This window comes from Callithrix jacchus, chromosome 20 (assembly GCF_049354715.1).
Source record: "Callithrix jacchus isolate 240 chromosome 20, calJac240_pri, whole genome shotgun sequence".
NCBI classification, from domain to species: Eukaryota; Metazoa; Chordata; class Mammalia; order Primates; family Cebidae; genus Callithrix; species Callithrix jacchus.
The window spans coordinates 47,462,529-47,580,813 of NC_133521.1; the positions used below are offsets into that span (position 1 = coordinate 47,462,529).

Consider the following 118,285-nt stretch of genomic DNA (forward strand, 5'->3'; position numbering starts at 1 on the left):
CTCACTATGTTGTCCAGGAGGGTCTAGAACTCCTGAGGGACCAGGGAACTTTAAATGTCCCAAGTCTCGCTTCAGGCCTGCAACAGAATCTCCAGCCCTGGAGCCCAGGAATCTGCATTTCATGCTGCCTGGGTGGTACCGGCAGCAGCCAGGCTTGGGGTCCGCAGCATTATTGCCGTTTATGCCTCAGCTGCCTGTTCTTGCCCAGTTACTCAGATCTGGCACAGTTATGGCTGAAGGGGCCTGGGGGTGAGCCCCAACCGAGCTCGCTGTGCGCCCCTAGGGCCACCACCCAGCCTCCCGGAGGGACGCGGCCTGAAGACACAGCCACCCCAAATGGGGTGCGGACCATCCCTGGCCAACCGTGTGTTTGTTTTTCGCGGGCATCCTGGAGACATACTGCAGACACATTCCCTGCTGGGCAGATGCATTTATTAAAAGGGCTTCGTACCTGAAGGCGGATGCCGGGAGTCGCCCTCACACCAGCCACCCTGCGGCAACCCCCGGAGGTCACCTTGCCCGGAGCTCGGGGAGGCCACTGCGGGCTTTGTCTGCTCAGCTCACCCGAGCCTGGCGCGCGCGTGCTGGGGGCGGTGGCGCACGCTCCTCCTGGCTGCCTCCCGCGTTCCCAGAGGCAAACCTCCAAGCCCCGGCGGTCACCGCAGTGTCCCCGGCTGGACGCCGGCCGGAGCTTGCGTGGGAGCCGGATGTCTGGGTCTGCGGGGAGCGCCGGGGGTGTCACTGCGTGTCCGAGAGCACAGGGCCCGGCCCATGTCTGCAGCCCCCCACCCCTCGCCCTGGTCCAGCCTAGCGCCCCGGCCTCCGCCATGCGCCCCCGCGCCCCGACACCCTACACCTGCCCCGCACCCCTCCTCCGAGCCCTCCCGAGCCCCGCCCCTCACCCCTCCGAGCCCCTGCCCCACCAGGTCCCTTCCCGGCGCCCCTCCCCCTCCGGAGCCCTCTCCCTCCAGGCCCCTCCCCCACCTGACCCCTCCCCTCCGGGCCCCACCCCCCTCCAGGTTCCTCCCCTCCAGACCCCGCCCCCTCCGGACCCCTCTCCCACCGGACCCCTCCCCCTCCAGGTCCCTCCCCTCCGGGCCCCTCCCCCTCCGGGCCCCTCCCCCTGCCCGTCCTCCCCGCCCCGCCCGCCCACACCCCCGCCCCGGAGCCGCCCCGCCCCCCACCTGCGGCGCTGGCGCGGGGCGGGGCGGCGGGGCTGACCCTGCGCGGCGTTAGGCGCGGCTGGATGGACGCGGGCCGGGCGCGCGGGTGGCGATGACGGCCCCGCCATGGCCCGGGCCAGCAGCTGCGGCGGCGACGCGGCGGGCTCGGGGCGGACGGAGCCGTGGGAGCTGTCCCTGGAGGAGGTGCTGAAGGCCTACGAGCAGCCGCTCAACGAGGAGCAGGCGTGGGCCGTGTGCTTCCAGGGCTGCCGCGGGCTGCGGGGCGCGCCGGGCCGACGCCTGCGGGACACCGGGGACCTCCTGCTGCGCGGGGACGGCTCGGTCGGGGCGCGGGAGCCCGAAGCCGCGGGTGAGGCCGGGGGCGGGGCCGGGGCCGGGGCCGGGGCGGGCGGCGAGGGCCGAGGTCTGGGGTGTCCGTCCCGGCCCCGGGGGGGTGTCCCGGCAGAGCGCTGCGACCGTTTCTGGAGCGAGCCCCCCCTTCCTCCCTCCCTGCGCACCTCCTTCCTCTCCCTCCTCGGCACAGGACGTTGCGCTCCCGGAAGCCCCCCACATGGACGCCTCTCCCGGCGCGGGGCGGGCTCCTCCGGGACAGAGCCCGGGAGCTGGGCCCGGCGTCTCGGGGGGCCGGGAGCTCGGCCACTGCTGAGGCGAGTCCTCCCGCCAGGGGCCGCCTCCTCCCCGGCCTTCAGCAGGAAAGGAGCCAGAAGCGTCCCCTCCGGGCACTTTCCCCTGGTGGGAGGTGGGGCTGCGCCTGTCACTTGGGGTCTGCGCGGACACCACATTCCTGGGTTTAATTGGGAGAGCACGGGGTGTGTAAAATTGCGGGTGTGTTTGTAAAATTGTGGGGGGTGTTTAAGATTGCGGGGGTGGGTGTAAAATTGCTGGGGGTGTGTAAAATTGTGGGTGTGTGTAAAATTGTGGGGGGTGTAAAATTGGGGGTGTGTAAAATTGCGGGGGGTGTGTAAAATTGCGGGGGGGGCGTGTAAAATTGCGGGGACAGCCTGCTTGCTGTTTCTGTACTTAACCATCAACCAGAACCGACAATTAAGCCCTAGAAAGATACTTGAAGTTAGTAAGATGGTGAGCTTAAGTGCTTATTTTACCCTTTACCAAAAAAAATTTAAAAAGTGCTTTCTTCCCTGGGGAGCTGGCTTGGGGCATAGGATATCTCCCCAAATGCTGGTACCCTGCTGGGGGGCAGAGCGGGACTCTTTCTAGGCCTGACAGCTGTGGGTTTGCATGTGCGGCCTTTGTGGAGGACCAGGAAGGGCCAGGGCAAGGCCAGACAGGACCAGGAACGGCCAGGGCAAGGCCAGACAGAAGCCACTGACACAGCCCCAGAGGGTGGGGGCCGCTGTGCCCACCCAAGGGCCTTCCCTGTTCCTTCACCAGGTTCTGCTCATCCTGGACTCTGTCGCAGCTGCCTCCACCCTCCTGCCATTTGCTGTATCCCTCACAGGTGACAGCAAGAGCAGGCCTTGATGGTGTTCCTCCCACTGGGGAAACAAGCAGCTTAGGCTCGCACAGGCACCCAGACAGTAGCAGCATTTGGGTTCAGTGTGGCGCCCCTCAGGGCTGTGCCCAGGGCCGCCTCTGGTGCGCCTCACTGGACAGCACCAGCGGGCTGGGGGGCTGCGTGTTCACAGAGCCTCTGTGAGCTGGTGCCTGGGCTCCACCCCATCCCTGGAGGTCAGTGCAGAGCAGGAGAGAACCATAGGCAGCCTAGTCCGTCTGACCCTCTGACTGTAAAGATGGGGAAACTGAGGCACAGAGTGGTAAATAGTTTGCCACTGGTTAGGACTGAGGGCTCCTGGTTTGTCCCTGAACGGTGAGGGAGCCCAGCCGCCTGCTTCCTGTTGGCGCGATGCAAGGCGTCTTCACAGCAGGGATCTCATTCTCTCCACTGCCATCCCCTGGGTGGTGTGGCCCCTTCCCGGTCCTCACAGTCCTGGAGGACTGTGAGGCAGCAGTTCCTGGCTGGGGTTCAAAGTGCAGGCAGAGCCCTGTGTTGACCTTAGTGGGTGGTAGCCAGCTCTGGTCCAATTCATTTTTTATTTGATACGATCTTTGGTTTCTGTTCATAACCTTGTCTCATAAAGGTGAATGAGGTTTCTGACTTGCTGTCTTAGGGTTTAAGAAAAATCTATTATTAACCTGAACTTTCTCTGCCATCCTGGTGCTTCTGTGAGTCAGCTGAGACTTTAGGCCAGCTGTCTCCTCAAAGGTGGCCAATCCAGCCTTTCTCTGGGACTTAAATGATAAGTAGATACACTAAAAGGTGCATAGTTATTTCTCCTATTCTTCCATAATAGGAAAACGTCCACATCTCACTTGCCAGCACTTTAGTCTCAGTTTTTTTACGCCAGTTGACTCTCTCCACCTGTAACCTCGGACCTTCTGTATCCGTCCTCTCACACAAACTGAATGTGGGCAGTCGATGTGTAAAACAACTTTGAAAAAAAACCAACAACAGGGGTCAGGCGCGGTGGCTCACACCTGTAATCCCAGCACTTTTGGAGGCCAAGGCGGGCGGATCATGAGGTCAGGAGTTCAAGACCATCCTGGCTAATATGGTGAAACCCCATCTCTACTAAAAATATAAAAAAATTAAAAAAAAAATTAGCTGGGTGTGGTGGTGCATGCCTGTATTCCCAACTGCTCGGGAGGCTGAGGCAGGAGAATTGCTTGAACCCGGGAGGCAGAGATTGCAATGGGCTGAGATCGTGTCATTGCACTATAGCCTGGGTGACAGTGAGAGACTCTGTCTCAATAAAAAAAAAAAAAAACAACAAAAAACTAAACCGTATTTGGAAGGATGAATAATAGCATCTCAGCACACAAGTTGTAATACTTCTCATTTCCAAGCTAATGTTAGAGAAAAAAAATGACTAGAAAAAAATTTGCTAATCTTTACTCTGAATATCTCATGACTGCTTGGAAGCTTTTTTTTTTTTTTTGAGATGTAGTTTCACACTGTTGCCTGGGCTGGAGTGCAGTGGTACAACCTCCACCTCCTGGGTTCAAGCGATTCTCCTGCCTCAGCCTCCCAAGTACCTGGGACTACAGGTGCACGCCACCACACCTGGCTAATTTTTGTATTTTTAGTAGAGATGAGGTTTCACCATGTTGGCCAGGATGATCTCGATCTCTTGACCTCGTGATCCGCCTGCCTCAGCCTCCCAAAGTGCTGGGATTACAGGCGTGAGCCACTGTGCCTGGCATAATTTTTGTATTTTTAGTAGAGATGGGGTTTGGCCAGGCTGGTCTCAAACTCCCGACCTTACAGGCACCTGGCCCCATGTGAAGTTATTTTATTAAAACCTCATGATGGAGCGTTACTTTGTAAAAATCTAGGCAAGAGGCCGGGCGCGGTGGCTCAGGCCTATAATCCCAGCACTTTGGGAGGCCGAGGCGGGTGGATCACAAGGTCAAGAGATCGAGACCATCCTGGTCAACATGGTGAAACCCTGACTTTAGTAAATATACAAAAAATTAGCTGGGCATGGTGGCGCATGCCGGTAGTCCCAGCTACTCGGGAGGCTGAGGCAGTACTTGAACCCAGGAGGCGGAGGTTGCGGTGAGCCGAGATCATGCCATTGCACTCCAGCCTGGGTAACAAGAGCTAAACTCCGTCTCAAAAAAAAAAAAAAAATCTAGGTGGGAAACTCTGTCGGGAGCCACTGCTGTGTGGGGAGCTGTTCCCTGAGTCAAGGCCAATTTCTCTTTCTTTTTTTATTAGTTTGTTCTTTTTTCTTTTCCAGCAGTCCAGAGGGAAAAGATCTCTTGTTTGTTGAGACAGAGTCTCCCTCTGTCGCCAAGCTGGAGTGCAGTGGTGAGATGTCTGCTCATGGCAACTTCCGCCTTCTGGGTTCAAGCGATTCTCCTACGTTAGCTTCCCCAGTAGCTGGGACTACAGGTGCGCGCCACCACACCTGAGTAATTTTTGTATTTTTAGTAGAGATGAGGTTTCACCATGTTGGCCAGGCTGGTCTTGAACCCCTGACCTCAGGTGATCCTCCTGCCTCAGCCTCCCAAAATATTGGGATTACAGGCGTGAGCCACCGTACCGCTGTACCCCACTGGCTGATTACTCAAATACGTCTGGGATTTGGTGCTGATGGGTGTCTGTGTGGTTCACATGTGAGGCGGGCGGGTGGGACGGTCCTTCCTTCCGTCACCTTCTGGCTTCTTCACCTTGCTCAGATGGTTTACACACAACCCTATTTTTTTTAAATGTTTTTTCTTGTCAACTTTGGATGCTACCCTTTTTCACAGGCAGGCCTCACCCATTACGCTAGGAAGCCCCACGGTGCTGGTCCTCCAGGTATCCCCTCCCTTCCTCCCGCTCCTGCCCCTTCTGCCTCGCTCTCAGGCCATCTACCCCTAAGGCACCCCTAGAGCACTGGCTCTGGCATCGTGCAGCTTGGCGGCCCCACCGTGCTCTCAGATGGATGAACACAAAGCCTTCTCAATCCCTTCATCTCATCTAGGAAGCACTGGGCACTGTGTCCATGTTGGGAGCTCTGTGGGGTATGAAGCTCCTTCCTCTCTGTCCCACACTGGGCCAATGAGCAAGCCCTGGCTTCTCACCCCTATTCCTCCTCCTCAAGTTGGAGCGATGGCAGCACATGTGGGCTGAGGGGAGAGGGGAATGTGGGCCCAGGAAGCAGTACACAGTGCGACATCGCGGGCACTGCCTGTGTGAAGGGGATCCTTTTCACCCGCAGAAGCCCATTTGCATGTCTGTGTGCTGGAGTCCACCTTTGCTGAGGACACTGTGTACGTCCTCCACCCTCCAACCTGCAACCAGCCCTCTTGTTCTGCCGCTGGAGCTGGGCCGGCTGGGCCTCCTCAGTGTCCAGCACTGTCTGGTTGGCTGGCCTTTATTTTGAAATGGCTCTCTGCAGATGTGTGCAGGTGAGCATTCCGTAGTTTTCTGGAAATGGGGTCTGTAGTTGTGCCGGAGAAAAGCAAGAACAGACTGGAAAGATGAAAATTCTGCTTCCAGAGGAGAGAATATTTTCCTCCTCCTGAGAAGGAAAATCTTTCCTCCTCCTGGGTTCAAGCGATTCTTCTGCCTCAGCCTCCCAAGTAGCTGGGACTGCAGGCACGTGCCACCACACCCGGCTAATTTTTGTATTTTTAGTAGAGATGAGGTTCTACCATGTTGGACAGGATGATCTCAATCTCTTGACCTTCGGATCTGCCCATTTCAGCCTCCCAAAGTGCTGGGATTACAGGCGTGAGCCAGTGTGCCTGGCATGATTTTTGTATTTTTAGTAGAGACGGGGTTTTGCCATGTTGGCCAGGATGGTCTCAAATTCCTGACCTCATGATCTGCCCACCTCAGCCTCCCAGAGTGTTGGGATTACACGCGTGAGCCACCGCTCCCGGCCAGGCTCTGCTTGTGTTGTACCCTGGGAGGGGCACTCAGTCACAACAAGGTGTGGAGATGAGGCCAGGTGCTCTGACAGGTGGGTACCTTGTTTCAGCATCCAGGGCGAAGCCCCTGCTGAGGGGTGTTGGCAGGGCAGGGCTGAGCTGTGCCCCTCTATCGTCTCGTTTGCGCCTCTGATGGGAAAGGTACTGTTTTGATTCCCATTTTACAAAGGAGAAAACTGAAACCCACAAAGGGGAAGCAACCACCCAGGCGGTGTCGGGCAGCTCAGCTCAGGCCCCTTGGCTTGCTGGGCTTGAGAAGTTGCACCTTTGTGCCTCCCTCTCAGCCTCCTCCTCTGTGACACGGGAGTGACATAGCCTCTGTGCTGGCGTTAACATCTGTGTGGCCCTGGGGCAAGCCCAGCTCCGGAGCACCGGCTTTGGGGCAGCGAGGGACCCTGTGCCTCTGTGCGCCTCTCCGGAGCTGCCTCGGGGAGCAGCACGTATGGGTTCGGGTCGTGATTCTCGCCCTGAATCATGGTTCCAACGGGTGGAACAGGAGCAGTTCTCTCAAGTGCATGAGGGATGGGGGGAGGGACGGGGGGCTCTGGGCACTCCTCTGGACAGATTTCTTGGTGATGTCAAATGGCCTCCATCCCTGAGGGCTCCTACGTAGAAAGTGGGAAGGAGGCTGGCCGCTGTGTGTGGCGATGCCAGCCCTGGGAGGGGCACCGTGTGGGTGCAGCGTGAGCTGGGTGTGTCTGTGTTTGAGCTGGGCTTTGTTTGTAGATAGCATTCCCGATTTAGTCTCACCTCTGAGCAAGGATTACCTCACAGGAAGGCAGTCCTTCAGCAAGCGTGTTTTCTTTTCTTTTTTTTTTTTTTGAGACGGAGTTTCACTCTTGTTACCCAGGCTGGAGTGCAATGGCGCGATCTCGGCTCACCGCAACCTCCGCCTCCTGGATTCAAGCAATTCACCTGCCTCAGCCTCCTGAGTAGCTGGGATTACAGGCACGCGCCACCACGCCCAGCTAATTTTTGTATTTTTAGTAGAGACGGGGTTTCACCATGTTGACCAGGATGGTCTCAATCTCTTGACCTCGTGATCCACCCGCCTCGGCCTCCCAAAGTGCTGGGATTACAGGCGTGAGCCACCGCGCCCAGCTGAGCCTGATTTCTTTATGCAGACATCCTTGAAACTGCCCGGCAAGCATGGCTGTCGATAAGCATAGCCTGTGTGACTGTGCGTGGGAGCCCCGGTCTGACCAGTTGTTGCAAGGGGAAGCCTTGGGGTCACCGTGCTGCCATTGAGGTTCGGTTAATGGTGGGGATGTGGCCCCATCCTCACTGCCACCCTCCATTCCTCCCACACCAACGTGCTGCCACCATGATGTCCACAGAGAATAGTTTTTCTGCCCCAGATAGGAAAGACTCCGCTATGTCTTTCTCATTCAGCGCCGCAGTATTGGACTGGTGGGGAGAGCCAGCTCCCACAGTCTGTAGGGACTGGTTGGTCTGGTCCTGGGATGTGGCCCGTTTAAGCAAATATGGCAGTGGGTCTCAGCGCAGAAAGACAGGGTTTCAGCTCTGATCATTCACTGTAACTCCTCAGAGGGCCTTGGGCTCCAATTGAGGTTGAGGCCGTGTTTAGGAGGAAGGCAGCCTGGAAACACAGCTGGTAATGAGGCAAATCAGCTCGTGCCAGGGAAGCCCAGGACACCTGGAAGAAGGCCCAGCCTGGCCTAGCTTCTCTCTCCTCCTCATTCCCAAGGCCCCTTCATTCCAGTGCCTGTGTCTCTCTGGGACTGAGGAACAGGCGGGGTGTGTGGGAATAGTTTGAAAGGAGTGTATGGGTTTCCTGTCTCTGTGGCAAAAAATTATGACCAACTTGCTGGCTTACAACATTAAAACAGCATACGGGAGCTGGGCGCAATGGCTCATGACTGTAATCCCAGCACTTTGGAAAGCTGAAGTGGGCAGATCACCTGAGGTTGGGAGTTCGAAACCAACCTGACCAACATGGAGAAGCACCATTTCTATTAAAAATACAAAATTACTGGGCTGCCAGGCGTGGTGGCTCACGCCTGTAATCCCAGCACTTTGGGAGGCTGAAGCAGGCGGATCACAAGGTCAGGAGATCGAAACCATCCTGGCCAAAACAGTGAAACCCCATCTCTACTAAAATACAAAAAAATTAGCTGGGCGTGGTGGCATGCACCTGTAGTCTCAGCCACTCAGGAGGCTGAGGCAGGAGAATTGCTTGAATCCGGGAGGTGGAGGTTGTAGTGAGTTGAGATTGCGCCACCGCACTCCAGTCTGGGCGACAGGGCGAGACTCCATTTCAAAAACAACCAAAGCAAAACAAAACTGTAGGTTATTCTCTTACGGTTTAAGAGGTCAGGGCCAGGCACAGTGGCTCACGCCTGTAATCCCAGCACTTTGGGAGGCCGAGGCGGGTGGATCATGAGGTCAAGAGATGGAGACCATCCTGGCCAACATGGTTAAACCCTTTCTTTACTAAAAATACAAAAATTAGCTGGGTGTGGTGGTGCGCATCTGTAATCCCAGCTACTTAGGAGGCTGAGGCAGGAGAATCGCTTGAATCTCTAAGGCAGAGGTTGTAGTGAGCAGAGATTGTGTCATTGCACTCCAGCCTGGGCAATAAGAGCAAAACTCTTTTTTTTTTTTGAGACGGAGTTTCGCTCTTGTTACCCAGGCTAGAGTGCAATGGCGCGATCTCGGCTCACTGCAACCTCCGCCTCCTGGGTTCAGGCAATTCTCCTGCCTCAGCCTCCTGAGTAGCTGGGATTACAGGCGCGCGCCACCATGCCCAGCTAATTTTTTGTATTTTTAGTAGAGATGGCGTTTCACCATGTTGACCAGGATGGTCTCGATCTCTTAACCTTGTGATCCACCTGCCTCAGCCTCCCAGAGTGCTGGGATCACAGGCGTGAGCCACCGCGCCCGGCCTTGAAACTCTGTCTTAAAAAAAAATTCCCCACCCCCAGATTCCGGTTCTGTTGGTTGCAGGGCCATGGAATCTGTGCTTGCAAAGCTGCCGGTGGCTGGTTTATCTCGTGGGTTCTGTAGTTTTAGGTCCTCTTCCTGGAGCAGGCTCCAGGCTCCGGTGGTGGGACTTTTAAAGCCAGATCTGAGTTCCGCCCAGAGCATCTGAATCTGACCTTCTGAGGCCAGCCGGAGAAGGTAACAAGTTCCCTGGTCTGCAGAGCGCAGGAATGCGGCGCTTCGCCTTCAGGGGACTGGGATGGTGGTGAGGGGAAGAGTTGAGGTCTCAGTGTCAGGCCCGGAGCTGAGGCTAGCCCAGGGTGAGTCTGAGCTGTTGGCCGTGGGCCAGTTCCTCACCCTCATGGACTGGGATTAGCGGCGTACCTGAATCTCGAGGCACATCTTCATCAGCCAGAAGGGAGGGTACCTTCTTGGATAGAATCTGACGCTGTCACCCCTCAGCTGCTGCCTTTCTGCTGTGCCCAGCGTCAGATCTCCTTGGGACTGACCTGGAGACACACCAGGCAGGGGCTGGGTGTGGGAGCCCTGTGTAGAGCACCACTGAAGGGGCGGAGAAGCTGGGGTGCGGGGACTGCTGGGGGCTGTTCTTTGGCCAACACACAAATCCCTGACGTGGGTCTCCACAGAAACTGATGCCTGGCATCCTGGGTTCTTGTTGCAGGGGGCGGACACCCTGTGGGAGCCCCGTGTGGGGGGTGTGTGAGTTTAAGGAAGAAGCGCGTTGATCTCACCCCGGGGATCAGCCACCGCCCTCTGAGATGGGCACTGGCGGAAGTGAATGTGGGAGGAAGCACACGCCTCACCACATGGGTCTCTCTGACCCAAAGAGCACCCTCTGTTTGCTGTACAAACACAGGCTCCCTGGTTTCATGAGGGCGTATCTCCCTCTGGGCTTCCGTTTGCTTGTTCTCGGCAACGGCTTTTTTTTTTTTTTTGATGGAGTCCTGCTCTGTTGCCCAGGCTGGAGTGCAGTGGTGCAGTGTTGGCTCACTGCAACCTCCGCCTCCCGGGTTCAAGTGATTCTCTTGCCTCAGCCTCCCTCGTAGCTGGGACTATAGGCACCTGCCACCACGCCCAGCTAATTTTTGTATTTTTGGTAGAGACAAGTTTCACCATGTTGGCCAGGCTGGTCACAAACTCCTGACCTCAGGTGATCCGCCTGCTCGGCCTCGCAAAGTGCTGGGATTACAGGCCTGAGCCACCATACCAGGCCTCAAATTTTATTTCCTGAGAATCAAACAAGCTCTTATTGATGGCTTATTGACTGACAGACATTCTGTCTGTTTTCACTTCATCTTTACAGTGACTTTTTTTTTTTTTTTTGTGATAATCTTGCTCTACCACCCAGGCTGGAGTGCAGTTGCATGATACTGGCTCATTGAAACTTCCCCCTCCCAGATTCAAGAGATTCTCGGGCCTCAGCCTCCCAAGTAGCTGGAATTACTGGTGCCCGCCACCATGTGAGGCTAATTTTGTATTTTTAGAAGAGGGGGTTTCAACATGTGTTGGCCAGGCTAGTCTCGAACTCCTGACCTCAGGTAATCCGCCCGCCTCGGCCTTCTGTAGTGCTGGGATTACAGGCACGAGCCACCATGCCTGGTCTGTAGTAACTTTTATGGTAGGTGATGTGTGTATTTCATCTGTGGGAACCAGGGACGCTCAGGGAAGCGCCGTGAGCCACTGAGGCCACATGGCCTGTTTGACTGCAGGTCTGTTTGCTCCGGACCACCAGGCTCCCATCCTGAATTCTAAGACTGAAGTGGGTGCTGTGGGCTCGCTCAGTCTCACACACGTTGATTTCTTGATGCTGGCACTTCCACACGCTCCAAATCCATGTGTAGAGCGCAGCTGAAGCCTGTCCCGGCGGCCAGTGGCAGGACCGTTTCTTGTCTGTGCAGCAGGCAGGCAGCTCCGTCTCCTCCTGAGCTCAGGGCGGCCCTCTCTTTCTCTCAGCGTGGGTCTTGGGTTTTCTCCACACAAAGGGCTCTCGTTCTTTCCTGGCTGCCCAGTGTCCCCGTGTGGGTGTCTCCATCTGTGTCTGATGGACACCGTGTTTTGAGTTTAAACTGTCAGGAGGGGTGTCGTGGGTGCGTGGCTGGGTGCTTGTACCTTCCCGGAGCCTTGGCTGAACTGCTGCAGGGGGCCTGCTTGGGGCTGCTGCCAGTTCATGTGTCCACCAGGAGTGGGTGTGCTGTGTCCCCCTGTCTGCCCTGGCCAGTCGGGTGCTTCTGAGAATGCTCACCCTGAGACCTGGAAAGGCAGGAAGCCCCTTGAGGCAGGAGAGATCAGAGATGGGCTTCACTCCCTTTCAGTGTTGACACACTGTACACCGGGGGTGGGCCCAGTGTAGCCAAACGTTGTGGCCGCCTCAAGGTGTGTGAGGTCTCCTTTCTTTGGGGGTGGGGAGAAAAGGGGAGTCCTACCCCTTCCCATGCAGAGAGCATGGGCTCCCCCAGAGCCATCGCTATCCTGACCCTAAGCCTTAGAGAGTCAAGGGCAGGGCACCCTTGCTCTGAGCCTAGCCAGGAGGTCTTGGTGGCCTCACGCTGTTGTCACCAAGGATCGTGTCTGTGTCTTTGAGGTTACAGCGTGAGTGAGGTTGGGCAGGAGTCCTCTCTGTTGTGCAGGTGAGGAAGTGAAGTCACAGGGGCAAGATACCCAGTGCCAGCAGCCACAGGCTGGTCAGAATCTGACCTCCTCCCGGGGGCCCCATTCCCAGCAAACCCCTGGCCGTGCTGGGCTGACACCCCAGGTAGATGGAGGCTGAGGCTGCCCGGTAACCCGCCTGCCGTGTGGGAACAGCACTTCCTCTCGAAGCTGCTGGGGGGGACTCAGACTGCGAATGACCCACAGACCTCTCTCTTTCAAATGAACTCTGTCATGTTTTACAACCATACACAGGATTGCTTCAAAGAAGACTCCCTGGCATCTTGGTTCCACTCGTTTGTTATTTTATACAAAAGAAACCTGAATCGGGTACAGTGTCTCACACCACTCACCCCCGCACTTTGGGAGGCTGAGGCAGGAGGGCTGCTTGAGCCCAGGAAGTGGAGACTGCAGCGGGCCACCATCATGCCGCTGCACTCCAGCCTGGGTCAGAGAGCAAGACCCTGTTTAAAAAAACAAGAAGGACAAAGAAAAACCCAGTGGCAGCCGGGCGTGGTGGCTCACGCCTGTAATCCCAGCACTTTGGGAGGCCGAGATGGGTGGATCATGAGGTCAGGAGTTTAAAACCAGCCTGGCCAAGATGGTGAAACCCCATCTCTTAAAAAAAAAAAAAAAGGAAAACCCAGTAGCTTTCCTTCTTTCACTGAAGTTGTGCTTCTCTATAGGGAGAAATAGTTCTGAGCTCTCAGCGGAGGTTGGGGTACACGGTGATAGAAGCCGGGGTCCTGCTCTGGCTCCCACCTCAACGTGGCGCTCTCAGACGTGATAAGTCCCGAGTCCTCACTGCCTCCATCTGCTCTCCCCTAGAGAGAATTTTTCAAAAAAGCCCAAGATAGTTTGCATAACCCTGTGTGAGCAGGTTGGCAACCTGTCTGTGGTGTCTCTGTGTGTGTATACCTGGGTGTCTGGGTGGGTCTGTCTGTGGTGTCTCTGTGTGTGTATACCTGGGTGTGTGGGTGGGTCTGTCTGTGGTGTCTCTGTGTGTGTACACCTGGGTGTCTGGGTGGGTCTGTCTGTGGTATCTCTGTGTGTGTATACCTGGGTGTGTGGGCGGGTCTGTCTGTGGTATCTCTGTGTGTGTATACCTGGGTGTGTAGGTGGGTCTGTCTGTGGTATCTCTGTGTGTGTACACCTGGGTGTCTGGGTGGGTCCTGTCTGTGGTATCTCTGTGTGTGTATACCTGGGTGTGTGGGTGGGTCTGTCTGTGGTATCTCTGTGTGTGTATACCTGGGTGTCTGGGTGGGTCCTGTCTGTGGTGTCTCTGTGTGTGTATACCTGGGTGTGTAGGTGGGTCTGTCTGTGGTATCTCTGTGCGTGTATACCTGGGTGTCTGGGCGGGTCTGTCTGTGGTGTCTCTGTGCGTGTACACCTGGGTGTGTGGGCGGGTCTGTCTGTGGTATCTCTGTGCGTGTATACCTGGGTGTGTGGGCGGGTCTGTCTGTGGTATCTCTGTGCGTGTACACCTGGGTGTGTGGCCGGGTCTGTCTGTGGTATCTCTGTGCGTGTATACCTGGGTGTCTGGGTGGGTCTGTCTGTGGTATCTCTGTGCGTGTACACCTGGGTGTGTGGGCGGGTCTGTCTGTGGTATCTCTGTGCGTGTACACCTGGGTGTGTGGGCGGGTCTGTCTGTGGTATCTCTGTGCGTGTATACCTGGGTGTGTGGGCGGGTCTGTCTGTGGTATCTCTGTGCGTGTACACCTGGGTGTGTGGCCGGGTCTGTCTGTGGTATCTCTGTGCGTGTATACCTGGGTGTGTGGGTGGGTCTGTATGTGGTGTCTCTGTGTGTGTACACCTGGGTGTGTGGGCGGGTCTGTCTGTGGTATCTCTGTGTGTGTACACCTGGGTGTGTGGGCGGGTCTGTCTGTGGTATCTCTGTGTGTGTATACCTGGGTGTGTGGGCGGGTCTGTATGTGGTGTCTCTGTGTGTGTACACCTGGGTGTGTGGGCGGGTCTGTCTGTGGTGTCTCTGTGTGTGTACACCTGGGTGTGTGGGCGGGTCTGTCTGTGGTATCTCTGTGTGTGTATACCTGGGTGTGTGGGCGGGTCTGTCTGTGGTGTCTCTGTGTGTGTATACCTGGGTGTGTGGGCGGGTCTGTATGTGGTGTCTCTGTGCGTGTACACCTGGGTGTGTGGGCGGGTCTGTCTGTGGTGTCTCTGTGCGTGTATACCTGGGTGTGTGGGTGGGTCTGTCTGTGGTGTCTCTGTGCGTGTATACCTGGGTGTGTGGGCGGGTCTGTCTGTGGTGTCTCTGTGTGTGTATAACTGGGTGTGTGGGTGGGTCTGTATGTGGTGTCTCTGTGTGTGTACACCTGGGTGTGTGGGCGGGTCTGTCTGTGGTATCTCTGTGTGTGTATACCTGGGTGTGTGGGCGGGTCTGTCTGTGGTGTCTCTGTGCGTGTATACCTGGGTGTGTGGGCGGGTCTGTCTGTGGTGTCTCTGTGTGTGTATAACTGGGTGTGTGGGTGGGTCTGTATGTGGTGTCTCTGTGTGTGTACACCTGGGTGTGTGGGCGGGTCTGTCTGTGGTATCTCTGTGTGTGTATACCTGGGTGTGTGGGCGGGTCTGTCTGTGGTATCTCTGTGCGTGTATACCTGGGTGTGTGGGCGGGTCTGTCTGTGGTGTCTCTGTGCGTGTACACCTGGGTGTGTGGGCGGGTCTGTCTGTGGTGTCTCTGTGCGTGTATACCTGGGTGTGTGGGCGGGTCTGTCTGTGGTGTCTCTGTGTGTGTATAACTGGGTGTGTGGGTGGGTCTGTCTGTGGTGTCTCTGTGTGTGTACACCTGGGTGTGTGGGCGGGTCTGTCTGTGGTATCTCTGTGTGTGTATACCTGGGTGTGTGGGCGGGTCTGTCTGTGGTGTCTCTGTGCGTGTATACCTGGGTGTGTGGGCGGGTCTGTCTGTGGTGTCTCTGTGTGTGTATAACTGGGTGTGTGGGTGGGTCTGTATGTGGTGTCTCTGTGTGTGTACACCTGGGTGTGTGGGCGGGTCTGTCTGTGGTATCTCTGTGTGTGTATACCTGGGTGTGTGGGCGGGTCTGTCTGTGGTGTCTCTGTGCGTGTATACCTGGGTGTGTGGGCGGGTCTGTCTGTGGTGTCTCTGTGTGTGTATACCTGGGTGTGTGGGTGGGTCTGTCTGTGGTGTCTCTGTGTGTGTACACCTGGGTGTGTGGGCGGGTCTGTCTGTGGTATCTCTGTGTGTGTATACCTGGGTGTGTGGGCGGGTCTGTCTGTGGTATCTCTGTGTGTGTATACCTGGGTGTGTGGGCGGGTCTGTCTGTGGTGTCTCTGTGCGTGTATACCTGGGTGTGTGGGTGGGTCTGTCTGTGGTGTCTCTGTGCGTGTATACCTGGGTGTGTGGGTGGGTCTGTCTGTGGCAGCTCTGTGCGTGTACACCTGGGTGTGTGGGTGGGTCTGTCTGTGGTGTCTCTGTGCGTGTATACCTGGGTGTGTGGGCGGGTCTGTCTGTGGTATCTCTGTGTATGTATACCTGGGTGTGTGGGCGGGTCTGTCTGTGGTATCTCTGTGCGTGTACACCTGGGTGTGTGGGTGGGTCCTGTCTGTGGTAGCTCTGTGCGTGTATACCTGGGTGTTTGGGTGGGTTGCTTGCTGTGGTCTGGCTGTGCTTGGTGGCCCAGCTTCTCCCTTTATTAGGGGTATGGTCTTGGGTCAGTTTCTTTTTTTTTCTTTTTTGAGACAGAGTTTCACTCTTGTTACCCAGGCTGGAGTGCAATGGCGCGATCTCAGCTCACTGCAACCTCCGCCTCCTGGGTTCAGGCAATTCTCCTGCCTCAGCCTCTTGAGTAGCTGGGATTACAGGCATGCGCCACCATGCCCAGCTAATTTTTTGTATTTTTAGTAGAGACGGGGTTTCACCATGTTGACCAGGATGGTCTCCTTCTCTTGACCTCGTGATCCACCCGCCTCGGCCTCCCAAAGTGCTGGGATTACAGGCGTGAGCCACCGTGCCTGCCTTGGGTCTGTTTCTTAAGCTGCCTGAACCTTGATTTCCTCATCTGTCACAAGGGAATCATGGCACCAATGTCTGTGGGATGGCTGTGCAGATTGAGGCCACAGTAAATCATTTTTCAGCGTCTAGTTTTATAATATCTGAGCAGAGTCCAGGGCTCAGGCTCTGGCTGCAAGGCCTCTGTCAGCCCGCAGGCCTCCCCCAGATAATCTCTCCTCTCAGAACCCAGAGACAACGCAGATCCATGCAGCTTAAATTCAGTTAGATTCAGGAACACTTACTTTTTTTTTTTTCTTTTGAGACAGAACCTTGCTTTGTCACCTGGGCTGGAGAGCAGTGGCTCGATCTCAGCTCACTCCAAGCTCCGCCTCCCCGGTTCAAGTGATTCTCCTGCCTCAGCCTCCCGAGTAGCTGGGATTACAGGTGCCCACCACCACACCCAGCTAACTTTTGTGTTTTTAGTAGGGATGTGGTTTCACCATGTTGGTCAGGCTGGTCTCAAACTCTTGACCTTTTCATCCTCCTGCCTCTGCCTCCCAAAGTCCTGGGATTCCAGGTGTGAGCCACTGTGCCCGGCTTAATTTTGTATTTTTAGTAGAAATGGGTTTTCACCATGTTGGCCAGGCTGGTCTCGAACTCCTGACTTCAGGTGATCTGCCCACCTTGGCCTCCCAAAATGCTGGGATTACAGGCATGAGCCACGACGCCTGGCCATGAACATTTAATTTTGGCACAGCTTTTTTGTTAACATGTGTTGTATTTGAGCCAGGGACACAAACATTATAATTATTCCAACCGGAAGCTTCCAGTGGACTGAGGTTCCTCGCCTGACCGTGGCTGAGTGTGAAGGGCACTGCAGGGCCAGTCCCCAGTCAGCCCTTCCCACACGAGTCGCCCAGGGCCCTGGTGTCTCCAGGGAGCAGTTTTGTCTGGGTCTGATGTCTTCCACCTTCCCATTGCCTCACCCAGTCACTGCTGCAAACTTGCCAAATGCCCAGCCAGGGCCGCCCAGGGCCTGGGGATACCCTCCCCGCACCCACCATGGTGGGCTCCCTGTTTCTTATTACCTGCCTGGTGCTGGGAGTGGATTGCTTTCCATTATTTTAATGCCTCCGACTCCCTTTATCTTTGGCAATCTTCCTGGTTCCCGAGGGCATTTTGAAAATATTTGCGGAGTTAGCAGGTCCACTTAGCAGACAATTTCATGGCTTATCTCTATATGCATGTATGTATCTTACCTCATTCCAGAAAGAATTTAAGGCAGCTGGAACTCATATTCTAGCACTGTTCCCCCTGCATGCCCAGTTCGAGGAAGGCTGTAGAAGTGGGTGGATTTTTTGCACCTCACCCAGTGCAGTATCTTGGGAAGGCCGGGGGAGGAGGGTGGGGAGCGGTCAGCAGCACAGACCCTGGGGTCCCACGGCCTGGCCCTGCGTCCAGCCCCTACCGACCTCGACAGCTTGGAGCAAACAGATTCACCCTCTGGGTCTCGGTTTCCTCATCTGTGACATGGGAACTGGAGCAGCCTCCAGGGTTGTACGGGAGCATTGCACACGGCACACCTGCTGCCTGGCATCCCCGAGGCCGTGTTTCACAAGGGAAATGCGTGAGATTCCACCTGAAGTTCCACTCGGACTCAGCTCTCCGACACAGGCATGAGCCGTCCCGGGGGACAGCCCCAGATTGGGGCCTCTGTCAGATGCTGACTTACCCACTCAGCGGCTGAAGTCTGTCACTCCCCCTGAGCTTGGGTTTCTCATCTGACTGTGTTGTGATTTGGGGGTGCACAACCTCAATCTCAGGCAGGTGGTGTGTCTCATTTCAGACCACGGAATCTTCCCTGAAGCTGTGCCTCAGTGGAGCTGCTGCTTTTTTTTTTTTTTTTTTTTTTGAGACCGGTCTGGTTCTGTCGCCCAGGCTGGAGTGCAGTGGCGCGATCTCAGTTCACTGCAACCTCCACCTCACAGGGTCAAGTAATCCTCCCACCTCAGTCTCCCAAGTAGCTGGGGCTACAGGCACACGCTACCATGCCCAGCTAATCTTTTGCACATTTTGAGGAGATGAGGTTTTGCTATGTTACCCAGGCTGGTCTCGAACTCTAATCTCAAGCAATCCACCTACGTTGGCCTCCCGAAGTGCTGAGATTACAGGCATGAGCCACTGTGCCCCGCCTTTTTTGTGTGTGTGTGACGGTGTCACTCTGTCACTCAAGCCGGAGTGCAGTGATGCTGTCATACCTCACTCCGGCCTCAACCTCCTGGGCTCCAGTGGTCCGCCCAAGTAGCGAACGACAGGCGCATGCCACCATGCCAGGATAATCTTTTTATTTTTATGTATTTTTTGAGACAGAGTCACGCTCTGTTGCCCAAGTGGGAATGTAGTGGAATCATCTTGGGTCACTGCAGCCTCCACTACCTGGGTTCAGGCGATTCTGCTGCTGGGACTACGGGTGCTTGCCACCATGCCTGGCTCATTTTTGTGTTTGGTATTTTTAGTAGAGATGGGGTTTCATCATGTTCGTCAGGCTGGTCTTGAACTCCTGGTCTCAAGTGATCCACCCACCTCGGCCTCCCAAAGTAGTTTTTAAATTTTTTGTAGCCACAGGGTCTTACTATGTTGTCCGGGCTGGTCTTGAACTCCTGGCCCCTGGCAGTTCTCCCACCTCAGCCTCTCAAAGTGCCGGGATTATAGGTGTGAACACCACATTTGGCCTCCTCCTCATCTTTCTTCGCTCTCACTCGAAGCTGAGTTTCCCTGGGGCAGCCTCCTGTAGTGACCGGGATGGACTCTGTGGGACCCGCTGGCTGCTCTCCAGCGGTCATGACAGAGTGTGACTGCTGAATGAGGCATTGGGGGTCTGTCCGACCGCTGACCATCATCCTTCTGCGAGCAGGGGCTACGCTGCTCTTCCGGCACCTAGACCTGGGTGTCCTGCGTAGAGCCAGCTCGAGCTGGGCCTCATAGGTGGGCATCCACATGACTGAGCGGCTGGGCCTGCTGTGAGCTTTCTGGTGTTCCCACGGAGACTGGGGATGTGGTGTGTGTCCTTGAGGGTAGGTGGGGTGACAGCTGTGTTTGTTAGGGTCCCAGGGATGCTGACAAATTCCCTAACTCCCTCTTCTCTTACAGAACCTGCAACCATGGTGGTGCCACTAGCCAGTTCGGAAGCCCAGGTACTTTTTAAAAAATTCCAAATATTACTCGGTATGTATTAAAACGTACTTCCATCTTAAAATGTAAATAATAAAGCATGTATAGTTACACAGTTGCTTCAGGGAGGCGGGGCACAGATAAAATATCCAACAGGCTTAATTGCTGGGACTCGGTGAAGACACTGTTCAACACTGTTCACCGAGAGCAGACAGGGAGGAGACCACCAGGGTGGGGAGGGCCCCCGTGAGCTCCCGTGGGTGCCATCCCAGCCCCCCAGACACAGATCCTGGGTCAGGGAGAGAGGACTTCAGGTGCAAACAGGAAAATCAGCCTGATGACCAGTGCCCAGAAACCCCACCCCACCCACAACTGGAACCTCGCCTTCCTCCTCCCAGCCTGCCGGAAGTAATGTTCTCAACTTCATGTCTCGTCTCTTTGGTTTTCTTCATTTGTTTTTTTTTGCCTGTGTTCATTTTATTTTATTTTTTGATTGAGACAAGGGCTCACTGTGTTGCCCAGGCTGGGCTCAAGCCACCCTCCCGACGTGCCGGGATTACAGGTGTGAGCCACCGCGCCTGGCCTGTTTGTTTGCTTTTTGAGACAGAGTCGCACTCTGTTAATCCAGGCTGGAGTGCAGTGGCGTGATCTCGGCTCACTGCAGCCTCCACCTGCTAGGTTGAAGCAATCTTCCTGCCTCAGCCTCCCGAGCAGCTGCAACTACCGGCACGTGCCACCACGCTGGCTAATTTTTTCTATTTTTAGTAAAGACAGGGTTTCACCATGTTGTCCAGACTGGTCTCGAACTCCTGACCTTGTGATCTGCCCGCTGCAGCCTCCCAAAGTGCAGGGATTACAGGCGTGAGCCACCACCACGCCGGGCTTTTTCACCAGGCTGGAGTGCAGTGGCACGATCTCGGCTCACTGCAACCCCTGCCACTCGGGTTCAGGTGATTCTCCAGCCTCAGCCTCCTGAGTAGCTGGGACTATATGCATGCCCCACCACACACAGTTAATTTTCGTATTTTTAGTAGAGACCGGGTTTGCCATGTTGGCCAGGATGGTCTTGATCTCCTGACCTCGTGATCTGCCCTCTTCAGCCTCCCAGAGTGCTGGGATTACAGGCGTTGAGCCACTGCACCTGGCCTTTTTTTTTCTTATTTTTATTTTTATTTTATTTATTTATTTTTATTTTTTTGGGTTTTTTAGCACCTCTCCCAAAAAATTTATTTTATTTTATAAAGATGGGTTTTCACCATGATGGCCAGGCTGGTCTTGAACTCCTGACCTCAGGAGATCTACCCACCTCGGCCTCCCAAAATGCTAGTGTTACAGGTGTGAGCCACCATGCCCGGCCTCTCCCAAAATTGAATGTCAAGTTTGTTTTTTTTTTTTTAGATGGAGTTTCACTCTTGTTGCCCAGGCGGGAGTGCAGTGGCGTTATCTCGGCTCACTGCAGCCTGTGCCTCCCGGGTTCAAGGAATTCTCCTGCCTCAGCCTCCCAAGTATCTTCTGTCTTTTTTAAAACAGTTTTTCAGGCCCAAGTGAGATTGATTGTTTTTTTTTTTTAAGAAGAAAACAAAAGCATAGTTTTATCGGAATACCTGTTTATATATTATTAGAGATAGTGGTATACCCAGGGTGGGTGTGAGAGACCAAAAGAGGATATGTGGTCTGCTGCTGACACTTTAAAAGCAATCATAGAACCGGAGTCTATGTCACCACATGTAATGCTCGACAATTCAGTGGTGAGATGCCCTCCCACCTCGGAGAACCCTGGGGCGCTCGGACCTTCCACAGCATGCCGCTCAGGTTGCCTGGTAGCCCCGTGGAGATGCCACTGTGGTGTCCGTAGTTTCCTGGGACATGCGTGGGGCCGGTCTGTGTGGCTGTGTCGGCTTGTTCGTGATTCTGTCTTGCTGTTGCGTAATTTGCCGGATAGTTTACGTTTCTGAAGTACAGGACTCCAGGGCCGGGGGGCCGGCTGGCCTCGCTGTCCCGTCTCCAAAGAGAGGTGCAGCTGCCGCCTCCTGCCCGGAACTTTCCAAAGCAGGTCTGCTGTGGCACCTGTGAAACGTTTTACAGACAGCTGTGTATGCGGGGTGCAGCCTGGACCATTTGTCTGAGAGGCTGACCTTGTCCTCACATTATCCTTATCACCCTGTCCCCAGGAAAGAGGGCGGGGAACTTCTTAACGAGCTCATCTCAGTTCTCGCTCCCGGATTCCCCTTGCTTACTGGGCAGGTGCCCCGGACTGGCATTACTGCCCACCAGCTGCCCCAGGCCTGCACCTGCTATGGGCAGGTGGAGCTGGGAGGCCCTGACACTGGCTCCCCGCCCAGAATTTTCCTTATGGGAAAGCGAGTTTTTGCTGTTCAGAGAAAGTTTCCAGTGACCTGGGCACAAAAGAGCTTTTATGGAGGCAGCCATCAGATAAGAGGCACGGGTTGGAGTTAACCCTTTCGGCTCTGGCCAGGTAAAGGATGGAGTGGCCAGAGGGGTTGGGTGCTGCCGTGTGCAGCATGGGGGTTGGGGGCTTTGCTGCCTGCTCTCCTGTGTCACAGGTTAGAATCGGAGCCACACGACCAGGGACCCCAGGAGCTGAGGCCAGCCCCACCATTTTCTGATCCATAGCAGAAACGCACTTCTGCTACGCCCCCCTTCCTGGCATTGCCCTCTGGGGTCCAGAAAGGACTGCTCGGAAATTGCATTAACAGTGGCTCTGGCCGGTCGGCTTCCCGAAACCCTGCCGTCTGTTCGTCACTGTGCCCAGGAGGGGCCCTAAGATTCCTCTCTCAGGTCCCTGACCCCAGGGGACCCTGCTGTCACTGGTTGGGTGTGACCATTAGGCTATAGCTGCCCTGGCACCCTCTGACCTTGATTGCATGGCACGTCTTGCCCGTCTACAGCAGATATGAGATAACAGTGAGTCACAGGGTGGGCTGGGGCTGCACTGCCCCTGAACCCTTACACTAGCCAACAGTGCCCCTGCAGGTTCCAGAGCCTTATGTGGGGTTTCTGTAGGAGAGAGGAGGCAGGTTCCGGAGCCTTCTGTGGGGTTTCTGCAGGAGGGAGAGGGAGGTTCCGGAGCCTTCTGTGGGGTTTCTGCAAGATGGAGGAGGCAGGTTCCGGAGCCTTCTGTGGGGTTTCTGTAGGAGAGAGGAGGCAGGTTCCGGAGCCTTCTGTGGGGTTTCTGCAGGAGGGAGGAGGCAGGTTCCGGAGCCTTCTGTGGGGTTTCTGCAGGAGGGAGGAGGCAGGTTCCGGAGCCTTCTGTGGGGTTTCTGCAGGAGGGAGGAGGCAGGTTCCGGAGCCTTCTGTGGGGTTTCTGCAGGAGGGAGGAGGCAGGTTCCGGAGCCTTCTGTGGGGTTTCTGCAGGAGGGAGGAGGCAGGTTCCGGAGCCTTCTGTGGGGTTTCTGCAGGAGGGAGGAGGCAGGTTCCGGAGCCTTCTGTGGGGTTTCTGCAGGAGGGAGGAGGCAGGTTCCGGAGCCTTCTGTGGAGTTTCTGCAGGAGGGAGGAGGCAGGTACCGGAGCCTTCTGTGGGGTTTCTGCAGGATGGAGGAGGCAGGTTCCGGAGCCTTCTGTGGAGTTTATGCAGGAGGGAGGAGGCAGGTTCCGGAGCCTTCTGTGGGGTTTCTGCAGGAGGGAGGAGGCAGGTTCTGGAACCTTCTGTGGGGTTTGTACAGGACACAGGAGGCAGGTTCTGGAACCTTCTATGGGGTTTCTACAGGACACAGGAGGCAGGTTCTGGAACCTTCTGTGGGGTTTCTACAGGACACAGGAGGCAGGTTCTGGAGTCTTCTGTGGAGTTTCTACAGGACACAGGAGGCAGGTTCTGGAACCTTCTGTGGAGTTTCTACAGGACACAGGAGGCAGGTTCTGGAACCTTCTGTGGGGTTTCTACAGGACACAGGAGGCAGGTTCTGGAGTCTTCTGTGGAGTTTCTACAGGACACAGGAGGCAGGTTCTGGAACCTTCTATGGGGTTTCTACAGGACACAGGAGGCAGGTTCTGGAACCTTCTGTGGGGTTTCTACAGGACACAGGAGGCAGGTTCTGGAGTCTTCTGTGGAGTTTCTACAGGACACAGGAGGCAGGTTCTGGAACCTTCTGTGGGGTTTCTACAGGACACAGGAGGCAGGTTCTGGAACCTTCTGTGGGGTTTCTACAGGACACAGGAGGCAGGTTCTGGAACCTTCTGTGGGGTTTCTACAGGACACAGGAGGCAGGTTCTGGAACCTTCTGTGGGGTTTCTACAGGACACAGGAGGCAGGTTCTGGAACCTTCTGTGGGGTTTCTACAGGACACAGGAGGCAGGTTCTGGAGTCTTCTTTGGGGTTTATGCAGGATGCAGGATGGAGGAGGCAGGTTCTGGAACCTTCTGTGGGGTTTCTACAGGACACAGGAGGCAGGTTCTGGAACCTTCTGTGGGGTTTCTACAGGACACAGGAGGCTGTGTTCTCAGGTCTTGTCCCCAGCCTGACTTTCACCTGTTCTTCTGCCCGGCTCAGGCTCAGGTTACCCGGGTTTTCAGCGGGAAGTGGGGGTGGAGACTACACAGGAAATTAGAGGCCAAAAGGCCCCCCTGCAGGGCGGGAGGCAAGGTGGTCCGGCGAGGCAAGTGGTCTGAGGAAGTGGACAGTGCCTGGAGAAGGCGTGGCTCCATCTGCCAGGCTGTGGCCTCCCACCCTGGAAGCGTGGCACTGAGCTTACAGAGGGGTCATCAGCAGCCCCCCGCCCTGGTCCATTTTGGCCAGTTGAGACTGTGGTCAAGGGGCCCGACCTCTCTATGCCTCTGTCCCTGTACCTACATCAGTGTGGCTCGAGGTGAGGAGGGTACGTGGTGGGCAGGGCCCAGCACAGTGTCTGTCGTAAGGAGTGTTGGGGGTATATTTGTGTGTGTGGATCTTTCTTTCCTTGTCTTAAATTATGAGAACCCTTTAAGACATGGAACAGAGTGCTGTGCAGCGTATAAGTGTCCTTGTGATTATCACCGACCTCCTGTGTCTGGCAGTGCCACCCCTGCCTCCCCGCCCCAGAAGACCGGACCACCTGGGGGCCACCTGGGCCTATGGGCCCTGAAGTCCGCGCAGATGTTGGTGACCAGGGTGGCGTGTCAGCACCTCTCAGGTTACTCCACAGACTACTGGTGCCCCTTGTGGTCAACTTAGGGGTCCCTGCAAAGTAAAATCGAGAAATGCTGAGTTAAGAGATCTCTACTGTGAGGCTGCACTGATTTTTAATGTGCTTTTAAAAAGACTTATATTTTGAGAAGGAGTCTTGCTGTGTTGCCCAGGCTGGAGTCCAGTGGTGCGATCTCAGCTCATTGCAACCTGCTCCACCTGGGTTCAAGCGATTCTCCTGCCTTAGCCACTTGAGTAGCTGGAATTACAGGCACCGGCCACCACGCCTGGATAATTTTGTATTTTTAGTAGGTACGGGGTTTCACTGTGTTGGTCAGGCCGGTCTCGATCTGCCGTCCTCAGGTGATCTGCACGCCTCGGCCTCCCGAAGCGCTGGGAAGACAGGCGTGAGCACGCGCCCGGCAGATGGGCCTGTTTTCCACAGGGGCAGTGCCCTCTGCGAACAGCCTTTTCAACGGGTCTGTGCCTTGCTTGTGCCTCGGCCTCCTCTGCATGGGGGCTGCTGCCTCCCTGGCCGGGTGCGGGGCTCTCTGCACCTGCCGGCCGCCTTCTCCCCTCCCCGCCCAACTCCCCAGCCTGGCTCCCCCCACCCAGTGCCGCCCGGTGACCGCGCCCCTGTCCCGCAGACCGTGCAGTCCCTGGGCTTCGCCATCTACCGCGCGCTGGACTGGGGGCTGGACGAGAGCGAGGAGCGCGAACTCAGCCCGCAGCTGGAGCGGCTCATCGACCTCATGGCCAACAACGACAGCGACGACGGTGGCTGCGGCGCTGCCGACGAGGGCTACGGGGGCCCCGAGGAGGAGGAGGAGGCCGAGGGCGCCCCCCGCAGCGTGCGCACCTTCGCCCAGGCCATGCGGCTGTGCGCGGCGCGGCTGACCGACCCCCGGGGCGCGCAGGCACATTACCAGGCCGTGTGCCGCGCGCTCTTCGTGGAGACGCTGGAGCTGCGGGCCTTCCTGGCCCGGGTCCGCGAGGCCAAGGAGGTGAGCGGCGCGGGAGGCGGAGGAGGAGCCCGGAGGCCCAGCGGGGACGCGTGCTGGAGGGGCCGGGAAGGGCTCGGCGGGGCCGGCTCTTCGTGGACAGAGTCTGGTCCGCAGGGTGGCGGCTGCTTGCGTTCTGTATTCCCACAACCCTCACGCTTTCTTTCTTTTTCTTTTCTTTCTTTTTTTTTTTTTTTTTTTTTTTGGGACAGAGTCTTGCTCTGTCTCCAGGCTCCAGGCTGGAGTGCAATGGCGCGATCTCAGCTCACTGCAACCTCTCTCCTGGGTTCAAGCAATTCTCCTGCCTCAGCCTCCCGAGTAGCTGGGATTGCAGGCGTGCACCACCATGCCCAGCTAATTTTTTTGTATTTTTAGTAGAGACGGGGTTTCACCATGTTGACCAGGATGGTCTCGATCTCTTGACCTCGTGATCCACCCGCCTCGGCCTCCCAAAGTGCTGGGATTATAGGCGTGAGCCACCGCGCCCGGCCTGGATTTCTTTTTTTTTTAAATTAATCAATTTTTTTTTTTTTTTAATAAAGACGGGGTTTCATCATGTTGGTCAGGCTGGTCTTGAACTCCCTACGTCAGGTGATCTGCCCGCCTTGGCCTCCAAAGTGCTTGGATTACAGGCGTGAGCCACTCTGCCAGGCCTGGTCTGGATTTCTTGACCTCATGATCTGCCTGCCTCGGCCTCCCAAAGTGCTGGGATTATAGGCATGAGCCCCTCCCTTTTTTTTTTTTGAGACAAGGTCTCACTCTATTGCCCGGGCTGGAGGGCAGTAGCTCAATCTCGTTTCACTGCAACCTCCACCTCCCAGGTTCAAGCAATTCTCCCAGCTCAGCCTCCCAAGTAGCTGGGATTACACGCACACACCACCACATCTGGTAATATTTCACCATATTAGCCAAGCTGGTCGCAAACTCCTGACCTTAGGCGATCTGTCTGCCTTGGCCTTGGCCTCCCAAAATGCTGGGAGGCCAGCCTCACACTTGCTTCTTATCAGAGAAGTTAAGTGGTGGACCCAGCCCCTTCCCAACTGCTCTCTCCTGTTCCTCTAAGTTGTTACCTCTTCCCACACTCGTCCCCTCCCCCGACTTTTACATCTGCAGGAAGGCGCCCTTCCTCCTGCCTCCCCTCCAGCCTCTCCGGGGCCGCGTTCCTTCTGAAATAAGATGCCAAAGGTGGCCCTCTATGCTCTGGAACCACAGAGAGCCTCAGCAGCCCGCTTAGAGCTTTAGGTGGGGATGTGGGGATGGGCTGTTCAGGGACGAAACCTACTTGCTGGACCTGTGACAACCCTGCCTTGTCCTCCTGCCTCTTCCAGGCAGAGGAGCCATTTGACAGATGAGCATGTGCCAGCTCCGAGGCTGGGAACCTTCCCGGAGTCACAGAGCAAGAGTCGGGCTGTGCTCGGCTCCACGTGGCTCCCAAGCTGGAGCTGTCCTCGGGGCCTCCTGCCTCTCCGTGAACCCAGAGTTAGGAACAGCCATCCCTCCCTGACTCTCTCAGCCTCTCCCCGGGAGCGGTTGCTGCCCCGAGGGAGCCAGTGTGTTTCTGTGTCCTGGGGTCTCTGCACACCTGGGCTCTGCCTTGTCTCCTGTCAGCATCTCACAGAGAAGGCCAGGCCTTGGAGAGGCGGGATTCTCTCTTGCCTTAGAGGCGGAAGGTGTTTTTGACGTTAACTGCTGCTTGTCCCCCATTTCTCCCTGACCCTTTAAGGGGCTGTGTCTCTCCAACCAAGAAGGGTTCCTGGCCGGCTTCCCTGACCCTCTGAGCCTCAGCAGGTGGTCATCCCACTCCTCGGCTCCCTCAGCTCTTTTTTTCTTCTTTTCTCAGCACTATGTTGCTTAGGCTGGTCTCAAACTCTTGGGTTCGAGTGACCCTCCCACTTTGGCCTCTCAGAGGTTGGGACTTAGAGCAGAGGCAGCAGGTGTGGGCCTTCGTCCCAAGTTCTCAGCATAGAGCAATTACCAGACAGGCCCTCACCACAGTGCTGGATGCCGGGTGGCAGCCCAAGCTGCTTGGCCCCATCTGCAGCCCAAGCCTGTGCCAAGGTTGGACAGACAGCTCTCCTCCCACTACCCAGTCCCACAGCCCATCTTCCCTCCCCCACCCCGTTCTCTCTCTCCCTCCTCCTCTCCCTCTCCCTCCTCCTCTCCCTCCTCCTCTCCCTCTCCCTCTCCCTCCTCCTCTCCCTCTCCCTCCTCCTCTCCCTCCTCCTCTCCCTCTCCCTCCTCCTCTCCCTCTCCCTCCTCCTCTCCCTCTCCCTCCTCCTCTCCCTCTCCGCTCCTCCTGGCCCTCCTGGACATTCTTCCCCACAATTACCAGATGGTCCTCATGCTGTTGTGTCTCTGTCTCTGATCTCAGTCTGCTGCTCACATCAGTTTCTTACCCAGACAATGGAAGCTCTTTTTTTCTTCTTTTCTTAGAGACAGGGTCTCACTGTGTTGCTCAGGCTGGTCTCAAACTCTTGGGCTCAGGTGATCCTCTTACCTCGGCCTCCCAGAGTCCTGGGGTTATAGAAGCTCTTTAGGAGAATACCGCTCTATATGCAGGGAGCTGACCAGGGCAGTTTAATTGGTCGTGGGACCAGGTGAGAGAAGGGTGTCTCCATGGAGTATGGGTGTGTCTGCTGGAGCAGCAGCCAGGAGCAGCCTGTTCAGGAATAGGGACAGGTGTTCTGGGAAGGACAGCAGTGTCCCCTCCGTGCCCTTTGCCTGGGGCTGGCACACACGAGGCCTGTGGGTAGACTCGCACCTGGAGCATCTCAGGAAGTGTCCCAAAGCCATGTGGCAGGTACCTGGGGCAGAAACCAGGATGACCAGTTCTGTCTTGGTTGTGGGGGCTGTGTTGAAGGGCAGGTGCTTCTCTAGAGTTGGAACTTGGTGAGAGAAGGGGCTCTGTGCTACGAGATCACGTGCAACCAAGGCAGCAGGTGTGGGACCTTCTCCTCAAGTTCTCAGCATAGAGCAATTCCCAGACAGGCCCTCACTGCAGTGCTGGCACCTTGCCCAGCTCACAAAGTGCACACCATGGCTGCTTCCCTGGACTCCCTGGGCAACAGCTCGTCACCCACCACACAGCCACGTGGCCACGGTGCCACATGGTGCCACACGGTGTTGGGCTCTAGCCTGTCACTGCTCGGGAGAAGCCATCAGGGAAGCCTGACGGGACATCAGGTGCCCTATGTGGTTCCCAGGCTGATGACTCAGTTTCCCCAGATATCTTTGGGAGTCCTGAGGCCTGGACCAAATGCCCACTCTTCTCTTCTCCGGCTGGTTGAGTCGGAGCCCCCGTTGTGTGGCCGTGTCCCAGACAGACAGGGCACGTCCGGTGTCCACCATTCTGGCACCTGCCCTGGACTAACGAGCGTGTCTGGTCACAGATGCTGCAGAAGCTCCGGGAGGACGAGCCGCAGGTGGAGACGCCACAGGCTGAGCTTGACAGCTTGGGCCACACAGACTGGGTAAGACTCGCTCCCAGCTGACGGGGCAACCGACGCAGCCCAGCCCACCGAGGGTCTCTGCCTAGCGGGCCTGGGCTGAGAGTGTTCTCCTATCCCGGGTCCCAGGCCCGACTGTGGGTCCAGCTCATGCGGGAGCTCCGCCACGGAGTGAAGCTGAAGAAGGTGCAGGAGCAGGAGTTCAACCCCCTCCCCACCGAGTTCCAGCTCACGCCTTTCGAGATGCTGATGCAGGACATCCGGGCCCGGAATTACAAACTGCGCAAGGTCATGGTGAGCGGGCTGGGTGTGGGGGTGGCCTGGTGTGTAGGGTCATGGTGAGCGGGCTGGGTGTGGGGGGCGGCCTGGTGTGTAGGGTCATGGTGAGCGGGCTGGGTGTGGGGGGCGGCCTGGTGTGTAGGGTCATGGTGAGCGGGCTGGGTGTGGGGGGCGGCCTGGTGTGTAGGGTCATGGTGAGCAGGCTGGGTGTGGGGGGCGGCCTGGTGTGTAGGGTCATGGTGAGCGGGCTGGGTGTGGGGGGCGGCCTGGTGTGTAGGGTCATGGTGAGCGGGCTGGGTGTGGGGGGTGGCCTGGTGTGTAGGGTCATGGTGAGCGGGCTGGGTGTGGGGGTGGCCTGGTGTGTAGGGTCATGGTGAATTAGGGCTGGGTGTGGGGGTGGCCTGGTGTGTAGGGTCATGGTGAGCGGGCTGGGTGTGGGGGTGGCCTGGTGTGTAGGGTCATGGTGAATTAGGGCTGGGTGTGGGGGTGGCCTGGTGTGTAGGGTCATGGTGAGCGGGCTGGGTGTGGGGGGCGGCCTGGTGTGTAGGGTCATGGTGAGCGGGCTGGGTGTGGGGGGCGGCCTGGTGTGTAAGGTCATGGTGAGCGGGCTGGGTGTGGGGGGTGGCCTGGTGTGTAGGGTCATGGTGAATTAGGGCTGGGTGTGGGGGGTGGCCTGATGTGTAAGGTCATGGTGAGCGGGCTGGGTGTGGGGGTGGCCTGATGTGTAAGGTCATGGTGAGCGGGCTGGGTGTGGGGGGCGGCCTGGTGTGTAAGGTCATGGTGAGCGGGCTGGGTGTGGGGGGCGGCCTGGTGTGTAAGGTCATGGTGAGCGGGCTGGGTGTGGGGGTGGCCTGGTGTGTAGGGTCATGGTGAGCGGGCTGGGTGTGGGGGGCGGCCTGGTGTGTAGGGTCATGGTGAGCGGGCTGGGTGTGGGGGGCGGCCTGGTGTGTAGGGTCATGGTGAATTAGGGCTGGGTGTGGGGGGTGGCCTGGTGTGTAGGGTCATGGTGAATTAGGGCTGGGTGTGGGGGGTGGCCTGGTGTGTAAGGTCATGGTGAATTAGGGCTGGGTGTGGGGGGCGGCCTGGTGTGTAGGGTCATGGTGAATTAGGGCTGGGTGTGGGGGGTGGCCTGGTGTGTAAGGTCATGGTGAATTAGGGCTGGGTGTAGGGGTTGGCCTGGTGTGTAGGGTCATGGTGAATTGGGGGTAGGTGTAGAGGGGTGGCCTGGTGTGTAAGGTCACGGTGGATTAGGGCTGGGTGTGGGGGGCGGCCTGGTGTGTAAGGTCATGGTGAATTAGGGCTGGGTGTGGGGGGCGGCCTGGTGTGTAGGGTCATGGTGAATTAGGGCTGGGTGTGGGGGGTGGCCTGGTGTGTAAGGTCATGGTGAATTAGGGCTGGGTGTAGGGGTTGGCCTGGTGTGTAGGGTCATGGTGAATTGGGGGTAGGTGTAGAGGGGTGGCCTGGTGTGTAGGGTCATGGTGAGTGGGTTGGGTATAGGGGGGTGGCCTGGTGTGTAGGGTCATGGTGAATTGGGGCTGGATGCAGAGGGGCAGCCTGGCTGTTGGGCAGCCCACCCTAGAGAGCGGCCCCGGGTCCCTGCTCTCTGTGCTGGGTACTGGGGCACAGAATATGGACTAGGGAGATGTGGTCCCAATTCACACAGCTGGAGATCACATGAGGGACAGTGGCCAGGCAGGGAAAGGAAGTGTGGAAGGTTATGGGGTACCAGGGATGACCTCTGGAGGAGGGGCCGTGAGAGCCAAGGCTGTAGGACATTTTTTCTTAACAAAACTCATGGAGTCCTTAGGACAACCTGGCATGGTTCCTAAGTCGCCCCTGTGAGGTTTGTGCCACCCCACCCCCACCTCCAGATGAGGCCCAGGTCCTGGAGGCTGGAGCAGCTGGGTGGGGAGGCCTCAGACCCTGGATGCTGTGGCTGCTCAGAGCATGGGTCCACCATGCACTTACGGGAGAAGCGGCTGGGTCCCCGGGAGCAGAGGGTGTGAGGACCAGGCTCTTCTTGGGCTGAGCGAGCCCCTCCCTGTCACCCTGCACTAGCAGTGGCTGCTGCAGGGTCTCAGGCCAGCCGTCCTCCCTGGCAGGTGGATGGGGACATCCCACCCCGTGTGAAGAAGGACGCTCACGAGCTCATCCTGGACTTCATCCGCTCAAGGCCTCCACTGAAGCAGGTGCCCCCTGTGCCTCCTCCCTGGGGTCTTCTGGCCTCTTCCTCCTCAGGGGCAGCCTGGGACCTGGCGCTGTCCTGTGGCCAACCCGGGAGGTGTCCCAGCACGTCTGTGTCACCGGGCTGGCTTCCTCTTGCCTGCGGGCTAGCTCACCCTTCTTTCTGGGAAGGGGCCATGTGAACCGCACCCATCCCCTCCAGGGGAGCCCCACACCCTCCAGGTGGGCCTGGCCGGCTCTTCCGACTCCAGAGTGGGCCCGCGTCATGGTGCGCTTCCCCGCCCAGGTCTCCGAGAGGCGGCTGCGCCCGTTGCCGCAGAAGCAGAGGTCCCTGCACGAGAAGATCCTGGAGGAGATCAAGCAGGAGCGGAGGCTGCGCCCAGTGCGGGGCGAGGGCTGGGCCACCCGAGGTGAGCCTGGGGACAGCGGGAGAAGAGAGACCCCGTGCCCTGGCTGGGGTCCCCTCATTCCCTGGTCAGGTTGCAAATTGGAAGGTGGCATTGTCCCTAAAAGCTTCTGAACACATGGAAGACACAGAACATCTTAATTTTTGAGGCACACAAGCTTTTGAAACTCAGAATACTTGGGGATAAAAAATGAAATTGGCCGGTCGAAGTGGCTCATGCCTGTAATCACAGCGCCTTGGGAGGCTGAGGTGGGTGGACCATTTGAGGTCAGGAGTTTGAGACCAGCCTGGCCCACATGGTGAATCTGTCTCTACCAAAAATATAAAAAATTAGCTGGGTGTGGTGGCGCATGCCTGTGATCCCAGCCACCTGGGAGGTTGAGGCAGAATTGCTTGAACCTGGGAGGCAGAAGTTACAGTGAGCCAAGATCGTGCCACTGCACTCCAGCCTGGGCAACAGAGAGAGAGAGACTCCATTTCAAAAAATAAAATTAGGCTGGACGTGGTGGCTCACGCCTGTAATACAAGCACTTTGGAGGCCAAGGCGGGCAGATCACCTGAGGTCGGGAGTTCAAGACCAGCCTGACCAACATGGTGAAACCCCGTCTTTATAAAAAAAAAGAAAAAGAAAAAAAATTAAATTAAAATAATATATACATGCGTATATTTGTTTGAGATGGAGTCTTTCTGCGCAGGGTTTGGCTCTCTGCCCTGCATCCTCAACGCCTGCTCTGGAGACTCCAAGTCCACCTCCTGCATCAACCTGTCGGTCACAGATGCTGGGGGTAGCGCCCAGCGCCTGAGGCCCCGTGTACTGCTCAAGGCACCCACCTTGGCCGAGATGGAAGAGATGAACACGTCTGAGGTCAGAGAGCGTGGAGGTTCCTGATAGGAGACCAGGAATGGCGGGTGGGGGCTGAGGAAGCAAGAAGGGCTCAGCTAAGTGGGGGTAGCAGCCAGTGTGGTGTCCCCTGCCCAGGGCCCTCCTTTGAAACTGATGTCCTGTTGTGACATTGCTGCCTCTTTCTGCCCCAGGAGGAGGAGGTGGGACTCGGGGACCCTGCCATTTGGGCTGCTCACAAGGATGACTGGGAGAGTCCCTGGGCTGCCTCCTCCCACAGTGATGGAGGGCTGGCAGTGGAAGTGCCTCGTCGTCTCAGGGCCAGGAAGCTGAGCGCCCCTCTAGCTGATGTGAAAAGCTGGTCCCAGGGAGGCTACCTGCCCACCCTGGCTGCCCTGTGAAAGGGGTGGTCCTCTCTTCCCAGGAAGGCCTGGTGCTGGCTGTGTGGAGGGCCATCCCAGAGAGCTCTGCCTCCATCTGACACTAGACACCAGACCTGTGCCTTTCTGGGACTTTCTGGAAGGCCTTGGGAAGGGCTTGGTTATTAAGGTGCTTGCTATGAACTGTCCAGAGAAGGGCAGGCTGGGAAGTAGGTGGAGGCCGCCCCACATCGCAGCAGACCCAGCGGCACCCGTGGGTCCTTTGCCTCAGTCCAGGCACGGGCAGAAGGCACTGGCGGGTGTTGTCAGGGCAGGGCTGCATCTGTTGTGTCCACAGGAAGAAGAGTCTCCTTGTGGGGAGGTGACACTGAAGCGGGACCGCTCCTTCTCAGAGCATGACCTGGCCCAGCTCCGAAGTGAGGTGGCCTCTGGCCTGCAGCCGGCCACACAGCCTGAAGGAGGGACGGAGCCCCCACGGCCCCGAGCGGGCAGCGCACATGCGTTGAGTCCTGGTTCCCAAGACCAGGGCAAGTATTGCCTCCCACCCCTGCACCCCCCTTTGCCCCCACCCCTGCACCCCCCTTTGCTCCCACCCTTGCACCCCCCTTTGCCCCCACCCCTGCACCCCCCTTAGCTCCCACCCCTGCACCCCCTTTGCCCCACCCCTGCACCCCCTTTGCCCCCACCCCTGGCCCCCCCCTTTGCCCCCACCCCTGCATCCCCCTTTGCTCCCACCCCTGCACCCCCTTTTGCTCCCATTCCTGCACCCCGCTTTGCCCCCACCCCTGATCCATCCTGCAGGCACCCATCCCTCCACCTCAGCCCACGTCTCCCTGAGCAGGCAGCTCCCAGGGAGCTCATGCCTGCAAGAGGGCACCACCTCAGGTGCCCAGGCTGGAGTGTACTGGTGCCATCTCAACTCACTGCAGCCTCCACCTCCCAGATTCAAGCAATTCTTCTGCCTCAGCCTCCCAGGTAGCTGGGATTACAGGCCTGCGTCACCATGCCTGGCTAATTTTTTGTATTTTTAGTAGAGACGGGGTTTCACCATATTGGCCAGACTGGTCTCAAATTCCTGACCTTGTGATCCGCCCGCCTTGGACTCCCAAAGTGCTGGGATTACAAGCGTAAGCCACCGTGCCCAGCCGTAAAAATATTTTTTAAATATTTAAAAAGAATTCCCATGATTCTGTTACCTAGACATAATTATTATTCACATATCGGGCTACAGGAAGATAGCTGACCAGATGATAGATCCTTGCGGCCGCTAGAAGGGAGGGGCACGTCCCTAGGAAGCCGGGTGGGCTCACCGCACACGCCCTGGACCCTGCCTCCATGCTGCCATGGTTCCTTCAACTGCTTCCATGCTGCTGGGGCTGGGCCTACTATCATGAGAGCTGAACCTTGCAGAGAGCCGTCACCACTCAGGGTTCTTGTCCCCCCACCCCCTACATCCCACCAGACACGGCCAGGCTTCCTGGTCTGCCTGCGAGGCCAGAGTCTTGGGACAATCCCGTTAGGCGGTTATGGCTCCCTTCCCGGTGTTAAGAGGTCCAGGCCAGGTCAGTTCCAAACCTCACACTTGCCCCAGGCCCCTGACCCTGGAGCTGTATCTCCGCCTCTTGGGGCTGGTGGCAGGGAGAGAGGCCAACCCCCAGCTGCAGTGTGGTGTGGACTGTGGGAGGAGGGTCCTGCTCCGGCATCTGTGGTCCGCCTCACTGGTGCCATGGGACTCACTACGCCGGCTCGTTGTAGGGCTCAGACACAGTGACCCTTCCTGGGTCCACTGTGCCACATGGGCCCCAACAAAGGTCCCAACGTGGAAGCCACACTTCTCAGTGTTTTTCTCTTTTTGAGACAGAGTCTCGCTCCGCTTCCCAGGATAGGGTGCAGAGGCACCATTATTGCTCATTGCAGCCTTGACCTCCTGTGCTTAAGCGATCCTCCTGCCTCAGCCTCAAGTGCTAGCACGATCAGCGTGCTCCACGGTGCCTGGCTTTTATATTTTTTCCGTAGAGATGGGGGTCTCCCTACGTTGCCAGGAGTGGGCTCAAACGATCTGCCCTCCTTGGCATCATACGTGCTGGAACCCGTGGCTATTGCGCAGCCACTTCTCCGCTTGGCCTTTTGCTTGGTTCACCCGGGAGCCCCCAACATCTCCATCAGCCCCTTGGTGCAGCCCTCCGTACCCCAGCTCCTGCCAAGCGGTTCTGACGGGGCCTCTGCTCTCCCCCAGGTACCTATCCCACCAACCTCTCTGACCCCAGCCACCCCCTACTCGGCAACCAGGGCTCCACGGGGAACAGACCCGAGGCCTCCATGACACCCGATGCCAAACACCTGTGGCTGGTGAGTGAGGATGCGACTCTTATTCAGGGCGGCCTGGTGGGGGGGTCTTTGGGCCCACCTTCCCTCTGCGAAACTGGTCGCCAGCCAGGTGTTCAGCGCTGAGGCCCACTTGTGCGTGGTCTGAGCGCTGTCTGTGGGGGGCGTGGTCTGAACGCCAGTTTAGGAAGCGGGTTCTGAGCACCTGTCTGGGGGGCGTGGTCAGAGGGCGTGGCCTAAACGTCGTCTGGGGCACCAGAGGTGGAGCTGCTGGAGCAGTGGTCTCTGCTGCCGCCTGCTGGAGCCGAACTGCACTGCAGACCCGGAGCCACCTTGCAAGGGAAGTCTAATTGAAGGGTTCAGTGTTGGGGTTAGGGCGGACGGCAAACCCACACACCCTGTGCCCGGAGGTCAGTGTGATGGGGGTTCGCTGGGTGGAGACCTTGACTGTGGCCCGAGGCTGCCACGGTGCTGCTCAACCCCTCTGCCCTCGGTCTCATATCTCGCGGACCTGAGTCTGGTGTGTGATTTAATCAAATGCGATAACGGGTCCGCGTGGCCAGTGGGCCTTGGTGGCAGCGTGCGGGTGTTGGAGGGATGTGGACGGTGTGGTTGCTGTCATTGAGGTTTTATCAAGAGGCTCAGGTGAGAACAGATGTCAAAAGTACAAGCCGTGGCACTGTTACTACCCTCCACCTACACGCAGTGCATGCTCATTGGGGATTAGTTACATATTGCTGCATCAAAAGTTACCTCACAGTACAGCATCTTAAAATAACAAACATGAATCATCTCGCACAGTTTCTGAGGCTCTGGAATCCGGGAAGGTCTTAGCGGTGTGGCTGTGGCTCAGGATCTTCTGTGAGGCTGCAGTGAGGATGGCGGTGGGGCCTACGGTCTCAACTAAAGTGCAGATGGGGCTGGAGGAGCCGCCTGAAGTGTGGTCTTCACCCAACTGTGAGCAGGAAGCCTGAGCCCATTGCCGTGTAGGCCTCTCTCGGGGTGCTTGGGTACCCCACAGCATGGCGGCTGGTGTTCCCCAGAGCAAGCGGTTCAAGAGTGAGCACAGTGAAAGCCACTGAGTGTTAGTGAGCAAGTCCAGAAGTGCCATCTTCCCAGCTTATCAGGAGTGAGTCTGAGCCCAGCCTCCTTCTCTCAAGGGGAGGAAGGGAGTTAATGCCCACTTCTTTCTCAAGGAACCAGAGGACACGGTTAAGATGACTGCAGGTCACATGAGTGGCTCTTTAGCTCTGAGGTCTCAGAAGTGCTTTCTGAAGGGGGTATAAGCATCACAGAACCTGTGGCCTTCCATCTGTGCTGGGCTAATAGCCTCACCTGGGGAGGAGGCTGCTGTTCTCTGCACCCGACATGAGGTCTCCTGGTCACAGATGTCGTTAGTGTAGCATCTGTGACATTTGAAGGGAATTGTTCAGAGGGACAACGCCATCAGGCCAAAGCCCAAAGCCCTGGGTGCCTCAGGTCAGAGTGGGGACGATAGCAAGGGTCCCAGCATGCGTTCACAGCTTGAGACAGGATAACCCACTGCAAATCCAAAACAGGAAACATGGTCCATTTCCATCTCTGTGGCATCTTCGTAGGTGGTACCCACCTGCCTTGGCAATCATGGCCGAGGGCTTTCGGTGTATCATCTCAATGGAGCTGAAATACAGCCCTATTTCACAGAAAATGGAGGCTTAGGGAGATCAGGTACCAAGTTCTATGCTAAGCACTGGGAGGCAAACTTGGCATAATGTGTCCCCAGGAATCAGTGGTCAGGACACGGGAGGGTGCCAAGTGCAGACGGGCAGAGCGAGGTGAGCCTCAGGAGAGAGGTGCCTATTGGAGGGTCCTGGGCCTCCTGGAAGAGAGGAGACGAGCTGCTTGGGGAGGGAGGATTTGAGATGGACTCTGATCGGTTTGGGTCAGCTGTGGTGTGTTTGCAGGTGGCGGTACCTTGAACAGATGGGCTGAGGGGAGTGTGTGGAGCATGGCAGTGAGGGCTGGGCTGGCTGGCAGGGCCCGCTGGTTCTGGGAGGCCTGGCCTGTAGCAGCAGGGCCTCGTCAAAGAAACGGGGACGGTACACGGCTCCCAGGACTGGATGGCGGATGCACAGGTGTTTTAGAAAGTTGTCCGGCTTGTTTAGGCTGAGTCCGGGAAGGCATGAGGGTCCTCACAGAAGGAGAATAAGGTGGGGGAGACTCCTGCAGAGAAGACTTCATACCTGAGGCCGAGTGCGCACAGCCCCTTGCCCTGTGCCCCAGGAGTTCAGCCACCCCGTGGAGAGCCTGGCCCTGACCGTGGAGGAGGTGATGGACGTGCGCCGTGTGCTGGTCAAGGCCGAGATGGAGAAGTTTTTGCAGAACAAGGAGCTCTTCAGCAGTCTGAAGAAGGGGAAGGTGAGGCTGCCCGGAGGTGGGCTGCTCTCTTGCCTGCGGGGTGAGGGGCAGGTATGGACAGGCCAGATCCCAGGACTGTTTGCTCACGATCTGGTTGGGAACCCTGAGGGGCAGCAGGGACAGGGCCGGACCCGAGGGCGCTTTGGACAAAGCGGGGCTCTAACCACGTCTGTCCTGACAGATCTGCTGCTGCTGCCGGGCCAGGTTCCCGCTGTTCTCGTGGCCGCCCACCTGTCTCCTTTGTAAGAGGTGAGCCTTCCCTGAACACTTGAGCTGTCAATTCACAAGGGAAGGAGGCGGTGAGAAGGCTTTGGGGCAGTGCTGCTCACAGAACTTCCTGTGATTCCAGGAATGTTCTAGCATGTTCCATGTGATACAGTTAGCATGGATGAGGAATTACATTGAAATTTTAAATTAAATTAAATTAAAAAAACTAAGCAACTCCCAGTTTCAGCCAAGTTGGGGTACTAGGCATCTTCCACAGCCAGGAACAAACAGGATGTGAAACGGGCAACAAGGAGGAAACGGCAGGCAGCCCTGTGGTCCTCACAGTCATCGCCTGGAGAGCTTCTAGGTCAGGAGCCAGAGCTGCCGGACACCCCACTGGAGGACGTGAAGCTGAGAATGCAAGGGCACCGCAGCAGCTGGAGTCCCGGGGCAGAGTTAGAGGAGAGGGCAGTGAGAGAAGGCCCGCCTTGTCTGAAGGAAATCACTTAGCTAATTTCTCTCCAGCACTCTAAAAAACCCTGTTTAAAAGACCCAGGTGTAACACTTCAGGTGTTAGAAGTGCTTTAGGCAGCAGCGACTATCCTGAAGCAAAGGTTGGCCACCGGCCAGAGCTGGTCCTGTGTGTTTTGTAAGTAAAGTTTTATTGGGCCACAGTCGCGCCCATCTGTTACTCATTTAACCACACCTAAAATGTTTATTCTCTGGCCCTTCACAGAAACAATTTACCTTTCCCTGTTCTTTGGTTTTGGTTTGTTTTTTTTTTTTTTTTGAGACGGAGTTTCGCTCTTGTTACCCAGGCTGGAGTGCAATGGCGCGATCTCGGCTCACCGCAACCTCCGCCTCCTGGGTTCAGGCAATTCTCCTGCCTCAGCCTCCTGAGTAGCTGGGATTACAGGCACACGCCACCATGCCCAGCTAATGTTTGTATTTTTAGTAGAGACAGGGTTTCACCATGTTGACCAGGATGGTCTCGATCTCTTGACCTCGTGATCCACCCGCCTCGGCCTCCCAAAGTGCTGGGGTTACAGGCTTGAGCCACCGCGCCTGGCCACCTTTCCCTGTTCTAAAGATCTGAAGGCACAATGCTCAGGGCCAGGAAGAGCATCTGTTTCCACCAGCCATAGCCAGAAATGGGAGTCACAGGGCACTACCTGGACCGAACACCAAGGCCTGGCCTCACTCATGTGGAGTAAGTAGCCCACAGCCAGTGCTGCTCCAGGCCTGACTGAGGAATTGTAAAAGCAAGACCTTAAAGGATCACACTGTTCATAAGTATCTGAACTGCTTCTCAGAACAGAGCTCAGGAATAGCAACAAAAACTAGTACCCAGCAGGGTAAACTGGCTGGCATCTAACCAAAGATTACCGGTCACACAAAAAGCAAGACGGAAATCAGTTACAGTGCATTGTGGGCTTTGCCTCTTTTTCTCTTTTTGAACCCCTTTTTAGGCTCGCACCTATGCGTATGTATTGTGTGCTTTGTACCACGTCCCAGTAGCGAGCATTAAGGCCGGGGGGAGGGGAAATGGAAGAGTAGTGTTACAGGGTTCACCATGATGAGGTTCGGAGTGTCACACACGCAATACCAAGTCCTGTATAAAGGTAGGACTGTGAAAGACACAGACCGTCAGTCCTAAAGCAGCCAGTACAACAGTTACAGCCAATAAGCCAACAAGGGGTAAGATGGAACCATAAAAAGTAATTAATCCAAAAAATGGTAGAGAAAGAAGGGAAAGAACAAATGAGTCAAAATGAGTAGCAAGATGACTGACGTAAACTGTGACAAGCGTCACATTAACTGTAAATGATCTAAACAACCCGCGTAGAAGGCAGAGTTTCCCAGACTGACTAAAAAAGTAAGGCTGAGCGTGGTAGCTCGTGCCTGTAATCCCGGCACTGCGGGAGGCTGAGGTGGGCGGATCACTTGAGCCCATGAGGTCAAGGCCGCAGTGAGCTATGACGGTGTCACTGTACTCTAGCCTGGGTGACAGAGCGACACCCTGTCTGGAAAAAGAAAAACCACCTAATTTTATCTGTAAAACATTTTTGTTGACATATGCTTGGAAAACCCTGGAGAGTGGAAACTATTAGGAGCATGGGTCATTTCTGAGGAGGGGTGTCTAAATTGTAAATTCTTTCATGTTTGAACTTTGATAAGAAGGTGTTTACTTTTGAAATCAGATGTGGGAATTAAAAAAAAAAGAATCACTGTTTAAAATTGAGCTTCTCAATTGAGGCCCCTCTGGCTTACATGGTGAGTAGTGTCAGTTACTACATGTCTGTTTAGGGGGCATCTTAGATGTCTTTGAAAGACAGTGTGCAGTTTCTAAAGACCTTTGGAGGTTTCTGTTTTTAAACATTCCAAAAGTGTGTCACCCATCATACCTCAGTTCAGAAACAAGAATCTGCCTAGGAGGGACTTTCACCACTACGACTTTTAAACTTTATATCCTGCCACTTGGCAGTAGAAGACTCCAGGTGCAGACCTTCCTGAGAGAATGCTGAGGACTACATGTATTTTGGGTGGATACCTAAGTGTAAAGAAAAGCAGGATTTTGGAGTAGCATGAAATTACTGAGGTAACCAGGCATCCAGCCGAAGGCAAGGATGGTTTGAAGCGGGATGTGTGGAGGCTGGGATGCCACTGTTTCTCAGCTGCTTCTGTGTAGGCTTCCTCCCTGCTGACGATGCATTTCCCCTTTCCCTTCCAGAGCTGTCTGCACTTCCTGTAGCATAAAGGTGAGGAGTGTGTGGGATCTCTGGGGTCTGAACGAGGTAGGTGGCAGGCCCCACTGCCTTTGATTGGATGTGTTGGATGGTCCTGCTCGCCGGGCACCTCATCCATTTCCTCTCAGGCAGAATCCATTCTTATACTTTCCAAGACAGTGTGCAGTTTTTAAAGACCCTTACAGGTTTTTGTCTGTAAACACTCCATGTTAGTAGCCTGGTGCCAAAAGAAACCCTTCGCTTCCCGTCTCAAAGGCCCATCTTCTGACATTCTGTAACTTTGGGTGTTTTAGGAGGGGTTCCTTATTGCAGCTGTGTGTGTGCTTATGCCTGTTACCCCAGCACTTTGGGAGGCCATGGCTGGCAGACCGCTTGAGACCAGCCTGGCCAACATGGTGAACCCCCATCTCTATTAAAAATACAAAAAAATTAGCTGGGCATGGTGGAACACACCTGTAATCCCAGCTACTCAGGAGGCTGAGGTACGAGAATCACTCGAACCCGGGAGACAGAGGCCGTGGTGAGCTATGATGATGCCACTGCACTCCAGCGTGGGTGACATATCGAAACTCTGTCTCATAAATACATACATACATAGATACAACTATGTCAGCAGCCAGGCAAGGTGGCTCATGCCTGCAGTTCCAGCACTTGGGAGGCTGAGGGAAGAGGATCTCTTGAGCCCAGAAGTTCAAGGCTACAGTGAGCTATGGTGCTGCTGCACTCCATCTGGGCAGCAGAGCAAGATCTTGTGTCTTCAAAAAAAAAAAAAAAAAAGTTTCTCTTTATGCCTCAGTTCAGAAGCAAGACTCTGCTTCAGGGGCACCTTTCCCACCACTGTTTTAAAACCCTTACTCTATATCCTGGTACTTGGCAATGGGAAAACTTCCACCGCATCTGCGTTAAATGTTGATTATGTGTAGGGCACGGTGGTAGGTCCCATATGGTATAAAAAGGTCCAGTTTTTGCCCTCCAAGAAGGCCCTGTCCAGATGAGCAGAGAGCGTGAATGGTCATGTGTGGGTCTTCAGACAAATGGCACAGAGACATCGGAAATTCTCTAGGTGGTGCTGCTGGCTGCCACGCAGGTACCACAGGGTTCTCCGGCACTGAGTGTGACTTGAATGTCCCTGTGGAGTGCCTGGTCCATACCTCCTCCCTCTGCTGCAGATGAAGATGCCTTCTAAGAAGTTTGCACACATCCCTGTCTACACGCTGGGCTTTGAGAGTCCTCAGAGGGCATCGGCTGCCAAAACCACGCCAGTCCAGAGAAGAGACGTCTTCCAGTGCGTTCTTTGCCTTGCTGCTGATGTCGCTGTGGTGGTGGGGCATGAACAGTAACCCGGGAGCTGGGGTGGAGGGGGCCAAGGCAGGTCTCTGGGAGGCTGAGTGGTAGGAAATGGACTTGAGTGGTCAGGGAGCAGTGTTTGCTGAGATGAACACTGCTAGCTGTGTCACTTACACAAAACCCCATGGGTGTCTGAGGGCCAAGGGGAGGCCTAGGGCAAAAGGCAGCCAGGAGGGGGCTCTGGGATACAGGGTCAGGGACAGGGGTGGGCTCTTGCACCCTGGCCGGCTGCTTTCCCTGACTGCCCTCTCCTGCTCCCTAGATCTCTGCAAGGACCACAGTGGCAGAGCGTGGAGGAGGCATTCCCCCACATCTACTCCCACGGCTGTGTCCTCAAGGACGTCTGCAGTGAGTGCAGCAGCTTTGTGGCCGACGTGGTGCGCTCCAGCCGTAAGAGCGTGGACGTCCTCAACACTACGCCACGACGAAGTCGCCAGACCCAGTCCCTCTACATCCCTAACACCAGGACTCTTGACTTCAAGTGACAGGAAGCACCAGGCAGGCCCTGTTCCAGGCCAGGACGCGCTGAGCTGTGCATGTACATATATACATATATAGATAGATTTATAATATATACACCCGGCCTATATATTTATAGACGTCGTTGCCTCGCCCCAGAGCTCATTTGGGTTCAGGCGCACTTCAGAACTCTCCCTCGGGGAGGCTGTTTCTTCTCAGGATTCCTTGCCAGGGAGGAAGGTGGGGGAACAGGGAGTGGGTTTTCTCACTGAGGAGAGAGAGCAGAGGGTTCTAGATCCTGGCACAGACTGCATCCCATGTTCCCATTCTCTTCTCTGTCCCCAGCAATGAGGATAGCAGCTTCCCCTCCCTGGTGGATGTCTAGGTGGGGATTGGGTGTCTTGGCTCCCAGCTGGACCAGAGTGCCCTGCTCGCCTCTGCTATCCCTTCGTGGAGACTTGGGCAGCACCTGGGAAGTGTCTGAGTGAGCGAGGTTCTCCTGGGAGGCACCCCCGCCTCTGTTTGAAAGGTCTGGCCAGGCATGGTGGCTCACACCTGTAATCCCAGCACTTTGGGAGGCCGAGGAGGGAAGATCGCCTGAGGTCAGAAGTTCAAGAGCAGCCTGGCCAACATGAGTCAACCTTGCCTCTGCTAAAAATACAAAAATTAGCCGGGCGTGGTGGTGCACACCTATAATCCTAGCTACTCAGGAGGCTGAGACAGAAGAATCACTTGAACCTCGAAGGCAGAGGTTGCAGTGAGCCATGATCACACCACTACACTCCAGCCTGGGTGATAGAGTAAGACTCTGTCTCAAAAAAAAAAAAGGTCCATGCCAAGCTTCTCTCTGCCCTTGCCTGGGGTCCACACCCCAGCTGTCCTGCCCCTTTGCCCTACCACATTCTGGTGCTGTCCTCACTCGCCTCCGGCTCAGAGGCTACTGAAGGTGCTGGGAAGTCCCAGTCCAGGGAGGAGGAGCTCTGTCAATCTGTGCACATGGCCAGGCTTGGCCTAATAAAGGAAGTCTCACGTTCTGTCTGGATGTGCACTGAGGGTGCGCCCAGCATGGCAGTGGGCATATTCTCCCAAGATTGAAGCTCAGCTTGAGGGGCCACCTGCCCTCCAGGACCAGGAAAGGCCTCCCTGGCTTAGCACAGTTGCATGCCCACCCGGCAAGGGTCCCAGGCCTGCTCTGTCCCTGCAGCCCTGGCTGGCTCTACCAGCTTCCGTGGTCCTGGCCACCTTGGTTAGGGGTGCAGGCAGACAGCACAGACCACATCCCATCACCTCCCTTGGCCACATCTGCTGGCCTGGGGGACAGTTTAGTCTCACTTCCCAGATCCCTATTCTTGTTCTCCAGGGAGAGGAATCACAGGGGCTGGAGGTATGACAGGCTCTGGACAGGCCCTGTGCCCAGTGCTGTCTGCCCACCAGTGCCTGGCTCAGCCTGGTACAGCGCCCTGCCCTGTTCCTCTGTGAGGCTCTGCTTTCATTTCACCTTACACATGAGGAAACTGAGGCTCAACCAGGTAAAATAATTTGGCCAAAAAAACAGCTCACCCAGGAACTTTGGCCCCAAGCTGTAATGCCAGCCATGGGGCTTGGAGGTTAGGAAGGGATCTGACTTGTAACAGATTGGCCTGTGGGAGAAACACTCCTATCAGCTGGGGCCCAGGAAATCCACACACACAGTTAGAGCCCCCAATAAAATCAGCCAGCTTCGGCTGTGTGTGTGTGTGTGTATTTCTTTTTGAGACAGAATTTTTTTTTTTTTTTTCCAGAGTTTGGGTCTTGTTGCCCAGTCTGGAATGCAATGGCGTGATCTCTGCTCACAGCAACCTCTGCCTCCTGCTGGCCCTGTATTTTTATTCCTGTTTAAAACTAAGAAAACAGTCATGCACGGTGGCTCACGCCTGTAGTCTTAGCACTTTGGGAGGCTGAGGTGGACGGATCACGACGACATGAGCTCGAGACCAGCCTGATCAACATGGTGAAACCCTGTCTCTACTAAAAATGAGCCAGGTGTGGTGGCACATGCCTGTAATCCCAGCTACTCGGGGACTGAGGGAGGAGAATTGCTTGAACCCAGGAGGCAGAGGTTGTAGCAAGCCAAGATTGTGCCACTGTACTCCAGCCTGGGTGACAGAGTGAGACTCCATCTCAAAAAAATAATAAAAAATAAAACAGGCACAAAGAGGGTCAGGAATTTCCCCTGGTCACATAGCCAGCAGTAAGAAAGCTAATGTGTAGCACTCAGGACAACTGTGGTTCTCCTGGTTCCACAGGGGCTTACACTCCCTATCATGGGAAGACTGGGTTGTCATCCATACAGGAACACTTGGAAATGAAAGCCCCCATCAAAACCCTAACCCAGGGCAGGCACAGTGGCTCACGCCTGTAACCCCAGTACTTTTGGAGGCCGGGGCAGGTGGATCAGTTAAGGTCAGGAGTTGGAAACCAGCCTGGCCAACATGGTGAAACCCCCTCTGTACTATGTAGCGTGGCATGGTGCTGCATGCCTGTAGTCCCAGATACTTGGGAGCCTGGGAGTTGGAGGCTGCAGTGAGCCGAGACTACACCAGTGCACTGCAGCATGGGCGACAGAGCAAGACTCTTCTCAGAAAATAAAACCCTCACCCACCCTGGGAGGGGCGGGGCCGGCCCACCAGCGCTGTTTCCTGGGCTCAGGAGGCTGCTGGCACCCGTCTTCTCTGTGCCCGCCTGGCCCGAGGTCCCCAACCTCGCGCATAGGAAGCTGTGCCGTCCGCCCACTGAACCGAGCCCCGTCTCAGCCTCCTCTATTTCATCTGTTTTTCATTTTTTTGAGACGGTCTGGTCCAGTCCCCCAGGCTGGAGTGGAGTGGCGCGATCTCGGCTCACGGCGGCCTCAGCCTTCGGAGTAGCTGGGATCGCAGGCAACGTTTTGTATTTTTAGTAGAGACGGTTTCACCATGTTGCCCAGGCTGGTCTGGAAACTGACCTCAGGTGATCCGCCCGCCTCTGCCTCCCCGGGTGCTGGGATTACAGGCGTGAGCACCGCGTCCGACCCTTAGATCGTGGTAAACGCGGCGGCGTGTCCTACAACTGCTCAGAAGCCCTGTCCCTAAGGAGGCCGCGTCCGTCACCGGTGCGCGAGGCGGCGGCGGCTCCAGGCCACGGCAGAGGCCGCCATCGACGGCCAGATCACTCGACTACGGTGACACGAAAAGAACCAACGAGCAGCGCCCGGGACGCAGCTGAAACGCTCCAGGCCCGGAGCGGGGACAGGCCCTGGCGGCGGTACCCGGCGGGCAGAGCGCGGCTGCGGGGTCCGGGCCACACGGATGGGCAAGGCCTGCCAGGACCGAGTGTCGCCCGCTGCGCGCCCCTTCCCCGGCATCAAACCCCGTCATCCCCGCGGGGCACAGGTGCCTAGCGCTCCCAAAACCTGACCCGGACCCGCCAGAGACCGCCCACACGCCACGGCTGAGGCGGGGAACTTCCGGAGAGCCGCAACGCGCAGGCGCCGTACGACAGGCCCCGCCCCCGCCGCTCGCGCCAGGAGTGCGCAGGCGCCGCAGCCAGCGCCCCCCGACGCCAGGAGCGCGCAGGCGCGCGGTCCGCTGAGTTTTCTGCGCTTCCTTCTCTCTCTCTCCAGACGTCGTGGTCGTTGGGTCCTATGTCGCGCCGGGCCCTCAGGAGGCTGAGGGGGGAACAGCGCGGCCAGGAGCCCCTCGGGCCCGGCGCCCTGCAGTTCGACCTCCGTGATGACGATGACGCGGAAGAAGAAGGGCTCAAGCGGGAGCTGGGTGGCCGGCGCCCCGGGGAGGCAGGGAAGGAGGGCGTCCGAGTCAACAACCGGTTCGAGCTGGTGAGGATCGCGGCGGCCGGGGTGGGGGCGGGGTGGGCCGTGACGTCGCGGGGCGTGGCGAGCGTCCAGTCTGGTCGGGGAACGGGGGTCGTGATACCAGGGGTGGATCGGGTGACGTGGGTCCCGGCTGCAGTGGGGAGGGCGGGGCCGTGCGTCGGGCCGGGGCGATGGGGGTGGGCGGTGGCGTGAGGTCGAGATAGCTGGACGCAGAGTTACATTGGGTTCGAACCCCAGTGAGGTGGGCGGGATCATACTACCGTCATGGGGCGGGGCCATACCGTCGGAGCCGGGCGACCGAATGACGGGGGTAAGCGGGGCCCGGGCTGTGAAGGGGGTGCGGCCATGATGCGAGGGGCGTGGTCAACGTCCGTGGGGCGGGGCCACGACGTAGGCGGGGTTAAACGGGGGTTCTGGCCAGCGGAGCGAGGGTGGGGCCTTGACACTAAAGTGCGTGGCCAAGGACATGGGGGAGAGGTGATGGCGTGGGCTGGGTTAACTGGGGACTGGGGCCACCGTGGGGGTGAGGCCATGGGGTAGGGGTAGGGGTGGGGCGCAGCAGTGCAGTGGGTCTTCTCCGAACTTGAAGGGCCTTCTCTTGGTTCTAGGGTTGAGCACTCTCGGTCAATCCTCACAACAACCCTGCCTAACCCAAGGCCTCCTGTCTTGCTCCTCGCTGTATCTCAGGCTGCGTGTTTCTGGCACAGAGTAAATGGTTTGCCCATGCGGTCCTGTGAGGCTTTGTCTTAAGTCCTGGCCTTGGTGTGTAACTTGGCCTGTGCGGGCTCTGCAGTCCTCCCACCTCAACCTCCTGAGTAGCTGGGACTACAGGTGCATGTCACCATGCCCAGCTAATTTTTTTTTTTTTTTTTTGTAGATTTGAGGTTTCGCCTTGTTGCCCAGGCTGGTCTAGAATTCCGGGGCTCAAACATCTGTCCACCTCAGCCTCACAAAGTGCTGGACTACAGTTCTGAGTCACCATGCTTGGCTGACTGCCTTTCTGACATCAATTCCAACTTCAGGGTCCCCAAGACCACCCTCAAGTTTCAGTAATTGGCTAGAATCACAGCAGTTACTGAAAACTTTTTTTTTTTTTTTTTTTTCCTGAGATGGAGTCTTGCTGTTGCCCAGGCTGGAGTGCTGGCACAGTGCTAGCTCACTGCAGCCTTGAACTCCTGGGCTCAAAGATTCCTCTCACCTGGCTTCTCAAAGTGTTGGCATTATAGGCGAGCCACTGTGCTCAGCTCCGTAAGTCCTTTTTTTTTTTTTTTTGAGATGGAGTCTTGCTCTGTTGCCAGGCTGGAGTGCAGAAATGCGATCTTGGCTCACTGCAACCTCCACCACCCGGGTTCCAGTGATTCTCCTGCATCAGTCTCCTGAGTAGTTGGGATTACAGCTGTGCGCCACCACGCCCGGCTAATTTTTGTACTTTTAGTAAAGACAGGGTTTCACCATGTTGACCAGGAAGGTCTCCTGACCTTGCGATCCGCCTGCTTTTACCTCCCAAAGTGTTGGGATTACAGGCGTGAGCCATGGAGCCTGGCCCCCCCATAAGTCGTTTTAATTTTGTCAATATAATTTGTCAAAAATTGTATCACATTATTTTATTTTACACTTTGTTAGTGAAATTCAGCAGGTAGCTATGTATTTGTTGATTTGTTGGCCTTTTATAGTCTCTTTGTGACAACCCTTTTATATCCTTTGCTTTTTTATAGAGAGTTTAAAAAGTCTTTATGTTCGTGAAAGCTCACTACCGATTCTCTTTAACGTATTTTCTCAGTTTGCATTTGTTCTTTCACTTCCTTAATTTCTGCCGAAAGATACTGGAGCCGCTTTTGTAACTGTTACAAGTCGGTCTCTCTGTGATGTCTTCACATAGATCTTTCCTGATGTGACTTTATGCAGAGTCTTGTCTTGTTTTTTTTTTGTTACAGACAGGGTCTCTCTGTGTTGCCTAGGCAGGTTGCTGGTCTTGAACACCTGGGCTCAAGTGACCCGCCTGCTGCGGCCTCCTGAGTAGCTGGGACTATGGTATACCATACTGTGGCCAGCTTGTTCTTTTAGTGCTTTTGTTTTTCATTTAAATATTTAATCTTCTTGGCATTTATGTTTGTGTTGGTGGGAATTTGGAAAAAGTGTGGCTTGTAAGTTGATGGAATAAGAGTCCCTAAGGTCAGAAACCACATTAACCCTTGTGGACTTCCTGGAGTGAGTTTGGAGTGTCAGTAACACTGACAGCCTGCGTGGATGAGTGACTGCTCACCGTGCTTGTGTTCTCAGCCATGTCAAGGAGTTTTATCCCATGGTACACGTCAGTCCCATTTTAAGCATTCTATATTTTTTTGCCTTTATAACTCACATTTGGAAATAATACAATGGAAATGTTTATTGGTGTTCTGCTGTGAAATTAGCTCGTAAGAAACAAGTGTGAGAGACATTAAACAGACACTTAGAACTGAATGGTTCTAAATGTGAATACTTTGGTGAGAGACACGGTGTGTCTCTTTTTTAAAAAAAAAAATTATTTATTTTTTGTTAGTTCATGTCTTTTATTAACTGTTACTTGTCTTCTGGTTTGTTGAAGCGGTAAGACAACATTTGCCACAATAATGTCTGTCAAAGTGGCTTGCACCACGTTCATCAGAAGGGCATTCTCTACAAAGGTGACTAATTCTGCCACTCTCATCCCCCTTACGATATTTCAGGACAGCCAGCCTAAACTTCTTTCTCTTGCGCTTATTCTTCGTGGGGTGGCGTAAGACTCCTTTTTCCTTTCCTAGCACCACCTCTCAACACAAGACAAGAGTAGTCTCCTTCTGAACGTTGTAGTCAGACAAAGTACGTCCATCTTCCAGTTGCTTGCCAGCAAAGATCAGTCTTTGCTGATTGGGAGGAATTCCTTCCTTATCATGAATCTTGGCCTTTATATTTTCTGTTGTATCCGAGGGTTCCTCGAGGGTGATGGTCTTCCCCGTAAGGGTTTTCATGAAAATCTGCATTTTGGTGGCGGCCCTACCTGAGGTGCAGATGGCGGATCAAAAAGGAAGCAAAAATTTATTTTTTTATTTAGAGACAAGATCTCCTTATGTTGCCCATATTGGTCTTGAACTCCTGGGCTTAGGAGATACTTCCACCTTGGCCTCCCAAACTGCTGGGATTACAAGTGTGAGCCACTTCACCTGGCCAGTATGGGGGTCTCTAAATGTCAGTTGACAGATCATTTGGAGGGCAGTTTGGTAAAACCTTAAATGACCTAGCAGTTTCCCTTTAGGAATTTACCGTAAGGTACGAGTTTGCTCACTCAGTGCAAGGATTTATTACACAGATGTGTTACAGTGTTGTTTATAATGAAACTTTTTTTTGGGGGGGAGACAGAGTCTTGCCCTGTCCCCCAGGCTGGAATGCAGTGGCGTGATCTTGATCTTGGCTCACTGCAGCCTCCCGCTCCTGGGTTGAAGCAATTATCAGGCCTCAGCCTCCTGAGTAGCTGGGATTGCAGGCTCCTGCCACCACTCCTGGCTAATTGTATTTTTAGTAGAGCCAGAGCTCTCAAGGTGGGGGAAGGGTAACCGTCACCGGAGCTGCCGAGGGTGGGGAAGACCTTCCATTCTGACTAGCTGGAATGCAGAGGTGTCTTTGAAAACACTGGGTCTTCAGCAGAGGCTTTAGGAATGCTGTTTATCAGGAGTAGGGCTAAAGGAACCCTTCAGTAAAGAATACGCTAGTCTGGGCATGGGGCTCACACCTACAGTCCAGCACTTTCAGAGGCTACGGTGGGAGGACTGCTTGAGCCCAGGAGTTTGAGACTAGCCTAAGCAACATAGGGAGACCCCATCTCTACCAAAAATGAGTACTCTAGACCTGTCTTAGCAAAGGTTAAATAGAAGGTTTGAAGAGATTGTACTGAGCCGGGCGTGGTGGCTCACGCCTGTAATCCCAGCACTTTGGGAGGCTAAGGTGGGCGGATCACCTGAGGTCAGGAGTTTGACACCAGCCTGACCAATATGGTGAAACCCCATGTTTTTTTTTGAGACGGAGTTTCGCTGTTGTTACCCAGATTGGAGTGCAATGGCGTGATCTCGGCTCACCGCAACCTCCGCCTCCTGGGTTCAAGCAATTCTCCTGTCTCAGCCTCCCAAGTAGCTGGGACTATAGGCGTGTGCCACCATGCCCAGCTAATTTTTGTATTTTTAGTAGAGACGGGGTTTCACCTTGTTGACCAGGATGGTCTCGATCTCTTGACCTCGTGATCCACCCGCCTCAGCCTCCCAAAGTGCTGGGATTATAGGCATGAGCCACCGCGCCCGGCTCAAAACCCCATCTTTAAAAGAAAAAAGAAAGAAAGAGAAAGAAATCAAGAAATGAAGAGATTGTGCTGATATGCATGCATGTTAACTGCCTGCCTAAATAAATTTCAGACTCTACTGAGGAAAAGGACAAAAGCTAGTCATTCGGCAGTGTAGTATCATGATGTCTAGTGCTCACTAAAAGATTACCAGACATGCAAAGAAGCATGAAAACATGACACATAAGTAGGAGAAAAATCAGTCAGTAGAAACAGACACATGGTAAATTGGGACATGAACTTAAGTCAGCATGCAAATATATTCAAGAATTTATAGAAAATCATGAACATAATGAGGGAAAGTCCAAGGAATCTCAATAGAGAAGTGGAAGCTGTAGAAAGAGCAAATTAGGGGCTGGGCGCAGTGGCTCACACCTGTAATTCCAGCATTTTGGGAGGCCAAGGTGGGTGGATCGCGAGGTCAGGAGTTTGAGACCAGTATGGCCAACATAGTGAAACCCATACCTACTAAAGATACAAAAATTAGCCGGGTGTGGTGGCGTGTGCCTGTAATCCCAACTACTCAGAAGGCCGAGGCAGAAGAATTGCTTGAACCCGAGAGGCAGAGGTTGGCTGCAGTGAGCCAAGATCGCACTATTGTACTCCAGCCTGGGCAACAGAGCGAGACTCCATCTTAAAAAATAAAAACAAAAAAAGAGGCCGGGCGCGGTGGCTCAAGCCTGTAATCCCAGCACTTTGGGAGGCCGAGGCGTGTGGATCACGAGGTCAACAGATCGAGAACATTCCTGGTCAACATGGTGAAACCCCGTCTCAAAAAAAAAAAAAAAAAAGATACTTTAGTGTAGACTGTGTTAAATAAACGAAACCTAATGTAAACCCTAGAGCAATCATTAAAACTATAAAACAAGCATACTTTTAAGCTAGTAGAGGACATAAAATGGCATAGGAGCCAAGCGTTCAAGACCAGCTTAGGCAACATGGTGAGACCCTGTCTTTACAAAAATAGTTTGAAAAAATGAGCCAGGTGTGGCGACACGCACCTGTAGTTCCATCTACTTGGGAGGCTGAGGTGGGAGGGTGGTTTGAGCCCAGGAGTTCAAGGTTACCATGAGCTGTAGTTGTGCCATTAAACTCCAGCCTGGTCAACAGAGCATGACCCTGTCTCTAAAAAACCAAAGTACACATCCACCCACACACAGCAAAAACTGGCAGGGTTGAAAGTAGAATTAGACAAATCCACAATTATTGTGATTGATTTATTTGCTTGTTTGTTTTGAGATGGAATCTCGCTGCGTTTCCCAGGCTAGAGTGCAGTGGCACGATCTCGGCTCTCTGCAGCCTCTGGCTTCCGGGTTCAGGAAGTTCTCCTGCCTCAGCCTCCAGAGTAGCTGGGATTGCAGGTGTCCACCACCACTCTCAGCTAGTTTTTGTATTTTTAGTAGAGATGGGGTTTCACCATGTTGGCCAGTCCAGTCACATACTCCTGGTCTCAAGTGATCTACCTGCTTCGGCCTCCCATTGTGCTGAGATTATAGGCATGAGCTGCTGTGCCTGGCCTAGAATATTTTTTGAACTGATTTATAGTGAAAATATAGTCTCTCAAAATTTGTGAAATGTTGAGAACTTTATAGTTGTAAATTTTAAATTAGAAGTGTTTAAAAATCAATAAATTTACCTTAAACTTCCACCTTAAGAAACTAGAAAAAGAGTGAATTAAATTTAAAATGTTTAGAAGGAAGAAACTAATAGAGGAATCAATAAAATAGAATATGGACAAAAGGGAGAAAATCAGTAAAACCGAAACTTGGTACTCTCAAAAGATCAATTGCTAAACTCTAGGTTGACTGATGGGGAAAAAAAAGGGAATATACAGATACAATACCATTTTCAGGAATGAGAGAGTGCTCCCCAGCACAGATGGTACAGATATTCAGGAGTGATAAGGGACTTTGTGCTAGTAAGTTTTCCAGGTTAGACAAATAGACAAGTTCCTTTAAAGATAAAACTTAGTGAAACTGACTGGTAAAGGAATAGAAATATCTGGGCTGGGCGCAGTGGCTTACGCCTGTAATCCCAGCACTTTGGGAGGCTGAGGTGGGTGGATCCCAAGGTCAAGAGATTGACACCATCCTGATCAACGTGGTGAAACCCCATCTCTACAAAAACTACAAATAAAAATTTGTCCAAGTGTGGTGGCGCATACCTGTGGTCCCAGCTACTCGGGAGGCTGAGGTGGGAGGATCGTTTAAATCTAGGAGTCGAGGCTGCAGTGAGATGAGATGATGCCACTGCATTCCAGCCTGGGTGACAAAGTGAGACCCTGTCTCAGAAAAAAAGAAAAAATCCAAGAACGAAAACTCCAGGCTGGTACAGTGGCTCGCACCTGTAATCCCAACTCTTTGGGGCGCCGAGATGGGTGGATCACCTGAGGTCAGGGGTTCGAGACCAGTCTGGCCTATGTGGTGAAACTCTGTTTCTACTAAAAATCACAAATTTTTTAAGGAAAAATGGACTTTTTCCTCTCCCCCTAAGAAAGGATAAAACTCCTTCCTGGTTATTAACTGAAATGCTCATCAAGCCTTGTCCTAAAGAAGATCAGTAAATGCAGGGACAGTGGATAAGAACCTTGTGAAATGTTTCCTGTTCGAGATCCTAAAACGAATGAAAGTGACAGCTTTTGGGATAAGGTTTATATGAGGGTGTTTGACGGCATTTGGAACTGATGCATATCAGTAGAGATTGCGGCAAATCGTATCATCAGCAGAACTTCGCTAAAGAAGCAAAACTGGACCCATCACACATGCTGTCCATGTGGTCAGGCTCCTGGACCCATCACATGTGCTGTCTGTCTACACGGTCAGGCTCCTGGACCCACCACACTTGCTGTCCGTCTACACGGTCAGGCTCCTGGACTCACCATACATGCTGTCCGTCTACACGGTCAGGCTCCTGGACTTACCACACTTGCTGTCCGTCTACACGGTCAGGCTCCTGGACTCACCACACTTGCTGTCCGTCTACACGGTCAGGCTCCCGGACTCACCACACTTGCTGTCCGTCTACACGGTCAGGCTCCCGGGCCCATCACATATGCTGTCCGTCTACACGTTCAGGCTCCCGGACTCACCACACATGCTGTCCGTCTACACCGTCAGGCTCCCGGACTCACCACACATGCTGTCCGTCTACATGGTCAGGCTCCTGGACCCATCACACGTACTGTCCGTCTACACGGTCAGGCTCCTGGACCCATCACATGTACTGTCCGTCTACACGGTCAGGCTCCTGGACTCACCACACATGCTGTCCGTCTACACGGTCAGGCTCCGGGACTCACCACACATGCTCTCCGTCTACACGGTCAGGCTCCTGGACTCACCACACTTGCTGTCCGTCTACATGGTCAGGCTCCTGGGCCCATCACATGTGCTGTCCGTCTACATGGTCAGGCTCCTGGACTCACCACACATGCTGTCCGTCTACATGGTCAGGCTCCTGGACTCACCATACATGCTGTCCGTCTACATGATCAGGCTCCTGGACTTACCACACTTGCTGTCCGTCTACACGGTCAGGCTCCTGGACTCACCACACTTGCTGTCCATCTACACGGTCAGGCTCCTGGGCCCATCACATGTGCTGTCTGTCTACACGTTCAGGCTCCCGGACTCACCACACATGCTGTCCGTCTACACGGTCAGGCTCCTGGACTCACCACACTTGCTGTCCGTCTACACGGTCAGGCTCCTGGGCCCATCACATGTGCTATCTGTCTACACGGTCAGGCTCCTGGACTCACCACATATGCTGTCCGTCTACACGGTCAGGCTCCTGAACTCACCACACTTGCTGTCCGTCTACACGGTCAGGCTCCTGGGCCCATCACATGTGCTGTCTGTCTACACGGTCAGGCTCCCGGACTTACCACACGTGTTGTCCGTCTACACGGTCAGGCTCCTGAACTCACCACACTTGCTGTCCGTCTACACGGTCAGGCTCCTGGGCCCATCACATGTGCTGTCCGTCTACGCGGTCAGACTCCTGGACTCACCACATGTTCCATCCGTCTGCACAATCGGGTTCCTGGACTCATCACATGTGCTGTCTGTCTATGCAGCCAGGCTCCTTTCTATTGAAGTTCAGCTTGGCATAGAATTTTTTATGAATTTGAATTTGTCAAACACCTCAAAAAATATATATATATATATATATATTTTTTTTTTAGGAAATCAGCATGACTTAATAAAAGTAATTTGGGTGGGGTGGCATGTGCCTGTAGTCCTAGCTCCTGGGGAGGCTGAGGCAGGAGTATTCCTTGACCACAGGAGTTTGAGGCCAGCCTCGGCAACATAGGGAGACCCTGTCTGTGAAAACAGACAAGTAAATAGCACCCAGCTTCACTAAGAGATGTCATCATCAGGTGAATGTTGGAGATGGTATAGATACAGTTTCTCAGTGCCCGCCCTCAGGTTAGAAACATTTCAGCAGTAGGCTTTGTTTCAGTTTTCTTCTTTACTGTGAGGTGCAAAGCAGCCGGCCCATGCCTGGGCCCCAGCCTCACCAGGGAAGGCCGGCAGAAGAAGGTGTCCGCGTGAGGATCACCATCAGGGTGGTGGCAGTATGGCAACAAACCTCATTTTGGTGGAATTTCTGTGTTTTCAAATCAGGTGCTCTTTTTACATAACACATCTGCTGTCATGGATTTTCTTGACAGATGGTGTAGTATGCGCCTGAATTTTATCCTCGTCATGTGGGAGCCTCCAGCAGAGAGAAGGCAGACACACGAGCACAAATCTGCTCTGCGCTGCTTTTGGCAGCCGTGGCCTGGGTGTCTGTGCCCAAGTGCAGCACGGTCGCAGCTCTCTTTCAAACTCTCTCAGGGCTGTGGGGCTTGGACCTGGTTGTATTTTTATATTTCGAGCTTTGCGGTTTTCAGGATGTTTTAAATTAAACTTGCATTTTTGTTTATTTCCAAACCTTAGTGCATCAGATTGGATCAATCAATCAGAATCTCCTGCTTCATCAAGAATTGTTGATGTTCGTCTCTGTTAGCCTTTTTTTTAAAATTTAGAGATAGAGTCTTGCTCTGTTGCCCATGCTGGAGTGCCATTGCTCAATCATGGCTCACTCCAGACTCCAGACTCCAGCTGCTGGGCTCAAGCAATCTCCTCAGCCTCATGAGCAGCTGGGACTTGAGAGGTGCATGCCATCACGCTCTGCTAATTTTTTGTGCAGATGGGATCTTGCTCTATTTGCACAGGCTAGTTTTCGACTCATGGGCTCAGGTAATCCTCCTGCCTCAGCCTCCCCGAAGCGCTGGGGTTATAGGTGTGAGCCACCACACCCAGCCTGTTAGTCCCTTTTATTTGTTTATTCTTTGACTAGCTGAAGAGCCGGAACTTTTCCAGTTCTTACCCTTCTCCCACTGCTTGTCTCACCTCCAATCTGTATGTGAACATGTGTGGTGGACTTTGATCCATTGAATACTGTGCTTGTGAGATTCATCCATGTTGCATATGCAGTGGTAGTTCATTCATTCATTCATTTTCACTGCTATAGAAGGCTCTAGGCTCTACATGGTGGTTGATACCTATAACTCCAGCTCTTTGGGAGGCCGAAGTGGGAGGATCACTTGAGGTCAGGAGCTCAAGATCAGCCTGGCCAATGTGGTGAGACTCCATCTCTATAAAAAATTTAAAAAATTAGCCAGGTACACAGCTCATGCCTGTAGTTCCAGCTGCTTGGGAGGCTGAGGCAAGAGGATGCTTAAACGCAGGAGGCCAAGGCTGCAGTGAGTCCAGATCACATTGCTGCACTGCAGCCTGGGTGCCAGAGTGAGACCCTGTCTCAAAAAAGAGAGGGGGTTCCATTGTGTGAATTGTTTTTATCCTATATGGTTTTCTTTTTCCTTTTATTTTTAATTTTGAGATGGAGGCTTGTTCTGTCGCCCAGGCTGGAGTGCAGTGGTGTGATCTTGGCTCATAGCAACCACTGCCTCCCAGGTTCAAGCGATTCTCCCATTTCAGTCTCCCAAGTAGCTAGGACTACAGGCATCCACCACCATGCCTGGCTAATTTTTCTATTTGTAATAGAGATGGGGCTTCACCATGTTGCCAGGCTGGTCTCAAAGTCCTGACCTCAGGTGATCTGCCTGCCTCGGCCTCCCAGAGTGTGGGGATTACAGGCATGAGCATCACACCTGGCCTAGCATTTTCATTGTTAGAAAGTTTGTAGGTTGATGGGTCCTTGGTTTTTTGTTTTTTTTTTTCCTGCCTGCTGCTGGAGAGGAGCTGAGCCTTGAGGATAAGGGAGGAAGAAGAAACTTGAATGCTTTGGCTGGATAGGCATATTTAAGGTGTTCTCCTGCAGGTGGCACTCTGTACATGGAGCGAATTACAATATTTGAGGAGTCCTTCCCTATATCACCTCTGAAGGCAGAGCTGTCACATAGTCTCGGGGCCCTGCTTTCTGTAGAGGTCACTCACGAAGTCACCCAGAGCCAGAGCTGAGTCCCTGGTGTAGCCAACAGAGTCTCACACTGACCCTGGGTGCCCCCAGTGCAAGCCTGTTCACATCTTACTATTCATATCTCAGCATCAGCGTTCATACTGTAAGTAACACCCTGGTTCTTCTCCAACCTGTTTTTCCAGATAAACATTGAAGATCTTGAGGATGACCCTGTGGTGAATGGGGAGAGGTCTGGCTCTTCGCTCACAGACACTGCCGCACCAGGGAACAAAGGAAGGGCTCCCTGTGGAAACACAGACACCAAGGCGGATGGAGGCGTGGCCAGGACAGCGCCCCCAGAGCAGGTGGGGGAATGAGTGGTGAGGAGGGGCGCTGGACAGGAGGGTTCCAACACACAGGCTACATGTATTCTGTGCTGTGATTTTTCCTTGGAGGTATATAATTTTGTGAGTTCACTTTTGCTCAATTGCCAGTTGCCCCAAAATTTACTTGGGAACCTTGGTGACATTTGCATGAAATGTGTAAGAGCAGTGGTGGCATCACGGGTGCCACATACGTGGTCCCAGACCCATCTCCTGCGTTCAGCAGAGCAGTGGTGGCATCAAGGGTGCCACATGCGAGGCCCCAGACCCGTCTCCTGTGTTCAGGAGAGTTTGTGCCTGCCCAGCAGGGCATGTCAGTGCACACGTGTGTTCTTCCTTCCTTGGCTGGGTATGGATCTGGGTGCTGGTGTAACTGAACTTTGAAGAAACGTACAGGTCAGGTTAGTGTGGGGTGGGCAGAGATGCAGGCAGCCTGCTGCTGTGCTCCACAGCGCAGAAGAGAGGCCTGAGAGAAGGGCTTGGTTTATTTATCCAGCAAGTGTTCTTGCTGGGTGCTAGGAACGTGCCTTTGCCCCAGGAGCCTCTGGTTGGGAGGGCAACATAGATGTGAAGTGACACGTGGGTTCTGACTTGAGGCTCGGGGTCCTGGGGGGGCTTCCTGAGGAGCCTTCACACTGTCAGAAGTGGTTGTCCAGGTGCAGGTGTCGGGAACACAGATACGGGTTCAGTGTGAGGTGGCAGGGGCACTGCAAGGGCCCGGCCTTCAGGGTGGCTGCAGTGTGACAGGGAGGGGCTGACAAAGTGAGAAACGGGAGCTGAAGAGGCCGGTGCCTGCCGGATGGGTGCTGGGTCAGCCCTGTGAACCACCATGAGGCTGGGCACAGGGACCCCTGAAGCATAGCCCGAGGGACCTGAGAGCAAGGGGCTCAGAGAGGTGCGGAGGTGCCTGCTCGAGAGAAGAAAGTGAGCTGAAGGGACTTTGAGGACACTTGGGGGTCGCAGGGGTGATGGGGCTGCCTGGAGGGTGGAGTCACACTAGCGGGTTTAATTTTCAGTTCTTCAGATTTTACTTCTCTTTCCACTGATTAAAATGTGTTTCTCTCATTAGTCTAATGCAAGTGGCAAACTCCGGAAGAAGAAAAAGAAACAGAAAGCTAAGAAAAGCAGCACGGGAGAAGCAGTGGTATGTGGACTGGGCCTGGGTCTGCTTCTCTCTCTGCCTGATGCCCTCTCCATTCTCTCTGCCTGTTTCTCAAGGTGGTACTGAAGGAGGTTTATTTAATATCCTTCCCGTTGGGAGTGTAACTAATGCCGGGCGCGGTGGCTCACGCCTGTAATCCCAGCACTTTGGGAGGCCGAGTTGGGTGGATCACAAGGTCAGGAGATCAAGGCCATCCTGGCTAATATGGTGAAACCCTGTCTCTCTTAAAAAAAAAAAAAAGGAATATAACTAATTAAAAGGTCAGAGAACAAGAAGAGGAAAAATTACTTGCTAAATTCTGCTTCCCGTTTCACCCTCTTTCCTTGGAGGGTCAGCGCTCTGCCCCGTGTGCATCTCTGTGGGAGTCTGTGGTCTGATGGGGGAGTCCCTTCTTGTTTTGCCGCTCCTGTGGCCCTGAGCACCTGCTGTCTGCCCTGACATCTGTCCCGTGCTTATGGGTTAATCAGATGGCGGCACAGCACCCACCACTGGAGCTCATCTGTCATCACAAAATGTATTTTCACTGTTGTCCTTCGTCCTCATCTGATTGTGTCCTGAGACCAGGGTGTGGCTTTGCTGCTGTTCGATTGGAGCCACAAGTCCCAACCCTGTTTACCTGAGGAGGTGAGCACACCTGTCAGGTGTGGAATGTGGTCTTTCAGCCCAGTTTTTTCTGGGGTCCTTCTGGTTCTGTGATTCTGTCCAAGCTGAGCTCTTCTTATGAAACATGTCTTCTTTTTTATGAATGTGTGGATGGTACACAGTGTTTGACCTATACTGTCCTTTGGAAGCTAATACAATGTAATAGGTCTCTTTAAATAAATAATTTTGTTATTGTTACAACATTTAAAATAATGTCCGTGTGGTGGTGAAGAGGTTGTTTTGGGGCTTTTAGGAAAACGGACTAGAAGATATTGATCGCATCCTAGAGAGGATTGAGGACAGCAGTGGTTTGAACCGTCCCGGCCCAGCTCCCCTGAGCTCCAGGAAGCACATTCTCTACGTGGAGCACAGGTGCGGCCCCACCCTTCTCTGTGGCTGCCACAGAGACTCCATGAGAAGAAAAGGTTCTCTAAGAAAAGGAAAAGAGAAAATTTAAAAAAAAGGAAAGAAAAAGAAAAGGAAAAGAAAATGTGATATCTTTATTAAAAAATAATACGAGTTTATTATTAATCATTTAGGAAATAGGCTGGGCCCAGTGGCTCATGCCTGTAATCCCAGCACTTTGGGAGGCCAAGGTGGGCAGATCACCTGCGGTCAGGAGTTTGAGACCAGCCTGGCCAACATGGTGAAACCCCATCTCTACTAAAACTACAAAAATTAGCTGGATGTGGTGGCAGTTGCCTGTAACCCCAGCTACTTGAGAGGCTGAGGCAGAATTGCTTGAACCTGGGAGGCAGAGATTGCAGTGAGCCGAGATTGAGATCACACCACTGCACTCCAGCCTGGATGACGGAGCAAGACTCTGTCTTCAAAAAAAAGGAAATAAGAACAAGGAGGCAAGGAAGTCATCCACGTTTCAGAGGACTTTTACCTTTACTTCTTACGTATCTTAGAAAGTTCCTTCTTTTTCTTTTTTTTTTTTTGAGAGATAGGATCTCTCTGTAACCCAGGCTGGAGTGCAGTGATATGATCATAACTCACTGCAGCCTCGACCTCCTGGGCTCAGGAGATCGTCTTGCCTCAGCCTTCCAAAATGCTGGAATTACAGGTGTGAATCACCATGACTGGTCAAGAAGTTATTTCTTATCCTGTCATCTTTGGATGATTATTCATCTCCTGATCTTATAGATGCTTAATGAATCGCTGTCTCTACTTCAGAAATTATTGCCAGCTTTCAAAAAAAAAAAAAAAACTCCTAGAGTCAGTTAAGACACACGACTGTAGTCTCGGGGCGTGTGTGCGGCCCTAACGCAGCCTCAGAAGCTGATGTGTGTCCCACACAGTGGCTTTCTCTATGCAGCGGTCCCTGAAGTGCCCCTCACCACAGTGTCCAACTGCTTCGCTGCGGTGCCCACAGGGGTGAGGCCCCAACCATGGCTGGGTGGTGGTTTTAAAGAAAGTAGGCCTGGAGGTTACCTTTTAAGCCAAAAACCACTGTTGTCTTTCATTGATTATTAAGTGGCTTTCTAAAATTTTTGGAATCATTGTTGAACATAATTTCATTTTTCTTTCTAAAATTTTCAATTCCCTAGACACTTGAATCCAGACACAGAACTGAAACGGTATTTTGGTGCTCGGGCAGTCCTGGGGGAACAAAGGTAAGGTCCACAGGAAGCTGCACTCCCACAGCTGCTTCCTTCTCTCTTATACTCTTGAGGCGGGTGGTGTCTCTGAAGCCGGTTAGCGACCTTGGAGGGAGCATATTCAAAGCCAGAGTGCACACATTACCCTCAGAACTGGGATCTGAAAGGCGGTCCGCAGATGGTCTGTGCATGACCTTGTCTGTGACTGTGGGTTGTGGAGATGCCCAGGGTAGATGGGTTTCATCCCTCACAGTGTAAGGGGCCTTCTCTAGTGTAAGGTTCCAAATGCCCAAGCTGGAGTGCAGTGGTATGATCCCGGCTCACTGAAACCAGGTGCGGTGCTCACACCTGTAATCCCAGCTCTATGGGAGACCGAGGTGGGTGGATCACCTGAGGTCAGGAGTTCAACACCAGCCTGGGCAACATAGTGAACCCTGTCTCTACTGAAAATATAAAAATTAGCTGGGCACCTGTAGTTCCAGCTACTTGGGAGGCTGAGGCAGGAGAATCACTTGAACCCAGGAGGCCGAGGTTGCAGTGAGCTGAGATGATACCACTGTGCTTTTAAGCCTGGGAAATGCAGTGAGACTCTGTCTTAAAAAAAAAGGAGGGGGAGGTGGTTTGAAAAGCTGTTAAATTTTAAGATTCTGAGGTTCTGAGATAAGTCTCTTTCCCCCCCCCCCTTTTTATTTATTTATTTATTTTTTTTTTTGGAGACAGGGTCTCGTTATGTTGCCCAGGCTGGAGTGCAGTGGCTATTCACTGGCACGATCCCACTACTGATCAGCATGGGAGTTTTGACCTGCTCTGTTTTCAACCTGGGGCAGTTTACCTTTCCTTAAGCAGCTTGGTGGTCCCCTGCTCCCAGGAGGTCACCATATTGATGCCTACCTCAGTGAGGACACATGATTGGCACGGCACACCACAGCCCAGAACTCCTGGTCCCAGGCGACCCCCCCCCACCTCAGCCTCCCGAGTAGCTAGGACTACAGGCATGCGCCACCATGCCCGGCTTCTTTTCGAGATGGATAGTTGCTCTGTTGCCCAGGCTGGAGCGCAGTGGTACGATTCCAGCTCACTGCAACCTCAGCCTCCCGGGTTCAAGTGATTCTCCTGCCTCAGCCTCCCTACTGGCTGGGATTACAGGTGCCCACCACATCCAGCTAATTTTTGTTTGTTTGTTTTTTGAGATGGAGTTTTGCTGTTGTTACCCAGACTGGAGTGTAATGGCACGATCTCAGCTCACTGCAACCTCCGCCTCCTGGGTTCAAGCAATTCTCCTGCCTCAGCCTCCCGAGTACCTGGGACTACAGGCGCTAAGTTTTGTATTTTTAGTAGAGACAGGGTTTCACCTGGTTGACCAGGATGGTCTCAATCTCTTGACCTCGTGATCCACCCGCCTCAGCCTCCCAAAGTGCTGGGATTATAGACGTGAGTCACCGCGCCCAGCCTGTTCGTTTGTTTTTTAAGCAGAGATGAGGTTTCACCATGTCGGCCAGGCTGGTCTCGAACTCCTGACCTCAGGTGATCTGTCCTTGGCCTCCCAAAGTTCTGGGATTCCAGGTGTTAGCCACCGCACCTGGCCGAGATAAGTTTCATCTACGTCCATTCAGTAGTTTTTAGCGGTGGGGCAGTGTGGCCGTAGGTGAGGATGGCTGGCTGCGATGAGGAATGCAGGGTCTTCCAGCTCCAGACAGGAGGAAGAGCAGGGGAGTCTGCTTCTGGGACTTTATGTAGGAGGTATGTTCTGCCTCTGGACTCTGCATTGGAAGGTCCAGGGACTTTGTCTTTTTTTTTTTAATATATAGTTTTCTTTGTGTAGAGTCAGGGTCTTGCTGGGTTGCCCAGTCTGGTTTTGAACTCCTGGCCTCAAGTGATCCTCCCACCTCAGCCTTCCCGATAGCTGGGACTACAGGCGTGTGCTACCGCTAATTTATTTTATTTTATTTTGTAAAGACAAGGTCTCACTTTGTTGCCCAGGCTGGTGTCAAACTCCTGGCTTCAAGTGATCCTTCTCCCTCGGCCTCCCAAAGTGCTGGGATTCCAGGCATGAGCCACCATGTCCAGCCAGACGTAATCTTACTATTTTCTTTTTTTGTGTTTTGTTTTGAAACAGAGTCTTGCTCTATCACCCAGGCCGGAGTGCAGTGGCACGATCTAGGCTCACTGCAATCTCCGCCTCCCGGGTGTAAGCAATTCCCTGCCTTAGCCTCCTGAGTGGCTGAGATTACAGACACCTGGCACCATGCCCTGCTAATTTTTGTATTTTTAGTAGAGATGGGGTTTCGCCATCTTGGCCAGGCTAGTCTCCATCTCTTGACCTCATAATCCACCCGCCTTGATCACCCACAGTGCTGGGATTTCAGGTGTGAGCCACCGTGCCTGGCCGAGCCTCTGTTTTATTGGACCATGGACAGGACTGCTGGTCTGGATCATGCCCTGGTTTTGCGAGTGCAGTTGTGTGATCTCAGCTCACTGCATCGTCCCGCTCCTGGGTTCAAGTGATTCTCCTGCCTCGCTTCCCAAGTAGTTGGGATCACAGGCCAATGCTACCATGCTTGGCTAATTTTTGTGTTTTTAGTAGACACGGGATTTCACCATGTTGCCCAGGCTGGTCTCGAACTTCTAACCTCAAGTGATCTGCCTGCCTTGGCCTCCCGAAGTGCTGGGATTACAGGTGTGAACCACCAGAGTCGGCCTAAGCGTTGTTGCTGCACTGTGGTATTCCTGGGTCATTCTTCACCCTAGTGTTGGCGTCTGCCCAGATGTTGGCTCAGTCCCCCGATGTCTGCCGGCATTTCTGTGAAGCTGCCCAAGAATGAGCATTCCGGTTTCGAGTCAGCTGCAGGCTGCCAGCGCCCTTGAGTAGAGTCAAGCAGCTTGCACGCAGGTTCCCGCCCAGGGTCCTCCTTCATCTTCTCACTCGAAATAGATGGTAGTGGGTTTAGAAATCCATCATCATGTGTAGACAAAAAGTGGGGTTGATGTTTTAACTTTTACCTTTTGATTATGGGTAAGATTGAGGATGTTTTTATATGCTCTTTGTTCACACTTACCGTGGATTTCTTTTTTTTATTATTTTTTCTCTTGAGACGGAGTCTCACTGTCGCCCAGGCTGGAGTGCAGTGGCACCATCTCAGCTCACTGCAGCCTCCACCTCCCCGGTTCAAGGGATTCTCCTGCCTCAGCCTCCCAAGTAGCTGGGACCGCAGGCACCTGACACCACGCCCAGCTAATTTTTGTATTTTTAGTAGAGACGGTTTCACTGTGTTGGCCAGGCTGGTCTCAAACTCCTGACTCCAAAAGTGCTGGGACTTTCCTTGGATTTCTAACAGGCTTTGCTTTATATTGTACTTTATATTTTTGCGTTAATTATAATGAGAAATATACTTGAAAATGCCTGCTTTGTCACCTGTATTTCCCTGGCCTGCGGGCTCCACCTCCCCACCCTTTGTTTGCATCCTCTTGGTCTGTCTTTGCCATTTCTTTTTTTTTTTTTTTTTGAGATGGAGTTTTGCTGTTGTTACCCAAACTGGAGTGCAATGGCACAATCTCGGCTCACCGCAACCTCCGCCTCCTGGGTTCAGGCAATTCTTCTGCTTCAGCCTCCCGAGTAGCTGGAATTACGGGCATGTACCACCATGCCCAGCTAATTTTTGTATTTTTAGTAGAGACGGGGTTTCACCATGTTGACCAGGATGGTCTCGATCTCTTGACCTCGTGATCCACCCGCCTCAGCCTCCCAAAGTGCTGGGATTATAGGCGTGAGCCACCGCGCCCGGCCTGTCTTTGCCATTTCTTTACATTTTTGTGTGGTCTTACTTCTGCAAATTATGATTATTAATAGTAATTAGTATAATTAATACTGATTTGTAAGAGTAGTGATAATAATTGCTTTTATTGTTTTTATAGTAGTAGTATACTTTTTGTTGTATTTATTTATTTGTTTTTGAGACTGAGTCTCGCTCTGTTGCCCGGGCTGAAGTGAAGTGGTGCGATCTCGGTTCACTGTACCCTCTGCCTCCCAGGGTCAAGCAGCTCTGCCCTAGCCTCCTGAGCGGCTGGGACTACAAGCACCTGCTACCCCACCCGGCTAATTTTTTGTATTTTAGTAGAGACGGAGTTTTACTCTGTTGGCCAGGATGCTCTCAATCTCCTGACCTTGTGATCTAACTGCCTCAGCCTCCCAAAGTGCTGGGATTACAGGTGTGAGCCACTGCGTCTGACCTGTTATATTTATTTCTTTAAAAATTTAAGTTCTACCAAAAGATTCCGATGGAGAAACCACAGTTACCTTTTTATTCATCCCACCACCCTTGTCCTGCTCCTCCAAGTCAAAGACCTGGCCTGCTTCTGTTTCTCCTTCTGGGGGTTCCCTCAGAAGCTCAGAATAACATAGGCTCTGCTTCTTCCTGGGTCCCTGACTTTCTACTGTCACAGCCGGGTCAACTCATTGTCCTAGCTCCTTGGACCACTCCTGCTGCTGAGTAGGCCTGCCAGCCTCCAGACTCCTGTCCCCTACCCGCTCTCAGCATCGCTCCAGGCTGCCTCGCTGGGTCTGTTCCGGAGGCTTCCTTACTTGTTTTGTGGGACTGCTCCCTGCAGGCCAGGCTGTCCCTGGAATTTTGTAGATGTGGCACCTGAGAGTGTTAAGGGCCAACTCCACTAGGCCTGGGCGTGTGCTGCAGGCAGGAGGAGGTGCTGGGGCCACCTTGACATCAGCAGGGCCCTCCACGCTGCAGTGGCTGCACTGTGGGACCCTCATGCCAGGGCAGGGATGGCCCTGTGGGAAGGGAGCTGTGCTGTGCCCGTGGTGACTGTGGGGCACAGCTGCTGCTGTCATTCCTGCTCTGGCTCCCACACCCCGCCTCTCCTGTTCCTGTGTGCCCAGGCAGAGTGCACTGAGCTCTGTTATTTGGGGGTATGTGCCACAGGGGTCAGGCAGACCCGAAGCACTGGTCAGATGGTATCTGAGCTGGGCAGGTAAGGAGACATGGAAAAGGCATGGAACTACTGTTACATCAGAGATGATTGGTTTCTTTTCTTTCTTTCTTTCGTTTTTTTTTTTTTTTTTTTTTTTTGAGACGGAGTTTCGCTCACTACCCAGGCTGGAGTGCGATGGTGCGAACTCGGCTCACCACAACCTCCGCCTCCTGGGTTCAGGCAATTCTCCTGCCTCAGCCTCCCGAGTAGCTGGGATTACAGGCACGCACCACCATGCCCAGCTAATTTTTTGTATTTTTAGTAGAGACGGGGTTTCACCTTGTTGACCAGGATGGTCTCGATCTCTTGATCCACCCGCCTCGGCCTCCCAAAGTGCTGGGATTACAGGCGTGAGTCAGTGCGCCCGGCCTGATTGGTTTCTTAAGCTGAGTGACGGGCATGTGGATATTGGCATGTTATTCTCTTTCTTTTGTTTTTCTTCTTTTTTTCTTTTCATTTTGAGACAGGGTCTCATTCTTGCCCAGGCTGCAGTGCTGGGATCACAAGCACAGGCCATCACACCAGGCTAATTTTTAAAATCCTTTGTAGAAATGGGGTTTTGCTGTCTTGGCCAGGCCAGTCTTGATCTCCTGGGCTCAAGAAATCCTCCCATCTTGGCCTCTCAGAGTGCTGGGATTATAGGTGTGAGCCACTGTGCCCGGCCAGAATTTCCTTTTTCCTTTCTCCCTATGGAGCATTGGTGAACGGGCCTCCCTGCCCCACCCGCCCAGCAGCAGGTGCTGATGCTCATTTGCACCCTGTCCCTGTGCGTCCCCACCCTGCCTCACATGCCTTCTCTGTCCTCAGTGTTGCTTGTACAGTCCCTGCAGGGATCAGGCAGCCAAGCCCAGGTCCCCACACCACAGAAAGTAAAGCTGTGCCCATGTCCCGTTCTCCCCAGGCCACGGCAGAGACAGCGCGTATACCCCAAGTGCACGTGGCTGACGACCCCTAAGAGCACCTGGCCCCGGTACAGCAAACCAGGTGAGGGCCTGCAGAGGCTGTGGGGGGGAGTCTATACAGCAAACCAGGGGAGGGTCTGCAGAGGCTGCGGGCGGGGGGGTCTGTACAGCAAACCAGGTGAGGGCCTGCAGAGGCTGTGGCGGGGGGTTCTATACAGCAAACCAGGTGAGGGCCTGCAGAGGCTGTGGCGGGGGGGTCTATACAGCAAACCAGGTGAGGGCCTGCAGAGGCTGCGGGCGGGGGGGTCTATACAGCAAACCAGGGGAGGGTCTGCAGAGGCTGCGGGCGGGGGGGTCTATACAGCAAACCAGGTGAGGGCCTGCAGAGGCTGTGGGGGGGATCTGTACAGCAAACCAGGGAGGGTCTGCAGAGGCTGCTGGGGGGGGGGTCTGTACAGCAAACCAGGGGAGGGTCTGCAGAGGCTGCAGGGTGGTCTGCAGAGGCTGTGGGAGGTTCTGTACAGCAAACCAGGCGAGGGTCTGCAGAGGCTGTGGGGGGTTCTGTACAGCAAAACAGGGGAGGGTCTGCAGAGGCTTCGGGGGGGGGGTCTGTACAGCAAACCAGGGGAGGGTCTGCAGAGGCTGTGGGAGGTTCTGTACAGCAAACCAGGCGAGGGTCTGCAGAGGCTACGGGGGGGGTCTATACAGCAAACCAGGGGAGGGTCTGCAGAGGCTGCGGTAGGGTGGGGTCTGCAGAGGCTGCAGTCGGCGGGGGTGGGTCTGTGCACTGGCCAGTGCAGGCAGTGGGAGTGTCAGTACGTCTTGAGCCGAGTCTCTTCACCCTGGAGCACCGAGGTGCAGTGTGTGACTGTTTGTTACCACACTGAGGGCTTGCACGCTGAAGGCTGGCCTGGTGCCTCTGACACGGAGCCTCCCAGGCACAGCATTTGTGTTTGGTTATCTTTTAATGCAGGTTTTTCCTACCATGCTGCCATCGACCTTTTTTTTATAGAAGTGATCGAATTAATTTTAAACTGCACTATTTTGTATGTTGCAAACTAATAAGTGCCCATGATTTAAAGATAAATGGCAACAGGGCAGAAAGGCATGGAGTGCTATGTAGATGCAGAAAGGCGTGCAGTGCTATGTAGATGCAGAAAGGCGTGCAGTGCTATGTAGATGCAGAAAGGCGTGCAGTGCTATGTAGATGCAGAAAGGCGTGGAGTGCTATGTAGATGCAGAAAGGCGTGCAGTGCTGTGTAGATGCAGAAAGGCGTGGAGTGCTGTGTAGATGCAGAAAGGCGTGCAGTGCTGTGTAGATGCAGAAAGGCGTGCAGTGCTATATGTAGATGCAGAAAGGCGTGCAGTGCTATGTAGATGCAGAAAGGCGTGCAGTGCTGTGTAGATGCAGAAAGGCGTGGAGTGCTGTGTAGATGCAGAAAGGCGTGCAGTGCTGTGTAGATGCAGAAAGGCGTGCAGTGCTGTGTAGATGCAGAAAGGCGTGCAGTGCTGTGTAGATGCAGAAAGGCGTGCAGTGCTGTGTAGATGCAGAAAGGCGTGCAGTGCTGTGTAGATGCAGAAAGGCGTGCAGTGCTGTGTAGATGCAGAAAGGCGTGCAGTGCTGTGTAGATGCAGAAAGGCGTGCAGTGCTGTGTAGATGCAGAAAGGCGTGCAGTGCTGTGTAGATGCAGAAAGGCGTGCAGTGCTGTGTAGATGCAGAAAGGCGTGCAGTGCTGTGTAGATGCAGAAAGGCGTGCAGTGCTGTGTAGATGCAGAAAGGCGTGCAGTGCTGTGTAGATGCAGAAAGGCATGGAGTGCTGTGTAGATGCAGAAAGGCGTGCAGTGCTGTGTAGATGCAGAAAGGCGTGCAGTGCTATGTAGATGCAGAAAGGCGTGCAGTGCTATATGTAGATGCAGAAAGGCGTGCAGTGCTATGTAGATGCAGAAAGGCGTGCAGTGCTATGTAGATGCAGAAAGGCATGGAGTGCTATGTAGATGCAGAAAGGCGTGCAGTGCTATGTAGATGCAGAAAGGCGTGCAGTGCTATGTAGATGCAGAAAGGCGTGCAGTGCTATGTAGACGCAGAAAGGCGTGCAGTGCTATGTAGACGCAGAAAGGCATGGAGTGCTATGTAGACGCAGAAAGGCGTGCAGTGCTATGTAGACGCAGAAAGGCGTGCAGTGCTATGTAGACGCAGAAAGGCATGGAGTGCTATGTAGACGCAGAAAGGCATGGAGTGCTATGTAGACGCAGAAAGGCGTGCAGTGCTGTGTAGACGCAGAAAGGCGTGCAGTGCTGTGTAGACGCAGAAAGGCGTGGAGTGCTGTGTAGACGCAGAAAGGCGTGGAGTGCTGTGTAGACGCAGAAAGGCGTGGAGTGCTGTGTAGACGCAGAAAGGCGTGGAGTGCTATGTAGACGCAGAAAGGCGTGCAGTGCTATGTAGACGCAGAAAGGCGTGCAGTGCTATGTAGACGCAGAAAGGCGTGCAGTGCTATGTAGACGCAGAAAGGCGTGGAGTGCTATGTAGACGCAGAAAGGCGTGGAGTGCTATGTAGACGCAGAAAGGCGTGGAGTGCTATGTAGACGCAGAAAGGCGTGCAGTGCTATGTAGACGCAGAAAGGCGTGCAGTGCTATGTAGATGCAGAAAGGCATGGAGTGCTATGCAGATGCAGAAAGGCGTGCAGTGCTGTGTAGATGCAGAAAGGCGTGCAGTGCTATATGTAGATGCCCTGTTGGCGTGCTTGGTTGCATGGTGTGGGGAAGCGTTAGGAGGCCCTCCACATTGGCCTCCACTCTGCAGTGGCTGCACTGTGGGGGCCCTCAGGGGCCAGGGCAGGGATGGCCCCGTGCGAAGAGAGCTGTGGTGTGCTCATGGTGACTGTGCTGTGCCCATGGCTGCTGCTGTCTGTACGGCCACTGCTCCCATGCCCTGCCTCTCCTGTGCCTGTGTCTGTGGAGGTGCCAGAGGTTGCCTACGCACATTCTATAAGGATGTGTCTAGGAGTGAGGCCTGTACTGTCACAGGGTGAACCCCACTGCTCGTGGCATCTTGTGTCCCCCAGGCCCCTTCACTTTCTAGCAGGAACCCCTGAGCACTGCAGACGGGGGCTCCATGAGTTCTTGCAGGACTCAGGCCTTGGGCAGAGCCATCAAGAAGGTGTCGCCACAGGGCACCTAATCCATGGAGTTCCTGGGAGGCAAAGTCAGACATGAGGAGCAGAGAGAGAGGGTGGCCATGGGTTCTAAAGTGCTGTGGCCATCTGTACCACAGCACTCCACCCCTGCCTTTTCACTGCCACCCTGGACATTCACCCCGATCAGACTTGGTCTGGGGGCAGGGTTTGGCCTGATCGGATCTGGTGACCTGTGGACTGTATGTGTCCTTGTCCCTGACACTCCCTCCAGGCCAGTGAGGCCTGAGCTGTATCTGAGTTCTGGGGGGAAACACGTCTTGATAGGAAACTAAAGCAGACAGGATACCGTCTGCTGGTATAGACCAGATGGTGGGTATTCTGGGAAGGTGCCTGGACCTGGGTGACATGCGTAAGTACACACTCAGGTCAAGTTGGTTGATACCGCGGAGGCCTTGTCAAGAACACCAAAAGGGTAGGGGGGCTGTTATGCCCCACAGAGGTGCCCACGGTTCCTGCTCCCAGCACACCCTCCTGAGCAGAGTGGGGGGCTGTGCTTGGAGCTGCTGTGCCGTACAAAGGCTCCCACAGTTTTAGCTCCTGGCACGACCTCCCTGAGCATTCTCCCCTCCCAGGTCTGTCCATGCGGCTGCTGGAATCGAAAAAAGGCCTGTCCTTGTTTGCGTTCGAGCACAGTGAGGAGTACCAGCAGGCGCAGCACAAGTTCCTGGTGGCCGTGGAGTCCATGGAGCCCAACAACATTGTGGTGTGTGGTCCTTACAGCCCGACAGGAGCAGGGCCGTGTAGCCACTGCTGCACTGGGCCATGTCCTTCCGTGGTAACTGTGGGAGGTGTGCGGCCTCCTGCCCTTTCCAATAGGAAGGGTGCCGGTCTCTGCAGGGCCATCAGGCCACGTGACCAGAGGGAGATGTGTTCAGAGGCTCTAGGCAAAGTCCACACTCCGAGGAGAGCCTGGAGTGCTGCTGTCACTGCCCGTTCTTCGAGACCCTTGCTGTGTGAGGCAGGCCTGGGACTTTGGGGCTTCTGGCTGCTGCTGTTGCCTCCTGCTGGCTCAGCACAGGGGAAGCAGCTCAGATTCCCTGCCTCCGGACGGCCCACCTGTCAGTGAAGGTGTCCTCTCCTCACAAACCCCCAGGCTTGGTGCCCCCGGGGCCCGAGATCCTAACCAACCCTGTCCTCAGAACCAGAAGGAGGTCGTCCTCCACGCTCTCTGGACACCCTCATCCCTGTCCATGCCACCTCAGGACTGTGGCTGGGGGCAAGGTGCTTTTGAGAGCTCACCGTCGTCTTCCCTGTGGGAAAAGCAGGCTGCTGGCTTCCACTCCTTATTGGGGCATAGTGGGGAGTTAGGTAGCCCCTGGCCTGGGTGTGTCAGGTTCTGAGTTCCTGCCTTAAATCAGATGCTTGGTTCAGCTTGGCAATAATAACTAGCATATTGTGAGTTGGGGGACGTTGTGACTGTCACCCCTGGAATTAATTTCCCCCAGTTTTTTTTCTTTGAGCCGGAATCTCATATTCTCACCTAAGCTAGAGTACGTTGGCGCAGTCACAGTCTGGGTTCAAGTAATTCTCCTGCCTCAGCCTCCCGAGTAACTAGGATTACAGGCCTGCACCACCCCACCCAACTAATTTTCGTATATTTAGTAGAGATCAGGTTTTGCCATGTTGGCCAGGCTGGTCTTGAACTCCTGACCTCAAGTGAACCTCCTGCCTCAGCCTCCCAAAGTGCTGGGATTATAGGCGAGAGCCACCGTGCCTGGCAGGTTGATCTTGAACTCCTGACCTCAAATGATCCTCCCGCCTCAGCCTCCCAAAGTGCTGGGATTACCGGCAAGAGCCACTGTGTCTGGCCTCCCCTGGTTTTAAATGCCTGAAAGATGGGCGTGCCTGGGAGCTGGTGCCTTGCTGGGTGTCTGTCCCCAAGAGGGCTGCGTGTGGCTTTCCTCCAGGCCTGTCCTCCCTTCTGGTAGGTTCTGCTCCAGACGAGCCCATATCACGTGGACTCACTCCTGCAGCTCAGCGATGCCTGCCGCTTTCAAGAGGATCAGGAGATGGCTCGAGACCTCATAGGTAAGACGGAGTCCCCCACCCTGTTCCCATCAGCTGTGGGAGCACCTCAAGCCATCAAGACAGATGCGGTGGTTTGAGATGTCAGAGGGTGCAGGGGGTTTGCCAGGATATCCATGACAGCTTTATTGAGGTACGACCTGCAGAGCACAAAATGCAGCCATTGAAAGCTACAGTTTGCTGGTGTTTAGTATATGCCAGAGTTGTGCAGCCGACACCATGATCAATTTCAGATCATTTTCATTACCTGCAAAAGAAGCCCCTCAGCTCCTTAGCTCTCCTCCTCCCAGCCCCTTGCACTGCTGTTCTCCTGTTCTGTGGATTTGCCTGTTCCGCACATATCACGTAAACAGAATCTTATACTATGTGGTCTTTTGTCTCTGGCTTTTATTTACCATAACATTTCCAAGGTTCATCCTCACCGTAACATGGATCAGAACCTCATTCGTTTTTGTGGCTGAATAATAATCCACTGTGTGGATAGACCACGTTTTGTGTATCTGTCATTAGTTGATTGCTGTCTGGGCTGTTTCCGCTTTTTGACTATTGTAAATAATAGTGCTGTTGTGAGCTTGCATATGCTGGTCTTATGTGGACACGTTTGTGCTGCACACGTGGATGCCTGGTTCTGACAGCATGTGACACGTTTGTGCTACACGCGTGGACACCTGATTCCGCCAGGATCTGACACGTTTGTGCTGCACGCGTGGACGCCTGATTCCGCCAGGATCTGACACGTTTGTGCTGCACGCGTGGACGCCTGATTCCATCAGGATGTGGCAGCAGTTGTGCCTCGTAGTGTTTAAGGTGTTTCTGTCTCAAGCTCACAAGTTCTGTGGTTGAAATAAACTCAGAGTGGCATCTGGGATGCCCAGGGTCATGTCTGCCCTCTAAGGGTCCAGGATTCTAGTTTTGTGATTTTGCTTCCAGACCTCTCCTCATTGTGCATCATCAGAGGAGGGGCCTTGGTTGCTGTGCGTGGCCGTAACACCCTCCCCTGGGGTTCTGTGCCCACAGAGAGAGCACTGTACAGTATGGAGTGTGCGTTCCACCCTTTGTTCAGCCTCACCAGCGGGGCTTGCCGGCTGGATTACCGCAGACCCGAGAACAGGTGAGTGCAGCCGGCCTGGGGGGCTTGCAGCTCTCCCCTCCCTTCTGCGAATGAGCTCAGAGGCAGTGCGTGACTGCCCATCAGGTTGGACCGGAGCCCACAGACCCAGGGTGACCCGCCTTCCTCTCTCTGGGCTCAAGGATGGAGAGATTGGATTGGCTCAGCCCACATTGACCTTTGTCTGTGGACGCGCCCGATGCTACTCTGGAGGTTGGAGTGGGAGGTCTGCAGAGCCCAGGAGTTCAAGTCCAAGCTGGGCACCATAGTGAGATCTCCATCTCTTAAAAAATAAATAAAAAGAAAATAAATTTGTTTGTGTTAGAAGTAAGCCTGGCTGGGCACAGTGATTCATGCCTATAATCCCAGCACTTTGGGAGGCCAAGATGAGAGGATTGCTTGAAAACCAGTCTGAGCACTGTGGCAAGATGCAGTCTCTACTGAACATTTTAAAAACGACCTAGGCCTGGTGGCACATGCCTGTGGCCCCAGCTGCTTGAGAGGCTGAGGGAGAGTATCGCTCAAGCATGCCCAGGAGGTCAAGGCTGCAGTGAGCTGAGGTCACGCCACTGTACTCCAGCCTGGGCACCGGAGTGAGACCTTGCCTTAAAAAAAAAAAAAAAAAAGAGGTGAGCCTGACAAACCACATCCCCACAATGGGCTCTGCAATTGCGTTTCCTTGTATGTTTGGCCAAAGAACCTGTCCCTGGCAAGTTTAGAAGCTTTACAGGTTTAACCTTCAATCAGTGAGCAACTCAGAGTGAGCCTGAGGCTCACTTCACTGCCCTGAGCGGCCACACGTGTGGCACTCTCTTCTTCGAGATACTTGTGCTCCTAAAGCCATCCATCTGCCATCAGCCCTCATTGGTCAGACCTGGACCAGCTACCACTAGGCCCCCCGACAGCCTGTCCTGTGGGCACTTGTGGCGAGGACCAGCCTCTGTCCATTGTCCTATGTGTGGGCCACCCTCTGTCCACTGCCCTGTGTGTGGACCAGCCTCTCTCCACTGTCCTGTGTGTCCTATGTGTGGACAGCCTCTGTCCGCTGTCCTGTGTGTCCTGTGTGTGGACCAGCCTCTGTCCGCTGCCCTGTGTGTGGACCAGCCTCTCTCTGTCCACTGTCCTATGTGTCCTGTGTGTGGACCAGCCTCTGTCCACTGTCCTGTGTGTGGACCAGCCTCTGTCCACTGCCCTTTGTGTCCTGTGTGTGGATCAGCCTCTGTCCACTGCCCTATGTGTCCTGTGTGTGGACCAGCCTCTGTCCGCTGTCCTGTGTGTGGACCAGCCTCTGTCCACTGTCCTGAGTGTGGATCAGCCTGTCCACTGTCCTGTGTGTCCTATGTGTGGACTAGCCTCTGTCCACTATCCTGTGTGTCCTGTGTGTGGACCAGCCTCTGTCCACTGTCCTGTGTGTGGATCAGCCTGTCTACCATCCTGTGTGCCCTGTGTGTGGACCAGCCTGTGTCCACCGTCCTGTGTGTTGATCAGCCTGTCCACTATCCTGTGTGTCCTGTGTGTGGACCAGTCTCTATCCACTGCCCTGTGTGTCCTGTGTGAGGATCAGCCTCTGTCCACTGTCCTGTGTGTGGACCAACCTCTGTCCAGTGTCCTGTGTGTGGACCAACCTCTGTCCACTGTCCTGTGTGTCCTGTGTATGGACCAGCCTCTGTCCACTGTCCTATGTGTCCTGTGTGTGGACCAGCCTCTGTCCACTGCCCTGTGTGTCCTGTGAGGATCAGCCTCTGTCCACTGTCCTGTGTGTGGACCAACCTCTGTCCACTGTCCTGTGTGTCCTGTGTATGGACCAGCCTCTGTCCACTGTTCTATGTGTCCTATGTGTGGACCAGCCTGTCCGCTGTCCTGACTCTCCTGTGTGCAGCGCCAGGTTTCTCTGGCCACCCTGGATGTCGCCAGTGTGCGATCCACTCCTACCCTCTCGGCCCTCCTGGCAAGCCAACGTCCATCCACCCCTGCTGCAGATTGTCCACATTGTGTGCTGGGTCTGAATTTCCTCCACTGGTTTTTTTCTTTTCTTTTTTTTTTTTTTTGAGACAGTTTTGTTCTGTCCCCAGGCTGGAGTGCAGTGATGTGATCTCGGCTCACTCCATCTTCTGCCTTCTGGGTTCAAGCAGTTCTCCTGCCTCAACCTTCTGAGTAGCTGGGATTACAGGTGCCCACCACCTGTGCCTGGCTGATTTTTGTATTTTTAGTGGAGACGGGGTTTCACTATCTTGGCCAGGATGGTCTCCCTCTCTTGACCTTGTGATCCACCTACCTCAGCCTCCCAAAGTGCTGGGATTATAGGTGTGAGCCACCTCACCCGGCCTGGTTTTCTTTATGTTAGTTTTGTCTCTTCCAATGAAATTATTAGTACTTTGAGGTAGATTATAAAATACTAATATTTCCAGGCATAAAAGGGACAGTGGGCTGTTGACAGAAGTAGCAGCCCAGCAGGATCTGGATGCAGAAGTCACAGGCTCCATGTGTCCATCCTGAGTGCTGTGAGCTACTGTTGAGATTGGAGAATAAATTAAGATCTAATTTGCCATAATGTAGCAGGAGATTTTAACTCTCCCCTCAAATTATAAATAGTCAACAAGAAACAAGATAAAGATTTCAAAGAGGTTTGATTTTCAGTATGCAGATTTGTGTGTAACTCTGTAAAGGACAAGGAGAGTGCTCACCTCTCCAGACACGGATCGCTGTGTGCTGGGCACGTAGGAAGTGCCAGCAGAACCCAGAGAGCAGAACAGCACCCTTGGCACTTCGTGGAGGGCAGGGTGGAGCGGGTACTGGCCGCAGCACTGTCCACAGGGCTTTCTGCTTTGTGTTGCTCTAATTCATGTGGAACTTTTGTGGATCTAGGAGCTTCTACCTGGCCCTCTACAAGCAGATGAGCTTCCTGGAGAAGCGAGGCTGCCCACGCACCGCACTGGAGTACTGCAAGCTCATCCTCAGGTGAGTGGCTGCTCCACCACACCTGCTTGTGCTCCCCACCTTGGCTGCAGGCCTATTCCCTGCCTAGTGGTTGCTGGTTCTCCTTCGCTCTGCTCCCTACGCTACCTCCTCACCACTCCCAGCCTGACAGCGCCCCGTTGTCCTTCACTCTGATCCCTGCTCTGCCTCCGGCCCACTCCCAGCCTGATGGCGCCCCATTGTCCTTCGCTCTGCTCCCTGCTCTGCTTCCGGCCCACTCCCAGACTGACAGCGCCCCGTTCTCCTTCTCTGTGCTCCCTGCGTTGCCTCCGGAAGTCTCGAGCCGGATGAGGACCCCCTCTGCATGCTGCTGCTCATTGACCACCTGGCCTTGCGGGCCCGGAACTACGAGTATCTGATCCGCCTCTTCCAGGAGTGGGAGGTAGGTGGTAGCCTGGTGGGTCCCTGGGGGGACAGACATCTACTTCCGTTTTCCTGGTTTGGTGTCTGTGTGCTCAAGGGATAGTTTGGGGATAAAATGGTAATTGTTCAAGAATAGAACCACATCCTCCTGCCTTTTTTGTCTCCCTTGAGTGTCTGCGGAGTGGAATCTGGTTTTCGTAGGGACATTACAGCAGCCTTATGTCAGATCCTCAAATGTGTGTACACCTGCCTGCTACAATCCTGGTGCTAGTAATGAGAAAGTGGCAGCACCTGAGCTCCTCGTGGGTGGGGGGGCAGGAAGAGGCAGCCGAGAGGCAGAGGGAGGGTTGCCCCCAGCACAGCCTGTCCCAGGGGAGTGACTACAGCAAGAGAGACCCCCAACTCTGCCACCAGGAACAGACAGGTTTTGGAGTGATAATTTAGTTGTATTGGGTTAGGTATCATGTATTAAAGTTAATTTCACCTGTTTTCTCTTTAACGCAGCTCCTAGAAAGTTTAAACTGACCCCTGGGCTCCCATTATGTTCCTCTGGGTGCCACTTACCTGGAAGGACACATGAGACTTTGTCATGCAGGGCCCGGGACTGGGGAGCAGGTGATGACAGCTCTTGACCTTCTCTTTTTCTGTGTTGAATTTTTTTGTCATGCTGACCTCCAGCAGGGCCCAGGGCTGGGGAGTAGGCAATAGCAGCTCTTACCTTCTCTGATTGTGTTGAATTTTTTCATAGCACATGGTCGTGCCTAATGAAAGTGGGTAAGTTACTTTGAACTGTTTAGCATTTGGCATCATTGGCCAGGGAATCTCACCTCTGGGAATGTGGTTTATAGAAATCCCTGGATCTCACAAAAAGTAGGTGCAGGGAAACCTCAGGGAATCCCCCAAAATGGGGCCACAGGAGAATGTGGATCATGGTGTTTAAGGTCTGTGAGTCTGGGATCCTATTTTGATAGAAGAAGAGGCAGTGAGTCGCATGTCTGAGGTGTGTGGCTTCTGCTGAGAAAGGCAGAAGTGCTCACGGTGGTAGGCTGCTCTCGTCTTCGCTGGTTCGTGCTTTGTGCATTTTTCACATTGAGAGCACTGACTGCTCAGCTTCAAAGAGGAGCCCCTGTGGCAGGTGGGGTCCTCCCTCCCTGTAGCCCCCTTACTCACGCTCCGTGACTCCTCAGGCCCTCCGTATCCTCTCTCTTCTGCGTGTGGAAATTCCCCCAGGTGGGTGTGTAAGTTATCTTTTTTTTTTTTTTTGAGATGGAGTTTTGCTCGTTACCCAGGCTGGAGTGCAATGGCGCGATCTCGGCTCACTGCAGCCTCCACCTCCTGGGTTCAGGCAATTCTTCTGCCTCAGCCTCCTGAGTAGCTGGGATTACAGGCACGCGCCACCATGCCCAGCTAATTTTTTGTATTTTTGTAGAGACAGGGTTTCACCATGTTGACCAGGATGGTCTCAATCTCTTGACCTCGTGATCCACCCGCCTTGGTCTCCCAAAGTGCTGGGATTACAGGCGTGAGCCACCGCGGCCGGCCTGTCTTTTTACTAAGTTGAGAAGAGGCCCTCGCATTGCCGGCAGAATCTACCTACTCCTGGCAGGGCTCATGGTGGCATCAGAGCATCTGCCAACTCACATACTTTGTCTTTTTGACTTGAGGCTCCACTCTGTTTCTGTGTCTCTTGTAGGCTCATCGGAACCTGTCGCAACTCCCAAATTTTGCCTTCTCTGTTCCACTGGCGTACTTCCTGCTGAGCCAGCAGACAGACCTCCCTGAGCATGAGCAGAGCTCCGCCAGGGAGAAGGCCTCGCTCTGGATACAGCAGGCGCTCACCATGTTCCCTGGAGGTGAGTGCTGCATCTTGCTGGGGGGCGGGTGTGTCCTGTCAGCCATGGTGGTGGGGGCTGGTGTTCCTGGTGGTGGAGGCCAGGTCCCTGACCTCCCCTGCACCTTCAGAAATGTACATTCTTTGGTAGGGCCTGCAAACCTGCCCTACCAAACTTGAAAGATGGTTGGTCCATCTGGGAACCTGCTGCGTGCCATGCCAGCCACGAGGAGGTGGCAGCCATCCTACCCTGTTGGGCTGTGTAGTAGGGTGCAGAGACGGGACTGGCTGGGAAGTGCTAGACACGGATTGTGTCAGTGCTGGGGAGGAGAACAGAGGGAGTGTCGGAGGTGCCGAGGCGTGGCGGAGAGGGTTGTGCTGAGCATCAAGCTGGGATGTGCAGTGGAGGCCGGTCCTGCTCAGACACACTCAGCCTGCACAGCCCCTGAGCCCCGACTGCGTCTGGGTGTTCTCCATCCGCACAAATGGGGTGGGCACAGTGGGGCTGACCCCTGCCAGGCAGCATGTGTGACATCTCTTTTTAAGACGGGGCTCCTCTGAGGGGCTGTGGGGGCTGAGCATTATTTGCCTGCAGCTGATGTGACACGTGGCATGACCACTCACCTTCTGTTAGCACGTCCTGGGAACAGCAGCACCTCATTGGTTCTGTGGATTTCTAGAGCTTTGTCTGGGCCCCAGGGAAGCCCACAGCATGGGTTTGGGCAGCTTCCAGCACAGGCAGAGAAATGTGCCAACCAGAGGGGCCTGGCAAGCCCTCGGTCTGTTCACTGACCCCAAAAGTTTCATCTGTGCCTAAGAAGCACCTTTGTCCTCCTCTGCAGCCCTGTGCGGCGTCCCTCAGTGTAGCAGTGTCGGAACGGGGTGGAGGCCGTGTGCTGTGTGACAGAGCTGTAGTGTCAGCACCTGCTTTGAAGGCAGGCAGGCTCCCAAGAAGCCACCGCCACTTATCTCAGAGCACTGGACATCACTGCAGGCATGGGTGGGACAGGCTCTGCCCTGGGGGCCCATGCTCCCACATGGCGGCCTAGACCTCAACCCAGTCCTGTGGTGCTAGCCCTTCTACTGGGCACAGGTGGCCTCTGCTCCCACCAGCCTGCCATGGGGTCTGGACTTTGTGATTAGAACCAGCCCCACATGTGTGGAGGGTGGTGGGTGAGTCTTCCTCAGATGCAGATGGGGGTGCTGGGAGGCTCCTGGGGGCTGGTGTGAGGAGACCCCCGCCTCAGAACCTGGGCACCCCAGCAGCAGCAACTCAGAGTGCCAGCCAGAAGCAAGTCGCTGGCCCTGCACGCTCCTCCATCTGAAAGCACTCAGCTGTGTCTGTGACAAAGACCTTACCGTGTCCCTTACCACCTTGGGGGCTGGGAGTGGCTGGGTTGTGGGCCTAGGGGTCCCACAGAGCCTCTGCTTCTCCCACAGTCCTCCTGCCCCTGCTCGAGTACTGCAGCGTGCGGCCCGATGCCACTGTGTCCACTCATCCCTTCTTTGGACCCAATGCTGAGATAAGGTAAAGAGTGGTGGGTGCCCGTCTGTGGGGTGTCTGTCTGTGGGATGTGGCTGTGGGTTGATCATCTGTGGGGTACCCATTTGTACGGTGGCTGTGGGGCTCATCGTCTGTGGGGTACCCCTCTGTAGTGTACCCATCTGCGAGGTTATTGTGGGGTATCTGGGGTGCCCATCTGTGGGGGTACCCGTCTGTGGTGTGTCTGTGGGGTGAAGGTCTGTGCCCATCTGTGGGGTGCCCATCTGTGGGGTGGTCATCTGTGGGATGACTGTGGGGTACCCATCTGTGAGGTGTCTGTGGAGTGCCCATCTGTGGGGTATCTATGGGGTACTTGTCTCTGGGGTGTCTGTCTCTGGGGTGCCAATCCGTGGGGTGATTGTGGGGTATCTGTGGGGTGTCTTTCTGTGTGGTGATCATCTGTGGGGTATCCTCCTGTGGGATGCCTGTTTGTGGGGTATCTGCCTCTGGGGTATCCGTCTGTGGGGTACCCATCTGTGGGGTGTCTCTATGGGGTGTCTGGGATGCCCATTCGTGGGGTGATCGTCTGTGGGGTGTCCATCTATGGGGTGTCTGTGGGGTGCCCATCTGTGGGGGTAATTGCTGGGTGTCCATCTGTGGGGTGTCTGTATGGTGATTGTGGCGTACCCATCTATGGGGTACCTGTCTGTGGGGTGTGTGGTGATCATCTGTGGGGTACCCATCTGTGGGGTGTCTGTGGGGTATCCATCTGTGGGGTGTCCACCTGGAGGTGTCTTTGGGGTGATCATCTATGGTATGCCCATCTGTGGGGTATTTGTCTCTGGGGTATCTGTGGGATGCCCATCTGTGGGGTGATCGCCTATGGGGTACTCGTCTGTGGGTTATCTGTGCGGTGCCTGTCTGTGGGGTGATCATCTGTAGGGTGTCTGTGTGGTGTCCATCTGTCTGTGGGGTATCCATCTGTGGAGTACCTGTCTGAGGGGGTGCCCATCTATGGGGTGTCTGTGGGTTCGGAGCCTGGGAGCCATTTTCACTCATCCTGAGAGGCCTTGAGGGACCTCCTCCCAGCAGCAGGAGGGACTGTGATAGGGACCACGGGGACTTTCATCCCACCTGGGAGGGCTCTGGAGCCCTCATTGATGTGTGGAAAAGCCCCAGTGGGGCAGGTGAGCAGCCTTCAGCTTAAAACCCAGGCTCATAAAGAGGGTACTGGGCATGGTGGCATACACCTGTAATCCCAGTGTTTTGGGAGGCTGAGGTGGAAGGTTGGCTTGGGCCTAGGAGGTCGAAGCTGCAATGAGCTGTTTATGCTCCTGCACTTCAGCCTGGGTGACAGAGCAAGACCTAGTCTCAAAAAAATAATGAAGAGGGAGCAAGCACAGGAGAAAGTACCACAGAATCCTCCCCTGGGAGCCAGTGTGGCCTCCACATCCTCCCCCAGCCCTCGGGGGTCAGTGTGACCTCCAGGTCCCCCCCCCAGCCCCCGGGAGCCAGTGTGACCTCCAGGTCCCCCACCAGCCCGCAGGAGCCAGTGTGGCCTCCAGGTCCTCCCCCAGCCCTCGGGGGTCAGTGTGGCCTCCACATCCTCCCCCAGCCCTCGGGGGTCAATGTGACCTCCACATCTTCCCCCAGAGCCAGTGTGGCCTCCACGTCCTCCCCCAGCCCTCGGGAGTCAGTGTTACCTCCAGGTCCTTCCCCAGCCCTCGGGGGCCAGTGTGACCTCCACGTCCTCCCCCAGAGCCAGTGTGGCCTCCATGTCCTCCCCCAGCCCTCGGGAGTCAGTGTGACCTCCGGGTCCTCCCCCAGCCCTCGGGGGCCAGTGTGACCTCCACATTCTCCCCCAGCCCTCAGGAGTCCGTTTGACCTCCACATCCTCCCCCAGAGCCAGTGTGACCTCCACATCCTCCCCCAGCCCTCGGGGGTCAGTATGACTTCCAGGTCCTCCCCCAGAGCCAGTGTGGCCTCCAGGTCCTCCTCCAGTCCTCGGGGGTCAGTGTGACCTCCAGGGCCGCCCCCAGCAGTCAGGAGCCAGTGTGACTTCCAGGTCCACCCCCAGCCCTCAGGAGCCAATGTGGCGTCCAGGGCTTGCCCTGTGTGCCCACAGATGGGCTTAACCTGGTTATATTTTCACATTTCTGTGGAGTCAGTTGTGCTTCCTAAAGAACACAGACAGTGTGTTAGAGGCCGTGGCACATACTTGTGTGCCCCAGCCCCACGCTCTTGGTTCCAGCAGCCCACAGGGCCCTCCCTGCACCTCTGGTCTGCCCCTGGGGCTCTGCTGGCCTGGAAAGTGTTCTGCTCACAGACCTTGCTCTCCTCCAGCCAGCCCCCTGCCCTGAGCCAGCTGGTGAGCCTGTATCTCGGGAGGTCACACTTTCTCTGGAAAGAGCCCACCACCATGAGCTGGCTGGAGGAGAACGTCCACAGGGTGCTTCAGGCAGTGGACGCCGGAGACCCTGCAGTGGAAGCCTGCGAGCACAGGTGAGCTAAGGGCTTGCACAGGGGGCAGCCATGCCACTCCCCCTCCTCAGGGGCTCTCATCCCAGACACAGGGACCTCAGATTCGGGAGGCAAGGAGAGCTGTGAGCAGCTTGGCCTCCCCTGCAGTGTGGCCAGCCATGGGGCCCATGTGGAGCCTAACAGGGAGCACAGCCCTGTCCTGTCCCAGAGGCTTCCTGGGAGGCAGCTGTGGGCATCAGCACAGGTCACAAATTGGCGTTTCCGGTGCTTAGGGCTGGAGTGGTAGCTTCTGGTTGTGTGGTGTTTCCACATCAGCTGGGGTGCTGATGAGTCTCTCACACCAGCATGTTTGGGGTAAATAAATCTGGCAGAGTTGAGAGCGAGTCTTCTGTCCTGCATGTGAGCGTGTCAGAGGCTTGGACCCTGGTGCTCTGCATTTGGCAGGCAGCCTCTTGCCTGTCCTTGTCTGGTGTGCCTGTGCCCTCGGCCCTATGCTAGTTCGGTGTGTCAGCACCGTGATTCTGCCCACCATTGTGGCCAGGCTCAGTGTGGACCACGTGGGAGTGGCAGCCATTTGCACCTCCACAGTCAAGTCTGTGTGCCTCGGATGTGAGGCTGTGCCGGGGGTGCCTAAGAGGTGCCAGTGCCCCAGCCGTTGGCAGTTGTGAGCCCCATCCGTGTGTCTGTGTTCCCCACTGCACCGTGTGTCTGTGTTCCCCAATGCACCAGACATTTCTTTCTTGCTCTGTTTTTTGAGACGAAGTCTCAGTCTGTTGCCCAGGCTGGAGTGCATTGGTGCATTCTCGGCTCACTGCAACCTCTGCCTCCAGGTTCAAGTGATTCCCCTGAGTATCTGGGACTACAGGTGCATTTCACCATGACTGGCTACTTTTTGTATTTTTAGTAGAGACAAGGTGTCACCATGTTGGCCAAGATGGTCTCGATCTCTTGACCTCATGTGATCTGCCCACCTCGGCCTCCCAAAGTGCTGGGATTACAGGTGTGAGCCACTGTGCCCAGGCTGGACCAGACATTTCTCGTGGATAGGAAAGCATTTTGTTCCCTGTGCTGCCTTCCCAGAGTGACTTCAAGCAGGGACCAGTGCCTGTGCCTGTAGCAGTGACAGTGGTGACCTGCCCAGGTGTCTTTTCATGTAGACAAACTCAGTGAATTCCCACAAGAAGCCACTGGCCACGGCTCCAATCAGTCTTGTTTTTTGATTGGAGAGACTGAGTCAGGCCGTGCAGCTGGGATTGGCCCCTAAGAGCCTCCCTCACTGCAGGCCAGGGACCAGCTGTGCTGCCTCTGCTTGAGAAGTGAAATGTGCAGTTTTTGGCGCCACTAGAAATGCAGAGCAGTGGCAAGTGCTGGGCAGGGGTGGGGCGGGGCCTGGCGCTGTGGCCGTCACCATTTCCTCTGCTGTGCCGTGATTCTCCCGGGCCTCAGGCGGAAGCTGCTCTACCAGCGCGCACCCAGGAATATCCAGCGCCACGTGGTCCTGTCTGAGATCAAGGAAGCCGTTGCTGCCCTGCCCCCGGTAAGGAGAGGCTGAAATGGGAGCTTTGTGTAAGCCAGTCACATGCACTGCCCCTGTGTCTCCTGGCAGCCCACACGCAGGCGTGCGCGGTGCGAGCCCCTCACAGCCCAGCTCTGCCACGGCAGGGGCTCCTCCCTTCCTGGCAGCTGGGGTTCAGAGGCTTGGTTATGAGAGAGAAATCCTTTGGGGCTGAGCACAAGCTGAGTAGTCACCTTGGTGAGCTGCTCCATCCGTGGTTGGGACTGCGGGTGCAGCTGTGGGGGCTGCTCTGTAGTCCGTGGGCTATAGTCCTGCTCTGCCCTCCTGTGCTGGAGGTTCTGTTTCTGACTCAAAACCTAAAGACTTTATACCGTTGTTAAGGAATAAGACAGAATGAGTGAGAAACCAGCAAGTCAGCGGGTCACAGGCCCAGGGGCCGTCGCTGAGGACAGCTTAGCACCTCCTGGTTTAATTTTGGCTGCTCTGCAGATCCTGGTGACTGGCATGGCTGGCCTTGTCTGGGGCTGTGAGCTTCTGACTCACATCACTAGAGGGGCTGAGGGGCGGGGCAGGGAGTGCACCAGGAGCTGTGTGACCCTCGGGTGGCCCAGGGTCCCCGTAGCCTGCAGTTGCTGAAGTGAGAGCTTCTGACCTGTGGTGAAGATCTTGGCAGGCGTGAGCAGCACGTGACCCCCTTCCTTTCCCACCACACACCCCCGTGAGAAGGGCAGACGCTGTGCCGGTGCACCTCCACTCCTGTGAGTGTCCTGGTGGCAGAAGGGCGGTCCCACCCTCACCCAAAGTTTGTTGGCACAAAAAGCACAGCCGTTTCTGTCAGACTCTGTGGCTGTCTCTCAGCAGATGCGCCCAGTCCTTGCTGGAGCCGACTGCAGGACTCTGCTGGGAGAGGCAGAGGCCCCCGGCAGCATCTGTAGCATCTTCGTTTTGTGTCCCTTTCTGAAGGACGTGACCACGCAGTCTGTGATGGGGTTTGACCCTCTGCCTCCTGCGGACACCATCTACTCCTACGTCAGGCCCGAGAGGTACCTCCCACCTCCCCATTCACTCCTTGGCTTGTGCAGCTAAGTAAGGTCAGTACTTCGGGGCTCACAGGGACTGGCTGCCAGCTTGGGATAGGTGCTAAGAGTTGGGGCACATGGTCAGGCAGGCCTTTCCCTTAACAGGAAGGGGGGAGGGACAGTGTAATCTGGGGTCACAGCTCTGCCTTTGCAGCCACGTTGTTTCTCGTCTCCTTCGGATGCACAGGTGCCTGCGTGTCAGGCTCTATAGCAGGTGTGAGTAACACAGTGGAAGCAGGTGTGCAGTGATGTGGGGAAAACATGTGAATTTTAGGATCTAGAAATAAATGTAAAATCAAAACCGCACCATCCTGGCCAATATGGCGAAACCCTATCTCTATTAAAAATACAAAACTTAGCCGGGCATAGTGATATGCATCTGTAGTCCCAGCTACTTGGAAGGCTGAGGCAGGAGAATCACTTGAAATCTGGGAGGCAGAGGTTGCAGTGAGCCAGGATTGCACCACTGTACTTCAGCCTGGGTGCCAGCGTGACTCCATCTAAAAAAAAAACAGCAAAAACTGTAGTAAGGAAGGAGGGCTTGGTGTGCTGAGACACAGAAGAATGTGGCTTCCCCAGGCTCAGCGGGGAGAGGGGTATTCATGTTCCACAGCAGAGTTGCTATGTGCCAAGGCCTGTGCCAGGAGCAGCGCATACAGCCCCGTGGCCGGGCCGGGGAGCAGGCTGCTGGTGTGTGTCTGGGGTGGCTTCAGCATCTGGGTCATTGAAAGGCTTTTTCCCTTTCCTGTGGCCTTGAGAGCACTTGCCTTACTGAGGGCCTGTCACCCACGCAGCGGCTGTGATGAATGATCTCTGCAGGAGCGGGTTGGTAGCACTGAGGAATTGCAGTATGTGGCTGCCTCACAGGTTTGTCCTGTTCCCCTCTGTGGACCACAGTGTCTCGGCCTTCCCAGAGCTGCTTAGGCCTGGGCTTTTCGGCATCCTGTGGAGTGATGCCCCCAGGAGGGTGTCCACGTGACACAGGATCTTCACGCTTCCGCTTTCCTGTCAGGAGTCTGCTCTCAAATCCTCAGTGCTGAAGGAGGCATTGAAACTACAGCTTTTCCAAGCAGGGCACCTGTGCGGTGGCAGATGGCGGCCACGAGAGCCTTGCTGTGCACTCCGTGTCTGTCTCGGCTGAGTTGGTCCCCCTTGTCCTGTTCCCACTGTCGGCAGCCTCACCCCAAGCTGATGAGGAAGCCTCACTGCCCACCCAGGGCCTGATCTCTGCTTTGTGGGAATCCAGGGCCTGTCCTCAGCTATGGTGCTCTGCCCGTGGGTGGGGCCCCTCCATGTCCCTGCAGGGAGGCAGCTGGCAGGCAGCCCTAGGAGTTGGATTGGGTCCCATTTCATTTCTGACTTTTTTTTTCTTTCAGACTAAGTCCCATCAGCCGTGGAAACACGATTGCACTCTTCTTCCGGTCCCTGTTGCCAAATTATACCGCGGAGGTAGGTTGGGCTGGTCCCAGATACTGCCTGCCTGGTGGGTGTGGGCACATAGGTTCCAGTGCAAGTATCTGGAGCCCTCGAGCCGGGCCTGCTCGGATGGGAGCAGCCAGGCCTGATGCAGAGCCAGCCGGGCTTGATCCTGACCCCACTGTCTGGGCCTGGCTTGGCCTAGACGCTACTTTTGGTTTTGAGAGCTTCCTCTCCTCACAGGGACCTGGTGAGGCTTCAGGGTCTGACGCTGGGGCAAGGGCCACCTGGGGCTCCACGGTGCCTTCCTGCCGGGGCCCTGGACTCCGAGTCCCAGCATGGACGCCCCCTGCTTAGACGTGTCCCGTTGCTGCAGGGGGAGAGACCCGAGGAAGGAGTGGCTGGGGGTCTGAACCGCAACCAGGGCCTCAACAGGCTGATGCTGGCTGTGCGCGACATGATGGCCAACTTCCACCTCAACGACGTAGAGGCGCCCCACGAGGACGACGCAGAGGGGGAGGGGGAGTGGGACTGAGCGTCCGCAGAGCGCCTGGAAGCTGTACACTTACGTTCCTGATTTCTGTGCTGGTCGGAATTGGCCAGCTCCCTGAAGTAGAGATGCTGACTGTACTGCCGGCCTGGTCCGCTGTGTCTCCTATAAATGTAAATGGGTCATGCTCTGCTGTCCACACGCTCTTCTTTGCCAGGCACTGAGTGTGTCCAGTGCCCTCAGATTCCAATCACTCAGTCCAGTCTCTTCCCAGTGGCCTGTGAGTGAGGCGGGGCCCAGGCCACGTGCTTCCTCTGCTCCCAGAATCTGGGACATGGTGGAGAAGGGGACCCACAGTGTCTTCAGGGCAAGTCCCTGCTGAACGCCAGGGCCCTGGGGCTGGTCCTCCTCAGCCTGCTCTGGGTTCATGGACAGCTGCATTCCTTGTTGGTAGAGGGTTTCAGGGTGGGACTGGAGCAGGGAGTCCCCTACGCTGCAGCCTGCCTTCAGTCTTGTTCCTCCAAGCCGATGGGAGCTGATGTGCTGCGGTCCTCTGGCTGGACGCCACCATCTGTGGAGTCTGAGACATCTTTTTTTTTTTTTTTTTTGGAGACGGAGTCTTGCTCTGTCACTGGGCTGGAGTGCAGTGGCGCCATCTCGGCTTACTACATCCTCCAGCTCCTGGGTTCAAGCAATTCTGCCTCTGCCTCTGCCTCCCAAGTAGCTGGGACTACAGGCGCATGCCACGACACTCACCATGCCCAGCTAAGTTTTGTATTTCGGTATTTTTTCTTTTTGGGACAGAGTCTCACTCTGTCACCCAGGCTAGAGTGCAGTGGCGCAATCTCAGCTCACTGCAACCTCCGCCTCCTGGGTTCAGGTGATTCTCGTGCCTCAGCCTCCTGAGTAGCTGGGATTGCAGATGTCTGCCACCACACCTGGCTAATTTTTGTATTTTATTAGAGATAGGGTTTCACCATATTGGCCAGGCTAATCTCGAACTCCTGAACTCAGGTGATCCACCGACCTCAGCCTCCCAAAGTGCTGGGATTACATGCATGAGACACCGTGCCTGGCCCAAGTTTTGTATTTAGTAGAGATGGGGTTTCACCTTCTTGGCCAGGATGGTCTCAATCTCTTGACCTGGGGATCCACCTGCCTCAGCCTCCCAAATTGCTGGGATTACACGTGTGAGCAACCGTGCCTGGCCAAAATAATTTTATTAGAAAACTTAAGGGCAGTGCCTGGAATTGAAGGAGAAGCCCCAGGAGCATGTTTTGGAAAGAGAGGTTCATGGGCAGCTCTGAAGGGTGGTGTGGCAAAGATCAGGAGACATTCGGTCTGGGGGTGAATGGGCCACTCTGACCGAGCCCCCAGCCTGGAGAGGGGCATAGCTGGAGCAGGTCTGGGCACACTTGAGCGGTGGTGTCCAGAACCTGTACATCCCGCAGTGTTGCAGCTGCAGGAGGACAGAGGGTGCAGCCAGGCGAAATCAGAAGCCGGCATGGTTCTGGAAGGACTGAGAACATGAAGTGTCATGGCTGCACCAGGGTTTCTGTCCCCTGCACCCCACAGCACCCTGATCTTTCACCCTCAGGAGACAGCAAGCACAAGGGGCTGGGAGGAGGGCAGCCAGTGAGGCAGGAGACATGTTCTGGCCCCAGCTGGGTCCTGGTCCATGGACCCACCTCCCAGAAAGCCCCATCACTGTATCATCGTCTATCAAGGGCCCACTGAGGTCTGTGAGCACATCTTTTTCCTGGTGTCGCCTGACTGCTCAGTATTTCCCAGCTGGGAGCCTAGGGTGCAGGACCCTCCCCGGGACAGTGAGGGCCCCCTGTCTGTGATAAGAGGCGGCCTGAGGGGTGAGCCCTGTGTGCCCGTCTCAGATGCGGGCCTGAGGGTGCAGCCCTCGAGCTGGGCTGGCCATTTGGAGGGGTGCACCGGGGTGCCAGCTGTGACATCCTGAGCCTGCTGCGCTCCTCTCCCCAGATGCTGCAGCAAGAGATGGTGCAGCAGCCTCCTTCCTCTCTGCAGCAAGGGAATGATGTCTGTGGTCAGCGGGAGGCTCTGGGGAGCACAGGCTGGTGCAGAGCGGGGGCCCTCCCGGCATCTCACCCACCCTTTTTTCCATGCCAGCATAACTGGCTTTTTTGGGGATCTGCACTCAGCTCCAGGGAAGGTGGCCGGGATCATCCCAGTCTGCCTTGGTTCCCTGCCCTCCACAGCCAGGTGCCTGTGATGAGCTTCAGCCACTGAGATGGGGGGACTGCTAGAGTCTTCAGGGGCTTGTTCTCTGAAAGTGACAGGCAAGCAAGGAGAGCTGGGTTCCTGCCTCTTCCTTCCAGATGCCTTGAGTCCACCCACATGGGGATGTGGTGTTTGGAGCTCCAGCAGCCGTCCTGTGCTTGGGAGTCAAAGAAGAGCCGGTGTTCCAGGGACAGTGAGTGCAGCAGAGGTTGAGCCCAGACCTGCTGTCCTGAGAGGTGGCTGGGTCACTGACGCCTTGGCACTGCTGCTGGGGTTATGTCGTGAGCTGCCGCTGAGCCTGTTCCTAATGACCGTGAGACCCGAAGACTACTCTCAAGGCTTGGCCTCTGCCATGCTTGTGGGGGATCGTGGATCCTGCTTCCTCCCTGGCCCTGCTGAGCCCAGTGAGAGCCTGAGGCACATGTGGCTTCCCCAGCTGGGCCCTTTTCCACTGAGCCAGTCCCCCGCCCCAGAGTCTTCAACGCAGGCACCTCCCACCCTCCCACCCCCCACCCCCGGTTCAAAGGAAACTGATGGCCCCTGAGCCAAGGGCTGAGGCGGGCTGTGGGCCTGGCTGTCCTTGGGAGCTGTACTGGAGCCCACCATGTTGGGACCCAGAGGCAGACTCACGGTGGCCCAAGAGCTCGGGACTGTTGGTCCAGTGGTGACCCCCACCTCCCTGTGGGTGGCTGCAGCTGGACAGGCACCCTGGGCTACAGAGCTGGGTTCCCTGCAGCCCTTGGGCGCACACTGCATGCATGCATACGTGTGTGCATATTCATGTGTGCACACGCGTATGTGTGTGGGTGTTGCAGACCTTGGGTGCCAGACACGGAACAAACCCAGGAAGGCATCTGTCTTCATTGTCCTCATGGGACCCCAGTCCAGAAACGTCCTTGTGGGAAGTGCTCCATGGGACCATGCCTCTGCCCGTGGGAAGGCACCGTCCACCACGACCCTGGTGAGCAGGCACGCCGGCCCCATGTGTCTTCCTGCCGCTCCACACGCAACATCTCCAGGGGCACTAGGAGATCCAAACAGATAGGATTAGCTGTAGAAGTATCTGATTCCATCTAATCACAGATGGTCCTGAGGCTAATTTATCTCCCCCATGACCATAACGAATCAGAATGTTGATTTTTTCCAGCTCATCTGTACCTCATCTCCTTCCCACAGTGCCCCGACAGGCACATCCAATGAGAACCACAGTGGGAGTCCTGTGGCAGGGTCATCCACTTCTGATGCCCTCCAGCTGTGTCCTGGCAGGAAACGGGCTGCCTGATTCTCATGCCCTTTGAAGTCCCAGGCTGGGTGGCTGGGGTGGAGGCTGGGGTTAACCACCATCTATTTCAAAGGCCTCATTATGGAGATGCGAATGTGAACATCCCTGAAATGTGAGGATGCAGTGGGCTGGGATAGGGCTGCTCACCGGCTCATGGCCACAGGGGAGCGGGGTTTGGGTCTGTGAAGTGTATGGATGTCCAGGGACTCCTATGCAGGGACATGGCCCCTCATGCCAGGGGGCCGTCTGCCTTCCCCAGCCAGGCTCAGCCTCCTCCTCACATCTGGAACCCTTCTCTCCCCTGTGCTCAGCTGGAAGCACAGCATGAGGCAGCAAAGGCCATGGGAGGCAAAAGGCTGGACTGAGGTGAGGCTGTGTGGGTGTGGCCAGACTGCAGGTCTGTGGAGGTGTGAGCAGGGCACGCTGTCCAAATGAGCTGTGTGTGCTGCCAGACCCAGGTCTGCCAGTCTGAAGATGGTTTGACCAAGTGTCCCAAAGCAGAAGCCCTGCCCATGTCCTTCCTGCATGCCATCCAGCAGGTGCACGCACCTGTGTCCATCAGGTGATATAGCAAACTGCCAGCAGCACTGTAATTGACAGAGTCTGAGGCCACCCCAATGTTCACACAATGGACACCACGGTCTGAGGCAGAGGATTGCAGCCACCAGCATGGGCAAATCTTAGCCGGAGAGAGCCAGCCGGGTGGGAACGTGGTGTCTGTGTCTGGTGCTGCTTATGTACCTGGTTCAGGTGGGGCATCCCTCTGCCTGCGTGTTCGTCATTGGTGCACGTTTATGTGTGTTGTACTCAATTAAAACATTTTAGGCCCAGTGCGGTGGCTCACGCTGTAATCCCAGCACTTTGGGAGGCCGTGGTGGGTGGATCAGGAGATGAAGACCATCCTGGCCAACATGGTGAAACCCCGTCTCTACTAAAAATTAGCTGGGCATGGCGGTGTGCGCCTGTAGTCCCAGCTACTTGGGAGGCTTAGTCAGAAGAATTGCTTGAACTGGGAGGTGGAATCTGCAGTGAGCAAAGATCGTGCAACTGCACTGCAGCCTGGGTGACAGAGAAAAACTCCATCTCAAAAAAAAAAAAATTAAAAGCAGGCCAGGCATGGTGGCTCACACCTGTAATCTCAACACTTTGGGTGTCCGAGGCAGGCGGATCACCTGAGATTAGGAGTTCAAGACCAGCCTGACCAACGGCAAAACCCCATCTTTACTAGAAACACAAAAATTAACCAGGGGTGGTTGTGGGCACCTGCGGCCAGACTGCTACTTGGGAGACTGAGGCAGGAAAATCACTTGAACCCGGGAGGTGGAGGTAGCAGTGAGCAGAGATCAGGTCCCTGCACTCCAGCCTCAGTGGCAGAATGAAACTGGGTCTCAAAAAAATAAATTTTAAAGCAAAAATATTTATAAATTGCAAAATTCAAAATGTAACAAATATATATACTGCATCAGTAAATATTATAGTAATGTGCTCACACATGGAGGTGGCTTGTGAGTGATGTGGGCATTCCACAGTCAGAGACTGGCAGGCTGGCCAGTGACAGAGAGCATGGATCCTAACTCAGATGTCGCAGGTGCAAACATTGAAACCCTGATGCGGTGCCTGTCCCGTTGCCTCCTTTTCTGCATCTGTAAATGGGATGAGTAATTTGGTCCCCCCTTCTGCTTCCACCTTCATAAGGAGGTTTTTCGTCAACACAGACACGGTGTTAGCAAGGAAGTGCTAGGAGCGCCCTGGAGTGAACGCAGAAAGATGCCCGAACTGGGCATGGCGGCCCCTCCCGACCGTCCCTGCTGGGCCTGGGGGCCACACCCAACTGCTGTGAACGGATGGCAGAGCACCACGTGCGGCCACTGGCTGGAGGCGAGAGGTCTGCCTTTGATGTGGCTCCTGGTGCTGGGCCTGTGGTGCCTCCACAGCGGAAATAGGGGCACTGCTGGGGGAGGGCAGGAGCAGTGTCCCAGGTGCCCCAATGAGGATGAACCATGAGATGACTGAAGGGTCCGGAAGGCCTCACCAGGGTGCCCCCAGCCAGTCTGCTGGTCCGAGACCAGAAGGCGACACCCCCAGCCCCAGGGCTGCCATCAAGGGGGCTGCTAGTCTGGCTAGGCGAGGCTGGGCCCTTAGGGGCAGGGGCCAGAGCGGCCTCAGGCTCTTTGTGATACCTAGAAGCATCACCCCCTTCAGGGACCTCTGGCATTGGGCCCTTTCACCCTCTGCCCTGCCTGGAAGCCCCTCACACCCTGGTGATGTGTGTCTCCACCAGGGTCCATTCAGTTTCCAGAACTTTAATTACTGGGAAGTTCTCCCTGGTACAGCCCCCAAATCTGCCATGAACACTGACAGCTGAGTTGCTGCTCCATGCATGCTTCAGCTGAGAGCAGAGGAGGCCCCTGTCCTCACTGAGCTGCTGACATAAGGAGCGGGGGTTAGGGGCTGGGGCTGCTGTCCATGGCCAGTGACTATCTGAGGCGGAGGAGCCTCTGGAGGGGGCAGGGCCCGGGGAAACCCTGGACTCCTGGAGGGGTGGCCAGGCGGGGGCCCTGGTGACCTGGACAGATGGTGGTGTTTTTTAATGGGAAGGGGATGGGCTCTGTGTGGGACTCCCTGGGCGCTGTGTGCCGCCTGATGGCAGGCCAGGCGGGGGTGGGCACTCACTCATCCCAGGCACACGCCCATCATGTGGCCGCCCTCATGGGAGGGGCTCTGAGGATGACTTTAAAAATGCAGAGAAAGGCTCCATTCTTCCCAGGACTGCAGTCCAACCCTGGCCCAGGGAAGCAGGAGGCAGGCAGAGGTCTCAGAGGCCAGGAGGGGCCAGAGGTGTGGAAATGTCCTGGGAACCTGAGCAGCCTCCAGGGAAGAGGCAAGGAGGGAGCTGAGGACCAGGTTTGTTCAAATTGGTTGTGAGATGCCCTGAGGTCAGAGGGTTCATGCTAGGAAGTGTCTGGACTGGCTGGGCCATGCCCAAGCTGGCCGGTCCAGGAAGGAGAGGGTGAGTGTGAGGGCAGAACTGGGGTGTGCCCGGATGGAATGAGGCAGGCATGGGGGACACCCAGGGCACCCCAGCAGCACCATGAGCTAAGCAGGACACCTGCAGGGGGAGAACTGTGGGGACCTGGGAGCCTCCAGCGACCCCTTCCTGCTTCCTGGACGGGACTATGCCTATGCAGGGAGCTCAGAGGAAACTCCTGGGGTCCCTCAACTCCACCCCCACAGCCACCTCCAACCCGGGGCTGGCTGCTAACCACACAGGAGCTCCATGCCTGGAGGTGTCCATCCCCGACGGGCTCTTCCTCAGCCTGGGGCTGGTGAGCTTGGTGGAGAATGTGCTGGTGGTGGCTGCCATCGCCAAGAACCGCAACCTGCACTCGTCCATGTACTACTTCATCTGCTGCCTGGCCCTGTCGGACCTGCTGGTGAGCGGCAGCAACATGCTGGAGACGGCCATCATCCTCCTGCTGGAGGCCGGCACGCTGGCGACCCGGGCCTCAGTGGTGCAGCAGCTGCACAACACCATCGACGTGCTTACCTGCAGCTCCATGCTGTGCAGCCTCTGCTTCCTGGGCGCCATCGCCGTGGACCGCTACATCTCCATCTTCTACGCGCTGCGCTACCACAGCATCATGACACTGCCGCGGGCGCAGAGAGCCATCGCGGCCATCTGGGTGGCCAGTGTCCTCTCCAGCACACTGTTCATCACCTACTACGACCACGCGGCCGTCCTGCTGTGCCTCGTGGTCTTCTTCCTGGCCATGCTGGTGCTCATGGCCGTGCTGTACGTCCACATGCTGGCCCGGGCCTGCCAGCACGCCCAGGGCATCATCCGGCTCCACAACAGACAGCTGCCAGCCCACAAGGGCTTTGGCCTCAGAGGTGCTGCCACCCTCACCATCCTGCTGGGCATCTTCTTCCTCTGCTGGGGCCCCTTCTTCCTGCATCTCACACTGGTCGTCTTCTGCCCCCAGCACCTGACCTGCAACTGTATCTTCAAGAACTTCAAGGTCTTTCTCACCCTCATCATCTGCAACACCATCATCGACCCCCTCATCTACGCTTTCCGCAGCCAGGAGCTCCGAAGGACGCTCAAGGAGGTGCTGCTGTGCTCCTCGTGGCCGGGGTGCTGGGCAGAGGGAGGTGGTGATAGTGTGTGGCCTGGCTCCTGTGTGACCCTGCGTGGTCCCTTACCTCCCTAGTCCCCATTTGTCAGAGGATGGACTAAATGATCGCCCAAAGTGTTGAAGCGCAGACCCTTCTGGGACCAGGGAGAGGAGTCCATGCGAAACTCCAGGCAGGACTCCTCACCAGCAGTCATGGGGAATGGAGGAGACCATGGGAAGTTGTCAGGCTCCGGGCTCCTGAAGAGACATTCTCTACCCACTCCTGGGGCACTCCACCTGCTCTGATGACTGGGCAGCACCCATCCCACCCCATCTTTGCTGCCAACTCTCAGGACCTGTGCCCTCCTCAGCTGGGATGTGAAGTCTCTGGGTGGAAATGTGTGTCAAGAGCTTCTGAGAGGGAGTGCTGCTCCCACAGCAGCCCCAGGAGAAGGGGCTTTGTGACCGGCTTAGCCACAGTCATGCAGCCGCTCCTGCAGCAGGAAGTGAAATCCCTGTCTCAGGCCGAGGGACCAGGTTTGCAGGAGCCTCACAAGTGGCGTGGGGCTGACCCCTGTGGAGGGCCAGTTCTAAGGCTTGTCCTGGTGACTGGGACTGGGTCCTCAGCCTGCTTTTCTGTACCAGTTGCCCAGGCAGACAGCTCTGGCAAATGCCTGAATCAGTGACCAGTGCCTGGGAGCACAGGGCCGGGAGTCTGGTAATAAATGTGACTCAGCATCACCCACCTTAGCCCCTCCCAGAAAGTGCTTGAAGTTTGCGGGTGGAGGGGAAGGGGAGGGGAAGCTGGGCAGAGATGAGAGTCAAGAGAGGGAAGAAAGGAGTCCCAGAAAGGATGGCCCGCCTTGCCAGGTGAGGAAGCCACAGCCCCAGAGGCTCCGAGTGCCTGGGGGTGTGGATGCCCCAGCCAGGCTTGTGCCGACTCTGCTCCTTGGCTTTCTCTCCGTGCTTGCAAAGCCCAGCCTGGAGGAAGGAAGAGCAGGTGCAGCAGGTCCCCAGTCCCCTCCACTCTGACACTGTCCCAGCTGGAGTAGATACAGGTGCCCAGTCCTCCACGTGACCACATGTGACCTCAGCTGGGACACATTCCTTTTTCTCTGCCCTGGCCCTGAGTCCCTCCAGCCATGATCAGCCGTGAATGGGACCATCCCTGTGCACTCTGAGATGCCCGGAAGGGGCTCCAGTGCAGGGGGGCTGGGTCTGTTCTCTGCCCAGGACTGCCCTTCTGGGAGTGGGCAGGTGGGGACTGTACTTGATGTGAGGCCTCTGACGATGGGGATGAGGCAGGGGTCCAGCCAGTGGACAGGTCCCTGGAAGCGAGTCCCTGTTGCTGGGGAGCAGTGGAGCCCCTGGGTCAGCCCTCTGCTGAAACCTGGGCATTCGCTGAGGAGACGATCTCCATTCCCTCTGCAGACACTGGGCACTCAGCCTCCATCCGGGGACAGGCTCAATGGAGGCTGCAGGGGTGCCATCAGCCCCCTCCCAGGCAGGCCCAGTAAGCAGCCCCCTGGCCAGCCCCACCCCTGCGTCAGCTCCAGCCCTGACTGCCAGCCTCAGGACTGGGAGCTGCTTCCTGGCAGGGCCTGCCTCTTCTGGGAGACCGGACAGTGAGTCAGCCTTAAACCTGGCACCAGAGCCCTCTGAGGACAGCGCAGGAGCTGGCTGGCCTGAGGCTGCAAAGCTTTTTCCCTCGCTGAGACAGGGAGGCACCCGACATGCTCACCCAGGATCCCCTTAAGCAGGGACAGGGAGGACCCCCAGGCAGCTAGACCCCAGCCAGAGCCACATAAGCACCTGTGGGGAGGGGCATCTCTTGAGAACAAAAGATCCATTTCTTGACTTTCTGAACTGGAGCTTCTCTTGAGAGAAAGGAGAGAGGCAGACCCAGTGACACGCCACCCCCACACACCCCTGTGCACACAGACCCGACACAGGCGTCGTGTTTGCAGCTGCTCATTTTGTGAAATGAATGCTGACTTGCGGGAGGCGGGGTCGTCGGTACGCTGCGCACTGCAAGACCCTTCCTGAAGGATTTTTGTCATTGAAATGTCAGAAGGATCTCGTTATAAGGTGGTGTCGCTGTAATACATGGCCCAGGAGGAGGTCGGTGCTGTGGTGTGTAGCTGATGCTGGGAGCCCTGCAGTCCTTCTGTCCCTCCCTTCTCTGAGCAGCAGACTCAGCTCCTCTTGTTCCCCCGAGGCACCCTGCACAGTCTCCGACCTCAGGGAGTGAGTCAGATAGAAGCTGCGGCCCATCCTCCCCCACCCTGGCCGGGTTCTTCCCTGGCTTGTGCGTCCTTGTGACAATTCCTGACACCGATGCGCAAGGCAGAGACACGTCCAGGTGCTGCGCGCGCCCGGGCCACAAAGCTCCTTTGAACTCTCTTGGCAGTTCCCTGAGGGGGGGGGGCCCGGTGGCCCCCCAACTGCGGAAGCCGGCGACCCACGGAGCTCGCTGGCAGCCGCCACCACCCCTCTGTGCCCGCGCCCTCCCGCCTCGGGCTCTTCCCAGGCCTGATCCGACGACTGTTTTTCCTCAGTGGGTTCAGGGCCTGCGTCAGCCTTTACCTACCTCTCCCACCCAAACGGGCGAGCAAAGTTCAGAGCACCTTGTCTGCCAAAAGACAGGGAGCTGGGAAGATGCGGGTTGGTCCCCAAACGGGGGTGAGGAAAAAAGACCCTCCTTACAAACCGCAGGGTGGGGCTGTCGCCAGGGCGGGACCGAGAGGGTAGCTGGGGGCGGGATTCCCAGGGCCTAGGGGGGTTTCCATTGTCCTCCCTGGATCCCGACGCCCCCACAGCCGGCTCCTCTATGAGCCAGCCCCTCCTTTCCAGTGCGTGGGGCCCCAAGACCGCGCCCGGCCCAGCGCTGCGGGATCCTTGGCTGCGGGAGGGGCGCCGCATTGCGCGCGGCGGGCGGGGACGCGCGGGGCGGAGGATGCGGACGGGGACGCGCGGGGCGGAGGATGCGGACGGGGACGCGCGGGGCGGAGGATGCGGACGGGGACGCGCGGGGCGGAGGATGCGGACGGGGACGCGCGGGGCGGAGGATGCGGACGGGGACGCGCGGGGCGGAGGATGCGGACGGGGACGCGCGGTGCGGGGCCTGCGGGCCGGGCGGCTTTCTGCGGCGGCGCCTCCGGATTGGCCGCCCGCGATGACATCAGTCGATGCGGCGGGCGGGGCCGCAGCTATAAGAGCACGCGGCCCCGGTCCCCGACCCTCAGCAGCCAGCCCGGCCCGCCCGCACCAGTCCGCAGCCGCCCGCCAGACGCGCCCAGCATGAGGGAGATCGTGCACATCCAGGCCGGCCAGTGCGGCAACCAGATCGGGGCCAAGGTGAGGCTGCGCGCCCCGGCCTGTCCCGGGCCCCAGGGCGGGAGGAGGGAGGCGCCGTGCACCGCGGCCCGCAACTCCAGCCACCCCCGCCCCTGCGAACCTGCAACAAAGGGATGCCCCCCGCGCCAAGCCGGGCGGCGGGGACGCGGGGCCCCTGCCCTGGGACTCTGGCCCTCAACTCTCCGCCCCTGCCCAAGTGACCTCGGGCTGTCGGAGCGCAGCTCGCGTCAGTCGCGAAGCCTCAGCCCCCTCCACACCTGCGCCCCCTCCACCGGGCCTCGGCAGGTGCAGCTGGGGACCCTCTCTGGGCGTGGCCCTCTTTTTTGGGCCCGCAGCATAGCCCTGAGTGAGATGGGTGGGATGGGCAGGTTTGAGTGGGTGGGGCTCTCCCCACAGCCGTGATTCCCTCGGCTCGAACCCCCCACTCGAGGAGCCGAACGTCCCCCAAGAGGCCTGAGCCGTCCTAATGTCTCCAGCCTGCTCCGACACCCCTCGGCGTCCCGGCCCCACCCTGTCCCTTTGTTGGAGGGGTTGGGCCTGGACTGGAGACGACCTTGGTCGAGGACCGGGCTCTCCGTCGGCGCAGCCGCTCCTGGGCAACCCCCGCGGGGCTTGACCGCGCCCACCCAGGGTCTACCAGTCTGGGGATTGGACGTGGGAACAAAGCCGGACTGTGGGGTGTGGAGGCTGCACCGTGGCGCGCCCCTCCCTCCATTGTTAGCCCACCTCGCAGATGTCCGGGCCAGGCAGGAAAGGGCGTTGGTGTCGTTCTGCAGGGACCCCCGCCTAAATCATTTAGGAGATGTCCTGTCCCCTGGTCCTGGGAGGCTGCCCCTGGCCCAAGGTCACACAGCAGGTGCCAGAGAGCCGGGCTGCCCCTTGGTCCGCCTCCCTGGCAGGAGCCACCCTGGGGCTCGGGCGGGGCGGGCGGGGCCTGTCTGCCAAAGGATCTGCGTTCTGAACAGTCCTGGGAAACCCGGGTAGGGGAGGCCGGCTTTGTCAGGACCAAGGCTAGGGACCCAGCTCAGGGCTGGTGCCGCGCTGATTCCGGGAAGGAGGGGCTGGAGGCGACGGGTCTTGGAGAGGAAGGGGCCAGAGAAAGGCTTCCTCGCGAGGCTGTTGCCATGGAAACCAGGCAGGAACAAAAAGCTAATTACAACAGGGCCAGCCACGTGGCTGACATGTAAATTGCAACTTTGGCTCCGGGTGGAGGCGCCTCCGAGGGTGGGAGGCCCAGTAGTTGGGAGACTCTAATCACCCAAGGAGACAGCTGTGACTGCCAAGGAGAGCCTGGGGGAGGGGAGGCCTGGGGAACAGTGGCCTCAAATCAAACCAGAACTCCCGGAGCACCCTCTGACAGCTGCCCTGGCCTAATGGGAGGGGCCGAGGTCTCATTAATGTGGTCACTGGGGCACAGCCTGCCCTGAACATCTGCTCCTAGGAGGGTCAGGGGTCGCTGGGGGGAGGGAGGGCAGGCAGCCCTGAGGCCCACCTGGGGTTCCTCCTTCTGTGGCTGGGATGGGCGCAGAGCCGTGGTCCCCCAAGGCCCTTGTCAGGCAAGAGCTGGGACCTAGAAGTCAGGTCTACAGGCAGACATCCCCTGAGACTCCACGCGGCAGAGGCGGCTCTGCCCCCGGCTCGGTCTTTGGCTTGCCTCGAGCTGTGCTTTTGAGCACTGGAGCCTTAGTTTGCCCACTGCTTTTTATTTCTTTTGAGTTGTTTTTTCTTAATTTATTTTGTTTTAAAAATTAATACTTGGCCGGGCGTGGTGGCTCACGCCTGCAATCCAAGCACTTTGGAGGCCAAGGCAGGCGGATCACCTGAGGTTGGGAGTTCAAGACCAGCCTGACCAACACGGTGAAACCCCGTCTTAAAAAAAAAAAAAAAATACCTGGCTGGGCACGGTGGCTCAGGAATCTCATGTACTCCTAGCGCTTTGGGAGACTGAAACGGGAGGATCGCTTTAGCACAGGAGTAGGAGACCAGCCTGGGGAAGATGGTGAAACTCCGTTTCTATTAAAAAATAATAATAATAAATAAATGAATCAGCCTGGCCTGGTGGCCCGGGCCTGTAGTCCCAGCTACTTGGGAGTCTGAGATGGGAGAATCACTTTAGCCTGGGAGGTCGAGGTTGCAGTGAGCTGTGACCACCCCACTGCACTCCCACCTAGGCGACAGAGCGAGACCTTGTCTCAAAATAACAATAATGATAATATGTGATTCTTTTTAACAATGCAAAAACAGGGAAGCAAATCTTCTCGGGGGGAATAGTCTGCTCCTTTCCACCGTTCCCTGTGGAAGCAATGGGAAAAACAGCTCAGTGCTTTGCGTCCAGCCGCCGCCTCACCACCTGCGTCTCCAGAGGTCAAAAGCGAATTCTCCCTGGCCAGGCCCGTGGAGGGAAGTTCCTTGGCCATTCTCGGCTCCCACTCCCACAGCTGGTGGGGACGGCCGGGTGGGTGGGCGGCAGCAGCTGAAGGCGGGCAGCCGGGCCGCTTCCCCGTTTGGGGGTCCTCGGGTGGTGCCTGTCTGCGCAGCGAGGCTCCTGGTCTCTGGGAGGCGCCTGGCCAGGACCGGTGGGAGAAGGGAAGCCGGGGTGACCGGAGGCCGGGAGCAAAGCCGGGTCCCAGGTGGTCACCCCTGCGCTGTGCACCGTGCCGTCATCTCGCAGGGATGCGCCCCGAGGAGCAGCAAACCTGGGGGCCTGGAAGCCACGCGGCCGCCCGCAGTCGCCCGGGGGTAGGGGCGGGCCGGGCGGTGCGGAAACACCAGGGCCCGCAGGACCCTGGACGCCCCGCTGCCGCAGAGACCGCGTCGGGGCCCGGGCTTTGCTTTCCTGGGGCGCGGGCTCCGCCCCGGGGCGGTGCCGCCTGCAGCGGCTGGGGGGGGGCCTTTGTCCTCCTTGCGCGCTCCGGCGCCCCCTCCTGGCGGCTGCTGGGCGGGGCGGTGAGTGGGCGGGGCCTGGCGCTCGCAGCCAATGGGAGACGGCGCCCTGGCTCGTCCCGCTCCCCGCCTGAGCGCCCCTGCGGAGCCGGGGCCGGGCGGGAACCGCGTGGGGGTCCCGGGGGGTCGCCGAGGCCACATTCGCGCGGCCGCTGCCCCGGGAGCCGCCGCCCCCGCCTGGCCTCGACCGCCGCCCGCGAATCCCGGCCCCGCTTTCCCCGGGACCCCAAGCGCGGCTCGAGGTCAGCACCAAGGACAGCGGCCGGGCCGAGCACCTCGCGGCGTCCCGAGGCCGGTTTTGCGTTTTGTTTTTAGGTTTCGGTTTCTGTGTTTTTTTTTTTGTTTGTTTTGTTGTTGTTATGAGGCGGGGTCTGGCTCTGTCGCCCAGGCTGGAGTCCGGTGGCGCGACCTCGACCCACTGCAGCCTCGACCTCCTGCGGTCCTCTCGCCCCGGCCTCCCGAGTAGCTGGGACCACAGGCGCTCGCACCCTGCCCAGCCACAATTTCCTTTTTTCTTATTTATTTATTTTTAGACGGAGTGTCGCTCTCGTGGCCGAGGCTGGAGTGCAGTTACATGATCTCAGCTCACTGCAACCTCCACCTCCTGGGTTCAAACAATTCTGCTTCAGCCTCCTGAGTAGCTGGGATTACAGGCATGTGCCAGCACGCCCGGCTAATTTTTGTATTTTCAGTAGGGCGGGCGGGGGGTGGGGGTTCACCATCTTGGCCAGGCTGGTCTTGAACTCTTGGCCTCAGGTGATCCACCTGTCTCGGCCTCCCAAAGTGCTGGGATTACAGGTGTGAACCACCACACCTGGCCAATAGCATCTAAAACCGTTTAACAAAATGAAGCCAACATGTGCTGAATGCATTCATGTCAAGCTTCATGCTAACGCTTTGCTGTGGACACTGTTCACACATCCATCTCACAGGTGAAACAGGTCCTATGAGGCCTGGTGCCTGGCTCACAGCCGTGCTCCTGCTGGCCCTGAACCTGCTCCGCGCCATTGCTCCTGCTGCCCCACGCCTCACTCTGCAGAGAGCTTCCAATCAGCATGCTACTCTCTCCACCCTCCTTTACAGGGGCTGGTGGCTGTGGGTTCCCTGGAAGCATAAATTTAGGGTGTCCCAGCGCTTTGGGAACCAAGGTCCCTGGCTAGGGTGGACTGCCAGCAACTAAATTAATGGAGGTTCCTCAAAGACAGCATCAGGGAGCCAAGCAGTAGGTGTGAAGCTTGAACAAGGCCCCAAATGCGTCTGCAACACTTCTGTCACTTTTTTTTTTTTGAGACGGTCTCACTCTGTTACCTGCACTGGAGTGCCGTGGCGAGATCTTGGCTCACTGAAACCTCCACCTTCCTGGCTCAAATGATCCTCCCACCTCACCCTCCTGAGTAGCTGGGGCTACAGCCATGCGTCATCATGCCCAACTAATTTTTTTTTTTGGTAGAGGCAGGATTTCACCATGTTCCCCCAGTTGGTCTTGAACTCCTGGACTCAAGTGATCCACCTCTCTTGGTCACCCAAAGTGCTAGGATTATAGGTGTGAGCCACCATCGCCAGCTGATTTGTTTTCTTTCTTTACTTTTCTCTTTTATGTCGTTCTTTCCTTCCTTTCTTCCTTCTTTTTTTTTTTTTTTTTTTTTTTTTTTTTGAGACAGAGTCTTGCGCTTCTCACACAGGCTGGTGTGCAGGGCCTTGATCTCTGCTCACTGCAACCTCCACCTCCTGGGTTCAAGTGATTCTTATGTCTCAGACTCCCAAATAGCTGGGATTACAGGTGTGCACTACCATGCCTGGCTAATTTTTGTATTTTTAGTAGAAACAGGGTTTTGCCATGTTGGCCAGGGTGGTCTCAAACCCCTGACCTCAAGTGATCTGTCTGCCTCAGCATCCCAAAGTGCTGGGACTACAGGCATGAGCCACTACGCCCAGCCTGATATCATTCTTATAATTTAAAAACTTGCCAGGCATGGTGGCTCACACCTGTGATCCCAGCCCTTTGGGAGGCCAAGGTGGGCAGATCACAAGGTCAGGAGATTGAGACTATCCTGGCTAATATGGTGAAACCCTGTCTCTACTAAAAATACAAAAATTAGCTGGGCATAGTGGCAGAAGCCTGTAGTCCCAGCTACTCGGGAGGCTGAGGCAGGAGAATTGCTTGAACTCGGGAGGAGGAAGTGGTGGTGAGCAGAGATCACACCATTGCACTTCATCCTGGGCTTCATCTCAAAGACAAACGAACAAACAAAAAACTTAATGCAAAAAGAATAAAACTTAGCAATGACAAAAATGCACAGAAGGCAGAAAGACATTCATTCATGACCCTTGTGGAGAGGTGAGCTCTGTTAACAGTCTCAGGAAGAATGGGTACCCTGAGAGACTGCCATCAGAGGTGAATGCTCCTGTACATGTTGGGATAATTACACTGTTTTAAAGACATTTATTTTTAACAAATTTTGTTTGAAAAGCTACTGCGTGCTCATAACAAAATCCCAGCACTACCGAAGGGCATGCAGTGGGAAGAAGCTTCTCCCAGTCCAGCCCCTCCCAAGGCACAGACTTCCGTGCATCCACCAGAGACAGCCGCACATAGAGAAGCACCTGTGACCGGTTTCTTTCTCTTTTTTGAGATGGAGTCTCCCTCTGTTGCCCAGGGTTGAGTGCAGTGGAGTAATGTAAGCTCACTGCAAAGTTTGCCTTTTGAGTTCATGCAATCCTCCTGCCTCAGCCTCTCGAGTAGCTGAGATTACAGGTGCCCGCCACCACGCCTGGCTAATTTTTTTTTCTTGAGATGGATTCTCACTCTGTTGCCCAGAATGTAGTGCAGTGGCACAATCTCGGCTCACTGCAACCTCCGCCTCCTGGATTCAAGGGATTCTCCTGCCTCAGCCTCCTGGGTAGCTGAGATTACAGGTGTGTGCCACCATGCCCGGCTAGTTTTTTTTTTTTATTTTTAGTAGAGACAGAGTTTCACCATGTTGGTCAGGCTGGTCTTGAATGCCTGACCTTGTGATCTGCCCACCTCAACCTCCCAAAGTGCTGAGGAATTTTCTTATTTTTAGTAGAGATGGGGTTTTGGTATGTTGCCCAGGCTGGTCTTGAACTCCTGACCTCAGATGACCCGCTGCCTCCACCTCCCAAAGTGCTGGGATTGCAGGTGTGAGCCAACCTCACCTCAAACAAGTGGTTTGCTTTTTCTCTCTGTTTTTTTCTTTGAGACAGAGTCTTCCTCTGCCCAGACTGGAGTGCAGTGGCCTGATCTTGGCTCACCACAGCCTCTGCCTCCAATGATAAAGCGATTCTCCTGCCTCAGCCTCCTGAGTAGCTGGGACTATAGGTGTGCACCACCATGCCCAGATTATTTTTGTATTTTTAGTAGACACATTTTGCTATGTTGGCAAGGCTGGTCTCGAACTCCTGTCCTCGTGATCTGCCCGCCTCAGCCTCCTAAAGTGCTGGGATTACAGGCGTGAGCCACTGCGCCCGGCTATAAGCAGTTTCTTTCCATTTATTTATTATTCTATGAGACAGAGACTCTCTGTCGCCCCAGCTGGAGTACAGTGGTACAATTTTGGCTCACTGCAACCTCTCTGTCTCGTGGGTTCAAGCAATTCTCCTGCCTCAGCCTCCTGAGTAGCTGGGATGTGTGAGCCACCACATCTGGCTAATTTTTGTATTTTTGGAAGGGACAGGGTTTCACCATGTTGACCAGTCTGGTTCTGAACTCCTGACCTCTGGTGATCCGCCCACCTCAGCCTCCCAAAGTGTTGGTATCACAGGGGTGAGCCCCCACATCTGGCCTTTATATATTTATTTTGAGATGGGGTCTTGATGTGAACTCTGAGGCTCACACTTGCTACCCACCCAGTCCTGCCTCCTGCACAGAGCAGTTTCCACTAAAGTAACCCCTTTAACTAGAAGCATCTGAAAACGTCTCTCCCCTGTCTCTGTTCCAAAGCACATCTTGGTCTGCACTCTCAGGCTCTTCCCACCTCAGCCTCCCAAAGTGCTGGGATTGCAGTCATGAGCCCCTGTGCCCAGCTGCCAGATTGTTTTCTAACCTGCTTTTTTCTTCAGTAACCTTTTCTCCAGCACATGACTCACACGTAGTGGCCCTTGTTTCTTGAGGCCTTCAAACCCATCAGCTCATCTCAAAGTCACCCCTGAGGAGTCAGCGCAAGGGGTACTGGGAGAGGTCAGACAGTCCCAGGGAGCCACATGGCCTGTGTCCCAGGGGGCCTGCTGCCTGCCAACGCTGCTCCTGGGCGTAGCCATGGCTGGCCGTCAGGGTGTGTGTGTCCCACAATGAAGTGGCATCTCTCTGAAGGCCTTCCTCTCACCCAGGGGTGTGTGTCTCCGTGTGCACGCCTATGTGCTAATAATTCTACGTTTACCATATGCCATTTATATGCCTTACACAGATTAACTCACTTTATTCTCACAAAGACCTGCTATCATCATGCCCATTGAACAGATGAGGACACTGAGTCACAGAATCCTTGTGACCCACCTAAGGTCACACAGTTGGAAAGGGTGGGAGCAGGGTCTGTAAACCCAGCAGGTCTAGCCCCTGAGTCAAGGCTCTGCTCTGCGGCAGTCGTGGAAAGAGAGTCTGAGAAGCACCGTAGGTTTGCATTCAGGGGGGAAGAAGTGCGGTGGCAGGTAGAGAGAGGATGACCTCTGGGAGCTGGGATAATGCCAGCCCCACATGGACAGGCTGGGTGACCCCAGGCAAGTTGCTTCCCATTTGGGACCCCAAGGACCCAGCTAGGGGTCCTTGACGAGATGGCTGTCCTGGTCCCTTTGAGTCCCCTTGGCTGAGGTCAGTGATGTCCCAGCACCATCACTGGATGTGGTTTGCTGTGATGTGGAGGGGCAGGTGTAGCAGCCAGAAATGATCCTGAGCTCTGGGCCTTTGAACCCAGCTACCCTCCTCTGCCAGCTACTGTGGGTGTCTCTACCCCTCTGTGTCTCCGTTTCCTTGCCCGAAAAGAAGGGATAATGAAAACTATCCCTCAAGGTGTTTATAACCAATGCTCTTCATGGACGCATCAGCTGGGCCTGGGAGCCTGGGTGTTGGTCTGTTGAACCTTGAGCCATCCTGGGGCTGCGGTCAGCCTGGGTGTGCATGAGTCGGGGTGCATATTTATTAGGGCAATTTTTTGACAGATGACAGAGTGTGGGGCTCTCTTCTGAATGGGGCTAGTGGAGGCCTTGGGTCCAAAGCCCTAATTTTATACTGAGGGCTCTAAGGCTTCACAAGGGAAAGGGCCTGGCTGGGGCTTATGGGCCACCTGCTGACCCCTCCTCTCCCACTTCTTTTGCAGTTCTGGGAAGTCATCAGTGACGAGCATGGCATAGACCCCAGTGGCAACTACGTGGGCGACTCTGACTTGCAGCTGGAGCGGATCAGCGTCTACTACAATGAGGCATCTTGTGAGTGCCTGCCCCAGCCTCCCTGTTAGAACCAGATGCTTGTTCCTGGGTGCTGAAAGGAAAAATTAGCATTCAGAGAAAATGTTTCCTCAGCAAGGCAATTTTACTTTCTGCAGAAAGGGTGCTACCCACCAGCAGTCCTGCCACGACAGTGCACTGAATAAAGGAAAGCCAGGAATGTTTATCCCTTATGCGTCGGGTCCTTACTGCTCTGTCCCGTCTCCATTGGTTGAAGCTGGACCTCACAGTCTAAGCTAAACCCGACTGGCTAACAACTTAAAACTTTGCTAAATAGGTAAACGCAATGGAGAACAAAGGAAAACAGGAAGTTGCTTGTGAAAGGACTTAGAAAAGTCCAAATAAGGAAGGGACATAGGCTGCAAGCGGGGACATGCCTGAGCTTGTCCAGAACAAATATCTTGGTTAAAGCACAAGGACATAGAATGTACCCATTCCTTTATCTCTAACAGCTACATAGGATAGGGCTTCACAAAGAGTTATTAGCAAAAAAACCCCCCAAAACCAAAAAAACCAGGAAGGCTGTGAAGGAAGTTAGCCTTTAAAAGAAACTCTTATTTCTAGCATTTTTTATTCTTTAACAAGAAGGAAACTTTGAAGAGGAACACGTTTATTTTCATACGCCTCACCCCAGCCCTGCTGAGGACGTCGGGGGTGCCTGGACTGACCAGGTCTTAGTGTCTCTGTCCTCCCATCGGTTGGCCAGTGTTGGAAATACATGCACAGTGCTGCAAAGAAAAATCAGCCCCAGGCTGGGCACTGCGGCCACGCCTGTAATCCCAGCACTGTGGGAGGCCGAGGGCGGTGGGGGGGCGGGAATCACCTGAGGTCAGGAGTTCAGGAGTTCAAGACCAGCCTGATCAACATGGTGAAACCTTGTCTCTACTAAAAATACAAAAAAAAAAAAAAGGCTGGGCATGGCGGCTCATACCTGTAATCCCTGCACTTTGGGAGGCCGAGGTGGGTGGATCACGAGGTCAGGAGTTCAAGACCAGCCTGATCAGCATGGTGAAACCTTGTCTCTACTAAAAAAAAAAAAAAAAAAAAAAAAAAAAAAAAAAAAAAAAAAAAAAAAGGCTGGGCGTGGTGCCTCATGCTGTAATCCCAGCACTTTGGGAGGCCGAGGCGGGTGGATCACGAGGTCAAGAGATCGAGACCATCCTGGTCAACACGGTGAAACCCTGTCTCTACTAAAAACACAAAAAATTAGCTGGGCATGGTGGTGCGTGCCTGTAATCCCAGCTACTCGGGAGGCTGAGGCGGGAGAACTGCCTGAACCCAGGAGGCGGAGGTTGCGGTGAGCCGAGATCGCGCCATTGCACTCCAGTCTGGGTAACAACAGTGAAACTCCGTCTCAAAAAAAAAAAAAGAAAAAAGAAAAGAAAAATCATCACTGAGACAAAAGATTTTTCAGGAACTCAATTTTTACTTCCTGGACTGCGGGAAGGTACCTTGATAGCCATCTTGCCATGAACAAAGGAAAACAGACAAATGTATCCCTTATGCACGGGGGTCATCCTTGCTGCTGTGTCTGATCTCCTTTGGCTGGAGCCAGACCTCACGTTCTAAACTAAAACCCGATTGGCTAACAACTTAAAACTCTCTCAACAGGTAAAAGCAGTGGAGAGCTGGGGCATGCCTGTGAGCACGTCCAGCACAGGTATCTTGGTTAAAGTACAGGACACAGAATGTACCACGTGCCTGTAAGCACGGCGTGTCTAACAGCTACATAGCACAGGGCTTAACAAAGTTATCAGCACACTTATACTTTAACAAGAAAAGAAACTTGAAGAAGGAACTTTTCTACTTCCTACAGCCGAGATGCCAGCAGGCATAACTGCGTATCGGGCATCCAGATGCAGAGAATAAAGATAACGAATCGTAGTCATAAAAGTGAGAGCCAGCATATTAGTGACCATGAGGGCCTTTGCATATCCAGGGGACAGACAGGACTGGGGCAGGCAGGAGACTTTGGTGGCCATACGAGGGCCTGGAGAAGGGGCCACCTGGAGGGCTTAGTCAGGGTCTCTTTAGCAGCTGGAAAAAAGTGCTTTCTATATCAAAGTGGTGACACACTCATCTGCCCACATGGACATGTGATTTAAAAACATTTTTAGGTCAGGCGCGGTGGCTCACACCTGTAATCCCAGCACTTTGGGAGTCCAAGGCAGGCAGATCACAGGGTCAAGAGATCGAGACCTTCCTGGCCAACATGGTGAAACCCCACCTCTACTAAAAATACAAAAATTAGCCAGGCGTGGTGATATGTGCCTGTAATCCCAGGAAGCTGAGGCAGGAGAATCACTTGAACCTGGGAGGTGGAGATTGCAGTGAGCCGAGATCACACCACTGCACTTCAGACTTGGTGACAGAGTGAGAGTCCATCTCAAAAAAGTTTTTTTTTTTTTTTAATTTAGTAGAGACTGTCTCGATGTGTTGCCCAGGCCGGACTCAAACTCCTGGACTCAAGAGATCCACCTGCCTTGACCTCCCAAAGTGTTGGGAGTGCAGGCATGAACCCCTGCGCCTGGTGGGCATGTGAATTGATGGTGTGGGTGCTGCTCCGTCTATACACACAGTGAGGCTTAGGAAAGTGGCTCAAGCTCACCTTTGGTCCAGGACTCTCTGACTTCAGAGTAAAGGCTTAGGATGTGAGCGGCAGGGTGGCAGGTGGGTGCAGAATTCAGAAAGGATGAGGGAGAGGCTGGGCGCGGTGGCTCACGCTTTTCATCCCAGCACTTTGGAAGGCCGAGGAAGGCAGATCACGAGGTCAGGAGTTCAAGACCAGACTGGCCAACATGGTGAAACCCCATCTCTACTAAAAATACAACAATTAGCTGAGCATGGTGGTTTGTGCCTGTAATCCCAGCTACTTGGGAGGCTGAGGCAGGAGAATCACTTGAACTTGGGAGGTGGTTGGTGGAGTGAGCTGAGACTGTGCCATTGCACTCCAGCCTGGGCTACAGAGCAAGACTCCATCTCAACCAAAAAAAAAAGAAAAAGGGAAAGATGAGGGAGAGGCTCTGGCCCTCTGTAATCACCTGAGCCTTTCTCTCCCCTCAGCTCACAAGTATGTGCCTCGGGCCATCCTGGTGGACCTGGAGCCCGGTACCATGGACAGCGTCCGCTCTGGGGCCTTCGGACATCTTTTCAGGCCCGACAACTTCATCTTCGGTAAGCAGACCCCGTGACACACAAGCTCAGGTCAGTCAGAAGCAGACCCCGTGACACACAGGGCAGCTGTCAGAAGCAAGGAATGGCCAGCTCCTCACATGGTCTTGAAGGGTGAGAGCTGATCTCTCCATTTTACAGCTGGGCACTGGAGGCCCACAGAAAGGGTTCCGTGAGGAGAGCAAAAAGCACTCATGCATTTCCAGGGGAATGAGGTGTAGAGCAGACAGAAGCTAACAGAATTGCTGGAGAGCTGCTGAGACACAGCAGGACCTCCAGGGTCCACGAGCACGGGGCCATGCTGCCGCCAGCAATTCAGGACGTTCTCATGCCTGTGCCCCGGGGCAGGGCCCTGGATGCGCCACAGAACCTGCAGGGCCTCAGTGACTTGTGCTCCCAGACCCCCAGCACATCCAACCGATAGATGCCAACTTGCATCCAGCCCCCACTGCAGGGATTCTGGGGTTATTGTGTAGGTTCCTGGCACTGCCAGTCAGAAGGAAGGTGGGTTGGAGCAGGAGGGCTGGTCCATTCATTCTGGGTCCCCTCAGGAGGGAGAGCACGGCTCTGGGGTGACCCCAAGTTCTCAAGTCTTTGTCCAGAGCCCTTGTCCTGAGCACCGAGCACCACTGGCTCAGGGAAGCCGCAGCGGGTGTGAGGGGGTGCTGAGTGGGGCCTACTCTACAGAAGAGAGAACAGGCATGGGGCTGGAGTCTGGACTGCAGAGCCCACGACCCCACCTGCTACCCCTCTTCTCCCTGCATAGGTCAGAGTGGGGCCGGCAACAACTGGGCCAAGGGCCACTACACGGAGGGTGCGGAGCTGGTGGATTCGGTCCTGGACGTCGTGCGGAAGGAGTGTGAAAACTGCGACTGCCTCCAGGGCTTCCAGCTGACCCACTCGCTGGGCGGGGGCACGGGCTCTGGCATGGGCACGCTGCTCATCAGCAAGGTGCGCGAGGAGTACCCCGACCGCATCATGAACACCTTCAGCGTGGTGCCCTCGCCCAAAGTGTCCGACACGGTGGTGGAGCCTTACAACGCCACGCTGTCCATCCACCAGCTGGTGGAGAACACAGATGAGACCTACTGCATCGACAACGAGGCGCTCTACGACATCTGCTTCCGCACCCTCAAGCTGGCCACGCCCACCTACGGGGACCTCAACCACCTGGTGTCGGCCACCATGAGCGGGGTGACCACCTCGCTGCGCTTCCCAGGGCAGCTCAACGCCGACCTGCGCAAGCTGGCGGTGAACATGGTGCCCTTCCCCCGCCTGCACTTCTTCATGCCCGGCTTCGCGCCCCTCACGGCCCGGGGCAGCCAGCAGTACCGGGCCCTGACCGTGCCCGAGCTCACCCAGCAGATGTTTGACGCCAAGAACATGATGGCTGCCTGCGACCCACGCCACGGCCGCTACCTGACCGTGGCCACTGTGTTCCGGGGCCGCATGTCCATGAAGGAGGTGGACGAGCAGATGCTGGCCATCCAGAGCAAGAACAGCAGCTACTTCGTGGAGTGGATCCCCAACAATGTGAAGGTGGCCGTGTGCGACATCCCGCCCCGCGGCCTCAAGATGTCCTCCACCTTCATCGGCAACAGCACGGCCATCCAGGAGCTGTTCAAGCGCATCTCTGAGCAGTTCACGGCCATGTTCCGGCGCAAGGCCTTCCTGCACTGGTACACGGGCGAGGGCATGGACGAGATGGAGTTCACCGAGGCTGAGAGCAACATGAACGACCTGGTGTCCGAGTACCAGCAGTACCAGGACGCCACGGCTGAGGAGGAGGGCGAGATGTATGAAGATGACGACGAGGAGTCGGAGGCCCAGGGCCCGAAGTGAAGCTGCCTGCAGCTGGCGTGAGGGGCAGGTGGCGGCCGGGGCCAAGGCCAGCAGTGCCTGACCCCCAGAGCCATCTTGCTGCCACCACCGTCCCCTGCTATTCCCCCACCCTCGGGCTCCCGTGCCGCCTCCTGCAGTATTTACGGCCTCCTCCTCCCCACCCGGGCCACCTGTGGCTGCTCTGTCTCTGTCTTAATGCAGCTCCTGGCCTGATGTTTTACGGTTTTGTTTTTTACTGGTTTGCGTTTATATTTTTGGGGATACTTAATAAATCTATTGCTGTCAGATACACTTGCCTGTGCCGGCGACTTCCTTTTGTTCCGGAAAGTGGTGTCCAGTGGGTGGAGGGGCTGGCAGGGAGGCCTGCGTGGACAGGCTGGAGCCCATTCTCTCACAGGCTGGTGGCTGAGTGAGGCCTGTGCTTGGGGCTGGAGGGTGTCTCAAGGCACAGCCCATGGGATCTCCTAGAAGGAGGGACCCGGGAGAAGGAACGGGCAGTGCCTGCCTAGATAAATCCGCAGCCCTCCTGTGACTTAGAAACAACCCTGCGCTCACTCCCTGGTCCCTCAGAGTGGCTTGCCTTCTGGAAACTTCTCCCACCTGTCTGTGTGCTGAAAGTTGGGGCAGGTGGTCCCTGTGGAGGTGGAAACTGACATTAGACCGGAAGCCTCAGGTCAGAACCGGGGAGGTAGGGAAGGGGCCCCGAGCACTCGCTGAAGACCGTGTGTCGGGTGTCTTGGGGCTGGGGCTCTGGGAGGGGCTGCTGGGGTAGGGGAGATGTGGCCACAAGACCCAGGCCTGGGGTGCCAGAGGGATGCATCGCTCCATGTACCCCCGAAGCCACTTCTTGGGTACACACAGGCCCCTGGAGGGTGTGGCCTGCAGAGCTCAGCTGGTGCCCCACATCTCCCTACAGGGAAAGAGCCTGGGGCCCAGAGAGGCTGACCTGCTGAGCCCTCCACGCCTCCTCCCTGCCTCCCTGCCCCTTGGAGCCAAGGGGTATCAGCAGCCTCAGTTCCCCAGGCTCTGTTCAGCGGTACCCTGAGGGCAGCCCCTTCTTGAGTCACCCTTCAATATGGCCATGGGCGCAGAAGAAGAGAGGCTGAGGGCACTGAATGCCCCAGCTTCAGATCAGAGGGCTAATGACTGCAGAGGCTGCAGTCTCCAGTTCTGGCCCTGACACCCACAGAGTGGATGGGGCTGGGGCTCCGTCTCCTCTGCCAGCTGTTTGTGTAACAAACCAGCCCGGGCTTACCTGAAACAGCAAGGGGACATTTCTCTTGACCCAGGGTGTTATCGAGATCATTCCACTTCCCACAAAGGGGTAGAGGGCGGGACAACCACAAGCTCTGACACCTCACTCTTGGCGTGAGCATTTGGGGGCTCTGCCGGTCCCCGCTGTCCCCCACGGGCTGCTTTGCATGGCCGGCCTTCCCCTTGCATGGTGGTGGGGGGCTGAGCCCGCGTCTTACGTGGCGCTGGCTCTTAAGAGCTCTGGGCCCAAGTCAGTAACAGGCCTGGCATCACTGTGCTACATTCGGTGGGTTCAAGCAAGTCCCATGACCAGCCCCAATGTAAGCCAGGGGGAAACCACACTCAACGAGGCGTGAACTCTGGGGTGTGAGTTTCCCGGGAGGTTACGGACGCAGCCTGGCTTGCACCTCCAACCCCGCACACCCAAAGCTGAGCTCCTGACCCCGGCCCTGCTGCTCCACATCCCTCATGTGGGTGATGCCAGCCAGGACTCCCCAGGGGCTCAGGCCAGACACCCGGAGTCACCGGGGGCTTCTCTTCTTCCCAGGCCTATGTCTGTGCTGACAGCAAACCCGGTGGGCTGCACCTTCAGAACACACCCAGAGCCCAGCTCCCCTGGTGTCTTCCGCTGCCTCGGTCTTCCTGGTGCTGTCTGCGATCCTCCTCCCCCGTCCTCCCTCCTCACGGGGCTCCCGCACCTGCCTGGCCCTCCATCCCCCTCCATCCTCATCACAAACAGCTGGGAGGCTCTGGCCCACTCAGTGCTCCCTGCTGCCCAGCTGGCGCCTGCCTGGCCGCTCCTCACATGCGATTGGGCATCTGCTCCTGTGCCACACTGTCCTCTCTCCCTCCTGTTACACCACTTCCCTAATGTTCCTGGAACACCGGGGCCCGGGGCTGCCCTCTACCAGAGCCTTCTCCCTGCAGACATCCCACGGTGTCACCCTCAGGAGACCCTTCCTGGCCCCTGGGCTCTGGACTCTGCTACAGCTGCTTTCTGAGTAGCACTCTGCACCCACATCAGGAGACTGGTGGTCAAAGAGGGTCTAATGGCAGGAGAGGGTTGGGTTGGGGGTCCTGGAGCAATGAAAGGGGAAGGGGCTGGACCCTGGTGAGAGCTGGAGCCACAGGAGAGGCCACCCCACCTGAGCTGAGGCCTCTGACGGGGAAGCTCACCATCGGAGTGCAGCGAGCCCTGGAGCCAACCCCTGACCTGCCTGTCCTCCTCCCTCCGGTCTCCTGAGCTCAGCTGAAAGTCTTGTGGTCCAGATCAGCCTCCAGGCAGAGAACAGGGTCGGGAGGTGTGAAAGGTGGGTCTGGGGCCAGGGGAAAGTTAGAACCTGGTCCAGGTCTAACGCTGTCTCCTCCATGAGAGACTGTGTTGTTCCCATTAGAACCTTAACCTGGTACGATGCCTGACTGGTGGTAGGTAAATATTTACTGAATAAATGGCTTACATTGTGGTCTTTCATGTAACAAAGGTCTGGACATGGGGTGCTTCCAGGGTGTGGCTGTGTGTGGGTCTCGTCCTCACTGGGTGAGCCGCTTCGTCCCGAGAAAACTGCCCTGGTCCTAGTGCTTAGAAAACCGCCTCCACAGATGTATAAGAATTTAAAAAATTCACTTTGGGAGGCCAAGGCGTGTGGATCATGAGGTCAAGAGATGGAGACCATCCTGGTCAACAAGGTGAAACCCCGCCTCTACTAAAAATACAAAAATTAGCTGGGCATGGTGGTGCGTGCCTGTAGTCCCAGCTACTCGGGAGGCTGAGGCAGGAGAATTGCTTCAACCCAGAAGGCGGAGGTTGCGGTGAGTCGATATCCCGCCATTGTACTCCAGCCTGGGTGACAAGAGCGAAACTCTGTCTCAAAAAAAAAAAAAGAATTTAAAATATCGACACGACTGCTCCATCTGGCCTTTAATCTCACAGGCTAAATTTTGTTTTTTGTTTTTTGTTTTTGTTTTTGTTTATCCTAGTGTGGAAGGCAAGATAACTGTGACAGAAATTTAGTTTATAATTAGACTTTGAGATAAGAAAACATAGGCCGGGCGTGGTGGCTCACGCCTGTAATCCAAGCACTTTGGAGGCCAAGGCAGGCTGATCACCTGAGGTTTGGAGTTCAAGACCAGCCTGACCAACATGGTGAAACCCTGTCTTAAAAAAAAAAAAAAGAAAACGCGACCCCTCTCCCTGTTCGTAGATGGAGGCTGCATTCATCAGACAAGGTTAAGACCAGGGACTTCAACTCTGCTGCGGCGAGACAGAGTTAAACAATGGCCTGCTAGTTGTTTTTCTATGAATCGCTTCCCCGGAGCCACGTAATCAGGCACAGGTTTACAGCTCTCCCAAGGACTCCTGTAGGTAACATCACTCTTACGAAGCAAAACCACCCGGCTTTGAGATATCGTTCAGATTTAGCGTTTCAGTAGACCAGGAAGAGCCACCGGTCCTGAGATCCACCCCACCCACCCCAACCCAAAAGCGGACTCAGCTTCGGGAAGACTGATTTGGATGCCCCTGTGACTTCATCTCCAGCTGATCAGTTGCTCAGTGCGCTGACCCCCTGCCTGCCACAGTACCCTTCAAAATCGTAGGTTCGGAATTCTTGGGAATATGGGTGACACAGTTTGGCTGTGTGACCCCACCCAAAGCTCTGCTTGAATTGTAATTCCCAGAACTCCCACGTGTCAAGGGCAGGACCAGGTGCAGGTAATTGGGTCGTGGGGGTGGTTTCAAGTGGTAGTGACTCTCAGGAGTTCTGCTGATTTTAAAAGCATCTGGCATTGCCTCTGCCTCACTCACTCCACGCTGCTGCCCTGTGAAGAGGTGCCTGCTTCTCTTTTGCCTTCTGCCATGACTGTAAGTCTCCTGAGGCCTTCCCAGCAATGCAGAACTGTGAGCCCGCTGAAACTCTGCCCTTTATAAATGACTCAGTCTCGAGTATTTCTTCATGGCAGTGTGCTAACACGCTGGCACCACAGGTCTGAAACATCCCTCCCTGTTCTCCTCAGCCGGCCGCCGGCACTGCAATAATTGCCTGCTGCTCTCATTGCTGCGGTTTCTGTTAGTTTGTTTGCCCGTTTGTTTAGACAGAGTCTTGCTCTGTTGCCCAGGCTGGAGTAGAGCAGCACAGTCTCGCCTCACTGCAATCTCTGCCTCTCAGGTTCAAGCAATTTTTCTGCCTCAGCCCTGTGAGTAGCTGGGTTTAGAGGCATGTGCCACCACTGTGCCTGGCTCATTTTTGTATTTTTTTTTTTTTTGAGATGGAGTTTCGCTCTTGTTACCCAGGCTGGAGTGCAATGGCTTGATCTCAGCTCACCGCAACCTCAGCCTCCTGCCTCAGCCTCCCGAGTAGCTGGGATTACAGGCACGCGCCACCATGCCCAGCTAATTTTTGTATTTTTAGTAGAGACGGGGTTTCATCATGTTAACCAGGATGGTCTTGATCTCTTGACCTCGTGATCCACCCGCCTCGGCCTCCCAAAGTGCTGGGATTACAGGCGTGAGCCACCGCGCCCGGCCCCAGTTTTTGTATTTTTAGTAGAAACAGGGTTTCACTGTGTTGCCCAGGATGAACACTGGTCTGTCCTCTGGCCAGCTGTGCATGAATTAAGCTCTCTGCTGAAACCCCCATCTGGATAAACCAGCTCTATCCGGGCAGCGGGCGAGAAGAACCCATTGGGCGGTTACAGATTTGGGGGTTCCCCCAAGACAGCCCCTGTGGTTCCAGCCTGTGGTTTTGCTGCCCCTACTGGCGACGGACCCAGAGGCTGTTCCAGGCGACTGCTTGGTTTTCTTGGGCTGCGGCTGCCTCTGGCACCGTCTCTACGAGCAGGGCGCTGTCACCCACGGTTCACAGATCTAGTTACAGTGGAGAAGTAAGACTGGAAGACGTCTTTTCACCTGGTCTGCGCAAGTATTCCAGCTGCTGCCAACAACCCCTTTCTTCTCCTGATCCGTTGGCGGCCCTGTCATGGGAACTGTCCATCTCTCCCTAGATTGTAGAAAGAAGAGCCTTGGTTTGAGGAGGTTTCTCCCCAGCCGCAGAGAATCGAGGTGCTGTTTGGAGAAATGCTGTCTGGATTTGAAATCTGGTCTACAGCCCCGGCTCTGAGGGCCTTCCCTTTGTCTTTACTTTGTTGTGACTGTGTGTGTGTACACAGAGGAGGTCCCTGAGGAAGCCCGTGGTGGTTCCCCGTTTGTCTGGTCTCTCCCCGTTTGCTGATCTGCCGTGTTCGGGGGCCCTAGAAGGAAGCTCAGCAGGCCTAACTCAGGGTGGCTTCCGTTCTTCTGTCTTGCCCAGAGAGTGCCCATTACAACTCCTGGCCAGAGGCCATCCCATCCCACTTTGAGTGAATCAGAGATGATGGGAGCCAGGTCAATACTGAATGCTGACCAGGGCAGCAGAGTGGGTTTTGGTGCATGTAATTTGCCATGGTTGGAATAGGACACGTGAATTCAGTTCCCCCACACAGCCCGTTGCAAAAGTGTGGGGCTTTTGCCCGGGTTCCACTGATCAGAAAAAGACGACTTTCCTTAGTAATGCACCTCGACCCCCACAGCGATGGCGCAGTGAGCAGAAGAGGGGAGCTGTTTCATCAAAAACTACCCTGTTCTTCTGCAGTCAGGAGCTGCAGAGAAAGGGAACCCGGAGACCCAGCACGCCTGCAAAGGGAGAGAATTTCTTACCAGCCAGGCTTCTGGCCTCTCTCTCCGTGTGCAAACCTGGTGGGTGAATGGTGGAAGTCACTGTTTTTCTCCTCTGGAAGGTTTTTGTTAGCAGGAAAAGGATTTGTGTGACTAGTCCTTTCTGTCTTTCTTTGTCATTCTGTCCTGGAGGGATACACAGGGCATGAATTTTTGGGTTCATGTCAGACAACCAGTCTTAAAGAGCACGTAATAGTGTCACATTCAGCCTTAAGAACCCTCTTGAGCAGTTATAATCCTTTGAAAGCTTGAACGTTACTAACCTAGACTATTATTTTTTTTGAGATAGAGTTTTGCTGTGTCACCAGGTGCCAGGCTGGAGTGCAGTGGCACAATCTCAGCTCACTGCAACCTCCACCTCCTGGGTTCAAACAATTCCCCTGCCTCAGCCTCCCAAGTACCTGAGGCTACAGGTGTGCACCACCACACCCAGCTAATTTTTGTATTTTAGTAGAGACGGGGTTTCACCATGTTGGCCAGGATGGTCTCGATCTCTTGACCTGTGATCCACACGCCTCAGCCTCCCACAGTGCTGGGATTACAGGCGTGAGCCCCTGCGCCCGGCCTGTCCTAGACTTTCTCTGGGAAAACAATGGCAACTGCCCCAGGCTGTAGCTCAGTCACTAAGACTTTGCTGTTTTTTCTCTAAAAATATGTTTATGTTATATGCATTATATGATCTCTCTGTATTATATAAATATATTTTATATAGTGTATAATATAAATATGTTTAATATAAAATATAAATATATGTAGAGTTCTTTATAGAGAAGAGGTCTCAACATGTTGCCCAGGCTGGTTTCGAACTCCTGGCCCCAAGTGAGCCTCCCGCCTCAGCCTTCCCAGTGCTGGGATTACAGTCATGAGCTGCTGTGCCAGTGTGCTTTGCTCTTCACAGTGGTGGGCTGGGGTCAATTTCTGGTTTAGGGAATGAATCCTTTCTGGTTTAATACGTGTGGGATTTTTGCCATTTATTGATTATTTTCCCTCCATTGATAGCTTTTGATGTCTTGTCTTGAATTTTTCTTTCTCTGAACTATTGATGGCGCCAGTGGGCTGTGGAGTGACCACTGTCATCACACCAGCTGCATCGGGGATGCACAGCTGGAGCTGTAGGCCCCATGGAGCCAGTGGGAGCCAGGGACAAGCGGGTGCCCC

General features: G+C 55.4%; 4 protein-coding genes across 15 annotated transcripts; all 4 read left to right on the top strand.

Moving 5' to 3' along the window:
• Nucleotides 1–1,218: 1,218 nt before the first annotated feature.
• On the top strand, nucleotides 1,219–43,543 carry SPIRE2 (spire type actin nucleation factor 2). 3 transcript variants are annotated; one of them, XM_035281676.3, is made up of 15 exons: nucleotides 1,219–1,533; nucleotides 19,351–19,394; nucleotides 25,138–25,494; nucleotides 28,881–28,961; nucleotides 29,067–29,231; nucleotides 31,319–31,405; nucleotides 31,687–31,810; nucleotides 32,502–32,671; nucleotides 33,365–33,554; nucleotides 35,264–35,376; nucleotides 37,615–37,749; nucleotides 37,931–37,998; nucleotides 40,688–40,715; nucleotides 41,873–41,988; nucleotides 42,313–43,543. In XM_035281676.3, the coding sequence occupies exons 1-15, from the start codon at nucleotides 1,290–1,292 to the stop codon at nucleotides 42,533–42,535; spliced, it is 2,145 nt and encodes a 714-aa protein (XP_035137567.1). In that variant the 5' UTR covers nucleotides 1,219–1,289; the 3' UTR covers nucleotides 42,536–43,543. The 3 variants fall into 3 exon arrangements, with proteins under 3 accessions (XP_035137567.1, XP_035137568.1, XP_078214177.1); XM_035281677.3 differs by lacking the exon at nucleotides 1,219–1,533 and adding an exon at nucleotides 1,616–1,831; XM_078358051.1 differs by lacking the exon at nucleotides 1,219–1,533 and adding an exon at nucleotides 16,532–16,644.
• A 2,572-nt stretch (nucleotides 43,544–46,115) lies between these two features.
• TCF25 (TCF25 ribosome quality control complex subunit) lies at nucleotides 46,116–91,110 on the top strand. Of its 10 annotated transcripts, none has more exons than XR_013530337.1 (19): nucleotides 46,116–46,359; nucleotides 57,313–57,474; nucleotides 58,562–58,636; nucleotides 59,550–59,668; nucleotides 60,850–60,915; nucleotides 66,785–66,867; nucleotides 70,553–70,683; nucleotides 71,909–72,008; nucleotides 73,023–73,116; nucleotides 75,979–76,071; nucleotides 76,366–76,471; nucleotides 78,146–78,305; nucleotides 79,724–79,811; nucleotides 82,110–82,268; nucleotides 83,694–83,784; nucleotides 84,727–84,854; nucleotides 86,219–86,291; nucleotides 86,635–86,921; nucleotides 89,097–91,110. XR_013530337.1 is itself a non-coding variant. In XM_008986413.5 (18 exons), the coding sequence occupies exons 1-18, from the start codon at nucleotides 46,168–46,170 to the stop codon at nucleotides 89,103–89,105; spliced, it is 1,881 nt and encodes a 626-aa protein (XP_008984661.1). In that variant the 5' UTR covers nucleotides 46,116–46,167; the 3' UTR covers nucleotides 89,106–91,110. The 10 variants fall into 10 exon arrangements, 5 of the variants coding, with proteins under 5 accessions (XP_008984661.1, XP_008984660.1, XP_002761322.1 ...); XR_013530335.1 differs by having other exon boundaries at nucleotides 84,727–84,806; nucleotides 86,502–86,921; XR_004737449.3 differs by having other exon boundaries at nucleotides 84,727–84,806.
• Nucleotides 89,825–95,140, top strand: MC1R (melanocortin 1 receptor). The gene has a single exon (XM_078358076.1). The coding sequence runs from the start codon at nucleotides 93,457–93,459 to the stop codon at nucleotides 94,489–94,491; it is 1,035 nt and encodes a 344-aa protein (XP_078214202.1). The 5' UTR covers nucleotides 89,825–93,456; the 3' UTR covers nucleotides 94,492–95,140.
• Nucleotides 95,141–97,638: 2,498 nt separating this feature from the next.
• TUBB3 (tubulin beta 3 class III) lies at nucleotides 97,639–111,456 on the top strand. The gene is made up of 4 exons (XM_078358071.1): nucleotides 97,639–97,752; nucleotides 106,026–106,134; nucleotides 109,216–109,326; nucleotides 110,090–111,456. Exons 1-4 carry the CDS (start codon nucleotides 97,696–97,698, stop codon nucleotides 111,163–111,165), a joined length of 1,353 nt encoding a protein of 450 aa, XP_078214197.1. The 5' UTR covers nucleotides 97,639–97,695; the 3' UTR covers nucleotides 111,166–111,456.
• Nucleotides 111,457–118,285: the final 6,829 nt, after the last annotated feature.

What these genes read in the sequence shown, in the direction of transcription:
- SPIRE2 (XM_035281676.3), top strand. Translation starts at nt 1,290, where the DNA reads ATGGCCCGGGCCAGCAGCTGCGGCGGCGACGCGGCGGGCTCGGGGCGG. An exon ending in GGGTCCGCGAGGCCAAGGAG is followed by an intron (nt 25,495 to 28,880) that starts GTGAGCGGCGCG and finishes GTCTGGTCACAG; the next exon opens with ATGCTGCAGAAGCTCCGGGA. An exon ending in GCACTTCCTGTAGCATAAAG is followed by an intron (nt 40,716 to 41,872) that starts GTGAGGAGTGTG and finishes CCTCTGCTGCAG; the next exon opens with ATGAAGATGCCTTCTAAGAA.
- TUBB3 (XM_078358071.1), top strand. Translation starts at nt 97,696, where the DNA reads ATGAGGGAGATCGTGCACATCCAGGCCGGCCAGTGCGGCAACCAGATC. An exon ending in GCAACCAGATCGGGGCCAAG is followed by an intron (nt 97,753 to 106,025) that starts GTGAGGCTGCGC and finishes CTTCTTTTGCAG; the next exon opens with TTCTGGGAAGTCATCAGTGA. An exon ending in CTACTACAATGAGGCATCTT is followed by an intron (nt 106,135 to 109,215) that starts GTGAGTGCCTGC and finishes CTCTCCCCTCAG; the next exon opens with CTCACAAGTATGTGCCTCGG.
- TCF25 (XM_002761276.5), top strand. Translation starts at nt 46,168, where the DNA reads ATGTCGCGCCGGGCCCTCAGGAGGCTGAGGGGGGAACAGCGCGGCCAG. An exon ending in GGACAGCGCCCCCAGAGCAG is followed by an intron (nt 57,475 to 58,561) that starts GTGGGGGAATGA and finishes TTCTCTCATTAG; the next exon opens with TCTAATGCAAGTGGCAAACT. An exon ending in GCAGTCCTGGGGGAACAAAG is followed by an intron (nt 60,916 to 66,784) that starts GTAAGGTCCACA and finishes CGTTCTCCCCAG; the next exon opens with GCCACGGCAGAGACAGCGCG.
- MC1R (XM_078358076.1), top strand. Translation starts at nt 93,457, where the DNA reads ATGCCTATGCAGGGAGCTCAGAGGAAACTCCTGGGGTCCCTCAACTCC.